The 108,872-nt window shown below is 45.7% G+C and overlaps 1 protein-coding gene and 1 long non-coding RNA gene across 3 annotated transcripts; both read right to left on the bottom strand.

The window, feature by feature from the left end:
- Positions 1-10,653: 10,653 nt before the first annotated feature.
- On the bottom strand, positions 10,654-12,676 carry LOC147996606 (uncharacterized). The gene is made up of 2 exons (XR_015677119.1): positions 12,568-12,676; positions 10,654-10,777 (listed from the first exon to the last, which is right to left on the bottom strand). It is a non-coding gene; the product is annotated as an uncharacterized LOC147996606 (long non-coding RNA).
- A 25,750-nt stretch (positions 12,677-38,426) lies between these two features.
- Lpar3 (lysophosphatidic acid receptor 3) lies at positions 38,427-108,672 on the bottom strand (the record flags this gene model as incomplete). 2 transcript variants are annotated; one of them, NM_001439416.1, is given in 3 exon segments in its annotated part: positions 38,427-40,203; positions 84,307-85,063; positions 108,076-108,672. In NM_001439416.1, coding segments are annotated over 2 exon segments (1,065 nt in total). In that variant the 3' UTR covers positions 38,427-39,874.
- Between the last annotated feature and the right edge of the window lie 200 nt (positions 108,673-108,872).

The raw sequence follows: 108,872 nt of genomic DNA, 5'->3' as shown, positions 1-108,872 counted from the left end.
TGTGTGTGTGTGTGTGTGTGTGTGTGTTGTTTATGAGGATTTTCGTGGTTGCAAATGTGTGTTTGTGTGTGTGCTTGTGTGTTTGTGTATTTGTGTGTGCTTGTGTGTGTGTGCTTGTGTGTTTGTGTGTGCTTGTGTGTGTGCTTGTGTATTTGTGTGTGCTTGTGTGTGCTTGTGTTTGTGTGTGCCTATGTGTATGCGTGTGTGTGTTATTTATGAAGATTTGCATGTGTGGGCAAATGTGTTTATGTGTGTGTGCCTGTGTGTATGCTTGTGTATGTGTTTGTGTGTGTGTTATTTATGAAGATTTGCATGTGTGTTTGTGTTTGTGTAAGTGTGTTTATGAAGATTTGCGTGGGTGCAAATGTGTGTGGAAGAATCAACCTGTCCCTAGGTCTGGGGTTCAACAGGGGAAAGGGATCATGTGATCTAGGTAAGGACAGGGAGGTATGGTGTGCTGGCTGGGTTCTGTCAACTTGAAGCAGTTAGGATCATTTTTGAATTGGGAACCTCAACTGAGAAAACACCTTTATAAGACTGGCCTGGAGGCCAGCCTTTGGGACACGTTCTTGATTGACCTAGCCCACTGTGGGCAGTGCATCTCTAGAAAAGGGATCCAGGGTTCCATAAGAAAGTAGGCTGAACAAGAACAGCTGTGAGGAGTAAGCCGTTAGCAGTGTTCCTTCACAGCCTCTAGGTCAGCCTCCGCCTCCCTTTCTGCTCGGCCTTCCCTTCAGGATGGACTTAAGCTGCAAGCTGGAATGAATCCTTTACTCTCTAGGTTGATTTTGGTCACGGTGTTTATCACGGAAATAGAGAGTAGCCTGAAGCACATGGTTTAGCGTTTCTTCATTTATCCACTGAGCCCCTCTGGGGTACACCCACTCTTCAGTCACCTTCCAGTTGAAAGGTCCCTTTCATTTTTAACCCTACCAGCTTGCACCCATGAGCTGCAGAAGCCCAGTTTTCTCGATTTTGTTTCAGTTGGGCTCCCCATTAGATTCTGCAGGTTAATAGGCTGATCGCCTCACCCTCTCTCACACCAAGAAGCAGCCCTTACGTTACCACGATGTAAAAGGTCATCTGAGTCCTGACACATTAACTACATCTTCTCGTAGGAACAGTCTTGGTTCTTTATTTACCCTGGCATTTATTCTCTCTGATCCCTTTAAGGGGAGGCTGGTGTTTGGAGGAGAAGTGCCAAGTGCTTCACGGCATCTCCTTAAGATGGTTTGAAACCACAATACAGCTCCAAGCTACAAGAAGTGTGGACACCACCAAGGCCACACCAGCACTCAGTGTTGCCACACAGCTCAAAAGCAGCAGAAAAAGAAATCAAATCAGGGTAGATTCACTACTGTAAATTTCTCATTTGTCAAAAATATGAATTCCAAGTTGGCAGGAAAAAAAAGGCCGTTGAGCTAGACAAATATGATTTCTGTTTGACAGGATGGTGGGTAAAATAACTCACATCAAAAGCTAACTAACTTGGCATTCGGTAAATATTTTTGATAGATTCTGTTGGATGGACTACCGTTCAGATATTTCTTGGTCTGTAAGGCTTTTGGGTGGCTTTTCAAGTCCTTTTTGAAACATGATGGGGCATATGAAATTTAAAAAGACTATGTCTTAGTTACTTTTCTATTGCTTAACAGCATGGCAATACAGCTTATTAGAAGGAAGGGTTTACTTGGGCTTCCACTTCTAGATGGCAGGGTTGGAGCAGGAAGCTGAGAGCTAAGTCTTCAAACTGCAAGCAAGAAGCATAGAATGCGGGGTTGGGGATTTAGCTCAGTGGTAGAGCGCTTGCCAAGCAAGTGCAAGGCCCTGGGTTCGGTCCCCAGCTCCGGAAAAAAGAAAAAAAAAAAAAGGAGGAGAGAATGCAAACTCAAATTGGCCGAACCTTAAAGCTCTCAAAGTCCACACCTCGTGATATTCACTCTCCAGCAGGGCCATACCCTCTAAGTATCTCCTAACAGCACTGCAAACTGGGGTCCAAGTATTCAAACGCTGGGGACTGCCTGCTGCAACATCTTCAGTAGAACTCTTTCGCCATCTAGTGGCCAAATTAAAGCCCTTCTCCTTACCATAGCTCCTGCTTCCAGGTCCTTCCTTGATTGCCGCAAAGAGAACAAAGCCATTTTAGCTTTTCCTCCGCAAGAATGCGGCAAACTGCCAGGGCTGGGAGGACCACATGTTTAATTCATGTCCTTGGAAGCTCTGCTGGGTGAACAAATACAGCGTCGCTTCCTATGGCGGAGGCCTTGGTGCAGTGGGCATGTGGTTACAAAGTGGTTCCTGACGGTGAGAACGCCCAGCAAGGTGCCCTGATAAATGTAACCCCAAGGAGATGTGTTTGGGTTACTCCCTGTGAGCTAATCTGTTACACGCTGGTCTTTAATGCTTTCAGCTGCTCCCAGTTAATACTCATTAAGCATGCATGTAGTGCTTGCCCCTCTCCAGACATCTGAAGTAGAGAGGGGTGAGAGGGTCCCCTTGGGTCTCCTGCTGATCTGGAGCAATCTTTCAAACTACAGCGGTCCCTATAGGGTCGTTTCTCTGGCGGTCCCATCAGAGTAGAAACTATTCCTAGACTTCACCTGAACTTCAAATTTCACCCATCTGAGCGGGGGTGGGGGCTGGGGGTGGGGGGAATGAGGAACGGGCATTTATTTTACACCTCCCGGGTATTTGTTGAATGTTACCACAGCTCATCTCCTGAGTCTTTATGATGCAGATCTCGGTGAGTGACAGCTGTCCTCTTGGATGGAATGTTCCACACTCTCCACTACCGGCTACTCTATCCAGTAAGGTCCGTTCACACTGTCATCCAGATGTCCATTGTATAGGCAAGGAAAACAAGGATTAACACTCAGGGAGGTGACTCCCCAAGCATTCCAGTGGCAAGTGGTGGAGTTATAATAAAACAAAGATGGCGACCGTGGTCCTTGTCTAACCATCATCCACCGTTTGAGGGAGTCTGGGGATTTGCTTTTATAGTCTCGACGGGGTGACCATTTCTTCATTAATTTTGTTTTTTACCACAAACATTATTGAAAACCATTTATTGCTTGTGATTTAAATAGCAATGTGAGGTTTTCTTTTTCTTCCCTGCCGAGCCAGACAGTGTAGTCAGCAAGTGGAGGAAGCAGTGGGCAGGCACTCAGAAGGGCCAGACTCTGTTTAATATGACCTACACCAAGCTACAGAGCAGGGAAATCACAACGGTGCACACCCCATTCTTCTAGAGGGGACTCCTGCCCTCCGAGAAAGGGCAAGGGGAGAGACTTTCTCTTTTTAAACAAGACTTGTCTGACCTTTACCTGTGTGTACATGTGAATGTGTGCACGTGTGTTAAAGTGTCCCAGGGCACGGGATGGATCTCCTGCTGCTGGAGTTACAAGTGTTGTGTTTGTAAGTTGCCCAGGTGGTTACAGGGAACTGTACCCTGGCTCTCGGGAAGCACTGTGTATACTCTTAACTACCAGCCACCTTCTCAAGTCCTGATTTTGATTTGGGGTATGTTTCGGTGTCTCTTACCTTGAGTCTATCCAGATAAAATAATCAGGTGAGGATATTCTTGCTTAATAAGTAGGAGTCGTTAACAAGGTTACCAGATGAGCCTATTGCCTTATTGCTTTAATTAAAAATAATTATTCTTTGACATTTTCATACATGCACACCTACATACACATACATACACATGTATACATACACTCATACATATATACACACATACATACATGTATACAAACACATATACATACACATACATATATACACACATACAGACAGACACATATACATACACACATACATATACATACATACACATATACATACACTCATACGTATACACACATACATATACATACATGCACACATACATACATACATACATACATACATACATACTCACATACATAGAGACACACACATATATGTCACCTGCCCCCATTCTCCTTTATTCTCTCCTTCCCACTCCCTCTGGAACCCTTTCCCTAACATATCTCCTCCCTATTTTCACATCCTTAAAAAAATAGTCCATTGACATTAATCAGGTTGCTTGCCTGTACATGAGTGTGGGGCTATTTATCGGATTGTGGACAACTCATTAGTGACAATCCCTCTGAAGAAACACTTGTCCTACCTCCCGGGTATCCTGTAGCTGCCATTAGCTCCCAAGCTGAGGGTGGAGCCTCATAGCTTCTTCCCCTATGCATGCTGGGATTTGGGGTTCAGTCTTGGGCAGCAACCACAGCTTCTGTGAGCTCGTGTGTACAATGGCCATGCCATGTCCAGAATCGCACTTCTCCTCCCATCCCCAGCTCTCACATTCTTTCTGCCTCCCTCTTCAGCAATGTTTTCTGAGCCATGACAGGGTTTTAATGTAGAGGTCATATTTAGGGCCAAACCTCAACATTTAGTCTCAGCGTTAACTACTGTTTCCTGCAAAAGAAGCTTCTTTCTTTCTTTTCTCTACCAAGGTAGAGAGCAGCACTCCTGGGAAGCCGGCCTCAGATCCAACCAGAAAGAGGTTGATTATCCCCCTACCATTCATGCCCTCATTGCCCTGGGCACACTGGTGGGTTAGTGTTGTGGCATGCGAGGCCCTCGGCTGGATAAGACCATCCCTGGCTTTACTCCACTAGTCGCAAGCAAGACAACAACAAAACTCTGTTAGCTGGGAGGAAGCACCCAAGGAAGCTCCACCTCGATTTTTCCTGAGTCCTACAACCAAAGGTGTCATGTCTCCAGTACCGTGGTCTCACCATCTGGTTATGGTGGACAACCAGGAGCAATGGCCGCAGCCTGCATTATTCTGGGGCCTCTGGGGCCTCTCTGACAAACAATTCGTATGGCGGTGCCCTGTATAGCCTGGGTTTTCATTTCATGATCCATGGCTCCCGGGTAGCATGACTACCATGAAAAGTATCTCCACTCGAACTCCCCTTAAAAGTCTGGATTTTAAATCAGCTCGCATGGTGGTGGATTCTGTAAGGCCTTTCTTATATCCTCAGATTTGGGAAATTCACCCTCATCCCCTCCTCTCTCACCCCCACCGAATCCCTTTTAAATTCCTTCTGCCTTTAAATTCCTCCTCATTTTCACCTCACATGCATTTTACTATCCCCTTCCTCCTACCACTCTCTTCCCCTTCCGCCTCTCAGGGCCCCTTTTAGTTTCCTGGCCTCTAAAGACACCACAAATTAAACACACAAATCTACACATTTGAAGCTAAACATGCATTTGAAATAAAGACTTGTGTTGCTCGTCTTTCTGGGCCTGGGTTATTAATATATTTTTTAAAAGACAAGAGCCTTACTATGTAGCCAAGGTTGGCCACGAACTCAGAGCAATCCTCCTGCTTTAGCTTTCCAAGTACTGTTTGTTATTGTAGGCATGTGCTACCACATTTGGAAGATTTTTAAAATAAAAAAAGGCTTATTTTGTATTTGTGCATGTTTTGCCTGCCTGTATATATATCGCACGCACGTAGTGCCTGTCAGGCTAGAAGAAGGCATTTGATCTACTCTGAACTGGATTTACAGAGGGATGTGAGACGCCAGGTGGGTGCTAGGAATAAATTCTGGGTCCTTTGTAGAAACAGCAATGCTCTCTCTTAACCTCCTAACCTCCTAACCAGCTCTACCTGGCTGACTTTTAAAAAATCTGCCTATCTGTCTGTCTGTCCACATATGTATGTATGTATGTATGTATGTATGTATGTATGTATGTATGTATGTATGTATCTATCTATCTATCTATCTCTATCTATCTATCTATCTATCTATCTATCTATCTATCTATCTATGATCTACCTACCTACCTGTCTATCTAGTTTTTGAGGGACCTGACCTGATCTTGGTACTGAACCCTATTTCGTTCCCAGGGGATACATCGCTTTAGGGTAGTGTGGCGAATCCACTGCATCCTGCGTGCCTTCAAATCGCTGAGCATCCAGCATCAGGAGCTCCCATGTCGGTAAGGCTGAGTCCACGGTCTACAGGACAGCGACTGATTAGCCATGCTTTCCGTAGGCAGGGGTAGGGAAGCACACAGAGCAAGAGCCAGGCAGTTGTTAGCACTGCACAACGAGAAAAACAACAACAAACAACAACAACACAAACCACTGCTAACTGCGAAACCCCAGAGCTGCTTAAAATGGCAGCAGGTACCAGAATCCAGTCCTCCTCCCTACCCAACTCTACCAAGTGACCTTTATCCCGTGTGACCAGGTCAGTTGCTTAGAAGATGGTTTCTGAGAAAGATATGACCACAGCTGACCGGCGGAAGCGGGAAGGGAGGAGTGTGGGAGGTGGGAGGACCTCGGGGAGAGGAGCACAGAAGAACAAGGAGACCAGCCCTCCTGGCCCCACGGGGAGCTCATAAATGGACAGTGATGGCCCAAGCCCTCTGAAATGGCACGGGCACACGGGCAGAGAGCCTGGCTGTCAAACTCCTTACCCAGATGTTGTGAAGGAGCTGCACTCCCTGGCTGGTAGCAGCACCCAGCCCATTAGGCTTCCCTGACTGGACAGCGAGGGCCCTGCTGGCTTTCTCACAGGGCTCCCTGGAGCCTCTTCCCTAAGCAGATGCCTGGGTTTACACCTGGGTCCCACCAAATGTTCCCACAGAGGCTCCTTGTCTAAGGGAGGGACATCCACCCTTATCCATCAGAGATGCTGCACTGTGCACACGTGGACCTTTCTTATCTGTCAGCCTCCACACCATGGAGGATGCTGTCTGGCAGCCAGAGCCTGCATTCCCAATGCTCCTTTGATTTTTCAAGGGAAGAAAGTATAACCTTAAGTGAAAACAAATATTATGTATCTGTGTCTGCCATGGGATCTAAGTACAGGTCAGGGGACAGCCTACTGGGTTTGGTCACAGGGTCAAACTCAGAATGATAGACGTGCGTGGCCCTGAGCCATCTTGCCGATCTAAACCTCTTTAAAGCCCTAGTAGATGAGGGCGCAACTGCCGTGCTGTGAAGCAAGCTCCAAGCTCTATTACAGCGAAAGTTCGGGTCTGTCCACCAGATGTTTTTGGGTTCCGTCCCAGGCAGGGAGCTGGGCGGAGAGGGATGAGGAGTGACCGGTCCCATTCAGAGCAGCAAGAGAAAGCCTTTGTCTTCAGAGTTTGTTTTTCTGGAGCATTTCACCTTACAGACAGTCCCTCTCTACTGCAGAAGCTTCCTGCCCTTTGCATAATGAGTTCAATGCTAGGCTGGGCTATACCGTGAGAACCCCTCTCCCCACCCTTTGGAAACAACTAATCAATCAGATGTGATTTATCTCTCTGCCATCCCAGAACCTCGCCCACCAGTCTAAACACCCACCAGCTACCCATGTAAAACTCTCCCAAGTCGGCTGCCCAGCAGGTTAAAATGGAGACTGGCTATTCCCTCTCTCAGTGGATGACCTTTCAAATAACAACAGGTTCCTTTTAACACCTTATCTCTAGATCTAATTGGCTCACCACGTGATGGGCAGACAGATTGAGTTTTTTAGTATCCTGTCAGGACCCTGATTCTTTAAGTCATTCAACGATTGTGAAGAATTCAGATTATTTTGTTAGTGTAATTAATGGTACAAAGTAATGGGTTTTATTATGACATTCACATACACGCAAATGATGTGCTTTGATCATATTAGCTCCTCCATTATCTTCTTGTTGCCCCTTTCTGCTCCTCCCTAGATAGCAAGCAGTGGCTCTCAGTTTTATTTTTAAATATTAACTTTGTTACTATTGTAATGCATTTGTGTGTGTGTGTGTGTGTGTGTGTGTGTGTGTGTGTGTGTGTGAAGTGTGACGTGTCTGCCATACATCCATGTGTAGGACAGAGGACAGCTGTGTGGAGTGGGTTCTCTCCTTCCATCTATACATGGCTTCTGGAGACCTAATTCAGGTCATTAGGCTTGCATAGGATGGGCTCTTCTCCATCTCACCAGCTCTCCACACTGCTAGCACCCTTTTATTTTGTCATCTCCGCCACCTGTCCTCACCCTCCTCAACCTCCTCCTCACCCTCCTCCTCTTCACCCTCCTCCTCAACCTCCTCCTCCTCAACCTCCTCCTCCTCAACCTCCTCCTCAACCTCCTCCTCCTCAACCTCCTCCTCCTTAACCTCCTCCTCAACCTCCTTCTCAACCTCCTCCTCCTCAACCTCCTCCTCCTCAACCTCCTCCTCAACCTCCTCCTCACCCTCCTCCTCTTCACCCTCCTCCTCACCCTCCTCCTCCTTAACCTCCTCCTAGTCCTCTCATATATGTCAGCAAACACATAAAGCCTGTATTTAGGGGATTGGTTTATTTCACTTAACGCGACGATCTATCGGCATTCCTGAATACCGTATGATTTCTCAATCTCTTGTAGCTAAGTAAAACCCCATTGCTTAGCTCTGCCACACACTCGTAGCCCACCGATGGGCACTGTGAGCAATGCCTCTGTAATCATGAGCACAGAAGTGTCTTCACAGTAAACTTACTCTCCTGGAAATGGTGTGGTCGGATCATACAAACTATATTTTTAGTGTTTTGAGGCGCCTCCGTACTGCTCTTCCTAGAGGCTGCCCGAATTATGCTGTATTCTCCCCAGCAGTGGAGCCCTTTACCCCCATCCTTGCCAGTAACTTCTGTCTTTCTGTCTTCTGTGTTTCCATGCTGTGCCTGTGAGTCTGTCTGTGCACGTGCACATGTGCTTTCCTGATGCCATGCTGAGTTTCTCTACATTAAAACCATCTTTAGAACCATAGGGTTTTTCTGCATTTTTGACAAGGTATAAATACACCCCCTACTACCCTCAGACAATTATGTGAAAATCTATGTATGCATTGACCAGAGGTTCCCACAGGTTTTTAACAGATATACAAAAATTACAAATGGTACAGGCGGTGTGTCATTAGTAAATGCTGGGCTCTGTGTGACACAAGGTCATTTCCTTTGCAAGAGGAGGGTTGGTGCAGCAGTGGTATCGGGGCAATGGGAGTGCTGCCCAGTGTCCAGGGTGAAAGCTGACCTATGGAGGGCTAGCATACACTCTGATCTGGTGACCAGGCTTTAGTCCTCTTCCTGCTCTTTGCCTGCCCAATCCGGTAGGAATCAGCTTCTGCAGGCTCCCAGGAAGGGAGTAGGACAAGAGGTTACCAGTTCCTATTGTCAGTCCACGTGGGAGTTCTGTGTCCACGGCCCATAGCAGTCCAGAGAGAAGCCACTTCCTCCTAGGTAGAAACCGGTCCAGAAAACTCCAAGCACAAAGAGATAGATATCTGAGAAGCAGCCACATCGGTAGAAAAAGGTAATACAAGAAAGGAGAATAGTCTGTCCATCCCCAGGGACTTACTCGTCGTCTCGGAAACCCAGCGAGGGTTGTCTAGCATGGACATGACTTGTGACTTTTCGTGGAATGGCAGAGGAACATAACTGCACGGAGCACGTCTGCCCTCCCCTTGACACCAGCATGACAAGATCGCTTGCCCCAGTACCTGAGTTCAGCGTTACCATAGCTTTTAGTGACTGCACCCGCTCACAGGCCTCGCCCAGGTGAGTTACATTCACAGTTACCTAAGCTGTTATATATAATTATATCAACAAGAAATGAGGTCCAACTCATATACAAAGCTACAGCCAAGGACCAAAGGCAGCTTCTGCTGTATCATGAAGATCTCACTGTTCAACGCAGATATAGGGAAAATTCGTGAATTACTGCAATCTCTGGGTTCAGTGTTCAGGAAGCATGCTTTTTTGCTTGATATTCCTTGTTGTGTTTGATAATTTATTATTATTATTATTATTATTAATATCATTGCCATTATTATTATCACCTCTTATTGGATTCTCTGCAGCGTGTGGGCTTTGGGAAACCACACGTCTGCTTGCTATATCCTTTGCAAGTGCTGGGAATTTGCACGTCTTGCATCTAGGAGAAACTCCACAGCCTGTAAACCCAAGTGCACAGATAGCTGAAGTGCTCTATTGTGTGGCCCTGATTCAACAGCTGTCTGGATCTTGCTGGAGCAGGGTGAGCCTTATTTCTGAGATCAGAAAGGATGATCCAAAGGGTCACCCTATGCTCCACCTAGCAGAACCTAGGAGGCAGCTGCGGCTTCGATCAGAGTCAGACCAGATAGGCGAATAAAAATAGAAAGGGCAAAGAAACCACGCTGCTTTGATCAACTACATCGGTGATCTCTGAGGCTCAGGGTCCACATCTTAACCACGGCCACGGTCATGCCAACCTTTCTAGCAGTGATGGCAAACCCCTGAGAATCTGCCTCCTGCAAAGGACCTCCTTCAGTGCTGCCTCAAAGAGAAGAGGGAACACCACACAGCACGGCCAGCAGAGCGCTCGGTTCCTGTCTTGTTGGTGGGGAATGTCAGCAGACAGCAATGTGGCTGTGGTATTTATCCCCGTTCAAACAGTAGCTCTGTGTGTTGACTGTCTCAGCCAGCCCCAGGAGGGACATACAGGTCACTGAAGGATGTTCCTGCAGGCAGAACTTTCCCCCAAAGCATCTCCATCAAGATGAGGGGAACGCATCTAAAGACACCCTTTTGGAGCAGCCCCCTGTTCACAGCAGTGCTATCAACACAAGCCAAGACTCGGAAATCCTTAAGAACCCACGGGTGGATGAATTCACAGGACAAGCATGGCACAGGCAGATGTCTTTATTTGGACGTGAAATGCATCCCCGGGCTCCTGTGTTTGCATATTTCCTCCTCAGCAGGTGGTGCTGTCTGTCCGGGCATTGTGGGACCTTTGCAACTGTGGCCTGCCTGGAAGAAGGGGAAGTTCCTGAGGGTAGGCCTTGAAGTTGATTCCACTTACGGTTCTGGCCTCTGCTCTCTACACTTCTTGGCCCACCAGCATGGCAACCGAGTGTCCCGTATGCTCCCACCAACAAGGACAGAGGGACTTCAGATGCCGCGGCTTCCACACCATTGTGAGCCAAATGAACCCCTCCTCCTTGAAGATGCTCCTGTCTCAGGGAGGGGAAAACTAAGATGCATGGGGAAGGACACAGAGATAGATAGCTAGGTGACAGACGACAGACGGACAGATGTGATTGATAGACTCAGCACTACGGAAGGAGTCACCCATTTGGACGTTTGACACAGCACAGATGAACCTGTAATACTTTATGCTAAGTAGAGTAGAACAGACTAGAACAAAAAATGCTGCATAGCTTGTAGAATCTGTAAAAAAAAACTAATATATTAAAACAGAGAGCACAGTGGTGACGAGGATGAAGAACGGAGTTTGCTCAAGGGGGCAAACTTGCAATGAGGTCCAACGGATGATTCTAGAAAACTACAGTTGCTAATACTAATATTGAAAACTTGCTAACACAATAATTTCAGTTGTTAAATGTGTGTGTGTGTATGTGTGTGTAGACAATGGAAACGTAAGTGCTTAGTATATTAACTTGATTGCCTATTATAATAATTTTCTATGTATGAACAAAGCAGTCTATTCATACCTCAGTTATATATGATAAAAATCAAGTCAAAATAAAACAACCACATTTGGAATTTAGAAGACCCAATACATATGCATGTATATATACTTATGGGAGTCTATAGGTGTGACTGGTAGTTAGGGCATGGATTCAGAAATGATCCCTTTGTGTTCAGCCTGCCTCTGCCATGTTCCAGCTGTGCGGTCCTGAGTGAACTAATCAACACCTCTGACCGTTTAACCTACCCATCATGAAACTGGCCTAATAGGGTTATTGTGAGTACAAGTGAATAAACGAGTGTGTGTGTGCACGCCTGTGTATGCACACACACGCACATACACAGACACACCGGTGTGTGTGTGTCTCTATGGTTCCAACAATTCCTTATGTATTAAGCAGTATGTCAGAGTTGGCTCTTAGCATAAAGTAAGGTCAGTAAACGCTTATGCTTCGTGCGTATTAGTAAGAAGAAAAAGATAGAGACGCCTTAGAATCTTACCCCGAAACGTGAATAATTTAGAGTTAAAACAAATATTAAGGAAGGTGCAGTCACTTAATTATTCAGGGACGACTCTTCTCTAGGAAAAGCAATCCAAAACAGGCCCCAGAAAAACTGTCACCTTGGCTGAGGACATTCGGGGTGGCTCTTGGCTGGGTGAGGATCAAAGCGCAGCTCCAGGGCTCTAAGCTCACAGAGAACAGCAGGGGAGGCAAGGGCATGTTACATTGTCGTTAATTAATTTCTCAAGGGCTGCAGTAATCAGGGGCCTCATTAGTGTGCTTAAGCCTGCCTGTCATTTAGAGACTATGCTGTAAGTGTGTTCGCAGTGCACTTAGGGATCCGAAAACTCCTTCAGTGTTTAGTGGGGAGAGAGAACCCACAGCCTGTCTCTGAGGAAGAGGAAAAACCCACACGGCTCCTTTAATCACAACAAAGAGTGACTAATCCAGCCGCAGCACAGGCTCCCTGTGGCGTCTTAAAATATTATCATTTGAACCTGCTCGTTCTCTCCTCCTGTATAATATTTAAAGACGCCACACTTTATACATATTTATATGGCTCCCATCAGGGAGCCTAATTCTGAAGGGCAAATTGGAGGGGCTTACCCTGAGGCCCTAAGACATGCGCAGAAGACAGCAAGACGACCATTCCATCCTTTCTGGAGGCCCAGTACTGTGGCAGACTGCGAGCTGAGGGCTGGCTAGAGGCATCTGTAATCCTTCACCGCCAGCCTCGGGATTACATGTGTCGTCTTTCATTCTAGGGTTGACCTGGCTGAAATTTCAGGCTCTGAATTAGCTCCCTTTTCACTGTCATCAGCATGTTTCAGACTCTTAAGATGTTGCAAACGCCAGAGCCATGCGATAGCTACTAAGAAGAGCGGCATATAGACTAGAACCAGCGTAAGAGAGAGATGTATGTTGTGGGCGCCGAAGTTGAAGAGAGAGCACTAACTATCTTAACCCCCTGCTACTGAAGCCCCAGACACCAGATGTGGAACTTTCAGGATGGAGCTAGTCCTGCTAGGTTTTGGTCTTACTTTGGTCCAGTGTTTCCTCATGGTGTCCCCATTCTGTAATGGTAATGCAATTATGTGGCATTGTGTGTGGAAGAACGTTCTTCGGGTTTTATTGTTTTTTAAAGATTGCCTTGAGTCTCAGAGGAGACTTTGGGCTTTGGACTTTCCAATAGTTGTTAAGACAGAGAGAGACTAAGGGGACTTTCGCATTCTGCATCATCAAAAGGCCACGGTGGATTTGAATGAGGAATGGCCCCAGTAGGCTCATGTATTTGCATACTTGATCTTAGTTGACGGCTCTGTTTGTAGAGATTGTGGAACTTTGAGGGTTCCTCGCAGGAGGAAGTAGCTTTTGAGAGCTTGGAGCCTCACTCACTTCCAGTTGATCCTGCTTTCTGCAAGGGTTTGAGGAGGCGATCTCTGAGCTCCTTGTTCTGGTGGCCCGCCACTCCCACCCTGTCATTATGGACTCTCCATTCGGAACTGTACGCTAAAATAAACTCTTCCTTCGGTAATGGATGTGATGATACACACCTTCCAGCACTCTGCCGATGCAGGCAAGAGAATCAGAAGTTCAAGGTTATCCTCTACTACATAGCTAGCTTGAGGTCAGCCTAGATGGTCATGTAACCCGTGTCGGCCTACGAGATGCTAGTTGAGCACATCCTATGCACTAAGCCCTGGAGTGGTGGCTGAGGATGTGAAATGGGAAGAACACATCTTCATGTATCCTCGACTGTCAGTCCCATAGCAGCCAGGAGTCTGATAAATGGGAGCTCACAAGAAGGCTGACAAACCAGGCGAGGCTCCCTGGGATGGGGAATACAGAACATACACAGGTTCCTGGGCACTGACGGGGGGTGGGTAGGCATTCCAGATATGAGCACTTGTGGATGGGCTCTGAGGTGAGACAGTGCCTGGCACTGCCTCGAGGGCCCGTCCTGAGTTCGTAGGACTTGACCCAGGGAGCTTTTGAAGCAGAGTCTGGTCCTGGGAACCCTAGACTCGGAGACCATTTTCTCTGGAGCAGTATTCCAACAAGGATATCCCCTGCCACATTACGAAGCATTGTTTCGTCATTACTGAAATTTGATAATTTACTGTTTGACCTTGAGATATTTGGGCAAACATTTATACAGTGAAACTTATAGATTAGTTTCCAATCTGGGACTTGAACTTCTGAAGTTAACTGAAATGTTTTGTAGTTATGGAGTGCTCCACCAGCAAGGGTTTATTCCTACTTTCTGGCCACAACCCCTTATAATCAGCCGTCACAATCATGAGCAGACCCCAGGCACACGTGCCTTGCGTTGGTGGGATGATGCTCCTTACAGTACTGAGATCTGGATGAGGTTCCCAAATGTAGTAAGAAACGTGTTATGCCACGGGGAAAGTATTAACTCTGGGCCTGGGCAAAGCTGAGCCAAAGCTGATTGATATTAAAAAAGAGAGGTGTTTATGGCAAAACCTAATTTTAAGTCAGAGCTGTTCCTCACTCCTTAGAAGCTTTGTTACATTTTAGTGACTTTTCTGAGGACCAAATGAAATAATGAACGAGTGTTTGAAGATGTTCTGCCTGTAGCTGGTGTGTGTCACGTGTCACACTTGTCCCTGTCAATAGGGCGTTCTGCTGAGTTCACTCTTTATGCCCTTAGAGGTAAATAAAAAAACCGACCCACGAGTTTAGTGTTTTTGTTCCTTACTGTTGATTGTTTTGACTATGTTTAATGCCAGCATTGTTCCTTAATATATTATGTTTACGTCTTGGCCCCGTGTTACTTACTTACTTTTCGTGTTTGTGATGACAAACTATCAGACACACAGAATGTGAAGGAAGAAAGGTTTCTTTTGGCCGGGGAGTAAGGTGATTACTCAACCACATCAGGGATAACTTGGAGGCATGTGGTGGCTCTGTGGAGGCGTGAGGTGGCTCTGTGGAAACATGTGGTGGCTCTGTGGAGGCGTGAGGTGGCTCCGGGGCAGCAGGGACACCTACCTGAGACCACTCAGCTTCTCACAGGTCTGCAGAATAGGACACAAGAAGGAGTAAGCACTGGGCTGTAAATCTCAGAGTCGACCTGACCTAGAGATCCACTTCCTCCAGCTTGTCTCTACCTCCAGAATATTCCACAACCTTGCAGCCCTAACCGGGGACCTGGTGTTCAAACACATGGACCTGTTGGGGGCATTTTGTATCCAGATCATATCAGCACCTTAATGAAGTTATAAGGATGTGAATTTCTAGCAAGGTTTGTAAAGCACAGCATATTCCCCGCATGTAACCGAAATAACAAAGTATCTGGGCTGACTAAATGCTAGAGGGCTCTCTTTAAGGATGTTAATGTGCTGAACAGCACATGATACGTGATGGATGACTGACAGTCCTTTACCCTGCATCTCGAGTGGGTAAGGAGTCCTGGAGACAATGGAGGCCAGCATGCTACTTCATTATGTCAGCAAACCTGTGACCTTCACTGACCTCCAGGCTCAGGGCCTAGATGCAGGATCTGTTTGCTAGGTTATTTTGGTAGTAAAGTCGCAACGACTTTCTGAGGAGTCAGGAAAAGCATGAGAGAAGAGACCGTTCTTAGGTAGTAGCATCTCCAACGAGTTGGGGGCAGACGAGGTTAGCTCTAGGTTCCTTTTGAAATAATGAACCACTCCGTCTTGGGAGGAGAAACGAGCCAGCAACCCCAGGGTCCTTCCAGTGGGACAGACAGCTGCCGGCTAGACTGCCTGTTCTCAACAAGCAATTATGATGAATGTGCAAGTTAATTTGAGCAAGTCCAAGCCCTCTCACTGGACGAGCACATGTTTCTGCATGGAAAATAAAGTTGGTCCACCTCCAACAGCATTGTTTCATTCCAAAGAATAAGCTTTATTCCTCCCAAAACTTGGCGTTCTTTTGATTTTCTTGATAAAAGATGATGTAAACTGGCCAAAGCCTACTAATGGGAGTGAATCCAACTAGAACGAAAGTCATCTTGCTACTATTTTTTCTAAGCACGCCAGCAAGTCGGCCTTCTAGACAAGACAAAATTCGTCTCCCAGGTTAAAGCAATCTATTTCAATTACCCATCGTGTTAGACGTAGCAGGTGAGGACTAGCGACGCCAAGCCCAGTACGCTGGGTCACCACTTATGTTCCTCTTTCTTGTTCCAGCTACAGTAGTGAGAAACACAGTGAATTCAGCTCTGGGATGACAGGGGCTTTCTCTTACAAGTGGAGTGAGTCAAAATTCACCCTTCACTGCCCAGTGAAGAGGGGGCATAACTTGAAGACCACATGGATGAGAGCATTCCATCCACCCGTCACCCAATACTCCGCTGGTTATAAATTCCATCCACCCATCACCCAATACTCCGCTGGTTATAAAGAGATGCTGGGGAAAATGGAGAACTATGAGGTTGAGAGGTAGCGAAGGAAACAATCACCTATCAATACATGTGGCTCCGTGCTGTTATTCTAAAGATCTAGAGGACTTTCATTCAGTATCTTCTTTGCCCATCGTGTACGTGTGTGTGTGTGTGTGTGTGTGTGTGTGTGTGTGTGTGTGTGAAGGCTATGCAGATCCCTTCCTCTATCCCTGTTATTATTATTGTTATTGGTGGTGGTAGTAGTAGTAGTAGTAGTAGTAGTAGTAGTAGTTGTTGTTGTTGTGAATTATGTGTATGTATGTCTGTGTGTTGCTGTGTACACTTGCTGGAGCCCACCGAGTCCAGAAGAAGGTGTTGTATCCCCTGTGGCTGGACTTACAAGCAGTTATAAGGCACAGGACTAGGGGACTGGGAACTAGATCCTTCCCAAGAGCAGTGCCCACTTGTAACCACACAACTATGTTTTTAGCATCTCTCCATTTTATTACTTATTAATTTATTACTGGAACTGGAGCTTGGCATTTCTGAGGGACTGGCTGGCCAATAAGAGCCTGGAGTCTGCTTCTCCTCTCCCCTTCCTGTCCTCTGTGCTGGGGTTTCCAGTTACAGCAGGTGTGTGATGTCACATCTGTTAGCTCGCCCTTTTGATTCTATGCCTACATGTCTCCGGTATGGTGGAAAAGAGAAAGAGCAGTAAGGAGAGTAAAAGCCAGGCCCCCGTGTTCTGGAAAGACATCGATTAGACTGGCTAACGCGGCAGAAGAGACTGCAGGGGCCGAGAGTCTTCTACAGCTCGGTGCACCTGACGCGCCTCTGCTTTGATTAGCGTCTCTCTGTGTTATCTGAAAAGTCTATCACAAAAGCAGAACTCGGCAGTGCTTCAAGGAGCATTGATGAGTCTGTGATCAGAGTGTGTGATTTATCATCTTTCATAGTAATTGATAGATCAAATAGCCAAAAGGCCCCAGTGACGTTATAAAGACTTTGATAAATATGACTTAAGAGTCTGATATGAGACTCTTGTATGGATCACTGCACTTAACCATCAGAGAACATATGCTGTTTTCAAAATCGCACACCAAATTCACAAGTGCTCGTAGCAATTCCAGGCATAAAGCAAACCTCAAATTAAGTTTCACAGAATCAGTAGCGTAAGATCACAGAACAACTAAGTTAGAAACCAGTTGAAAACACAAATTAGGGGTTGGGGATTTAGCTCAGTGGTAGAGCACTTGCCTAGCAAGCGCAAGGCCCTGGATTCGGTCCCCAGCTCCGGAAAAAAAAGAAAAAAAAAAAAAGAAAACACAAATTAAGGTGTGGGGAGGTGGCTTAGTAGGTAAAATGCTTGCTGCTCGAATTCGAGGACCTAAATTCACACCCCTGGACCCCAGGATAAGCTGGATATGGTCACGTGACTGTGATCATAAGACACCTGCCTTGAGGTGGGAGGTGAAGGATCCCAGGAAGCTTGAACGTGAGCTTGCCTCACGTGTTATTAGTGACAATAAAAGACTCTGACTCCAACAGAATGGAAGGCCAGGATTGACACCAGAGACACACCTCCACATGTGTACTGCCATGAGCCTGTGCCCACACTCTCACACGTAAGCATACACACACATCATGCACACACAAAGATTACTCTATAGATGTATAACTAAACCCTCATATATTAAGAAAATTTAGAAACATCAACTTCCAAATGTGTAGAGATAGAAAGTGGCTCACTGTTGATGGGGGCTTGGAGGAAGAGCGTTTCTTTGAGCTGATGCACATGTACTAACTATATGTATATGTACGTATATGTGTATGTGATTGTGCATGTGTGTGTATGTGTATATATATATGATGTATATGAGTATGATGTATATGTATACAATGTATATGTATATGATATATGTATATGATATATGTGTATATGATGTATATGTATGATGTATATGTATATGATGTATATGTATACAATGTATATGTATATAATATATGTATATGATATATGTGTATATGATGTATATGTATAGATGTATATGTATATGACATATATGTATATGATATATGTGTATATGATGTATATGTATAGATGTATATGTATATGACATATATGTATATGATATATGTGTATATGATGTATATGTATAGATGTATATGTATATGATGTAAATGTATATGTATATGATATATGTATATGATGTATATGCTATATATGCATATGATATATGTATATGATAATATGTATACATGTATGTGTATATGCATATGATATATATGTATATGATGTATATGTATATGATATGTGTATATGATAATATGTATATGTGTATGATATACGTATATGATATATATGTATATGATGTATATGTATATGATATATGTATACTTGTGTATATGTGTATGCATATACATGTATAGATGGCTGCACATCACTAGGAAGGTGTGACACCACTGGACTATACACATTAATATGGTTTGACTTATATTGCACTTCTACTGAAGTCTCTGTGCTTCAGTCCTAATGTGTGGATGCCTGTGGAACTTACCTCAGACATGCTGTTCTGTTCTACGTTTACATACACATTTCCGTATTGTGTTTCATAAAGAAGTTTGTTTAAAAAAAGACAGATACGTTGGTACACACCCGTAATCCCAGCACTTAGGAGGGGAGAGCAGGAAGATCAGGAGTTCAAGACCAGTCTTGTCTACATGGCAAGTTCGAGGTTAACCTGAAAGCCTTGTTTCAAAACATCAAGAAAAGGAGAAAACAAAAGTTTAAAAAGACGGAACAGTGTGAAATCCCTTACACCAGTGAACATGTGACAGCACACTCACTAAGATGAACTGAAAATGTAACATAAAACCCAAAAGTCAGAAAACTGAGTAATAAACAATAAAAGGGATGAGATAAGCCCCGGACCAGAAGAGTGGTGTTTGTGTATTTCTCAGGACATAGCTCAGGTTAGAAGCAGTCTGACAAACAGGGAGGATTGTGGGTGGTGAACAAGGAAGCTATTTCAGAGCTGCAGCCTACTGTGCCTTTAGTCCTTCATGCACCGGATGAAAACAAAGGCAAGATTCTTGACTTGATCATATTTATAGTATTTTATGGTTATAGGGCAACCGACATACCTGTATTCACTTTTAGATGCAAACTCAGACTCAAGTGAGCAACTTGGAGGTCTGGTCTGATACAAAGCCAGGCTGTGAGTTGAAATAGTAAGTCTGGGCTCCACTGTCCCTTTCCTGCGGGGCCCTGGCAGGCTGCACGTGTGCTGACTCTGGGGAAAGGACTATCAGCCTTCCTTTTCCTCTCCCATCCTTTCTATTACCCCTCTCCTGTACTAGTCAGAGTTCAGCGGGAAACAGAAAACACTCCAGTTATCTCAGAAAGAATCGATTATAAAGAACTGTTAACTACATGTAAAACTCTGAGCTAATGTCAGTGATGACTGCAGGAAGCAGATACCACCCCAGGGCTAAGGACATGCAAGAAAAGAGGTTAGAATTCTTCATACCTGAAGTTTTCCTGCACATGTAACAGTCCATAAGTCACATGCACCCCAGGAGAGTAGGAGTGTAGCCTGACCCCAAATCAGAGACTTGAAACGTGTGTGTGTGTGTGTGTGTGTGTGTGTGTGTGTGTGTGTGTGTGTGTGTGTGAGAGAGAGAGAGAGAGAGAGAGAGAGAGAGAGAGAGAGAGAAAGAGAGAGAGAGAAAGAGAGAGAGAGAGAGAGAGAGAGAGGCGTTTTCTTGAAACTTGATTGCCTGGTTCTCTAACATGAACTTTGTAGATGACAACCGTCCTGGGCCCACCTACTTGAACTCTGACCCCTGGGAAGAGGGTGAGACTTGATTAGAGCTGGGACCTCTGCGATCAGAGGGAGAGCCCCAGGCGACCAGCACTCGGTTTCAGTTCCAGTAGTCTCTGGTGACAGAGGTGCTGAGAGAAGAAACTATAGTCACTATAGCAGGGACCACACTCCTTCCACAAAGTTGCCCGGTTGGGAAGACACAAGAGTGAGCAGATAGAAGCCCGCAGCTGCCAATGCTGGGGATCATGTTCTCCCTTCCCCTCCAGCATTCCCGTGTGCCTCTGGCAACCCAGCATGCAGCTCCCAACAGGCAACAGCTGGCAAAGGAGAACAGAGAATAAAAGGTGCACTGTTGCCGAAAGATGATCCCTAGACACCGGCACATTCCCCTTCCCCTCCTGCTGCCGTTTACTCAACTGGTGCAGGTATCAGAGTGGCTATCACCGGACCAGCCCAGGATTTGAAACCGATCCTTTCTCAGACCGCTTTCATCTAGACTTCGGAGAACCTGTTTTTCCTCCCCCAAAGGGCTGGATTCTTTTGATATGAATGAAGGACTGCGGTCTGGAAGTCGTCTGCCTTAGGGCTGAGCAAAGTCTCCAGCATCCCCTGAAATGAATGCTCTCCACTTCTTCCCCTGACCCCACTGTATTTGGATTAATCCGACGTGGCCAACCGATCGCTGGCTCTTTTGAGCACACCTGGCTCTGCATCAGCCAAGAAAACACATTTGGGAACTGACTCAAGCTTAGCAGCAGCCTTGGACATCACCAAACCTGCTAGACAGTTCTCTTGGCTTTTGTGCTTTAGATAGAACCAAATTCAATGTCCCAGGATGTGCCAAGCTGCAGAGGGCGACCACTAGGGGAAACCATAGAATTCCTTATCAGTTGGCTCAGCTCCTACAGGGAATGTTTCTTGAAGAAATTCTCCTTGAGAAGTCCCCACCGAACTGTCTCGAGCCATTTATGCGCTCGACGAAGTGACGGGGTGTTTCCATCAAGTAATAGATTTCTCCATCTTTTCTTTAAAAAAAGGCTAGCTTGGTCCAGCAGCTCACTTTGGGAAAGTCTACCATTTAAATTTTGGTGCTTTCCCGAAAAATCTATTTAACACAGTTTTTGCTCATTCTAATTTCTCTGTCTAACTTATCATAAAGTTAGTGTAACATTGATTCTAAAATCAAGTAAACAATGCAAAGCGGGAAAATTATAGTGCAGTCTCATTCATAAGCAGAGTTTAAAAAAAAAACAAACGAAAAAACAAAACTGAAGTGAATTTTGGTTGTCCACCAGAACTGGATGCTAAGATGTTGCCAGAGAAGTCACCACAGGCTTCGGTTGCAGGGTGCAGGGAAATCAGGCTTGAACTGGGCTAGAAGCTTCCCCCTGGTTGGTTAGTTTTCATTGTGTTAGAAAGTCCTCCACAGGCTGTTGGGGGAGAACAAATAATTAACGTTGAATCTGTCCACCTTTATCCATGCTCCCAGTCTCTTTTCCACAGCCATGGAAGAGAGAGTGTCTCCCAGCAAAATTGATAAATAACTATCATCATGTACACACACTCCAGAAAGGACATGCTTCCACACGGTTATATATAAAATCGTTACAGATCTGTTTGTCTGCATTCAAGGGAGGAAGTCCTAACCAGATGGCCCCCTGGGTAACAAGAGGAAATCTCTGGTCCAGATGCCAAACATAGGGAAATCAGTGAGACAAGTGAGAGTAAGACAGACCTAACATCCTAAGGAGCCTCGTGGGGAGCACTTCAGGTTCTGTGTTCTGTGGTTTTCTCTGTGGAGAGGGAATTTATTCATCAAATCGAACAAAAGTAGTAGGCACCCAGGTGCTCTCCTGCTGGCTGCATTCACCCACCCTCGCCCCCCACAGGTTGGGGAGGAAAGACAAGGAGGAAGGAAGCCAAGTTTGACAGACAGAGTGCCCATCTTTCTGTGCCAGTCCCGTCCTGCGGGACAGTCAATGAGGGTGCTGAGGGTACCTGGAAGGGAATGGGGGACAAGAGACGTGAAGAAGGGCACCAAGACAAGAGTCTGATCAAGGTGACAATTTTATTTTTTCCCAAGGCTGAATTTATACCATAACAGGGGTAACAGAGAGAGGGGGGACGTGGGAAACATTTACACAGGTCAAGGACACAGTACTCATGTGGTCAGCTGATATCAACGGGATGTTGGTTTCTCAGAAAGGTTACAGGTGATATCATTGGGCATCCTGACGTCAGATGTATTTCTCAGCAAGGTCCCAACTTTATCATATCATTATTCATCCTGACCACCAGATTTGTATTCGTCTCCTGCAGCTGGCTGGGGATGTTCCCGAACCCAGTCATACTTAACTCTAACTATACTATTAACTTCAATAATGGAGGGTTTTAAGGGCATCGCTCCCAGCACAGATCTTCGGCTTAGCCACTGAAGGCTTTCTCAGTCCATGTCTCCCACGTGGGAAAAGATGGTTTCCCTCAGGATTCAGGTATTCACCAGTGAAGTTCACAAGCTTTTGCATAGCACGGCTGGACCTCACACTCTCTACCCCGATTTGTATCTGCTGACCATCGCCCCTGGCCCTGATCCCACAGGGTGGAAGACAGAGAGCTTTGCTTTTACGCCGCTTCTATTCAAAGTATGCTGTTCCATAATCCTTAAATAGTCTTTGAGGGCCGTAAAAACTAGAGCTTGACATTGCTTCTTTTTAAAATAAATATTCAATTTAGTAATTAAGTTACAGCTTAAGAGACTTAACATTTTCCAGAGTTTTTATCATTTTTTTTCTTGTAAATTGTAAAGAGCCTGTGTGGTCGTTTGGATGAGACGTTTGTCCCATAAGCTCAGACGATTGTCTGACACTTGGCTGTTAGTTAGATGGTGGTGCTGTTTGGTCAGACTTAGGGAGTGTGGCCTTGTGAGGAAGTGTGTCACTGGGTCAGGCTTTGGAAACATACAGCCTCGACCTGCTTCTGGCTCACTTTGTGCTTCTGTTTGGAAATGCGAGCTCTCGGCTTCCTCCTCTTTCTGTCTTGCCTGCTCCCTGCTGCCCTGTTTCCCCGGCATACTGACTCTCATCTCTCTGCAACCTTAAACCCTATTAGCTCTTTCTCCTATAAATTACCATAGCGATAGCATTTTATTGCAGCAACAGAAAGGAAACAAATACATTCCTCATGTAGTTTTAAAACTATGCCAAGGGCTGTTGGGTAGCATGTCTTTCTTACCTGCTTTTATTCTGAGCTAGGATTACAGACACCTTTACGTATTTTAAGTTGCATTCATGAATCAATGTGTTTCCTTTCTAAAAATCACTTTATGTCTTTGATTAAACTAATATAACCTTCTTAATACAGCCTCTTGGAGTAGTCAAATCACAGAAGACCAATAAATCAAACTCAAAAATATGGCTAAGCTTACGTTTAAATGGATTTCATTAGCTGTAAATAAGCAGTAGAATTATCATTTATAAGTGTAGCCAACACGCAAGCTAGAACTTTAAATTCATTTCTCATGCTATTGGCTGAAATTATCTTAAATATTCCAGGCAGGCAAGATACCAAACACGGATCTCTTTACGCAAAGACCTAATATGTAACAGGCTGGGTTCCTTGTTGTGTTTGCAGATGGTGTACTCCTCATAAGCTGTGTGGGAGCATTTGATCCCAACTAGACTTGCTGTTTGGGGAGATTGCTCAACTTTTAGGAGGTAGAGCCCTACCAGAATTTGAAATCAAGGGCTCTTGAGAACCTGCCTCCTCTAGGTTTATGCGGAGGGGGGACCCATGTAGGATGCTAGCACCACCTTCTGCCTTAGCTTGTTACCACATCACTGTCATCTCTGTGCCATCACCATGCCACTTTCTCTCAGTGTGTTTTCTGTATCTCACAAGGTCATTTATCCCTGGATTTTTGAGGCTTATTTGGTGTCTTAGTCAGGGTTTCTGTTCCTGCACAAAACAAAACAATGCAAGTTGGGGAGGAAAAGGTTTATTCAGCTTACACTTCCCACATTGCTGTTCATCACCAGAGGAAGTCAGGACAGGAACTCACACAGGAGGAACTTGGAGGCAGGAGCTGATGCAGAGGCCATGGAAGGATGCTGCTTACTGGCTTGCTCCCCTGGCTTGTTTTCTTATAGAACCCAGGACTATCAGTCCAGGAATGATACCACCCATCATGAACTGGGCCCTCCCCCCTTGATCACTGAGAAAATGCCTTACAGCTGGATCTCATGGAGGCATTTCCTCAAGGGAGGCTCCTTTTTCTGTGATAACTCCAGCTTGTGTCAAGTTGACACACAAAACCAGCCAGTACATTTAGGTTTCCAGGATATTTTAAAATCAATAACATCATTGTAGCATAAAGACCTCCCAACCCTAAATATGGTAAGATCCAGTTTTCAGGGTCTTATCTTCTTGGGGGCCATCATTCAAAGCACCATATCTCCACAGAGAAGGTACCATTCCAGTGAGTCAAGGTAGAGCCCAGACCTGGTACGGGGACACTGACTGCTTTCCTGAGAGCTGCATTTGTGAGGCACACTTGGTTCTATTAGAAGCAGCATTGCAGCCTATGGGCCCTCCCCCCAGGTTCAAGTTCTGCTTTATAGAGAGATGGCATCATTAGATCGGGTCACCGGCATCTCCTCAGCTAGCCATTTTCAGGCTCAAAGCAGAAAGTGCTATGACTGGACCCTAAAGAGCTGCCCTGGGTGTAAGGAGGAAAGAAGGGTAGACGTAGGAGGCTAATCGGAGGGATTGTAGGAATCCAGGCAAAGTCTGAGAGAAGCTCAGAGCAGGAAGTAGCCTGGGATGTGATGAAAGTTGGTCAGGTGCTTTGTCTACAACAAAAATAGGTAAATTGATTTGTTGGTACTTCAGAGGTAAGGTGCGAGAAGAAGGAAAGTTAAGGCAGACACCACATCACAGTGTTTGACGTGAGTGTTGTAGAGGTTTGTGGGATCCCGCCTGAAGCAGGTGGGGGATAAGCAGGACAGGTTTGAGGGTGAGAGGGAATATTTTCTAGACATTAGACTGGAATTCCCTATAGGCTGAAGTTTCAGAAGGAAAGGATTTGGCTCTGTCTATGCAGTTAGAGTTTCCAACATGTAGAAGATGCTTGCAGTCATGTGACTGGTTGAGATGGCCACAAGAGTGTGAACAAGCAGAGCGGGGTGGGCTGGTGGAAAAACCAATGTCAAGGAGAGAGGAAAGCCAGTAGAGGAGATGTGGAAGAGACAGCCAAGAGAACACCGTGCCCTGGGAGCCCTGGGAGCCCTGGGAGCCCTGGGAGCCCTGGGAGCCCTGGGAGCCCTGGGAGCCCTGGGAGCCCTGGGAGCCAAGGAGCACCGGGGCTGTACCCAGCACTGTGGAAAGCCATTTTGAAGTGTCCGAGTACTTTTTAACAGCACTGGCAACAGCTGTCATTGTCCTGGCGGTCCAGCAATCCCTCTGTGGCTATTGCCTTTGCATGTTCTGCCCACACATTTATAGCAGTATCAGATAAATTTAATAAGCTAAAAAAAAACCCTGATAAATTAAAAAAGATCAAAAGGTATGCCTCAGGATAGTAATAATTTTTGAAGTATATTGTGGCTTATTTACATAATCTGCATATCACCACGTCATATGCAAATATGCTTGCAGCCATTGATTCTTAGCTACTTCAGTGACAGTAATGAATTTAATATCAGACCCTGCAGCCCATGCAAAGGTAATTCTCATGCATGCCACTTTTTCGATAGTCGTGAATAGGAAAAGAAAATTGCCCTGTGGTTTACACAGGATGGAGAAGAGGTATGCAGGGTCCCCGACTCCCGTGAATACCTACTGGTGCAGTGAGCGGCTCTTTCCTGAGTCTGAGCTTGGTCCTCTTTTCTTCAGTGACTTTTTGGGGACCAGCAAAGTGTCTGTCCTGAGGCAAACATTCTAGAAGTTTTGCCCAATGGATAACTGAGCAGTGAATGCTGCATCCGTGAGGGACTTCAGCTACTTACTCCGATAAAACCGCTCAGACACACACAGAATTACACTTAAACATCCTGCTTATACATCTAATTGGTTCTATACATTAAAAAGATTATTTTATTTTTATTTCTCTCTGTGTGTGTGTGTGTGTGTGTGTGTGTATGTGTGTGTGTGTGTGTGTTTGCACATATGTGTGGGTCCCCTCAGAGGACAGAAGAGGGATCCAAGTTTTCGGAGTTGGACTTGTAGGCAGTTTGAGGCACCCAATGTGGGTACTGGAAACTGATGTGGAACATATGCAAGGACTCAACCTCTGAGCCATATCTCCATTAAACTTTTTGACAATTTATTTATTTATATTTTATGTATATGGGTATTTTGCCTGCATGTGTATCTGTACACTATGTGTGTGCAGTGCCTGAGGAGACCAGAAAAGGGTGTTTGATCCCCTAAGACATGATTAACCACCATGTGGATGCTGGGAATTGAATCCTGGTCCTTAGGAAGAATAGTCAGTGCTCTTAACTGATGAGCCATCTCTCTGAGCCCTCTAGGTTCATATTTTTAAATAAAATCACCTGTACTCTTTTTGTGTATCATGGAAAGTCAAAACTGGATAATTTTCACCAACAAGATGTTTTTCACTTTCTTTAGACCACAAATCGGGGGAAAACTCATGGTATTGGTACAGAGACAGACAGGTTGACCATTGGAATAGAGTTGTAGACCCAGAAATAAGTCCTACACACATATGGACACTTGATCTTCAATAACAAAGCCAAAAAACATACAATGGAGAAAAGAAAGCATCTTCAATAAATGGTGCTGGTCTAACTGGCAGCCTGTATGTAGAAAAATGAAAATAGATCCATATTTATCACCTTGCACAAAGCTAAAGTTCAAGTGAATTAAGGACCTCAACATAAAACCAGATGCACTGGATCGAATAGAAGAGAATGTGGGAAGAGCCTCGAATGCATTGGCTTGGGGCTAGGGAGCCTTTACTAAACAGAACTCCAGTGGCTCAGGCTCTAAGATCAAGAATTGATAAATGGGGGGCTGGGGATTTAGCTCAGTGGTAGAGCGCTTACCTAGGAAGCGCAAGGCCCTGGGTTCGGTCCCCAGCTCCGAAAAAAAGAACCAAAAAAAAAAAAAAAAGAATTGATAAATGGGACCTCACAAAACAGAAAAGCTTCTATAAGGCAAAGCACATAGCCAATAGGACAAATTGGCAATCTACAAATTGGGAAAAAAAAACTTCACTAACCTCACATCCGATAGAGGGTTAATATCCAAGATATATAAAGAACCCAAGAAACTAACCTCAAAAAACCAAACAGCCCACTCAAAAAAGGGGGTATAGAACTAAAAAAGAGAATTCACAAAAGAGGAATGGCCAAGAAGCATTTAAAGAAATGTTAAAAGTCCTTAGTCATCAGATAAATGCAAATCAAAATGACCCTGAGATTCCACCTTCCACCAATCAGAATGATTAAGATTAAAAAACTCAGGTGACAGCAGATGCTGGCGAGGATGTGGAGAAAGAGGAACACTCCTCCATTGTTGGTGGGATTGCAAACTGGTACAACCACTCTGGAAATCAGTCTGGAGGTTCCTCAAAAAATTGGAAATAAATCTACCTTAAGACTCAGCTGTGTGGCTCCTGGGTAGTACTCAAAAGATGCCCCACCTGCCACAAGGACACATGTTCCACCATGTTCATAGCAGCCTTATTTGTGATAGCCAGGAGCTGGAACCAACCCAGATGTCCCTCGACAGAAGAATGGATTCAGAAAATGTGGTTCATTTACACAGTGGAGTACCGCTCAGCTATTAATCATGTGTTTTGTGGGCAAATGGATGGAACTAGAAAATATCATCCTGAGTGTGGTAACTCAGACCCAAAAGAACATGCATGGTATGTACACACTAATAAGTGGATATTAGCCAAAAAAATACAGAATACACAGTGTACAATCTACAGAACTCAGGAAGGTTAACAAGCTGCAGGGTCCAAGTGCTTCAATCCCACTTGGGAGGAAGAGGCAAACAATTATGGTGGGGCAGGGACCTGGGTAGGAGAGGGGAGGAGTAGAGGTGGGGGAAATGGGGAACATGACCAGGTATGGGGGGACACAGGAGTGAAGCTCTAAGGGTTAGCAGAATGAATGGAAATATGCTACCTCCAGATGTGGTGGGTGGGGGGACCCTCTAGAATGCACCAGAGAGAGACTCTCAGGACTCTAAGGGAGGGACCTTAGATGAAATGCCCTACAGTGGGGAGAGGGAACTTGTAGTGCCCACCTCCAGTAGAAAGACAGGGCATCAAGGGAGGGATGGGGTTACCATCCCATAGTCAAAACCTCTGACCCAGAATTGTTCCTGTCTGAAAGAACTGCAGGGACAAAAATGGAGAAGAGACTGAGGGAAAGGAGGTCCAGTGACTGGCCAAAATTGGGATCCAGCTCAAGGGGAGGCTCCAAGGCCTGACACTATTGCTGGTGCTATGGTGTGCTTACAGACAGGAGCCTAGCCTGGCTGTCCCCCGAGAGGCCCAACAATAGCTGACTGAGATAGACACAGATACAACCAACCAATGGACTGAAGTGGGGGGGGGGGGCACTGTGGCTGAATTAGGGAAAGGCCGGAAGGAGCCAAGGAGGAGGGCGACCCCATAGGAAGACCAGTAGTCTCAACTAACCTGGACTCGTGAGCTCTCTCTGACACTGAGCCGCCAACCAGGCAGCATGCACAGTGGTCCAAGGCCCCCGACACACACAGCAGAGAACTGCCTGGTCTGGCCTCAGTGAGAGAAGATGTACCTAACTCTCAAGAGACTTGAGGCCCCAAGGAGTGGGGAGGCCTGGGGGGTAGGATGGAGTGGGTTGGGGGTGGGGGTGGGGACATCCTCTTGGGAACAAGGGGAGAGGAATGGGATGAGGAACTGTCGGAGGGCAGAACGGTAGTGGGTAACGACGAGACTGTGAAAAAAGATGAAGTTATTTAAGGAAAAAAGGAAGGAAGGGAGGGAGAGAGGGAGCGAGGGAGGGAGGGAGGAAGGGAGAAAAAAAGGAAGGAAGGGAGGGAGGGAGGGAGGAAGGAAGGAAGGAAGGAAGGATGGAAGGAAGGAAGGAAGGAAGGAAAAGTAGTTGAACATAGCCTCAGAGCAAGCAGTGTTCCTTTGTGGTTCCTGTTTCCAGTTCCTGGTCTTCTGGAATTCCTTCCCTGACTTTCTTCAGTAATGGACTGTAATTTGCAATATGAAATAAACCCCCAATTCCTCCCCCCTAAAAGCTTCACTTCTAGATTTTTCTCTCTCTGTTTCATCCTCGTGGTTCAAAGCGTGAGGTCTGCGCTTTCTGCCACCATGCCTCAGGCTTGCTGCGGCGCTTCCCTGACACACCGGACCTTTATCCCCTTGAACAATCGGCCCAAATAAACTCTTCCTTCTCCCAGTTGCCCTGGTCATGGTGCTCTATCACAGAGTCGGAGAGCAACTAATACAACAGGTCAAGGAGCCCCTGAGACATCACACGGATGTGTGTAAGACGCTGGCCCACTGGCCGAGAAAGAGGAAAACAGAGCGACTCGACTCTGCAGGCCAACCAAGAGGATCGCGCATGCGTGTTACCGCATCATCGGCATGCTCAGTGGGCTGACGTGGGCCCTTTTTTCTATGAGGAAGTGGGAAAAAGACTTACTTTGTCAGCCTGTTGCAGTTTTTCATATGACTCTCGGCCGTCTTTAGAAGTTTTTCTCCCCTATGCACTCAGACAGACAGCTGCAAAATTGATTGGCTTGAAAGCCAAATAATATGAAAGACGGCGGCCTACTGTATCATTTAATGCTAGCTATTCATTACGGGCAGTGCTGGGTTGGGATATCGATCCCGGGATTAAAGCTGTAGAAATATAGATCTGGAGATTCTGTGGACACACAAAGTTCTCCAGCCATAGTGACGGATGATAATGAGCATACGCTTAGAGGCCATCTTTTTCCTCTGTAGAGCCGAGCAGCCATTTTCCCAAAGTAATGAATTGTACAAACAATGAAGGGAACGTCCACTTAGCAGTTTTGCAATGCAGCTTCCTTGGGCGGAAGTACACCGTCAACTGCCGAGGGTCTGGATATTGAGAATGCCCGCGCTCTCCTGGTTTGTTTGCTGTTTGGATCCTTGTTAATTGTTTCATCTGCTTTAGCCCATGCAAGCTTTCTCCTTATCAATTCCTTGCACTCATTATCCTTTCCCTCTCTCCCTCTCTCCCTCTCTCCCTCTCTCCCTCTCTCCCTCTCTCCCTCTCTCCCTCTCTCCCTCTCTCCCTCTCTCCCTCTCTCCCTCTCTCCCTCTCTCCCTCTCTCCCTCTCTCCCTCTCTCCCTCTTCCCTCTCTCCCTCTCTCCCTCTCCCCCTCTCCCTCTCGCTCTCATTCTTGTTCACTCGCTCTTTTGCTCTCTTGCTCTCTTCCTATCATTCTTTTACCCTCCCCTCCCTTCCTTCCCTTCCTCCCTTCCTCCCTCCCCCCTCTGTGTGTGTGTGTCTGTCTGTCTGTCTGTGCCTGTGTGCCTTCATATAGACACATGTATGTATGTATGTATGTATGTATGTATGTATGTATGTATGTGAATGAAGATTAGAAGACAATTTTGAGTTGTCGTTCCAAATTTTGTATAAGAGAAGGGCTCTGGTTAGCCTGAAACTTTGCTAAGTAGTTTGGCTATGTGATCTATGCGCGTTTTGCCCATTTCTAATTTCCACCCCAGCCATTGTTTGGATCACTACCACTTTCCACCACGATGGGTTTATTACATGGCCTAAGGGGGTTGAGTTCCAGTCCTCATGCTTGCAAGGCAACACTTTACTGACTGAACCATTTCCCCATTTCCCTAGCACCTACCATATCTGCTATTGCTTCTGTGGTTTTATTCTTTCTCCATCTGAGAAGCCTTTTTCCATCTCCAGAATAAAACAAACAAACAAACAAACAAAAGCACACAGTTCAACTTGCACATCTCCCACAGAATCTTGAGCAAAACATTAGGATGACATGCTTCTGGGTCCAAATTCTGACTTAAGTGCCTCTCAAGCTGTTAGCCTCTCGCAGTATCTTTCTGAGTCTCGACGTATTCACACTAAAGGTTGCTATCTTTACCTTCAAGGCTTTTTTAAGACCGAGCATGTAGAACACTGTGTGCAATTCTCCATGCACAGTGGGCAATGACTAAGTATTAGCTCCCTGCCCCCACGTGGCTCCTGCACATGAGTTACAGTAGTCAAATTGATTACTGCACTTAGATATAGCCCAGTAAAACAATTCAACACTGTGTATGCCACAATGGCACTCTGGGATGGAGAGAATTTATTGTCTTCCTGTATGACCACACCCTAAATATCTACCTACAAGGTTCATAGTAGATCGGACTGGGGTCTCTACCTAGTCCTTTACCCCCATGTCTTTCTCTGTTTGCTTATGGATGCGATGGCATTCTCTGGAGCCTGTGCAATTTACCAGTGGCTACATCCCTAAAGAAAAATGACTTCCCCCTGCCAGTAGCCATCAACTACCAATAGCCCCTTAGCTTCTGGTGGGCATACGAGTCCAGTCTCCACCCACTCTTGAGGCTTTGACTGACCTAAGCTTGTCCTAGCCTTGTGCAGATAATTACAGCTGATGAGAGTTCTTGGGTGCAATGGCTATGCCATGGTCAGAAACAGCATTTCCAGCTCTCCTCCTCACATTCTGTCTCTTCTTTCCATGATATTCCTTGACCCTTATGGTGGTGGGAGATTGAAATAGGTGTTTCATTTATGGCTAAGTACTTAATAGTCACCAGCTATCTATATTTTTGACCAGTTGAGTCTTTGTATTAATCACTTATAACTGTGAAAATAAGCTTCTCTGACCAGGAAATGGCACTATTAAGACGTGTGGCCTTGTTGGAGTAGGTGTGTCACTGTGGGTGTGGGCTTAAGACCCTCACCCTAGCTGTCCGGAAGTCAGTCTTCTACTAGCAGACTTCGGATGAAAATGTGGAACTCTCAGCTCCTCCTGCACCATGCCTGTCTAGATGCTGCCATGCTCCCACCTTGAAGATAATGGATTGAAGCTGTGAACCTCTAAGCCAGCCCCAATTAAATGCTTTCCTTTATAAGACTTGCCTTGGTCAGTGTCTGTTCATAGTAGTAAAACTCTAACTAAGACAGTTATCCTTGTAACCTTCATGCCATTGTTCATTGTTGCCCCAGTAGGCACATCTTGCCTGGAAGGTCAACATTGTATTGTACAAGGTTGTCTACATTGTTGTCTTTTCTCATTTAGTGGCCTACATTGTATCTTCTGTCTCTGTGAGAGCCAGCCAGCAGGGACAAAGTTTGTGGCTGGTTCCAGATCGACTATTCTAAGTTCTACACCACATGTCTTTAACAATAGGGTCTCACTGTCTAGTTAGAACAGTCAAGAGCAACAGGACATCTGGTATTGTTCTGGGGGCTCTAAGGCCTCTGTGATCGATAATTCAATAGGTAGATACCCTATGTCTTCATAGAGATTTTTATTTAATAAGCATGTCTGCTAGGAGCACCACATGGGTTTACTTCCATTTGAACTCCTTCAAAAGTATCTTTAATTAGTACTGAGTTTCCATAAGGTTTTCTCCATACATGTTTGGTTTCAGCTAAGAGTTTGTCTGTCTTGCTTATTTTCTTGAGGCACTAACTCTTCACTTCTTTGATTGTGTGTGTGGTTGTCTGTTTCCATTTTCACTAGTTTGAACCCTGATGATTTCTTGTTTCTACTGACTTTGGGTTTCTTCTGGAGTTCTAGCTCTGTTGAGTCCTTCTTTCACACAGTCTACTCCCTTTCTTATTTTACTCTACTGGTTGTGTGTTTGAACGTGCCTTGAATCATGATTTTGACACCGGTGTCTGGAATTTAATCTAACTTACCTCATTTGGTGCCTTTACTGAAGGGAGGTCATTAAAGTTATGGAAGTTTATAATTAAGAAGTAAGAAGAGAAGGGAATAAAGAAGAAAGAAAGAGAAAAATAAGTGAATAGAAGAGGTGAACAGAGTTTGAGGTGTAACTGAAAGTGAAGCAACAGCATGTTTTATAGAAAATTGGGTGGAAAACATACACAATATTCCTAAAACTCAACTGAACAATACACAAACAAAAGCAAGACCATCCTGTGATGTATATGCAAGACAGGACTTAAATAACGGAAATAAGAACTTTAAAAATGTAGAGAGTAGATTTCTGCCTTAGCTGCTCTGAGGTTGAAGAGTGATGTTCTCAGATCTTTCAGGCTTTGGTCGGTTCCAAGTAGTGCCAGGGTGGGGTAAGTGGGAGATGTTGGTCTCTGCAGCCTCAGTGTTCCTAGGTTTCTGGTGTGTGGAGGAGGGGAGATTATATACCCTTTCAGGATGTTTCTCTCTGCACCTCATGCTCTGTGGCCTCACGTGGCTCTGTAGGTGGAATGGTGGTGAGAGGTAGGATCCACACTGGAGCTGGGTTTCCAGCAGAGCTCTGAGTTTGGGCTGCCGTGCCTCCTTCCCCATCAAGGTCTCCCCTGGATCAACAAGTTCATAGCAGGCATCGTCTCTTGAAGGACAGGAATGCACTGTGTTTTGTCTTTGCCGTTTTCAGAGTAACCGCTATAAGGCTTGGGCCATGATTTTTTTATCCTTTGTCTCGACCGACCCCTAACTCATCCAGACTTGGCATATTCTCTGCTAAGAGTCCAAAATACTCAATGACCCGTAATGACGGGAGGGAAAATGTGACCACATCTCTTCTTCACTTTGTCTCTCCATTCCATGAGCGCAAACCTCCCTCGCCTTACTATGAGTGGGATGTCCCCATGTGACCAGACCCTTTGTGAATCTTCCCATTCCTTATATCACTGTCATTGGTGTCCTGAGTTATCGGCCTTTCTTTCCAACATTGAATCCCTCGCTGACCTCACATGCCCTGCCAGCTGCTACTCTCTGTGGTCCCACTTGGAAAAAACAAAACAAAATGAGAATTGCCTCAAAAATAGCCTGTCCTGGCTGCTTCCAAACCTCTCCTCCCAGTTTCCTTTGAACCCATTTCAAGCTGGCTCTCATCCCCACCATGCCACTGAAACTCCTGTGTCAACGTCCTCATACCTTCTAAGGCCAAATTAACAGTGAAACCTCAAGCCTTGACTTGGAGTGTCAGACATAGTTGTTCGCTCCAAGGTCTCTGTGGATTTCTGGATCTTTTCCTTCACCGTGGACTCTGCCTTCTGTCTCCTTGGTTGACTTCTCATTTCTCTGTCTTCCAGACACAGAGAATCCCAAAGGGCCGATTTTCCAGCCTGTCATTATGGTCTGTATTCACTCACCAACCGAGTGAATTCTCAGCTCAGGGCTTCAGAGTTCCTCATGCACGAGTATCTCTGAGGCTGAAGTTGCCAATCTAGATTTGTTTACCTGGCTGTTTTGTGACTAATGTCACAACTAAAACTGAATTCTAATCACCCAACACGGGGTGCTTCTGGTGTCCTTTTCCTGCAAAAAGTAACTCTACTTTTATAGTAGCTCTGACCCAAGCCCTTAAAGTCATTAAGACAGAGTTCTTTGTACAATATTAGGTCTGTCGGAAAAGTCTATAATATACATGTTTTATATGTTAGATTATTCATGTCTGTAATTTTAAATTGCTAGGTAATATTCCATCAATAATGTAAGTAACTATGCACGCCCAGTGCCTTGTCCTCTTCTACATATTTTAGCTACCCTTCCTTTGAGCTCCGTCAAACCCTATGAGACATAATTATCATCCTTCTTTAAAGATGGATGCACGAAGGCACAGAGTAATTTGTCAACATTACCTGGCTAATACACGAAAGAGCCATGATCGAGGTCTGGACTGTGGTCCTTCACACTACACATTTGAATATTTACACAGCTTAGAAGTTCCAAGTTGTGATAAATCATGCCTCACTAAGCACCTTTGCATACAAAGCCCTTGCTCAGTTTGCAATGATTTCTTTAGCATTTAGTCTCAAAAGCTGGATTACTCTAGGAGATAAAGCCTTCTTCATTAGGATAACTTATTGTCATTAAACATTGGCTTTTTGGAATCTGATGTTATGCATAGTCATTAAGAAACCAACATTACTTTTTGTTAATAGAGAAGATCGCAGTGGGAACTTAAAAGTAAATTCCAATTTTAATTTAATCACAACTTATTTTGAACACTCAGTCATGTGATTTTCAGTTTCCTCGTGGGTGACATGGAGATAATCTCTGTGACGCTTTCCTCCCAGGTGCACTAACCACACCCTTCTTTCTGTCAAATGAAGAACCTTTAATTCCCTCAAAACAACAAACCCCACATCGATCATTGGGTCAAATACTGCTGTTTTCTCTAAAAGATTCCATCTGTTCTCTCTTTCACGATCACAGGGACCATAAGTCTTACTTTTAATGACTTGCGATGTCTGAATTTTATACCTACCTTTGCTATTCACTATTGTGGCAAGATCTTAGAGACACGAGGGATGGATGATATCAAGACATATTGTCCATGGTTGTACGCCAACCACAACCACAAAGAATGATGTCATTTGAATTTTGATGGGCATTGCATCAATTCTGTAGATTACCTCGGTGAAATAGTTGTGTTCATACATTAACTCTGCTGCTCCAGGATTATGGAAGGTCTTTTTGTTTAGTATCTTTCAAATATCTTACTATAACAAATTAATATTTTTATTATATACCTTGAATGGGATATTTTTCCTAGTTTCCGTCTGAGCAAGTTCATCATCAGTATATTTGAAAGATGCTTGGTTTGTATGCTGATTTTGTAACCTGAAAGGTTGCTAATCAGGTAGAGAGACCCTGCCTCAAACACAGGCTGGACAGCATCCAGAGGAGTGACACCTTGGCCATCACCATCTTAACATCTGGTCTTCCCCTACATGGATAAACACTCGCATACAGACAGTACACCCGAACATGTATGAACATGTATGAACACGTATGAACACAAACAAATGTGCACACACATTGGAAGTGGAAAAGCGACTTCGGGAAGCAGCAGATACTCTTTCCTGATGTACACAAAGATGCAGCACGGGATACAGGACCCAGCTCTCCCTCTTTGACTCAATATACCTTACTGTTTAATGTGCGAGCTTTAATCTCAACAACAGAGTACAGGCGCGTCTTATGCAAATTAGATTGAACCAATCTGAGATTACTGATACAGAAGAGTATTATGTGTTACTGCATAAAATTGCAACGTTCAAAAAGCAGCCATGAACTGCAAGATTCAAAACTAAACGGTTGGACTAGTGGGTGACCCTAACCCTAACCCTAACCCTAACCCTGCCACCCTGCCACCCTGCCACACGACTGCCACCCACAGTCACTGTGTTACATAGTATGATGGATCCCACACTTTTATTTATTTGCCGAAACCTCAGCACACAAGTCAATGCTGTATGTGTTACTGGCTGCACTCTAAACCCCATGCCAGATGTTACAGGCAATAAACCACCCGAGCCCCTAACAACTATGATCGATAATCTGTCATCTGATAATTCGAGAAAGAGTGCACTCTAAGATGCAGTGCAGAAAACAAATAAAATGTAGCAGCAGGAAAAAATTAAATCCACAGCAACAGCACACCTACAAATACCTAGATCTCTGTGGCAACTAAGATTAAAATTATGAGCAAATCGTGTGGTGTGTTTGGGAGAGCATCCATCACGCAACATGCACATCCTCTCCCTTTAAAAGTCCTCCTCTTCTAGCAATACCAACCCCAGCTTCTATGCCTCAAAGACAATATATAAAACTGGAAGGAGCTTTGGGGATTTCCAATTTAACACCATGTTTAGCGATGCACAAAGAGAATGAGATTCTATGGTAAGCTCCCCAGAAGTCAGATCTGCTGTGTGTGTTTTTAATTCTCTTCGGGACACAGTGTGATGCTTCATGTTGTGGGGTAACGTTGAGGCTATTTTTATTCCAGATTCTAATGAGTCTCGAGTTTGTCACTAAGTCACCTTCATGGGTGTCATCATGGAGCTTACCTCCATAACACTTGTTCCACAATGAGGAAAAGAGAACCACATAGTCTTATTCCCTTCACTGGAGTGATCAGGGGTCTAGCAAGCTAACAGGCATAAGACCTTGGCGAGGCTCATTGGTAAACAAAGCTCAGAGAATGCTGTGGCCTGCGTGGAGCGATGGATACAGGCGAACAGGATCACAGTTGTCACATATGCTGGGGGCCTGGTCCCAGGCCATCTTAAGCAACATAAGGTGGGCATGTGCTCAGAGAGTCAGGGAACCAGGGTATCAGAACTGACCCACTGACCTATTTTGACTCTTAGCATTTGCAAAAAGCATCAGCATAAGGCTTTCACAAGGAAGTTCACATAGCTGAAGGCATACAGAAATGCTGGAAGTTAGCTGGACTTGTACAAATGGAATCAGGGGTAGTTCTGTCATTGTATGCAGACTCGGGGCTTCTAAAGTCATGGACAGAACCCTCACCTACCACTCAGTTGCAACAAAAAAAATTTTTTTTACCAAGAAATTTCAAAAGCTTGTTTTCAATTTTTTTTTTCGTTTCCGAGATGGCAGTTTTGATACAGGGCTAATTTCTCTCAACAGCACAGATCGATCAGAACTACACGGGCAATGCTGCAGACTTAAAGAATGAGGTGTGTTTGCCCTGTGCTTAGACTCCGATGGGAACCCGATAAAGTCTGGGTGAGACTTCAGCAAGAGCAATGCAAGGAACGCAGGTAAGACTTGCAGATACAGGGTCTTACAACTTCCAGGGGAATGTTCTTCCTTTGCCTTTATTCCCCTCACACACTAAATGCTGGGTTTTCTGAGTGCTCTCTGTGAACTCTGTGACCCCTCCAATCATCATTTCCAAATATACATGAATTCCTTATTGCCGTTCAGCTCTCCAGATGTGCGTGAGCATAGAAACACCCTGTGTCTCCACATTTTGGATCCCCTCCAGACACCATTCTGAACATGACACTCGGATGCAGGACACTAAAAATGGTTCTCGCCTCAAAATAAAACCTTTAAAGATCCCTTAGTGGCTATTCAGGGACTGGAATTCAATTTCCACTCTCCACCCTTTAGCCAGCTGTAGATTCGGAATGCTCACATAAAACACCGAGGCTGTGCACTTCACGGCAAATTTGATTTTTCTTCTACAATAGAATTGCGAATCACAGTTACCACAAGCTGCACTTTTGCTTAGATAATATACAAAGCAATAATGGACCTCATTAAAGGATAACAGATCCTTTAAAACTTTTATTTTATAGGTAGCTTTCACATAAGCTTTGGGCACACCTACCTACCACATCAAGCATGTAAAATCTAAGACTTCAAATCATAAGGCTCTATATTTTAGGCCATCATATCTCAAAGCACAACTTCTTAAAATCTTTTATTACAAGTAGTTTGTGCACATAAATGTTACATCACAACAGCAGAGAGAGAGAGAGAGAGAGAGAGAGAGAGAGAGAGAACATGTAAACGTTTGCAAACTACATAAATACCATAGTACCTGCCTTGAAGTTATTCTTTAAGTCAGAATAGTCTCTAAATGTCTCACATAGAAAACACTGGTCAGTAGCCTATGTGTATGAAACACTATTTTTGTTTTTAACTGATCTGCCTTTCATAGGTCTTTGAAGGAGAAAAAAAAATGCAAGATCAAAAATTCAGTCCACAAGTAAGATAGAGTATGCTGGCAGCTTTGGTTAAAATACTAGATGTGCAGTTTCTTTGCACATGGAATCCAGCAAACCCATCAGTGGTATCCAGACCACCAAGACGGAGGATCTAGGATCTAATCATGCTCGTATTTGACGCTATTTGGAAGAGGTTCAGCCTGCTGGTCAATATCATCACTTACTCTGCTGTACAGTTGCCCCTTTAGAAGTGAATAGTGTTTTCTCTTCTTGTTTAGAACACAAAGACAATCTCTAAAGCCACTAGCCTGGACTGAAAACTCTAGGAGGCAGTGGTCTAAACTCGCCATCACGGATGGGCTTCGTTAAATGAAGTTGAATTGTATAAGTAGAGGTGGATGTACACCCGTGTGTGTAGCATGTACACCCACGTGTACAAAGGACAAAAAGCTCTTTCCACTCCAGAAGAGCTTCTACACCTCCACCCTTGCAGTGTTCTCTTTCCTCAGAAAGTCACGTGGTTATACACCAAGTTTACCCCTCTATACAGTTTGTTCCCAGATTTCTGCAATACATCTAGTTCTGGATCATGGCTCCTCTGGGGAAATCCAAGTCCACTGCTAAAATATTTTCTGAACATTTTAAACCCACGCGGAAACAACTAGAGTCTAGCAGCTACACATGGAGGCTCAGGTACCATTATTTACTACTTCTTTTGACCTAGGACCTTCAACACCATCTTTGAAAACACACAGACCATGGCGGCAAGATGGTGGCAGAGCCCAGCATGCTTTGCGCGAGAGCTGGAGGATGTTCGGAGCGGTTCGCAGACGACGAGCAGGAGCCCACTGTTCATCTCTCCCTTTTCTGTGCACTCTTACTAAATGCAGTATCTTATCTTCCTTGACAATGAAAACTTACAAGGCCCAGCAGTGATTCATGGAGCCCTCAAACAACCCTGTCCATGTGCTTTGTGAGACAGGCAAGGACTCTTAAGGGCTCTTTCCCCAGGGGGAGAGGGCGGAGGCGTCCCTGGCTTAGGAGCTGCTTTTATTGCACACCTGGCCCTGGCTGATGCTGTCCTCCAGGTACTGGCTGCCCGTGTCGCTCCTGCTGTGGATGGTAGAGGGGATGCGGGAGGGGTGCCTCTCGGCGTTGCTGTCGTGCGGGGCACAGCAGATCATCTTCCGCATGGTGTTGTACATGTCCTCGTCCTTGTACGAGTAGATGATGGGGTTCATGACGGAGTTGAGCAGCGCCAGCAGCAGGAACCAGCGCTTCACGTGCTGCACATTACACTGCTTGCAGTTCAGGCCGTCCAGCAGCAGCACCACGAGACCCGGGGTCCAGCACACCACGAAGGCTCCTGCAGGAAGAGAGGAAGGAGTAAGCGCTGCTCAGACCTCCGCATGCTGACTGGGCTGAAAGGCTTCGTTCTTTTGTGTTTTGTCACCTGCCATGGGGAACTTACATCCTTCAGTAGAGGGTCAGAGGTGAGTGGGTGGGACACCTTGGTGTTCTATCTCGATAGCCATCTGATACCCCAGGCCTCATTATGGATAAAAGCTAACCTTTATAAAGTAATTATAGGCCGCTCTACATGCGTGAGCCCCAGCAGTGAACCACATTAGAAGGCTGCTACACTTACTCACATTTGACAGAGAGGAAACTGCAGCTCCATTCCTAGCATCTGTGTGCAGGGCTCCAGAACTCTTAATCTGACCCATGCTGCTGTCCCCGGCTTCAGACTTTCTAAACACTCCCTTGAAAATTCTAGCAATGACTAATGCACCCAGCACACAACTCCCCCAAGTCACACCACCACCACCAAATGACGCTGTACAATGGCCATTGTCAGGGGCAGGCAGCCATGGCCCCTTACAGCATTATCTTTAGACTTGGATTAAGTCAAAAGTTCTATCCATCACAGACGCACACTGTTCTCTGTGACATGTTCACAGGCTGTTTACTTAATCGCTTGCTGAGATCTCCCATGGTTTTGTAAGGAGCCATTCTCTCTCCTGGTGTGATAGACAGAAAGAAATGTGCCTCATGGAGCGTGGTGAAACGTGAACACCATCCACGAGGAGCTGGATCACACTGACCTGCCCTGTCAGCCCAGTGGTGTTACAGCAGGTTCAGTGTGGTGCTGCTTAGCTAACACTGCCTTGGGCAACCTTTGACATGCTCAGTACGAGCCAGACCTGGTGGGAGAGCTGCTTTTCTTGTTTACCTCAAAGGATCACTCTGTGTGATTGGCAGCAGAGAAGATTGGGACTTTGCCCACGATGAACAGGTTTTGGGAGACACCTACTCCTCAGTGGATGCTCTTCCTCCACAGGTGGTATTCTTCACCGTGATGGGACCCATCTCCTTAGGACGATATGGTTCTTTCTCAGTGGCCTTATGATGCCACTACTTACAAGTCAAGAAACTGTCACCTCAAGCTTACGATGTGCGTGGGGCTGGGCCAGACAGTGTCAGGGAGCCACCAGCTAACATGGAGCACAGAATGCCCCAAGTCTATGAAACCGCATCAACAGTTGGTTACTCTGTTGGTTAGAACTAGCTCTGGGCAGTTTTCTACTTGATGTCCACATAAACGTGGTTCTATGTGAGGGCTGGAGATGAGAACCTGTCTGAAATACTGCGTTTGGGCTTCCGAGCTGAGGCTTGGCTTGGACCAAAGTTAGACGTGTAAGAGTAGAGGTTAGCTTTCTAATTTATAATTATACATCACCAAAGCCTGCTGTTTTCTCCATTACTCCTGTTTGCTTGTTTGTTTTTCTTGTCTGACTAGCATGTGGGTAAAGAACTGGATATGAACTTCAGTGAGATAGGCACTTAATGAACAGCTCCTGGGGATCCAAGCCACAGGGTAGGGAAAGGGCTTCCCTCCTCCACCCATGAAGGGCTTCATGGCACATCTGGATTTTTACACAGTGGCACACATCCTTTGGCAGATGTGCAATAAGTTATTTAGCTTGGACCATATTTTGTTAAGAGGGTAAAAGAGGATGGGATGACTCAGTTTATTACACAGACCAATTTATTTAATTGTATTTAATTTTATATACTACATATGGGTATATTGGTAGTGGAGTATCAGATCCATATCTTTAAAAAGATTTATTTTTAATGTTTTTAATAAAGTGTGTCTGTCTGGGTATGTTTGTACAGGAATTCGGGTGCCAGTGAAGGTGTCCAGAGACATCAGACCTGGAGCTGGACTCACAGGTGGTTGTGAGCTAGCTGTGGTCAGTGCTGGGACCTGAAATCAGGACCTCTGCAAGAGCAGCTCGCCCTCTTAACCACTGAGCTATCTCTTCACACCCCAAGGCATATTTCTTACTGCTGGGCTTGGTGAAGTCTTTGAAAAGCACGAGTTTGAACCTCTCTGAGGCTCTATCCAGCTCCAGTGGTCTGTATTTTCCACAACAAATTTTATTTTTCTTGCTGTTTCTGAAAGAGGGTGGCAGTGTTGTCAAGACACAAGAGCTAAAGAAGCCAGACATCAAGAGTTGATGCTGCCAACACTGATGAGAAGAGTCTCTTCTGTATGAGATTGCCTAATTGCAAAAAAAAAATCCACAAACAAAAAATTAAAACAAAACAAAAAACTCCAGTGGGAATGTTCCAGTGTCCTCGGAAGAAAGCAAAAGGAATGGGGAGAAAGGAAAATAATGGAAGAGAAAAAAACAAAAAACAGGCATCTGATTTAGACTTTGTTAACCACACCGTAACATTTAATAAACGTGGAGCTTCCAAGCCAACAAGAGGGGGTGATGGAGCTGAGGGGAAGAGGAAAAACCTCACTAAGAAAGAAGGAAGTTTTCAGATAGGGTCGGTGAGTGTGAGTGTATGTGTCAGTGAGTGTGTGTCTGTGTGAGTGTGTATGGGTGTGTGTGAGTGTGCATGTAAGTGTTTCCATGTGTGCTAGTCCGTGTGAATCGGGGAGTGTGTGTCTGTGTGAATGCGTGAGTCTGTGTGAGTGTGTGTTGCTTGTGTATGTACGAGTGTGTGTGAGTGATGTTAGTGTCTGTTTATCTGTGTGTGTGTATGAGTGCGTGCGTGTATTTAAATTTTGAAAGCTCTATTCCACACTCAGCACATTGGTTTGTATTAGTCAATCAGGTGACATAAACACTACAAATAAGCCTTTAATTTGGTGCCTCATTTGTCATAACATGCTAATTCACACACACGCACGCGCGTGCGCGCACACACACACACTTCATTGTCTCTTTTTTCAAATAGCTTATTCGATAATAACATGACACTTTTTATTGAACCCCAATTATATGTCGGTACTGTTTTATTAATTTTTTATGAATTAACCACTTAATTTTTCAGTGTATTTCTCCAAAATAGGCACTAACACAATTTTCATTTTATCCCTGAGGCCTGCTGCCAGGTGACCTGCTGAAAGGCACCATCTAACTGGTAACTGGCCAGGCCAGGATTTCAAACCAGGGAGCCTTGCGCCTGTCCCCCGTGCTAGGCTGGCCATCTGGCAATGGGTCAGAATGTGTTTTCCTGAAAAAGGAAGGAAAAGAAGAGCTCCTGGATTCTGAGGTTCCATTACATCACATCTGACTGTGTAGCAGCCTCCAAGTCAGTTCCTGGTGTGCATGAGGGAGATTTTCTGGTAGGAAAGGGAGAGAGAATAGAAGGTGAAGGTAGACCAGATGGACCAAGAGAAGAAGTGAAGCTAGTCAGAGGGTAAAGGAGAAATAATCGTGCTGATCTCTCCTGTTTATATTATTTTCAGTAAATAATGAAAGACAAGTCTCCTCTGAGAGAACAACTTAAGCTTGGCAGTGGGTGGGGGTGGGGGAGGCTGATTACCTATAGAATAGGTGTTTCATGCTGAGGCCTACATCCTACACACTAACTGGGATAACATAAGGCTCTTGTATCCTGAAGGCCAGGTTCTTGTCCAAGTGCTCCACACAGAGCAGGTACTGCTGTGTGTGATCTAACAGTTAATTTCCTAGAAGCTCTTACCATGTGTCAGCCAAAAGGTATGATGCTAATCTCTCAAAATATTTTAAATGGCATGTCAGGAATAGTTTGGGCCCTGGGAATCTGTAATAGCAGCAAATTCTTAAAGAATGTGGAAAAAGTGGATGTGTATGGGCAACTGTATTAATCCTTAAAACCGGGAGGAAAGGGGCTGAGATGTGTCTGGTAGAGTTGCTTACCTAGCACATGCATGCAATATTAAAGGAATGCGCTCTCTCTCTCTTTCTCTCTCTTTCTCTCTCTCTCTCTCTCTCTCTCTCTCTCTGTGTGTGTGTGTGTGTGTGTGTGTGTGTGTGTGTGTGTGTGTGTGTGTGTGTTTTGTTTCTTGTCTCAATGCACAGACAATTACTGCTAGGAACTACCAGGGTTCAAGAAGCCATGATGTGATCAAGTTTTCACCTAACAATAGAATCAACAGTAACCAATAGGCGTCAGTCCACTGGTGCCTATCTGGAAACAAGTGCAAGAAATTAGGAATGCTTGTCTTGGGGAAGGTTAGGAGAAGACATGACAGGTTAACTGTCTTCTAAAACTTGCATGTTGATCACACAAGGAGATAAGCATAGACTTCTCCTGGGGTGTTCCAGAAGGTCACATGGAGCAGAAGGAGGTGGACAAAGAAGTAAGATTTGGATGTAAAGGCTTCAAGTAAATGGAGGGATTTAAGAGAAGCCTGCTATGTGTAGGTCGAGTCTCGCTGGGCCACATATGTCCTTTGTCTATAGCATTCTAGGATGTGTACAGGGGAATTCTAATGTTAAAAATAAAGATATGCTAAATTTCTTCTGAACTTTTTCCATTTAGGAAATTGCCAAATTCTATGTGAACTTTTAGATTCAACTCATTATAAAATTCAGACAAATTTGACTTGTTTTCAGGACATATGCAGTTCCTCACCTAAAACCTGATCAAGGCAAATTCTGTAAACTGTTGGTTTTGCACATTAGCTAGCCATCCGAATTACCAGGGAACTTGAGTGCATGTGCACATTTATGCGTGTGTGTGAAGGTGCACATGTGTGTGAGTGTACATTCACATGTGTGCACTTATAGACAAACTTGGATGCCATGTTGTCCGCCTTAGTTTTTTATATATATATATATATATATATATATATATATATATATATATATATATAATCTCTCATGAGCTTGACACTTATCAAATGGGTTAGTCCTGCTGGCCAGCAAGTGCCGGAGATGTGCCCTGTAATCTACTCCCCACTGAGATAATGTTCATGTAACACTCTCTACCTACCACTACATTCAGGTTCTGATGTAACCCATTACATGGGTTCTGATGATCAAACTCAGGTTTTTATGCTTTACGTAGCAAATATGTTACCCACTGAACAATTACTCCCCTGCCCAATAAGAGAAAAAATTTAATAATCTACCTTCTGGCCAGTAGATTAATAGACCTAGTATCAGCAACTCTGGAAGTGTTTAGAACTCATAGATTCCCTTGGGGGAGCATAAGGTACAGCCCATTTTGTAGAGTATCTCTAAACCGACACAAGATGATTTAAACAATCTGACCCAGACGATAAAAATCAGACACCATATTTAAAAGGGAAAAGAGGAAGAATCCTTCAAAATGAGAAAGACATTTCTCTAGAGATCAAATTCCATAGCACAAATTTGGAGGAAAAAAAACGGCTCATGTTCACATGTATAAATCAGTGTGCAAATCCTAGCCCCAAACGAGTCTACAGGCAAGACACATACGGGTCCTCCTCTGGGCGCCATCAACTCTTTGTTTGCTTTGCCAGAAGCTCCTTCCAAACCCCCTGATCTGAGGTCTAGCTTTCCTTCCAAGCTTAGCTCCCACCCATCACCCACGGTGGTCAGTCCTTCCTTTCAGTTCCTTGAGTCCCTTCTACTGCAGCACCCGCATGCCTCTGGGTACACTGCCTGCTTCAGTCCATTTTATCACTGCCCCCAGAGCGCTTGGCCAGGAGGAGTGCTTAGAGCTTCAGATGTTTCCCATTTAAAGCATGACCAGGCAAGATCCCTATTTTCGTCTCCTAGGTGATGAACTTTGACCTTTAGAGTACTTGAGCTTGAGCCCTGGGTGGAAGGTGCTGTTTCCCTGCAAAGGCTCTTAGCATTGCACATTATTTAAAGAAACTTTTTAATGCACAGCCCTTATCTCCAGACCTTTTGTAAGTCCCCTAAGCAAGTAAGCTTCACCTTAGGCATCTCTGTAGTCCTTAGCGTGAAGCTCTGCATCCAGCAGGAAAGGAGATGAGTCAGATGAGGCTACAAAGAGTCACACACGCAGCCAGGCACTATGCTAGCAAGCTGCCATCACCTGCCACTGCTGACAGTGTTCCAGTCTGCCTCTCAGGACTTGGTAGGAACAGAAACCAGGCCCCATGACTCCAGCAGCTCTCGGAGAAGAACTCAGAGGAAGAAACATTCTGTCAAGCTGGGTACTGAAGGCCAAGAATGACTGTGCAGAAGGATCAGAAAGGGCTCAAGGCACCTTGGGGAATCCCGAACACCTCGGGATGGTTTTAAACCAGGCAAGCCAGTGAGGAAGTCAGAGGGAGCCTGAGAACTGAAATCTAGACAAGCTCCGGTATAGTTCCACAGTCTTAGGAATGTGGGTTACGTGGCTCGGACTCTAGGTGCCTTCTTCAACAACTTCACCCAGAGAAATGAGCTGGAATGCCCTGGGACATCCATTCTAGATGACAGATTAACTTCTCTTCCAAGCATCTGAAATGGTGTGAGTTTTATGCCCCTCTTGAGAGGTTTAAGAAAACATCTTTTTTGTATGGTTCATAAAGGAACCAATAAGGAAGACTAGGTCAAAGGTTTCTCAGTCTCTGTAGCAGCTCAATGGGTCGTGAAATCAATTTAGTAGTTCACAGGAAGCACTGACGAGAGAAACGAACTAAGGAGAAGCATCAGCATGTATAAAGTGCAGTGAAAGTGTATTTGTTTCATAGAACATGCTTCCGTCACACACACAGTGTGTGTACTGGGATTTGGAGCTATGGCATTTCTGATTGCAGATCCCAATTTAAAACTAAACTCGAAAATCTACTTCTATGTGTTACTTCTACATGTTAGTCGTTTTTGAATCACCTTTTTAAAAGTGAAGAATACCTTTCCCAAAGGAACTTTCCCATCAGGATTTTTAGTCAGGTTTTTTTTGTTTTGTTTTGTTTTGTTTTGTTTTTACTAAAGAGACCATGAGTGAGGGAGTGTTGGTTAAGCTTCACACAGAAAATCTCTCATCTTTATCCCATGGGCCTCTCATCCCCATCACATACTGTTCCAGTTTGAATCTGTTCCCCTATCCCCAACCCTGGGTGTCGGGCTTTTGAACACTTGTTCCCCCAATGGGGGGCGCTGTTTTGACAGGCTGTGGAACCTTTGGAAGGCGAGGGCTCATTGGACAGATTAGGAGATAGATGCTTGGAGGTATAACACTGTCTCCTTTATATCCCACCCCCATTTCTTATCCGCCCCACCTTCTCACCAACACGGACTAAGTAACATCTAATCCACTACCTTCCTTACTGTGACGGGCTAGAATCCTCTCTGAAGCCTCCTTATGTTGCTTCTGTCTGGTAGCTGGTTATAGTGACGAGAAACCCCAACTCACCTTACACCCATTTCCGTCCTTGGCGTGCCCACTGACCACACTCTGGAAACTACTGCTACACAAGGAAGCTTTTTGATGCTATTGCCTCTTGTAAGTCTTACATCCCATAGCCAAGCTTTATCCACTTTCTCAGACAGACAGACAGACAGCGGTTAGAATGTAACTCTGCCCCCAGCTGCATCATGGTTGCCTCAGCAGGGGAGCCCGCTTACCGTGTTAGCTGCTACCAAACGAAAAGGAGATGTGAAGTAGGTATCTCCCAGATTAACCAGTTCCCCCGGGAGTGCTTTAGCGTGATAAGCCATGAGAACCCCCAGGCTGGCCCAGGCATCTGAAGACTGGCAGAAGTCCAGAGGGAAAACTGGCCAGGATCTGAAAAGGCTTAGATGGATGACAGGAGATGTGTCTGAGGGCGAGAGGGAGAGACAGAACTTGAAGACATGTTGCTTTCTTGGATCTAGGCAGTGAGGGTACGGTAAGAATCAAGAAGACCCGGGAAGCATGCATCTGGGATTGCCAACCGGAAGATACTGAGGAGGGCTCTGCCTGGGGGCGGTGGGGAGAGAAAACGGTTCTTCCGTTATAGGCACTTAGAGCGTATGTAGCTTTTTTCCATGTAGAGAGCAACTGGAAACAAGGTTGCGACTCTGAGAGCAATGTATACAAATGTTGACTTGGGAGCCATCAGCTGTAGGTTACAACTGAAGCCATACGCTGTTCTGTCAAATAAATATCTACTAAGTAAGTGCCTATCACAGCAGACACCAGAAGTGACTGCCCTAATGATGACAACATTTGAATGAGAAGCTTAATTTCCTTCATTGCCAAGTGACCAGTCAGTTGTACTAATCACACACAGTTATTTCTTAATGGCATTTAATGCTCCTTTGGTACCTGTTGTAGAGACTGATAGTCTACTTAGACCATAGATGAACTGTCTTCTCATAATCAAATAAACTAGTTTGAGTGCCATACTTAAAAGCCAAAAACGATGAGCTATCAAAGTTAGTTTTTAATCACACGCTAGAATATTCACGCCAAGCACTGAGATGAGAACTTGAGGACTTCAATTTAAAGTTATCGAAAGCATCCAATTAAAGACATCACATAAACATTAGAGGTCACATCAAGGGACACCATTGCTCCAGGCAGGCAAATTGCCCCCAGGCATGTATTTAAGATGGTTTAGCATTCCTGGGGGAGGGGGGGTGACTGTCACACTGGCTTCAATTGTCAACTTGGCAGGATCACTAAGTAGTCTAGGAAGAGGGAACCTTCTGAACTGCCAGATCAGAAAGGCCTTTGGCTGTGTCTGGGAGGCATTTTCAAAACTGCCAGTTGATGTAGAAGGGCCCAGACCACTGTGGGCAGTGCCATCGTGGGCCAGGGGTCCTAGGTGGGATAAGAAGAAAGCTGGGCAAGCTACGGAGGGCAAGGCAGCCATTAGTGTCCCCAGTCTCCACTTCAGTTTCTGCTCCAGGTTCCTGCCTTATGTCCCTCGACGGTGGGCTGCAGCATACAGGACAGAATAAATCAGTCCTCTCCGGAGCTGTGCCTGCTCATGGGGTTCATCCCAACAGACAAGCAATCTGGAACGGTTTGTGCTCATAATTAGTCTCCAGTTGCACAAAGCATGATACCCAGGACTCATATGCTTCTATTCCCGCCTCTTAGATGTGTATCCGGATTTTCATCTGTTTAAAAATTTACATGTGCAATTAAAAGGAAAACCCCAAAACTTGGACAGGAGAGTAGCTCACAAAACACTCATCCTGACAAAAACAGGCCACGCAGACCAGTCTCACTCTGGCCCACAGACGACTAATTTCATCAAACGGGAGGACGTATTTTAAATCTGTTCACTCTGTCATTCTTTGTTTTTAGCCCAGGCAAAAAAAGCCACAGAGTGAAAAGCAATACCAACTTAGGAAGCCACAGGGCCGTCTGAGTCACTAAAATAGAAAATTACAGCCCCACATAAAAATCAGGTGGTGACCCGCACCCTGGCAAAGCAGCCTTTATATTTACAAAATGAAATCAAAGCGAAGCAAAAATGCAAAGTAAATAGGTGTCTTGGGGTGAAGCTTCGGAATGTCTGTGTCATACGTTAACAGAATATTTAGGGGAGAGTGTTTGTACGATATTGATGAATTTGCTCCATGATTTCTAAAGGATGCTTCCGGAAGTCTTTGTATTAGAATTCAAATTCATTTACTCACAGCATTTTAGAAGTCGGATAACTGAGGGAAAAAAGACTGCCCCGTGTCTGAAGATGTACAGATGTGGATAGATGAAGGGTGGTATGCACGCTTTGGTAAATCTGAATGGCTTCAAACAGATGCTGAGTGGGGAAACTGCCCACAGAGACTCGTCTGACACTGGTGTTTTCACCATCCAGATTCCAGATTCTAACAAATGGTTTTAAGACACTTGTTTTAAATTTGTGGCCAGCTTCAGAAAGTTGGAGCCCTTCGTGCCAAACACTTATAAAACACAGCCTGAAGCAGAGGCTGGGCAGCTGGGGCCACAGCCGGCGCCTAATTCTAGTCTTTAACTTGGGGCAAGAGCTGGAAATCATAAACTTTGTTATCGAACACCGTCTCTACGTCTAGATTCCACTTTAAACAGTTTGTGTGTGGACCCCCAAAACCTCAGAATCTCAGTTCTCTCAAGGGCCTCCCACCGTCTGAGGAAGGTCATCTGGGAGTCTGTAGAGTGGGGGATGTTTGGCACAATATAAACACTGACAGACACTGATTCGCTAACCCAAGAATTTACAAAGGACTTCCCACAGAAGTCCCTCTTTTGGAACAAGAAGCCACCTTTGGCCCCCTTACCCAGAATGTTACCTTTTCAACTGTGGGCATGAAATAGTTTATGACACTGACTGCCCTTAGAACACAACGGCGTCCTGGGGGAGGCATAAAAGGGATATCATTGATGGGTTCTCATTTTCAAGTAACATGGGAAGTTGGCCCAGGTAGGTACCACTGAGAGCTCGGAGGAACAAAACAGGAAGAAGTTGGCCCTGGGGGAGGGAGGAAAACCACACTTCCTTACAGCGACTAGAAATTGGGGAACTAAGCACTGTACCACAGAGGTTCCAGTCACTTCTGCCTCACAGCACTGCCACCTTGGCAAGTCACCCATGATGCTACTTGTCTCGGAGCCCAGATATGTGTTGTGCTTCTAACAGTCTCTAACAATCGAATACGATTTCTCCTTGAGAGAAGCACCCTTACCATACTCATCCTAGAGGGAAAGAAGGCATGAAATCCGGCAGGCTCTTGAAATCCTGTCCATGACCAAGGGCAACCCAGCTCACTTTCCACAGCCTATAGGATATAGGATATAGGCTATAGGATATAGGCTATAGAATGAGCAGATGATAAGGCACCACGGGAGCTTGGTGAGAATTTAGTATGATCATCTATGGAGAGTGCCCGACACAGAAAGCACTTTCAAACCGTTGGTTCTGACTGCCCAGAAAAGGCTGGTCCCTTCTCCTGCTGTACTTCCTGGACGATTTATAAGCAGACCTGGTAGTGTGCTTCAGCTTCAACAGTGCGTTCACATGGGCACACACGTGTACACATGCCTTATTTTCAACCACTTTCTGCGGCTACAGCAGAATGCCACATGGTGGGTAGATCACAAGCAAGAGGTTTATTTAGTGTGTGCGCTGAGAGAACTAAGTGCAGGGCCTGCATTCGGTGATCGCTTCACACTTCGTCATAACATGGCAGAGGAGCGAGAGAGTGTAACCTTGTCACGGATCTACTGTCAACACAATTAACCCATTCCTGGGATCATGACATTCATTTTCCGCTCATGGCCCAGTCACCTCTTCAATGGCCGACCTCGGAACGCTGCTAGCATGGTGACTGGGTTTCAACATAACCTTTTAGAGGAGACGATTAAACTGTTAATGAGGATGCACATTCAAGTGTACAACTCCTCACACTTGGCCCCGCTCTTGCTCATACAGGGAACCCTACTGGTTTGAAAGCAAGAACGTGGAGAAGAGATCCCTTTGGTATCTTACTCAGCATGGGAAACCCAGTGCTTGCCTTAGGGCCTCCCATCCAAATAGATGGTGCAAAAAGACTTGTCATTTTAAAGTAAATAAATCCCAGATCTTGAAGGGAGCCCAGATCCTGTCTTCTACGGTCTTTAATTGATGACTCTAGCTCTCTGTTCTGAATCTCTTCATCTGTACATTGCTGGTATTGGACAAAAGGTTCCTCCTGGCTCTTGAATAACTGTGAGTTTTACCTTCTGTCTCCTTCAGCCATGTTCTAATTGATCAAGGGAAAGATAAAAATGGCTATTCTTCATAGCTTCAAATGAAAGAAGTTTTGGGTATAGTTTGAGATGATTATCACATAAATCCAGTCAAAACTGGCACATTGACGGGCATCAGAATGCTACCAGATGTTTATTCAATATTCACTTAACTGATACTGGATACTGGTTAAGTTCTGAACGCTGCACTAACTGTTGGATGACCAGGACAAGGAAGCGGCAGAATATACAGGTAGCACAGAAGATTGCCCTCGGCATGCACAAGGGTGTTGTCTCAGTGAGCTTTCTGTTGCCACGACAAAGCACCATGAGCAAAAGCAGCACGGGGGGGGAAGGGTCTATTTCATTTTACAGGGTGTAGTCCCTCTTGAAGGGACGTCAGGGTAGGGACTCAAGGAGGAACCCCGGAGACAGGAACTGAAGCCGAGACCATGGAAGAACACTGGTTACTGGCTTGCCCTTCATGGCGTTTTCTGAAATAATACAGCACACACCTTGAAGGAGTAGCCTTGCATAATCTATGCCCATATGATACGTGTATACAGGGCTTCATGCGTGTACTTAGCATGTGTGCATCACACTGCCGAAGGAAATGTCACTCACAGGAATCTGTTATTAGTGGTGACCTCTGGAGCTATCTGATAGGAGGACATTGCTCTAGTAGGTCACAGTGCTCCTCCAGAGCTTAATGAACACTGTGATATATATATATATATATGTATATATATATGTATATGTATATGTGATATGTATATATATGTATATATGTATATATATGTATATATATATATTGCATAGCTTAGTACTTTCCAATGGCTATAGATAAGTTAATAGGTGTGACCTCACAATTGCCCTCCTGATGAGCATCTGCAAACTCATTTTACCAAGCTAAGATTTGCCATTTCCAATAAGATGTTTTTTTTAAGGAATTTCACCTAGAAAATTAGTTACTCTTGAGGCCAGAATCATTCTGTGAGCATTCTAAATTTCTCAGATTCTTTTTTTTTTTTTCCTGCTTGAGGTTTTTGCTGGATAATTTTTAAGTACTCTTTTTTTTTCCTTTTGGTTTAAAAAAAACTCTTGGAAATCAACCAACTTTATATAATCCAGCTAACAAGTTCCCCAACCCAAATCAATGGTTAGAAATAGGTCATTGTCAGAGGTTGGATTTGGACTGAATATGATCAAACTGTATTGCATGGGTGTGTGAAACTATCAAAGGATAGGTCAGTAATATTCTAAAAACTAAGACTAAATTAAAAAATGTATCACATCAGCAGAGGTTGACTGAATAAATTATGATTTATCCAAACAGTGACATAAGCCGTCAAGGAGAATATTAGTATGGATATGACATACGCCCATAATTTATTGCTTAAATAAAAATAAACCATAAAACATTATGCATGGTCTGAACATATCATGCTTAAATGAATTGATTAATTCATTAAATGAGCAGATTCATCAGTTATACACTCATGATTATGTATCTGTGCACCTAGAAATGCTCTCAAAGCAGACATGTAAAACTCTTAGCAGACGGATATAATCTCTAGTCGGCAGGCACGACCCAAACAGCCTTTATTTCTTCCCTATATATTTTTCATTGGTGTGTTTTTGCCACAAGCACATCTTTGTTTTACGTCATATTCCTTCAGTAAAACTATTAATGTTTAAATTCTGGGGGTAAGTACATCGTCATACATTGGATTTCTACTGTAACAAACGAAGTCAGATGATCCCACAGACTGAGATGCCAGAAGGTCACAGCTGCCTCTCCGTTGTGTCTGTGGTTAATTCACTAAATGGGAAAATTCAAAGCAAGGATGTGAGTCGCCGAGCGGTAAAATCATGCTGCAGGACCAGTACAGATAAATTACACAAAGCACAGTGTCTGCCATTAGAAGGCTCGTTCTCATTTCTTTGTATTTGTTGTAATGTAAGTCATGGGGTTAAACACAGGATGTACCTAGTGCTGAGCGGTTAAACACAGGATATACCTAGTGCTGGGCAGTCATTGTGGCACAAATTTATAATCCTCACTAGTTAGGAGGCTGAGGCAGGAGGATCACAAATTTAAAGCCAGCTTGGGCAACTTGCCAAACAGACCTTGTTCTAAAATACAAAATAAACAAACAAAAGTAAAAGGATGTCTGGGACTGTAGCTCAGAGGGGGATACATGGGACTGTAGCTCAGAGGGAGATGTTCAGTCTCTACCCCTGCAAAGAAAACATAAACGATAGAAGACAAAGTGACCTGGACATCGTCTTGAGCCCAAAGGTCCCAAATGATCACTGATCCTCTGCCCCCAGAGCACAGCGATGACGGCTCCCATCTGAACACAGGGGCACCTGGGAGGTGGAAGTGCCAATGGATTGGGTAGTAGGTGTGAGAGGTATGGTGGATCTTTTCAGTTACCTAGGCCCATCCTACAAGAAGACTTCTAAGTAGAAGCATTCCCACACGTCCTCATACCCGGATCCTACTGACTACAAGTCTGTCTTTCCTGTCTACTGCAGTACGACAGTAGGCATCCCCTACCTGGCCGTGTGGGTGCTACCTCTTCTCAAAGGGACAGGAGGCCATCAGCTCTGCTGCGATTCCAGCGAGAAATACCCGGCGTGTGGTCATGTATTTGACTGTTTGATTCCCAGGCAGTGGTGTTTGGGAGATTAAGGAACTTAAAGGACATGGAGCTTCATTGAAGGAACCATGTCATTGAGATGGGCTTTGAGCACTTAGGGCCTGACTCAACTTCCCTTTTGTTCTTTTCTACATGTGGTTGAAGATTTGATCTCTCGTCTCTCTGTACTCTGTCTTTTCCCCCATCACAATGGGTTCTCCCATGAAATTATAAGCCCAAATAAACTCTTTCTCCATCACCGTCTTTGGCCATGGCGTTTTAATACAGTCTCAGAAGTAAATAATGCAAGCCACACGCTCCCAGTGGTTCTTACATCTTTAAAAGCATTGTTGTCCTCCCATTCACTGTGCGACCTGAGGTACTGGAGGGCTGGAAGCAACTACATTTGCTAGGAACCGCAACTAAATTGTCAAACTAAGCCAATGGAGCGCTGAAGGATAGACCTTAGGGAAGCATTTTCTCTTTGCAGACCATTTTCCACCACAGCCACAGCCACTGATTGTTAAGGACACTAAGGAAAAACAAGTCATTGCTTTACCCTCAGGGTATTGAATTAGGGCCAATATACCATTAAAGACTCATGGAAGATGGAAAAAATAACTCATCATTATTACTACTTAAAACCAAAACCAAACCAAACCAAACCAAACCAAACCAGATCCCCCTCCTTCCAGCTCAGCTCTAGAGTTTGATCTGAGATCTAGACACTGGTGCTAAGATATAGGAAAAATGTAGTCACCCTCTTTATCCCAAGCCACTTGGTGAAAGTAGACCAGGTAGGCACTGGGCACACAAACAGAAACACGAGAGTGTCTGTTAAATCACCATCTTCCCCAATAACTCACATTGCTGTCTTTGTGTTTTAATGTTTTCTGTTGCTAAGAGTCCAAATGACGAATGTCTATAGTTTTTACTTGGCAAGGGCAACATTCAAAGGCCATTCAACTTCTATTGAATACCTTCTCCTTGTTTCTGAGCATATCTGACTTTCCCCGAGCCAATTAGAATTAGTATTTACCCGAATTCGCTCCAAGGAACTGTAATGTGACACCATCTTTGCCTTCTAAAGACTTTGAGTTCAAATTTACTTGGTAACGGACAAAACAATGCAAGCGAGAGCTCACTGTTCCACCCCAGGAACATGGCGGTGATAACCGGTTAGTCTTGTAACTGATAGCGCACCCCACCAGAGGCAGAGCATAGGCTTGATGTCCTAAACTCTGTTCCTCCCCTCCCTGCTGGTTCTACTGCCCTGCCTGGCCCTTTCTTCTTATGCACACATATTTATTAATTTCTATTCATTTTCCATTAGGAATACTGCTTATATCCTATTTGGGATAGCAATGTTGTCTAACTAGATAACTTGCAAATTTAAACATAGTCACTTGGGCTGGAGGTCGAGCTCACATTGGTAGAGTCTCATGTTCCTCAGCCCTAGTCCTTCTCAATCCCATTATGCAGATTCAATCCTTGGGATAACACGGCTGTCTGAAGACTCTGGAGTTATCTTATAAATAAGACTCCTATCAAACTCTTACAAGGAGCCAACATTAGCATTAATTGCTCAGGATTCAGGAAGAAAGACACAGCTCCTCTTTCTTTCTACAGAAAGCAGTGTCCACCCTGGTCAGTCCCTTCAATGTTATTCTGACTGGATGCCTCCTGTTGCTCTCTGCCATGATTTTGCCTGTGGGTTGGTCGATTGGCTGATTAATAGTCATTGCCCAATTTGGAAAGTAAAAATGAAAGTGGGATTTTGCCTCTTTAATTCACCTGTCTCAAATATGCAAGGTTTTAAATGATGCCTAAGGAACTCTACCTGAAGTTGTCACCGATGCATATATGCCTGCACTCGTGCACACACACACACACACACACACACGCACACACACACACACACACACACACACTCATGAGAGAGAAAGAACGGAGAAGTGGGAGAGGGAGAGAGATTACTTAGAGAATAAGCAGGCCAAAGGGAAGAAAGACATTGATTGAACTTTGATCCCGTTCCTCCTTCCCACTCTTCCCCTTGCACTGTTACTGGGTCCCTCCTTTGGGGGTGGTGGTGTTGGTTTGCTTAGTTTTGGTTTTTGAGACAGAGTCTCACTCTGTTGCCAACACTGGCCTGAAATTCACAGTGAGCTTCGACCTTAGCCTCTCAATACCAGCATCATAGCTGTGAGTCACCCACTTCCGGCTCCCCTCCACGTCCTTTAAAGCTTCATTCATTCCTTTGTCACCATAGCTTTTGCCATTCAGTCCTGGGTTGTGTTGAACGGTCCCCATTCCATACCATTCTACATATAAAGCCAAACAGCAGCAGGTCATCCCCACTGTGCCTGGCTGGACTGAGCGCACACAAGGGGAGAGGCTTGCCTCGGTCACGCAGATTCCCCACTTGGCATGGAGTTCCCGTGGAGACGCTGTTTCCAATGAAAATTGGGTTGGGCTTGGTTTCTCTTCCTCTGTTCTGGAAAGTGCAGCACAAGCTTCCCTGTGAGGAGTGCTGCAGCCACTGGAATATTCTAGTTCCTATAGCCAGCCACAGACAAGCCTCTTCCCAACCTCAGAACAGACAGCAAGCAGTGCACCTCTTTTCTCTTCCCCCAAAAGGACCAACCGGAGCTCTGAATCCCTACAGTAAACACTGAGAATGTAAACAGTGCCTGGCCTCCTCTGATTTCTCTCTACCTGGGAGTAATCATCATAAGGTAACAATGGACACCAGTCAGATGAATGGGATGGGCAAACAGAACAGGAATTCAGAGTAGAAATGTCAGGTGGAAAATGAGGGAGAGATAATACTCAAGAGGCTTGTGAGCAGAGCACAAAGATTGGAATTACTGGAAAGGAGGAATATTCGGAATTTGTCCCTGTGCTGGGTGGCTGAACTTACACCATATAAACACACCAAGCTCCTTCAAAATCAGGACCATGAATGCTAGGTGCCATACTAATGACAAACTGGGATAGGGCCCACAGCAAAGGGACCACAGGCTGTCATGGCTGCAATTTCAGGAACCCGAGACACCAGGATTCTGCCTCTCATTTTAAAAGGTTGCCATGATCTGAAACACAAGAACCAAAGGCTCTTACTATAGCCCTCGCTTGCCCACATTCAGACAATCTAGCACACTGGTTTTTATTGTTGTTGTTTGTTTTTGAAGAGGTCTTGTTTTATTGCCTAGGCTGGCTTTGAACTCCTGGCCTCTGGCCTTACTGTTCATGTTTTAGCCTCTGGAGCAGGAACAGGGACTGTACTGCACTACATTCCGCTGTGAATAAAGAAAACGTTTAAACTGTGTTACACCATAATTAGAGAATCCTCCATTTAAACGTTAATTTCACTAGCAAGTGAATTACTAGTGTTTGATCACTATAATAAGATTAGTAAGATAAGATATATAAACAACTATAAAAAAACTGTAACCTGTTAATGAAGAGAACCTTCGGAATCACCTAAGTAGAGATGCGGACCCAGGTCATCCCAAGCGGAAAGGAGGTTTATCGAATGAACGATCACTGGGCCGTTGAGGTGGTTCAGAAGGTAAAGGTGTTTGTAGCCAGGGCCAACAACCTCAGCTTGATCCCAGGGACCCACGTGACGAAAGAAGAGAAGTGACTCTCAAAGGCTGACCTCTGATCGACACACAGGGAGCCATGCCAAGAGCTCCTCCCCAATAAAAATAAATAAATGTAATAAAGATTGCCCACCTTAGTCCAAAATACAGATAGGTCATGCACACACCCTGTCTTGATAAAGGGAGTCTGGGATAGTATTTCACTTAACTGGGAGTGAGGGCATCTTGATTGCCCCCTTTTCTTGCTCTGTGGGTGTCCTTTCCTCCAGGGAAACAGCATACATTTTCCTCCTTAAACAAGCTCTTTGATCTCTTGAAACACCTGTGTTTGCTATATGCACAGTGACTAATTTACTGTTTTTGCTGATATAGACATTTTGCTAGTTGGGTAAACTCCAGTCAGACTCTCAAGCCTTATTTCTTATCTGCATAACAGCAGATGATGTGACCCTGGGAGAGGACAGAGAGAAAGAGCTCTTCCCTTTGGCACACGCATGGCTTTGAGTCAGCGCCTTCTGGATGGCAATGATGGATGCTTCTGGTTCTCTACTGTGGTGTGGTAGGCTGATACTCGGAGTGGTTGACAGAGGGACACGCTAGCATCACACACTGACAGCTGCGCCTCCACAGACAGAATGCCGGGTTCAAATCCCAGCCCCACCACCTCCCTGTGCCAACCATGTTTAATCTGTTAACCAGCCTGGACACCAGCCACCTAACCTGTTACATGGGACCAATATGGACGCCTACCTACTTCAGTGGTTGTAGGACTTCTTACGTGAAGTCAAACTTGTTATACAGGCTACTGCTTGGCTTTAAGGTTGTCGAGAATGAAACCTGGATCTGGGAAAGGCTGGAGAAATTCTGAGAAACCAAAGTTATCACACTTACAGGAAGTAACTGCTGAGAAATCCCGGTAGTGGGGTAGTATGTTTCTGTGCATGTGTATATGTGTGCATACACGTGTGTGCATATATGTGTATTCATGTCAGTGAGTGTGTATGTGTGTTTGTATGTATGTGCGTGTGTGTGTGTGCATGTGTGATTATGTGTACATGTATATTCATGTGTATATGTGTATCAGTGTGCATATGTTTATATGTGTGTCAGTGTGTGTATATGTGTGTGTTTGTATGCCTGTGCATGTGTATCGGTGTGTGTGTGCATGTGTGTGCAAGTGTGTGAATGCAGATGAATTTGGAGGTTCCTGTCAGAGGACAGCCTCAGGCATTAGTCTTCATTGCCCATTTTGCTTGAGACAGGGTCTCGTTTGCAATTTTCGCCCCATATCATATGCAGCCTGTGAGTATCTGGGAGCTTCTCCTGCTCTTTTCTTGCGCCTCCCATACAAGCACCGCACCTAACATACAACTGTAGCACATGTCTGCTTCTGCGAGACTCTGGGAATTCAAACTCAGGTCCTCACAGCTGTGAGGAAGATACATTTATCCACATAGCCATCTCCCCAGCCTGAAGGGTAGTGACTTCTTCAAAACAAGCTTGCTCCCTTAAAGCTAGGTAAATAGAACAAAGTCAAAAAAGAAAGTTTTGCCAAAAACCTATCCAGTCCGAGCCTTTTGTATTAACTCCAAAATGCTGCAGGCATCTGGGTTTGCTGTTATTTTGTTTTTCCTTTTCATGTCTATTTTCTCAGTTAGACCAGGCACATAGCAAGAACAGAGACCGTAAGGAGCAAACTTACTTTTAGATTCCCAGTTGTTTTGGTTTTGTTTGTTTGTTTGTTTGTTTGGGTTTTTTTGTTTTGTTTTGTTTTGTTTTTGCTTTTTTTTTCCACACAGTATAATTACAAAGTGGGCACTGGATCAATATTTATTCATGAGTCAACGATCAAGTGACTGAATAAATAAATAGTCTTATTGATACTTGTAGACACTTGCCCAAAGTGTAAGACGACCTTTGAATACTAAGAGAATGGCAGTTTTCAACGGAGGAAGAGAAGAGCCAGGCAGGAGCCACTGACAGCAGAGAGGGTAGATAAGCAAAGCCGTTCTTCCTACTGATGACCTGCGGACCGACAGACGGACTGAAGGACTGACCGACTGGGAGCCTCGGTCTTCCTTTCCTGAACAGCAGTCACGTTCTGAATCAGCGTGTTTACTCAGCGGCTCTAATTACCCTGGCCAGAACAAAGGTATTTCGTGAGCCTTTTGCAAGGCTGTTTTGCTTTTGGCAGATGATGTACACTTAGGCAATTAAAGCGCTTAATGTTACACCTCTGTCTCAGATGAGATGGAGTCCTTGGCTCCTCTGAGGAAGAGCGCTGTGCCCTGACTGGTAAAGAGACCGCATGCGTGGAGGTCAACTGAGCCTGCGCAGATTGGTAGCTGCCTTTACTTCCTTCTGTGTCACGTGTTATCTGGACCAATGTGAAAACCAAATGAGAAATGGTTCCTACCTTTGTGTAGAAGCGCATGCTCTTGTTTGAGAAAACGGGAGGCGAGAATGGCATGTGGAGCGGGAATTACAATGATAGGATAGAGATGGCTCAGAGGTTAAGCGCACTGGCTGCTCTTCCAGAAGACCCAGGGTTGGTTTTTAACATTGACAAGACAGCTTCCTACTCTCTGCAACTCCGGTTCCAGGGGATCAACACCCTCTTCTGCCCTCCCTGGTCACCAGGCATGCAAGTGGTGCACAGACATATATGCACGCAAAACACCCATACACATAAAAACTTTTAAATTATTTGACTGGGGAATGTTTAGAACATACATACATAATTCAATCCTATGACGTCTACTTGTAAAACATCCTCCTTGATGTGATCAAGGCACATTATATGAGCATATGAAAATATCGTAATGACACTTGTTATTATGTATAATTAATCTGTGCTAATAAAAACATTTAAAACTGCAAGCACGCATATGCAAATGAATAGCTTCCTCAGATGAGAGGATGGTACCGGCTTATATAATCAGATTATGATCTGAAAGCTACCTGAGAAATTAAAATTTTGGAAAATAAGGTATGGGGCAGGAAGAACATTGGACCAACAGCCTGGGAGCAAACCAGGCTCTGGGGACTAGAGAAGCAGAGAAGACTAGGGAACAGCCCAGTGACAACAGTCTTGACATCAACATCTCAATCAACATGGACCCTAAGGAGGCTGTCCTGACCCAGGCTGACATCCACGGTGTACGCTGCTATCATTACTCTCTTGCCCTGACCCTCTGCCACGTATCTTCCCTTGGCCTTAGAAACAGTGTCTACAACCTGTACTCACACAGGGTCAAGTGTCCCAGGCTACAATGACTAGAACTCCTGTCTGCCCAGTTGCCCAAATCTCTATCAGGTGTCCCACTGCACCTTGTATGAGGAAAATTACCAAGTACCGAGGATCCCGCATCTTTTGTCACTCCTTGATCTACCTGTCTCTCTGAGGGTGGTTACAGCCCTCAGATCCCTATCAACTCTAGTATATTAACTTAATTGTCTCACAGATGGCCTCCTGCCTCCGGTCTTACCCACTTCAATTCATTCCCCTATGTGGCCAGCCATTTTTATATAACACAAGTCTGACCAAACTACCCTGTAGCCTAAAAGTCCTCAGGACAAAATCCAAAGGCCTCAGCCAGAAGGGCAGGCAGGTCCTATGAGCTCACCCGGGGACTTAGCCAGCTTTTCCACTGTCTGACTAAGCCCTCCGCAGGTGACCTTCTCCTGTCTTCTGTTCCCTGCAAGGCTGATCCTTCCAGCCTCAGCAGTTGGTACAGACTCACAGCCCTGTGCCGATCACAACCACAGAGCTCACAGCACCATGTTTAATAAAAAACACTTCACACCTACTGTGCCGGGCTCCATTCAGAACCCTCTTAACATACCAGCACTTAGTGCTTATACGTATCCTTTCAGATAGGCGTGGTTATGCTTCCACTTTAGAGAATAAGGAAGCTGAGGCCGCTGAGGAAGCCCCGTCTGCTCAGGGAAGCTTGTGTGATTCTTAAAGCAGGGAACCCCTTCCAACTGCTCCCAAAGTGCCAAGCTGATGGTAAAATTCAGTGCTCTGCCTTCTCCGTTTTCTGTACTATAGACTGGAAAGACCTGCCTGGTTTGTCGTACTCTCATATAGGATGCTTAATAAATATTTGTGGGGTTAATAAATATTGACAGCCCCCTGCCTCACGGAGTGCTTGCATTCAAGTCTCAGCTCTTCCAACGACTGACCATGTGACCTGGATGTGACTTCAGCAGGTCGGTTGTATTCTCTGCCTAGAGTGTGGATGACAGTAACCCACACTTCAGGGGAGATACACGCTAAGCCAGTAAACATCTGTAGAGTGCTTCAAGCCTCCCCGGCCCTGGTGAGGACTGTCTGAGTGCTTGCTTTGTTGTTGGAAGTGTCTAACAGTGAGGAGGTATCTAGAGGCACTCATGGAATGGAATGCGTGTCATCCGCAGGGTTCTATAGGAAAGAGATAATGTGACAGTCCTTAGATACACGCTGGGCCTAGAGCCAACAGCATCATCCAAAGGCTTGGTGCAGGGCATTATGCACAGCCACTGAGGATTCTTACCTCACTGAGCTCCACTAGGGAATGACCTGGAGTGTCCTTCTGAGCAAGGACACCATAACTCACAGGAAGGAGGCGTTCCTATACTGAAGGATCCACTCCCAAGATAGTCAAGGGGAAAGCTGGGTGGTGGTGGCACAGGTCTGTAATCCCCAAACTCCAGGGGCACAGGGCGATCTCTGTGAGTTTGAAGCCAGTCTGGTCTACAAAGCAAGTTCCAGGACAGACAGGGCTACGCAGAGAAACTGTCTCAACAAACAAAAACAGGAGGCGGGGGGAAGATTCTCGGGATGAAAGAAGTTTCATTTTAAAAGAACTTTTTCTGAACAGTTTACTAATGACAGGGGAGTTGCATCCTCACACAGATTGGGGGGGTCAGTTCTGTGTACTCTTCAAAGCAAAACAGGTGTTTCATTGAAACAATAATGTGGTTGAAGAAAAACTATAACCAAAGGAGTTGACAGTATGCCAAGGGTTTGTACAGTAATTAAACACTGAACTTCTTGTTGGGGGACACCATATCTTCTGCAAAGATATTGAAATGGAGACCCTGTTTCCAGAAAACACTGGCGTGTTTTCACTTAGAATTCTAGTCAGAGGTGATTCTCTGCTCTGCCATCCCAAACCTCCATCCCCACATCTGTGACATATGTAAGGAAGGCAGCACTGGCGATCTTACCCGAACCGTGCCCAGGTCCTCAGTTCTGAGCAGCCTTGGGCAAATGGTATATTCATTGGGACCACGTTCTTCTTGTCTAGAGCATAGACCATAACCTAAGTCCTGAAGCCTCCTTCCCCAATTTTTGTGAACTATATTTTAAACGCCACTTAAAAATATAAGCATAATCATGAAAATATTTACCTAAGAGATCTGCAAAGATAACCAGTCATTTCTTATGACACACAGTGTTTGGTTTGCTCATTAACTTAATCAAAACATTTCAAAGCCACAATAGCCCATTAAGCAAAAGTTATCGGCTACGATGTCAACAATGGAGAGATAGAAGCAAGAAGACAGTGGGGTGAGTCTGGCTGCCTGGGTAGAAGGAACCCTTTCTCAAAAAGAAACTTTCTTTTGAGAACACTTTTGAGAAAAAAAAGAAAGAAAGGAAAGACGGAAGGAAGGAAAGAAAGAAAGGAAGGGAGGAAGGAAGGAAGGGAGGAAGGAAGGAAGGTTGGTTAACAAAACCTCCATCTGGAGTGTTTTTATATTTTACTAAAGGGATTTTTTTTCCTTTAAAGGAGACAAAAATAAATGAGGCCCCATATGGGGATCTAGACAATTCTACCTGCTCCTCTGCCAGCCTAGAACCTACCTGCTTTAGTTTGAAGTTAGTTAATGTATTCAGTTTATGTTCTGAGACCAAAAAGAGCATAAAAATTAAAGATCTTCAGTTATAGTGGAGTTATAACAATATGACAACCATTATATACATTCCTGTTAGCCCCCCTTCTCTCTCTCTCTCTCTCTCTCTCTCTCTCTCTCTCTCTCTCACACACACACACACACACACACACACACACACACACACACACACACCCCTCTGTCCAAGCATGACTGCATGGATGAGGATCATGGCAAACCTCATTCCCCTGCTGATCAAAATTGTTTTCTTTGAAGTACCTGGCCCTGACTAGGCTGGATCATCTAGAATCCCTTTCTGAGATCCCAGCTTCTGGACCGACAGAATAGTCTAAATTATTAAAGGATGGGGGTCAGAACTCTAACCGTGGCAGAGTGGATAAACTGAGTTAGTTAAAAGGAAGATGTACGTAGAAGAAAGAGGGGCATTCTGATATAGGTTTGCAGTAGCCGTGGGCCTCCATGCTTTACACAACATAAACAGAAGCAGGAAGAATCAAATAAGCATCAGGAGAGATGCTCAGATGAGGAGCAGACAAGGACTTCCCAGCATGGGGGCGGGGGGCGAGGGGCATTCCAGTCGTACCCCAGGCCGCCCCTAGCACATCATCTCCACGCCCGGGCATTGTGTGGGACTGCCCCTTTCTTTTTGACTTAAGTGAACGTGAGTCCATTCCTGTTTCTCCAATCAGAAGGATAGTTAATGTGTAAATGGAACGCTACATTTAAAGAGAGATACCAAAGTTGAAATAGCGTTCCTTCAAGATCACCGGGCGCTGTAATTGCAGGGCCTCAAGCAGAAGAGCTTCCTTCATGAACCAAAGCCCAAACGTTCCCAGAAAGTGAGAAACCCTCACCCACTCACACACACAGTAGAGTTATGCAAGTGGCTTTAATGATTCAAATGAACTTGCAGATGACATGTTTCTGACAATTCTTTTCCCTTCTGAAGAGATGCTTTAAGAGAAACACTTAACAGATGGCCTTTCATTCAGATAAAGTAAGTGGTACAGGAGCCCATGGTAGACCTCCTTGGCTTGCCTTCACATAACGCTCTAAAACTGTCCTCTCTCAAAACCACCATCTGTTGAAGTGCCTCGGAACGAGCAAACATTTTCTATGTGTCCTACTTCTCCGTGCAGGTAGATGAGGGTAGAATTGGGGATGTTTTTATGGAGAGAAGATAATAGTAATTAGCCCTGTGTTTAAATCCCAGGCTCACATGTGGCGTTCACAAGGAGGTTTTTCTTGTCTGCATCTTCTTGTATCAGGTTCTTGGAGGACAGCAATGAAAGGTAAAGTTTCCTTACACAGCACAGTCGGTCCAGGGAGCAAAGTCCACCCAATAAGCAGCACTACAGTTTTCTAGAGCTTCCTCCCAGGCAACAGCATCCTTTCCTAAGACAAGGCGCTTACATGATGGGGCCCAGACGCTGCAGAGAAACAACCTTTGACGACTTGGTCTTCATAGGTGAACATCAGCCCTGTCTGGGTGGGCCTCGGAGTTGAGCCCTGAGTCTGGAGCTGTAGAAGTTCTAGTTCATGGTGAATCCTCCATCCTTGTGTTGAAGCTGCCCTTGTTCCTTTGCAACCCCCTCCCCCCCCCCAACAGACACTCGTGCTGATTTCAGCCTGCACCAGAATCTCCGGGTAGGGGCAGGACTGCCCTTAGACACAGGGCTAGCAAGTTGAAGGTTTTCTCTAGGACCTCCTTCCAAAAGAGTTAAATTTCAAGCATGATGTCCAATCTTCAGTGATGCCCAAACACAGCAATGAGCTGTGAAGAAGGAACCTGCTGCCAGAGCGTTTTCTAGGGTGGGGGCGCAATGAGCTGTTTATAGAGCGTTTTCTAGGGTGGGGGCGCAATGAGCTGTTTATCCTTATTTAAACTTCACAGTCCCTAGTCTTTTGCTGGGGACAGCAGTTATACAAAGTGAGGGATTCTCTGGTGGGTGTCAACGGTGGTGACAATCCCGCTCTTCCAGCAGTATCTTCTAAAGAGACATGAACAGTTCACAAGGTCACTCCAAACAAAAGAAGAGGTTGCCCAATGTTCCATTTCTGGCAAAGCAAGTCGGTGCAGCTTTGGGGATGTTTCTGGAACTTTCCCAACTGGCTTCTCTCTCAAGGTTTTGCTCTGGCTAATGTCAGTTCTGCCTAGACACATTGCTTCTCAGGTAACCAGCAAGCTCAGCCTCTGGGAGACTGGGCTTCTATTCAAGTAGAAGAGAACCTTCCAGGACCCCGTCCTCGCCAGCACTGCCGCCCATCTATCTGTCTCTCTGCTTTCTTTTTGTTCATATAGCTTGTTCTAGAGTGTGTGTTTGTGGCTCACCCATGCGGCTATCCAAGCTCATGAAAGCAGGGACTGGTCCTTGTTCCCAGGAGGCCAAGGAGAGCGATTCTCAGCAAATATCATTTGAATGAGTACAAGGGAGTGGACATTGGCTCTCAGTTCCTTGGGCAGTGCGTGCTCCTTCAAACACCTTGTGCCGAAGCAGAAGTGTGGTTTCATTTAGAGGTCTATGAAGTAGACCTGGTGTTGATGGAGAGAGGGCTACGGAATGGTTTGTGGAAGTGCATTCTGACTCAACCTGCTGGAAGGCAACTGAGAAGCACCTAACGAGATTCTAGAACAAGTACTTTCTTAATCTGCAAAATTTCAAATTATATGGCCTGTCAAAACTAGCTTGAAGTGTGATGTGAGCATTGTTTTCACGGTGAATGATATTAGAAAAAGCTCATGAAATATCAATGATTCGGTATAGAATAAAAAGTAACATTAGAGTCATTGAGGAGAATATGCACACACACATACACACACACACACGGAGAGAGAGAGAGAGAGAGAGAGAGAGAGAGAGATAGAGAGACAGAGAGACAGAGAGACAGAGAGACAGAGACAGAGACAGAGACAGAGACAGAGAAATGTGTGCCACATGATTCTTCTATGTGTGATATCACATGCACACAGACACAAGATAACTGTCCTGTGTTCAGGGAGAGAGGTCATAAGATGCGATGTCAAGCTTCTGTCACAGCTTCTGAGGTCAGAGAGATGGAGGAGGGACTTCTACTTTCCAAACCATAGACTTTGTAATACATACATACATTCCAGCAACAAGCAAATCGATTTAAAAAAAAACTTATAAAGATGTTAGAGTTAGAGTTTGTTTAAATCCCAGAACCAATGCAATTTACTAGTCACGAAACTTAAATTCTGAGCACTCATATACATTAACTTACATTAACTAAACTTTAGCTCATTTACGTTAACTGACCCTGTCACTTCTATAGGCTTTATTTAGAAACTTGTCCCATCCATGGCTCGGGTTACTGAGTGGCTAAACCAAATTGATAGGAAACATTTTGAGGTCACTAAAGGGCAAATGGCCATTGTGTGTGCTGTTTAAACTTCTTGTTGTCCTTGTCTTTCATTTAGTCCCAAGAACACATTCTCTGTTTTATGACTTTATGAGGGAAATGTTGTGAAAAGCTAAATTCCTTCTTGGGAAGAACAGGCTTTCTACCCTCATCCACCTCCCACACTCCTTACATCTGAAGGCGATTTCCCAGAGGGACGAGGTCAAGTGAGAGCAGACCCTGAGGTTTCACAGCTTGGCCCTATTTGCCATTCTGTCCTCTGCTATCCAAATTCGGAAACATTGTAGCCAGTTGCCCCAAGCCCCTGCTACTGTATACCCCGTGTGTGGGCCATGATGACCTGTGTCCTTTCTAACTATAAAGCAAAATACATCCTTCCTCCATGGTGATGCTTCTTCTCAGGTCTGTGGTCACAGCAACATACATGTTAACAACTACATACACTATTGACAACACCCTGAAGTCCAAATCAGTCAAAGACACGAGGCATGGAACTACCAGCTGGTAGGGCATGAGGTGACAGGCTGGTGGGGCATGAGGTGACAGGTCAGGGGGGTAACAGTCTTTGAACTACAAATATCATACAACAACAGTGAAAATGTATGTTTCTTATATTTCAAAAGGTGTTCGTCCATTAGTGCTAAGAACAACCAATCATTTAAATCAAATGCTGATAATATGCTGGTAGGCACCCAAAATGAGAAACCAGTTTACAAAAACCTCTCCACAATCCTGAAGACTACAAAAAAAAGAACAAGAACATAGGCAGATACAACACACTTTATTAGAGGAAAACGCAGGGGCATTGAATTCACCAACCCTCGAAAGGACAACTGGAACCACCAGGAATGCCTGAAATTGTGCTTGTTACCGAGGCGCCACTGTTGTGCATATGGAATGTATATAAACACGGGCACAGATGTATATAAACACAGGCACAGGAGAACGCACTCGGCCAGTCTCACACACCACATCCCAAGGAGTTACTCCCACTAAGGCTTCACACGAGGGAGCTCAAGCTAAATGGTGTCTGCGCAAGCTTCAGCTTGGTAAAGGCAGAGCATTTCACTCTGGTATTAACAGTTCAACAAAATTCCAAAGAAAGGCACATCCGGGGGACACACACAGTGAGGCTCATGGGGGAGGGTGAGCGTCATGGAAATACATTGTTAAGTACGAAAATGTCAGGACAGAACCTCATTATGTTATGTGCCACTAAAAATGCTAATAAAAGAGAAAGTCAAGATAGGTTTATAACATTGCCAAGAAGACTCCCCGAAGTGTCCTTAGAATTAGCAGAGGTGTCTTAAAGATGTCCCTGCCACCAGGGTCACACTCCCTCAGTAAAGGTCACAAATGCTCAGCCTCATCTGCAATTTCTCCATCACTCCAGTCCCCACCGAGGGCCACCGCAGCACACAGAACTGCAGAACCTGACTTTTTATTATTATTATTATTTTTTTAATGCTGCAGTGGTGGCTCCCTTTCCCAATTCAGACATCCTGGTGTAGTGACATGCCCTTTAAAGCTAGTAAATTCTGCCACTGGGTTAATTTTAGAAGGCCTTTCTTGCCTCTCCTTTACAATGTACCTCTGCTCTTCTTTATGGCTTCCACATTCTCTCAAATGTTTTCAGGGTTTCTCCTCACACATCCTCCCCAGGGCAGCAATGCAGGATGGATGGTTTGCAGGTCACTGGACGAGGTCGCCGAGGAGTCCCCCGATACTAGCAGCATGAGTGAAAGTGCTTCCTCCTCCAAACCACGCCACCAAATTGCACTCAACACCCACAAAGGGGCTGTTTGTGTTGGTGTAGATGAGATTGGGTACAAATCCACACTGGCTAATTTCAGCCTAACAAAACCGTTTATTCCTAGTAACTAAAAGAATAAGACAAGGACAAAATATTATAACATGTTTTTAATGATAAGCAGGCAAAAGAAATGTATTTTAAAGTGGAAGCCACTAGATCAGAATGGTATCACTTCAACCAGCTATTTGGAAAATTATGTGTGGGTGCCTTATAGTTTGCTCTCCTCGACATCAGGGCTGAAGGGTAACCCCTGGGGGTCTGCAAGAATGGATCTCTAGGGACGTAGGGGATTTCACTTCAGGACCCTATTCTATTATTGAACTTCCTCTGTTTCTAAACCACTATTTTGTTGGTTTGTTTTTCCACTAGCCAAACTGAATTATTCTGCCTCTTTCAAACCTATTTTTTCTTTTTCCCTGCTTGTCACCATCACAGTACCTCTTGCCTGTGAAGTCATTCTCCTTGGGATAAGAGTAGTCAGTGACACACTCAAACTAATAGAAGAAAAACTAGGGAAGCATCTGGAACACATGGGCACTGGAAAAAATTTCCTGAACAAAACACCAATGGCTTATGCTCTAAGATCAAGAATCGACAAATGGGATCTCATAAAACTGCAAAGCTTCTGTAAGGCAAAGGACACTGTGGTTAGGACAAAACGGCAACCAACAGATTGGGAAAAGATCTTTACCAATCCTATAACAGATAGAGGCCTTATATCCAAAATATACAAAGAACTCAAGAAGTTAGACCGCAGGGAAACAAATAACCCTATTAAAAATGGGGTTCAGAGCTAAACAAAGAATTCACAGCTGAGGAATGCCGAATGGCTGAGAAACACCTAAAGAAATGTTCAACATCTTTAGTCATAAGGGAAATGCAAATCAAAACAACCCTGAGATTTCACCTCACACCAGTGAGAATGGCTAAGATCAAAAACTCAGGTGACAGCAGATGCTGGCGAGGATGTGGAGAAAGAGGAACACTCCTCCATTGTTGGTGGGATTGCAGACTGGTAAAACCATTCTGGAAATCAGTCTGGAGGTTCCTCAGAAAATTGGACATTGAACTGCCTGAGGATCCAGCCATACCTCTCTTGGGCATATACCCAAAAGATGCCTCAACATATAAAAGAGACACATGCTCCACTATGTTCATCGCAGCCTTATTTATAATAGCCAGAAACTGGAAAGAACCCAGATGCCCTTCAACAGAGGAATGGATACAGAAAATGTGGTACATCTACACAATGGAATATTACTCAGCTATCAAAAACAACGAGTTTATGAAATTCGTAGGCAAATGGTTGGAACTGGAAAATATCATCCTGAGTGAGCTAACCCAATCACAGAAAGACATACATGGTATGCACTCATTGATAAGTGGCTATTAGCCCAAATGCTTGAATTACCCTAGATCCCTAGAACAAAGGAAACTCAAGACGGATGATCAAAATGTGAATGCTTCACTCCTTCTTTAAATGAGGAAAAAGAATACCCTTGGCAGGGAAGGGAGAGGCAAAGATTAAAACAGAGACTGAAGGAACACCCATTCAGAGCCTGCCCCACAGGTGGCCCATACATATACAGCCACCCAATTAGACAAGATGGATGAAGCAAAGAAGTGCAGACCGACAGGAGCCGGATGTAGATCGCTCCTGAGAGACACAGCCAGAATACAGCAAATACAGAGGCGAATGCCAGCAGCAAACCACTGAACTGAGAATAGGTCCCCCGTTGAAGGAATCAGAGAAAGAACTGGAAGAGCTTGAAGGTGCTCGAGACCCCAAAAGTACAACAATGTCAAGCAACCAGAGCTTCCAGGGACTAAGCCACTACCTAAAGACTATACATGGACTGACCCTGGACTCTGTCCCCATAGGTAGCAATGAATATCCTAGTAAGAGCACCAGTGGAAGGGGAAGCCCTGGGTCCTGCTAAGACTGAACCCCCAGTGAACTAGACTATGCGGGGAGGGTGGCAATGGGGGGAGGTTTGGGAGGGGAACACCCACAAGGAAGGGGAGGGGGGAGGGTGATGTTTGTCCGGAAACCGGGAAAGGGAATAACACTTGAAATGTATATAAGAAATACTCAAGTTAATAAAAAAAAAAAAAAAAAAAAAAAAGAGTAGTCAGTGAGCCTCAGTTATTCCTCCTAAGTCTATGTGAGGGCTTAGTCAGGGGACCATGGAATTAGCAACTTGTGTGTGTGTGTGTGTGTGTGTGTGTGTGTGTGTGTGTGTGTGTACATGGAGTTATTTGTATGCCTCTGTGTATATGTCTGTGTATACATTTGTGTGTGTGTGCGCGCTCGAGCACAGGAGGAAACACAGAACTCGTGTGCGAGCTAAAAATTGCCTCCTGACACAAACGCCACACTACCTCCTAAAGTCACATTTCTATAGTGAATTGTCCAGTTTGAATAGCCCTCCAAACCCAAGCCCATCAGTGCCCACCAGCACGCATAGGAAGTAAGTCATCTATTGACCAGGAGAGACCTGATGACCCACAGGTCTCAGCAGGGTATCTGCCTAATCCAGTGTCACTATTACTCCAGCTCCTCTGGGCTGGGGCTATCCTGATCCCTGTCAGTCTTTCTGGGACTCACTGGCTCTCCAAAAGAAGTATCCACTCTTTCTGACCCTGGCTGTTGACCCCTGAGTTCACCTAAGCTAGTGGCTGTTAGGAAGGAGCACTGCTGTCCCCCACTCTCCTAAGCACATTGGAGGGCCCACACTCTGGTGCTGTACCATCTTCAGGCTGCAGTCTCATGCTGTGCTTCCTGCAGGCTTCCCTGCATTGCTCTGAATTGCAGCCTAAGCCTTGAGATGTCTGTCCAGCCAACCAGCCCCTCCCAAAGCCTAGCCTTTCCAGAGCTCACACAGCCACATCGGAGGGAGCAAGCAGCGTCCACTTGCAGCTCTTTATGCTGTACTTCCTCCTCCACCCCACCCCGCCCCCGCCCCAAGTGAGCACAGGCCTTGCTATCACCTCCTGGCCTTTCCTGGTCTTTCACGTCAGATGCCCTAGCTGCCAAGTCACCAGTTCCACCCAGCCCCCCCCCCCATGTCTATGACCCCACCCTGAGAAAATGGCAGGGAACTCCCCAGGAAACTCAATCAAACCCAGAGAGGCTGGTGGACATTATCGACTATGAGAAGTAAATATGTGTTATGATGTTAGCATCGAACTTCATGAAAGGGGGTCACAGTCCATTGTCCCCCAATATCTAGAATATTCAATATGTCCTCAGAGGACCACACAAGAACGAGGTCTTGCTTACACAGTACCCAAGCTGTAGCCTGCTCCCCTGTCACTACAGCTTTCTCTTAGACCCTGGGCTCTTACGTTTCTAATCTTATTTCAATCCAACTGTATAACAAATACTGATTAGATTCTCTTTCAGATCATCTACCTTTTTTGAGATGATAAGATGATCACAGTTCCTCCCTTTCCTCCTTCCAAACCGTCTTTGTTCCCCTTCAGATTTGTGGCTTCTTTTTGCAGTCATTGTTACATAGTATCAGAAGACATCTTTGCTCAAGTACCCTGCTTTGTTCTCCCAAGCTCTAGACCTTGTTAGGTCTGTCTCTGAGTCATCTAATACAGCGGTTTGTCCTAAAGCTCCCAGCTTCTTGAGGCTGGTGCCCCATGTCCCCAGAGTCCATCCATAGGACTTTGTAGGATCCACAGAGCCACATCTTAGTAAAGCTCTCAGTTTAGCACCCCTTCCTCCTCTGTCCGTGCCTCAGTTCTCACTCGAGGCAAGCCAAGGTGGCTCTCTCAGCCAGCACCCAACCCTCCTTCGTCTCCTGTGATTGAATCTGTAGTAATCCCATAAAACTTCAATTTAAGGACTTCAGGCTATCCTGTTGGCCCCCCAAGGCTGGCTGCTTTCACGACAGAAGTTTAGATGCCTATGGTTGGTTTCTGGCACTGTCCTGGGGACACACTGAGAGAGAGACTGCCTGGCCTAGCAGTGAGATCCTGTGAGTGGCCTTAAAGCAGAGATATTTCTTTCCCTTTCAAGTCAGCGCATACGGGCAAAGGCCCGGGCATCGCTCCATTAGTCATATTAGAACTTCTAGGTCCTCTGACAGTACCTCAGCCCGTCCTACCAAAATAAAATATTGCTGGCCTCTGAGCAGCATACAGACCCAATGAGCTACAGCTCAAAACTGGCGTCACCTTAAAGTTCCAGTATTCGGCCCAGTCTCAGCAGAAAACACTGTTTGGGGACTGGGAAGATGACTCAGTCAGAAAAGTGCTTTTCGTGTAAGGAGGAGGACCTGAGTTCAATTCCCAGAACTCACATAAAAAGCCAGCTGCTCTGGCATGCTAGTCTTGGGTCGGCAGAGGCAGCCGGGTCCCTGGGGCTTGCTGGCCAGCCAGACTGCCCGATCAGTGAGTTCCCGGTAAAAGTTAAACACTCTATCTCAAAGCACTAACAAGATCCCCACCAAGATGCTTCTGAGAAATGACCTTTGACCTCCATGTAGATGTATACAAGTGTACACGCAAAACCCCACAAACATGAATACATACACATATGCACCAAGGAAGAAAAGAAGGAAGGGAAGGCGGGAGGAAGGGAAGGAGGGAGGGAGGGAGGGAGGGAAGGAGGGAGGGAGACAGATCTAAGCAGTCCCACAATCCCAGGAGAACAGCCTGTTTACCCTCACAAACAAACCCAGCACTCTGAAGCTCAGTTCTGCAGGGACACCAGGCTAAACTGTAGGAAGCCCTAGGAACAAGGCATCTCCTGGGGAGGAAGACACTGAGCCTCCAAGGGAGGGACTGCTCTGGCTGTACACAGAGTTCTGAACTTTGGTCCAAGGTTCATGTGTGGGGCTCTTAAAGGTGAACTCAGTCATGAGGGAGCTGTTCCATTAGCCTTTCCTTGGTCCAAGTAGGCAAGCTGAGAACAGAACCGGAAGGATCTGCCCCTGATTCTTGGTGAGCCCAGCTTGGAAATGCCAGGAATGTGGAAATGCTTAGGGATCCAGGGAACTCCTCATGACAGGATAACATGGGGGAGTCCCCAGCCACACCACACCACTGTCCTGTTGTCACTGTCCCTGCTTGACGACAAGAAAGAAGGTACCAGACTGAGTGAAGAAAAGACAGTAAAGTCAAGGAGATAAACACTAACCAACACACACAGCACGTCCTGATTCTGCTGGACATTGAATGAGCTCTAAGTTTCCTGGCTCCTGCTAGGGTCAGCCCTGTTTATCTAAGGCTCAGAGGTCAGTCTTGTGGCCTCATGGGCTGGTCACAAGGGCCAGCGCCTTACAGGGCTTACATTTGCTTTAAAGCACGATAGTGGTTTCCTTAATATCTTCAGTTTTTTATCTTGGATTGTCCTTCCTAAGGGGGCAACGTGGTATGAGAGTGAACTACAGAAGCAGGGAGAGAAAAGAAATGGCCCCGTGCTCTTTAGAACATTCACTGTGCTTCCCCTGCTGCCCTGACGTAACCCCAGTCCACACAACAAGCTGTCTTGAGGAGGAGACAGCATGAACCAGGATGAAGAGGCCTGGAGATCCTTCAACCACCAGGCCCATCTCTAAGAAAAGAATTTCCTTTCATGCCTTGTGGTCAGTGAGGAAGGTCAGATCCTGTCCTAGGAGTAGATCCTTCCACAGAGACAAAGATGAATGTGGACTGAGAAGCAAGAGTTTCCCACAGGAGGCTCAGTATTACTGGTGGGAACCAAAAAGGAAGCCCTAGTATGACAGGCCTCTGGTGACACAAACCAGACCCCGTAGCACTGGGACTAAGGCTGAGGAAGCTGCTTGTGCAGAAGAACCTAAAGGGAGCGACCATTGGCTAGTCAGGCACAGTTAGGTCGAGAGGGCAAACTCTGGGCTTGCGCACTCTGAGGGGGCACAGATCTGAGACAGAGGGGGTGAACTTCAAATGGATGCTTCTTTGTCATTTTGGCTAGTGACCCTGGACAGGTTTCCACCTCTTTCAGACTCTGTCTTCACACTCAAATTGGAGGCGGTGACGCTTTCCCTCCAGGGATGTAGAAGGTCTATACAGGGTGGGACTCACGTAAATAAAATTCTGTTTTGTTTGTTTGTTGTTTGTTCTGCACAGAAGGGATATAGTCGGGGCTGAAAGAGGCTGGGTGGGTAAAGTGTTCCCTTCATTTAGCGTGAGGACCTGAGTTCAAATTCCCAGAAATGATGTAAGGCCACACACAGTAGCACACATCTAGTACTCCAGAGTTCCTACGGTGAGATGGGAGGCAGAGACGGGGACTTGCATGTCACTGCATAGCAAGTGATCTGCCAGGACAGCCGCAGGAGATGCCCTCTGTACACAGCCACACCCAACTCCAGGCCCAGCTCTCACTTGCATAACTTCCTGGTGTCTGCTGCACATAGGGAGGTAATACATCATCTGAGAATGCAAGACCTTCTGCGCTCTGGCTGCAGGATGCCTTACAAACAGAACACCACTACTGTTTAGAACGTTATTCCATAAACAGTCTGCCCGGCTCCCTCCCACCCACGGCCCTGGCGTGGCTTTCTGGTCAAGTGCATATGCCTGTCTTCTCAAACTGGGATCCGGCTTAAATCCCACCTCCAAGGGAAGCCTTCAGGGACCATCCGTGTCCACAGTATTCTGCTTTGAGCCCCCTGCTTGGTCTTTTGGTTATTCTCTCCTAGTTAGGCTTTCTGGGTAGGCATCATTCCTCAGAAAAACCCATCAGTCAGGTTCCTGTGAGTCATGCCTGGGGCAGCCACGCAGAACAGCTCTGACTTATGTGACCTCTCAGATGACACACTGTTGAGTCATAAGCCTTGGTCCTCCCCTGACAACCATCAAACATTAGAGCAAGGCACGTGCAGAGTGTCCTTGGGGGAGGGGCCAGGTCTTCGGAGGTAGCCAATAAATGTTTAGAGTAAGAAGATGCTAAAAGCTCAACTCTCTCCTTTTTGAGAAAGCTTCCAAAGGGAAGAAGAAGGCCCACAGTTATAGGGTAAGCCCCGTAATTAGACTCCTGTGCACCACTGTTACTTGGCATCTGAGACGGTAACTTGCTTCAAGGTATGAGGTTGGGACCTGCTGCAGTAGCAAGAAGGAACCAGGAAGCCCTGAGCTCTGACCACAGTACTTATTGAGAATGATGCACAAGGTGAATTTAGCTGGCACGTTTCAAAGTTAGTGATTCTTTAAGGCCACGAGATTTTTTTCTGACACACTATAGAGCTCACAGAAACGGTATGGTAGTCAGGAAAACACAGGTGGGAGCGGGAAGGGGCTTCACGTGGGGTGTCTCCAGTTATTACATCTTGGTCTCTCAGTCTGTGATGGGCTGAACACAGCAGTGCCCCGTTGAAATCCCCAAAAGTTACATTGCTAAAGTGGATTGGTAACATTCTACCACAGGCCAGCGTGTGTTTGTTATAATGCTCTAGCTGTTAAATTAGCCTGGGGAGGTCGGGGCTCTTGAGTGGTGGGCAGTGACCAGATTGGCAGAAATCAAGCCCCCAGAGAGGGGACTGCAGGGTTCTGCAACTCTGGGCCTTCGGTAGGCTTGGTGCAGGCCCTTTTCCCAGAACCCTGGCCTCAGAAGGTCTGATGTAAAATACTCTTCTAACCTTTGTGCACAGAAAATACCCAATGGTTACCCAGAGCTGAAGCCTCCTTGGGTTTCTAAGACAAGATAAGTCAGAGGCAAATCCAAAGAAGGGGGCACAAAGGGGGATTTACAATACTGGCTGCATTTAATACAGCAGTGCTCACGGGGTGCTGTGGGGAGAAACAGGGGATGGCTGTGATGGGCCTGGAGGGGAAGTCCTGCTTTAAACAAATGAGTGTCGAGCTGACACAAGGAGAGGCATCCAAAACACTGAGATGCCAACAGAAGGAAGGAACTGTGGAGGAGAAGGTACCAAAGAGAGTGGACACAGAGATACAAGACAGACATGGTGGCCTTCTCCATGCCTAGTGCTCCCTGAGAAGGGGGTGTGGAGAATTAATCTGAATTGCTGTCTTGATTATATTAAGACACACTATGGCACCAACAAGGTTCACCCGTGGGTGTATATGGCATTTCCAGGGAGGACCAACAGCCGGGTAAGAATCTCCTGAGAGGGAAGATCTCTCCTAAATACCATCCCATGAACTGAATCAAAAGAGGAAAGGCCAAAGTCAGCTGAGTGCTAGTCTCCTGTCCCCCCTCCTGGTCCTCTGAGAAGTGGTGTGCACCCCTGCATCCATGCCACTGCGGGGCAAAATAAATCCTTCCTTCCCTAGTTACCTTTTAGAGGTCTGATTCCACTAAGAAGGAAACGACCAAATACAGGAGGAGACAAGTCCAGCAACATCGCTGGGGCAGCTGCTAAGGGGTCTCTGCACTCATTCATCCCCAGCCTGCCTGAGAAGAAACGTCTCCAACCCCCAGAGTCCCGTTGCACCAGGAAACATGCGATCGACAGTTACTCAGTGACCTCCTAAGAACAAGTACAAATACCCTAAACTCTGTGCCACGCTGGTGCCCTGAGGGCTCCACCCTGAAGAGATTTCGTCATGTGCCATCTGATAAGACTCCCTGCACTCTGATACGGGAGGAAAGGTCATGAACCGTGGCAAGCTCGTCATTCCACAGGACAATGCAGTGACTTGCCCTTCCTCCTCCTCTTCTTCCTCCTCCTCCTCTTCTTCCTCTTCCTCTTCCTCTCTTCCTCCTCCTCCTCCTTCCCTTCCTCCTCCTCCCCCAAGTATTTGATTACTGAGGCACATGGTTAGCAAACACTGCAAGCAAGTACCTGAGCTGCAGAAGGTCAGCCCTGTGCAAGGCCACAAAGGATGGAAACAAAACACAAAAATTCCCAGAAACTTTGGTTAGCCTTGGCCTTTTTTGTTTTTAAGTATGTGCATGTATGTGTGTGTGTGCATACATATGTGTATGTATACATGCATTATATACATGCGTGAACACACATGTGCATGTGTGTATGTATGTACATGTGTTAATGTGTATGTATGTACATGTGTTAATGTGTATGTTTACACGTGTGTGTACATGTGTGAAGGTGTATGTGCACACATGTATGTGTATGTATGTTCGTGTGTAAATGTGTTTGTGTACATGTATGTGCATGTGAATACATGTGTGAATATATGTGCATGCATGTGTGTATGTGTGTTATGTTTGACTGTGTATGCGCATATGTGTGTGCATGTGAGAATGTGTGTTCATGAACATCACTACACTCACATGCTTGCCTGCCTGCCCCCATCCTTCTTCCCTCCCTCTTTCCGTTATGTTTTCCTTCCACCTGCCTTCCTTCTCTTCTTTATATCTAGTGGGGCGAAGGCGTTTCACAGATTAAGCACATGCACAATGTTAAAGGCTTGGGGTCTGGTCCCGGTTCCTTTCAGAGCCAGCAAATCTCCCAATTCTGCTAGAGGTGGAAGGAGCCCTTGAAAGCAAGGAACCCTGGAAGAGTGTGTCTGTAGGATGGGAACACTGTCATGAGGGACATTTCGTACACAGGACAGATGCTGGCTCTGGGTTGTAGGACTCTTATGGAGTTGACTATTGTTCATTGTGGCACGATACACCAGGTTTTGGTCATACATGTTACAAAAATGAACTATGAATGCAAATGTCATCTGTCAGAGATAGGAGTCATTGACAGAATTTGGTCTGCGGGAAGAAGGTCATTCACAGAAATCAACAAGATGAGTGTAGAGATTTTGTGCTGACCACAGCCGACAATCCAGACCTCCAGTGACAGAGACATTTACCAGCTCTCGGGCGCCTTCTGCAAAGGAGACCCTACCAGCCCCCTCATCACTGCCTGTCAGTATTCCAGAATCTCCCATCACCGTGGCACCAACAGCAAGGCTCTGGGCTCTGTCCCTAGGGTACTTGGTGGCATGTCTGTGGATGAGAGGACAAACTGCTTCAATACAGCATGAGCCCTCCAGAGTTACACTAAGTTTTAAGATGGAGTGCTAACGTTTTCTTAGTGCTGACTAGGGTCAAAGGCTAACTGAGTTGTTTCATAAGCATCATGTCTTTGCACCTTCGAACCCTCACCATAACAAAGGTACTGTCTCCTCGGGCAGATGGGAACTCCCAAGTTACAGAGCAGTTAGCTAAACTGCCCAGGGTCACACAGCCTGAAAGTCACAAAGTCGGGATGAAGTCTGATTCCCTCCCACGCTCCAAGTTCTTTCTCTTACTGCCTGCTTTGACGAGCATGTGGTTTGAGAGCTATGGATCTTCCAGAGGGGCTCAAAGCCATTACGGCCTCGCTTCCAGTTTGTCTGTTGGTGCATCTACATTGAGTTATGAAGAGTGGGTGAAACAACAGCGGAAGGGCTCGCCACACACCGACCTCATGGTGAGAAGTACTGAAGCGCTCGCTGCTTCTCTCTCTCCTTCCCAAGGCGAAACTCTCCCTGACTTCAGCTCCTTCCTCATGTTGGAAAATGGGGTACCCATTTGTTGTAGACTATGACATGGTCCCCATAGGCTCATATGTTTAAACATTTGGGCTTCATCGGGTGGCACTAATTCAGGAGGTTTGGAGCCCTTGGGAAGTGGAGACTTGCTAAAGGAAATCGCTGTCTCGGGGGTACATCTTAAGGCTTATAGCCTGGTCCTGCCTCCCGTCTTCTGTCTGGGTCCTTGCTCCTCAGGGCAAGCAGCCCGACACTTGTGCTGCCACAGCCTCTCTGCCACTACGTCGTCCTCAGCACAGCAGACTGCACCCCCAAAGTCATGAATCAGAACAGTCTCTTCCTTCCCCAAGCAACTCCTTCTCAAGTATTTGGTCACACCAAGAACACCACTAGTACACTCCTCCTAGCCACTGCCCACTTTGTAGGCCTTGGCCACAGCTGCTAGAGGCTAGCATGTTGGGAGCAAGCCCAGATTCTTCTTTGAGGTCCAGGTTTTCAAAAGCCACTGGACTTCTCTAAACATCAACTTCCTCATCTATTAACCCTGTCAGAGTAACATGTCCAGGAGAACAAAGAAGGGTCTAGCACCAGCCCATGTGAGATGAGAGGAAGAAAGAGGAAAATACCTTACTTCTTATAATTATCATAGGCTGTTGCAACAGCCCTTAGCAATTATATATGTGTGTATATATGTATATGTGTATATGTACGTGTATATATATATATGTGTGGGTATGTATATGTGTGTGTTTGTATACACATATATGTACATATACACACATACATGTTTGTATACATACACATACATTTGTACACACACAAACGTGTGTGCTTTTTGGCAGAAACACAAGAGAAGAGGCAAAGAGAGAAAAGCAATCTCTTTGACCTTAAGACTTGACTTTTCAAATATTCCTGCTCATAAACCAAGAAGTTGATATGTTGTTGATCAGACTCCAGCACATACAAACACAAAAATAAAGATTAGCACATGATGTTCAAACCTATCAAGTACAGTGCATACTGGCGTTTCTTTTTATTAGATAGTGGGTTTTTTTAATGTGCTGATTACAGCCTTGCCACACCACCTCCCCTTTGTCCAGCTTTAATGGCTGATAACTAGTTGTGGTCTGGAAATGTGAAATAGAAAATTCCAGAAGTAAAGCATTCATAACTTTATATTTACCCTGTTCTTCTTAGTGTGACACTTCACCTCCATCTCACCCGGGACAGTTACCCAGCGCATCCTCACTGAATACAAAGCTCTTCCTTTAGTGACCATGACTCTTGAAGGTCAAACTCATGGCCAGGCTGTCACCGCGGATCCAGTTGAGGAATCCTTACATCACTTGGTACTGACTCCAAAGTGTAAGGGTACTTAGGCTGGCAACCGGATATGACAAAGAGAAACCATAAAGCACTACTTTAAATAAGAGACAGACACACAGACAGGGAGACAGAGACAGAGAGATATCCGTACACTGAAATTGATGAACTCCAAGCAGTTGCTGTTGTTAATCCAATTTATACATTAAGCTTTATCACAGCATGTATAGGGTTTGGTATATGCTATGCATCGTGGAGTACGTTAACGGATCACAGCCCACACACTGAATCACCCTATGGTACAGGAAGTCTCCCGGAAGACTTTAAAAGCATAGGTTCACAAAGCCCTTCGCCTTTTGTTTTATTTTGTAAGACATTGCAACACAGAAGAAATTCCAGCGGGTTTCTGATCCCTGTGTCCACAGGTCACGTGGTACGCTGTTTGACAATAAACACTGTTCAGCGTGTGTGTTGGTCACTGCAGCTGGTGAGGTTGTAGACAAGTAGGGTTTAAAAACCACACCTTAAGCAGGGGCTCCGTGCTCTTTGGAAGGAGGGATCATACATTGTCTCTTACTGGGTACCAGTAAGCAAGTTCCTCCAGGGCAGGGATGCACAGACATCACTGCATCAGGGTTGCTGAACTATAGCAGGATGCTGACCTGACTTTCCAATCACGATGATTCAATATTCACAGCACCACCATCACCACCCTCAAGAAGCAGTCTACTCCTTGTCCTGCCCTGTAAACTTTCTTGTCCAAGACCTGCCCTGTATACTTTCCTGTCCAACTTCCCTGGCTTCCCTTCCCTTTCACTGTTGGACCCTTTCTCCAGTGGTAGAGCAAGCATCTGCAGTCCCAGGCCCTTCCTGCTGTGCTGCTTTGGGAATTTCTACCATCACCTTGTTACAAATTACCTTTTAGATTTATTCATTTAATTATATGTGCAGTGAGTGTTGGCCTGCATGCATTCATGTGCACTATGTTTGTGTCTGGTGAGTGTAGCGCTCAGAAGAAGGTATCTGGTCCCCTGGAACTGGAGTCAAGGATGGTCCTGAGACACCACGTGGGTAGCAGGAATCAAACCTTGGTCCTCTGCAAGAACAAGTGCTCTTAACAGCTGAGCGTCTGTCCAGCCCTCTAATGTCGCCTTTAATCCTGCTGTTTCTCATACTTATGACCTCTTCTCACACACATAATTCTTCCTTTCCTTTTCCAGATACACTGCAGACTTTCTAAGTTGTTCCTCCTCCTTACTTTCCTCTCTGGGAGTGATACAAAACTCATAAATTCATGCAATCTCTTACCTCCTAGAACTGTTTATGGATATTTATGGACTGACTTTCTAATACGTCAAAAACATTTCTAAGAAACTTTGGGACTTAATCCTCAGTGAGTACCCCTTGCTTAAGAAGGTTTATCATTTTTTTATTTAAGTACCTAAGTCACAGAACCAGTTTTAAACAGCCCATTTCTACATTCTGAGAAGCAGTGACTATGAATGTAGACCACAGAACTGATGGTTTTCCTAATATCCATTATTTGGGAGACATTTGTGCTAGTCAACGGAATTCCTACAAGAGCTGAGCATGTGGGAGCTTTCTCTCTGGGAAGCCGTGAGATGCTCTCATGGAGAAGGCTCTACATTTAGGCACAGTTAATCCATGACTCTGTGTTGGCTACTGCCCTCTAGGAGTCTCATTCATTCAGCCTTTCATTGTTTCTACATTTCTCTCTGAAATACACACACACACACACACACAAACCCACACACACTCATACACATATACACCACATACCACACCACACACCACACACACACAAACACACACACACTCATACACATATACACCACATACCACACCACACACACACACACACTCATACACATATACACCACACCACACACCACACACACACAAACACACACACACACACACTCATACACATATACACCACATACCATACCACACACACACAGTCATACACATATACACCACAAACCACACCACACACACATACACTCATACACATATACACCACAAACCACACCACACACACATACACTCATACACATATACACCACATACTACACACACCACACACACATATACAAATACACACAACACACATCACACACACACACCCCCACACAAACACACCTCTTCCTTTCCCTTTTCTTTGGCTACTTACATCTTGGAAAGAACTTAGAGAGACCATCCATTCAACATCAGATGAGGACAGTTACCACCCTCAAAAGATGAAGCAGTGTACCTCAGACCACTCTATAGAAAACTTTCAAAAGATCTGGAGTCAAACCCCAAATCTGCCATTAAAGAAATTAGAAGCTAGAAATCTTAAAACATGACCACCTACCTCTTCAGTTTCGTTTCCCTTTCCCTAACTTCCTGTCTTCCACCAAATCCCTCTGACTCACCACCAGGGAAACTTCCCCACTCAGCATTCAACTGTCCTCTTGTCACTAACCAATGCCCCAGCCCCTTACACTGGAATCCCAATGACTTCTTCTATTCTTCTTGGCATTGCCATGGTTTATTCTAGTTTTTTTCCTCACCCACCACCACACCTGTTGAAACCACATGAGTCCTTTATTTTAAACTCTTCCATAACATGGGACAGGGAGAGTGAGGTGCTCAAAGGAGAGGGCTGGTCAGGAAAGATACCAGCAAACAAGCAAACAGAGTAGGGCTTGGGAGTTTGTTTTGTTGGCAAAGCTTGTCTTGCAAGCCTGTGGACCTGAGTCTGGCCCAAAGAGTATATATTTAAAAGCAGGGCGTGGTGGTATTCGCTTGTAATCCTAGTCCTCACGAGACAGAAGGAGGTGGATTCCTAAGGCTTCTTAGTCAGAAGCTTAGCCTCTTTAGTGAGTACCAGGACACTGAGAGACTGTCACACAAAACAAAACAGTGTTTGAGGAATAATACCTGAAGTTAACCTCTGATAAACAGACACACACACAGACACACACACACACACACACACACACACACACACACACACACACACACAGTCCAAACAAATCAAAACTGCTTATTATAGTCAGTGACATCAAATATGTAACATTCTTGAGGCCTTGGCAAACCACCAACAGGGAAATGACTTATGGCATATCACTTAAACCCTCCGTCTGGTTTCTTTATCTGGCTGGGGCAAGATAATTAAAACACCAGTCTCCCAGAGCTGCCATGAGAACTAAATACATTAATACTCATAAAAATGACTCAGAGAAATGCTGGGCACCTAGTGGGCACTACGTAAATACTTATTAAACAGGCCCTTGTTTTGAACAGTCTTCCTGGGTTCCTGCTAACCTCCAAGTTTGACGGCACAGTGAGTGGCTGGCACACAGTGGGCATGGGTTGTCTGCCACGTGATCTGCTGCATGCATGGGAATACCGGCCGGCTTGGCTCTGCTTACCTAAGACAGTCATCACCGTCTTCATTAGCTTCATGGGGGCCCTCCGGCGGCTGATGGAGCCACTCGTGTGCGGAGAGAGGACGTTGGTTTTCCTCTTGACATACATGTAGATGCGCACGTACACCACCACCATGATGAAGAAGGCCAGGAGGTTTGACACCGTCCAGAAGATGAGGTAACTCCTGCTGTAAATCGGGGCCAGAGAGGAGCAGGCTGAGATGTTGCAGAGGCAATTCCAGCCCAGCGTGGGGACCGCCCCCATGAAAATGGCTATGGCCCACACCAGCAGGATGAGCAGCGTCACCCGTTTTTTGGTCAAGTTGCTGTGGATTCTCATCCTCATGATTGACATGTGTCTTTCCACAGCAATTACCAGCAGATTGGCCAGGGAGGCCGTCAGGCTTGTGTCTAGGAGCCCCTGGCGGAGAAGCCAGCGGTTGACAGTCAAGGTTTTCGACACCGGGCCGGTGTTAAACATCAGGAACACATAAGCGATTCCGGCAAAGAAATCCGCAGCCGCCAAGTTAGCCAGCAGGTAGTAGAAGGGAAAGTGGAACTTCCTATTCGTGATCACTGCTGCGATGACCAGGGAGTTAGAAAAAAATATAAAGAGGCAGAAGAATGTCCCAACGCACAGGACGATCACGAGCTTCGTCCCCGTCCACTCGTCCGCCGTGTCTGTGTTGCTCCTGTTGTAGAAAAAGTCCATCCGCTTGTCATAGTGACACTCATTCATGGTGGACAAGAGCCGCGTGTCCTAGGACAGAACAGAGGAAGACCGACGTCACTCTAGGTGAACTCACTTGCTAAGCCACTGCCTGCTGCCATGTGACGCCCCTCCCCCACGTGACCCCTTTCAGTCTCCCGGGGTCTCATTGCCGATGCCCTTTGCTCAGTGCTTGGCTGGAAGTTTCAGGAGGGAGCCCGTGTGTCTCTTTTACCCACACCAGGATCTAGAGGCTCTGCCCAGCCTCGTGACAGGTAATTGAATAGCTGGCCAGTGAATGAATGGACGGACGATCCAGGAGGCACCAGTGTGTCAAGTGTGCTGTCCTCCGATTCCCCCTCTGCCCGAGTGACAATAACAGGGTAGCAGGAATCATTAATGAACGTTTCCTGCTGGTAGCGTCCAGGCCAAATTTCTTATTTATGAGCTCTGTTCTGTAATTAAGAGCAGCCTGGTATGCCAGGCATATCCTTGCCAAGAGAATGGTGTTGAATTTCTCTTCCGTGGCCAAATGCTTTCTCCAAGAATTGATTTCCACCCCTCCGCTTCCAATCTTGATCACTCTCCACCAGCATTCAGTGCCAGGCTACAGCTGCAGTCACTTACTAAGCATATAATATGGTGTAGGAAGGGAGACTCTGGTCTCAGTTCCCCCTCCCTCCCCTTACCTTCTCCTTCACTTCTCCCCCATGGCCTCCTCTTCTAAATGGCACCAATATGAATTTTTATGCTGGATTTTTCCGGTCTAATCCCTTCAGCCTTGTTCCTTTGCCAAGACACTCTCTAACCCACAGGTGGAAGGGGATGGGACCTTTACAGACGCTGCTGACATTTAAGGTCTGTGCACAGAGACAACCCAGTGCGCTTGCTAGGCGAAGGCAAGTCCTTGAGACTTGTGTGAAGGGGGTCCCCACACTGTGATGTCAGCCTTGCAGGTACCAGGCCTGCTAAGCCTAAGATTTCTTGGACCCCAAAGATGGGAGATCCTAGACAAGGCAGGGTTCTGAGGACGTCAGTTTTTCTGTGCTTTCAGAGCAGAGCTGGGCTATGTGTGGTCAAGACCACGAAGGGTCCTGTCAAAAACCATTGGAGTTGAAGGCCCAAGAGTCTAGCCTCTGACTGGAAGGGATCCCTCATAAAAACAAAGCAAAATAAAAACGAAAGAAACAAAGCAAAATAAAAACGAAAAAACGAACAAAAACCATTCAAGGTTGGAATGTATCCACTGAAGAACCTTAGGCTCGGCAGACCTGAGTGCTAAGCTGTCTACCTTTGGGAATGAAGTGTGTGTAACCGGGAAATTGGAGGAGGAACTCCAAGTTCTGAAACTTCCTGTCGATTCAGAAATCTGATACCACACCGGAGTACAAATTGCCACCCTAGACAACAATTTTAAGTACTAAAGCTGCTGTTCTTGAATAGTCTGCTTCCCAATTTATGCTTTAATTGTATAGTGATAGCTTACTCTGAATTAAATGTCATTTGTGAGATAAAAAACCCACTTGATATAATTGAACAAACTTTATACTTTTCACAGCTTTTTAACCTCATGCTATATGTTCTACTTAACCAATCCCTAGATTTGGACACGAGGCTATTTTCCAGTGTTAGACCTTTATAAGCAATTAATCTTTATATAGATATGACCGACTCTAGGGATAATTCATGGTTTTCAGAATGAGATAGAGGAGACCAATGCATCTTAAGGGTTCTGATGGATCTTGTCAACTGCCTGGACGTGACTGGATTCCTAGGTTTACCAGCACCACAGGAGGGTTTAATAGAAAATATCAATTAGAAATTCAACTGAATACCTAAGGAGAAAATTCAGCTTTCAGCAGTGCTAAAATTATACAGCGATTCAGGACCACCGAGGGAGCCATGCTGTGAGTGGTCTGCTTGTATCACTCCAAATCTGGAACCCCACTGTGGAGGGTCCATCTCTCTGTCCTCAGCACTGAGCCTACACCACCATAAAAGACCGCCTTGGATTCTCACTCATCATTCTACCATGTGAGGGCTCGACAGCCAGGCTCCAGTCTTAGAGCAGAGACCTGGCCCTTCCAAGACAGGAAATCTGATCTTGGACGTCCCGACTCCAAAACTGTGAGAAATGAACTCTTGTTCTACATACCTAGTCCAAGTTACTTGAGTTATAGTCACAGGAACTGACCAAAATGCTGCGTGAGGAGTCTTAATGACACAATGATACTCTTTCCTTTCATAATTAAAAATGATTTACATATTGTGTTTTGCTATGTGCTCTAGGCAGCTAAGGAAAGCAATTTTTTAACTTAAGTGTGATGTCACTCTTGAGTGATTTGTTAGGGATATTATATAGAATGTAAGAGTTCAGATCTTATAAAAATCTATTTTTTTCTCCTTTCTTCAAACAGATGTCAGATTTTTAGTTTCAGTTGTTACATTTGGTCAAATCTATTGTGGGACTCCTCGAGGAATGGTACTTCAAAAATCTTAAGATTCGACTTTTCTTCCTTAAACAGTAAGCTGTAGATTCCAAAAATTGTTATGAGAATAAAAAGATCCTTTTGTCTTGAAAAAAATTGAGCTATCGCAGGAAAACTATGATTTATAGTACTCATACCAAGTAGTTCCCTTCCCCCTCCACAATCTCTAGCTGAGAGAGACGGAATGAGGGGTCAAAGTTCACACTGGGAATAGTTTAAAGCAGAAACAAAACAGACAAACAAAACAAAAACAAACAACGACAACAACAAAAACAGCATGAACTATCAAGCAGTAAGTGCAGGCCCTGCCACAAAGTTGTGTTAGGACAAGAAAAAAAGCTCTTGGTTATTTTAATTATCAACAATAACATGCGTACAAACAGAAACACATAACTCTAAAATTTAAACAGCTAATTTAAAAGGCAGAAATACGGGTCAGCTTTTAAAACTTCATTTTTAATTTCATCTATCTATCTATCTATCTATCTATCTATCTATCTATCTATCTATCTACCTACCCATCTACCTATCTGTCATCTATCTCCTTCCATCCATCCATCCATCCACCCATCTATCCATCCATCCGTTTATGATACCGGATTTCTTTGTGTAGTTCTGGCTGTCGTGGAACTCATTGTGTAGACCAGGCTGACCTCTAACTCAGAGACCCCGCCTGCCTTTCCCTCCTGGGTGCTGGGATTAAAGCGTGCACCACCACTACTCAGCGGTGTTTAATGACTTTTAAACAGGAGTTCACAAATTTTGTGTTCATTCTTCTTTCAGTTGTACATCAGTTGCTCTGAAAATAAGCTTAGTGTTCAAAGGGAAAGTCTGAGAGACCTGTGTCTCAGCCAACACTCGCCAACCCTGCTCGGTTGGGCTTTTCACTGAGAACAGGGTTTTGTCTAAAAACTTCAAGTCACCGTAAGACTTTCTGTGCAGACAACTGACTGCATCTGGACACAACCTTCATCGTGAAGGCTTCCTGTCACCATCACCCCATCTCCTGCACTGGCTTCCAAGGCTCCTGGTGGTTCCCGGTGCCGATTAACCACACATTATCACACTTCCTAAGATGAAAATCACCAAAACTCCTCGTCAGTTTGTAAGTAATGGCCAACTTAGCATTTCTTGACCTCTCTCAGACCTTACAACACGATTCTGTGACATCAAACAAGTGAAAAAGTCATTTCGCTCAAGCCTAAAGTGCTCTCTGCAAGATACCTCTTAATAACTCAGCTTGCCGTCACTTGGGAATGTGAAGGCCATGATTCATCTGCACAGACAGCCTGTAGCCCATTCAATGCCCAGGACTTTCTTCCATAATGGGATCGTTGGTGTCCAACTCCCACCCCGGCCCACTCTGCTCTGACTGATTAGGGATCTGTCTATTATGCTCAGCCTGATAGAGGTGGATTGGACCACTGAGTGGGTGATCTGCTGTGTCCCCTCCCCTAAATTGAAAAGTCTGAGGTAGGTGTCTTTCCTACCTTACACAGCAGCCACTGAGCCCAACCAGGGGGCTCCGTCACTTATTAACTGCATGTTCTCAGTGAGTTAATACCTGCACTCTGGTTCAATCTAATTACTAATATTAAGTGTGCACCCTGGGCCGAGTGCTAGACTAAGCAGTTTACACGGATCGCTACACTCTTCTTCCCAACATGATGTGCAGCCATTTTTCGGAAGAGGAAACACAAGCACCTGCTGGAGGTCACACGGCTGGAAAGCAGATGTCGCTACTTTGGCAGCTCTCCCAGGAGCCCCCACTACACCGTGTTTCCTCTTCCCAGCCAAAAGCAACACCAGGCAGCACCTCGGATCCCACTTAAGCTGTACAGTGCAGACACATTGCTGAAAAAGAGATGAGTGATGAAGTCACATTCAAAGACCGCCCGACAAAATATCATCCTGAGTGAGGTAACCCAATCACAGAAAAACACACATGGTATGCACTCATTGATAAGTGGTTATTAGCCCAAATGCTTGAATTACCCTAGATGCACAGAACATATGAAACTCAAGACGGATGATCAAAATGTGAATGCTTCACTCCTTCTTTAAAAGGGGAACAAGAATACCCTTGGCAGGGAATAGAGGGGCAAAGATTAAAACAGAGACAGAAGGAACACCCATTCAGAGCCTGCCCCACATGTGACCCATACATATATAGCCACCCAATTAGACAAGATGGATGAAGCAAAGAAGTGCAGGCCGACAGGAGCCAGATGTAGATGTATCCTGAGAGACACAGCCAGAATACAGCAAATACAGAGGCGAATGCCAGCAGCAAACCACTGAACTGAGAACAGGACCCCCTGTTGAAGGAGTCAGAGAAAGGACTGGAAGAGCTTGAAGGGGCTCGAGACCCCATACGAACAACAATGCCAAGCAACCAGAGCTTCCAGGGACTAAGCCACTACCTAAAGACTATACATGGACTGACCCTGGACTCTGACCCCATAGGTAGCAATGAATATCCTAGTAAGAGCACCAGTGGAAGGGGAAGCCCTTGGTCCTGCCAAGACTGAACCCCCAGTGAACGTGATTGTTGGGGGGAGGGCGGTAATGGGGGGAGGATGGGGAGGGGAACAGCCATAAAGTAGGGGAGGGGGAGGGGGATGTTTGCCCGGAAACCGGGAAAGGGAATAACATTCGAAATGTAAATAAGAAATACTCAAGTTAATTAAAAAACAAAAAAACAAAAAACAAAGACCGCCCCACAGTGTAAAACACAGACGGACATTCCAAACAGCCTCTGGTCCCCTCCTCTTTTGAAATAGCCTTGACACAGAGAGAAAAAGACATCTTTAGAACTATGTGTTCGATTTTCACAGCACGTGGGACGCAATATGGTCACATCCACGACGCTAAGTCTTATTTCTGCGACATCTCAGCCGCTGTTCGTTTTTATCCCAAAGGGCCAGAGGATTTAGAAGTTCTGACCCAGAGCCACAGGGGACACTGAACTTTGGAACAATGATCACAACTTCAAACTCCGGTAATGTAAGACTTCACAAGACGGTGGTTTGGAAAGTCTATGTGTGGAATCCAAATGAAGACTTTCTAGCAAAGCTCTCATTTAGATTCTCCCCAACTTGCTTCTCTGAAGAGGAAGAAGAAAGGAAAAAAAAAAAAAGATAACCAGGCATCTTAGAATGTGGAAACAATTATGGAAATGAAGCCGTCAGAAAACCACCACTCGAGTCGCTTTTATTTCTAGCTACATCTTAAGAGACAAGCTGTTGCTTGGCTTTCCGGGAACACGCCCCTCTTCCAGAAGGAAGGTGGGGTGAGTTGATGCTGTCTGTGTCTTCTCTCCATGGCCCACAAACATAGAACCCCTCTCCTCCTCAGAAACTTCGTCTAGGTGGGAGTTGAACTTCACCTTAGCTGCTACCTTAGGAATGCCTGCACAGGTTATCATGCTCGTTCAGTGAATTCAATAATTCATGGTAATGGCAAAGTGGGACAGCGAGAATGACTTAAATGCGCCTGTAATCCCCGGGGTTCACGTTAGCCATTAACTTCTCGGCCTCTGCACTTGCTGCTCCATCTCGGCAGCCATCTCTTTCCCACACGCCCACAGGGTTCATTTTGATACCTCATTCCTGTGCAATCATCACTTCATCAGACACCCTTCCCTCGTAGCTCTCTGAGTGGAAGCAGCCGGATGTGGCACGCGGACCATTTGCCCTGCCCTCCGAGCTGCACCATTTCTCACCATCTGACAACCTAGCTGGGGACCCCGGTTGCTCTCTCCAGAGGGAAGGTACATTTAGGAAGGCAAGCATTCCATGTTATCTTGACACACCCCTGGACCCTGGAAGACTGCCCAACACATGCACGGTCTCCGTAAATGTTTGTTAAACACAGACTAAAGTGAAGAGACCCCTCAGACGCCCACGCCTTGTGGCTCTGACCTTCTAACCAAGCCGGTCCTTTCTCCTCTCCTCCCCCACATGTGTGACCTCTAATTTGAGTCTCACAAGTCTTTCATTTCCCTGGCTTGACTGGGCACCAAACCCAGCCAGCATCGAGGTGTGAGGATGGTGTCTGCTGCCCTTGAAAGTGGCCTCACACGAGCAGACCAGTCTGGGTGGGCTGAAGAGGAACCCCGCCACAGAGGATCTTGACTGCAGGCCTCAGAAATGAGGGTTCCTCTTTGAACATAACTTCAAAAGAGAAAGAGAGCCAATCGTCCAAGCTGGGCCCATCCAAGTCACAACACAAAGGTGGAGCTACGACCAGAAGTAAACCATCCATACCCAGGGCTGGGGTCTGGATAAGTAGTTGGGGTGAGGAGAAAGATGTCTCCAGGGGACAAATCCCTAATAAATCACAAGTACACCATTAAGAAGGGAAGCTTAGCATCCAGTCCTTAAAAACGCTACCTAATGACTCCCTTTAAAAGACACCCTGTCCAACTAGGGACACAGAGAAGGCAGTGACCCTTCGGTTGAGAAATGGGGCAAACATTTCATTCAGGTGACCAAATTCAATGTCAGCAGTCAGAAGCTCTGTTGATTGTCAAACTCTTGAAACCTCGTGTGAGAAATAACCATTTACTTCGTGACCTTCTTGTCACTCCAATAATCACGTAAAAAAGAAAAAGAAGAAAGGAAAGAAGGCAGAAAAAAAATCTCAAGCGAAGAAATACCCTTCAGAACCATAAAAGCCTTCAAAAGGAGATACTCCGCACCACTGTCACAGCTCAGAGGTTTAACAACTGAACTGAACGCATATCCCAAAGGCTAAGGAGACCTGAATGAAATAAACACTTTAATAGCAATAATGGATCCATGTCAGTTCAATAACAGTGGCAAATATGCCTCATGATTCTAGGATTTAACAATGGCAGCTATTGCGTGCCCTGTACGGGAATATGAGTTAGGAAGCCTACTGTGTGCTCAATATGTCTGCAAATCCAAAATGCATTATTCCTGAATTTTTTTTTTAAAAAAATGAGAAACAAGGAAGAGGTTATCCAATTTACTTACGTAACTTCCTAATAAACTGAACGCACCTGTTTTACCCCGGCCACGGTAAAACAAACAAGGAAACAGTGATTTGTTAGCGCTTACAAGTAAACCTATCGTGGCGGTGATAGAATAGGAGATACCCTGATAATCTTCCATAAGGCCGGTGTGTTTACTGTAGGGGAGCTTGCTAAACGGGGGGGCTGCCACAGATCTATGTTCCCATTTCCTTATAGACACCCCATCATTTCTCTCCAGTCACCTGAGCCCTCATCTCTGTTAAAAGACTGAATCTTCAACTGGGACACCTGAAGTTATTCTGCTGCAGACCGTGTCCCTTACCAGCAGTGGTCCCTTACCACTCTGTTTTCTGCACAGTCCTTTGGGTCTTAGGGGAGTGGCCAGACAGAGGACCAGCAAATGCCCACCTGGCGTGACTGGGAAAATCCCTACTAAAATGAGAAACTGGAGCTAAGGGGAATGACTCAGTCAAGTGCTTGGAAACGTAGGATTTGATTCACAGAACTCACGTATTTAATAAAACTCACATGTCGCCCAGTGTGGTGGTATATGCTTGCAGTCCCAGAGCTGGGGAGGAGGAGACAGGAAATCCCTGTGAGTCACTGGCCAGTCCTGGACTGATTGGTTATCTCCAGGTTAGTGAGAGGCTCTGTCCTCCCGAAGATGTAGAGAACATGCTAAGGATGCCACTGGAGGTCGTCCTCTGACTTCAGTGTGTGTGTGTGTGTGTGTGTGTGTGTGTGTGTGTGTGTGTGTGTGTTCTCCCTCCCTCCCTTTCTGTCTTTCTCTGTCTGTCTCTCTGTCTGTCTGTCTCTCTCTCTCTCTCTCTCTCTCTCTCTCTCTCTCTCTCTCTCTCTCTCTCTGTCTCTCTGCCTCTCCCCACCCCCTCTCAGAACTTGACATTCCCAAGTCATCATTAACTGAAAGACGGTAGCATTCAGGGCAAACTGCAGGCCAGGCTCAGCAGAATGAACAGGTTACGATGTCAGCACAGCCTGCAGACTCCTCTAGGCGGGGAGGGTAGCGTGAGATGTGTCAGGGAGTTTACCTGCCACCGTCTCTCCCTAGGGAGTGGGTGGTAGACTTACAGCATTTGGTAGACACCACAGCTTCTGCCCTTGGACTTGTTTAATAAACAGCTGTAATCAAAGGCATTGTTCTCCAGATGTTCCCGATGGCCGAGGGCTGTCCCAAGCCCCTGGGTTAAACAGGAAGCAGCAGAAACACAGTAAAGAGAGAAAAACACATGGATTTTATACGATCAACAAATTCCCTGACATTGTTTATCTAAATGTAATGTAAATCTTTAGCCGTGTTTACTTTGTTATAAAATCGTAAGCTGGATCTAACTCATGAAGCCCGTAGAGATAGGTTTTGACCTTTGACCCTCATGTTACGCTAGTCGAATGTTTCAAATTAGTATTACTTATACGTAACTCCTATGCTAATCTTTAGATCACTATATAATCACATTCTGGTGGCTTCACTATTCAATGGAGTTGAGAATGTGAAAGTTTAAAGTGTAGACAGTCATACAGAAGGAAATACATTTCTTAACCAAAATTTTTTTTGCCTGTAGAAGATATTTTAAAAACTTTCACGTAGCAGCCTTAACGCCAATGAGAGGGAAATTATATTTCCTCAATGACTTCCCGTGAGAGGGAAATTATATTTCCTCACAGTGAAAAATCTGCAACAGGCAAATTTGTGGTCCAAACCATTTTATTGTCATCTAGCTGTGTACCATACCCCTCGTGTGTCTCCAGTCCCCAGAGGACGTTCAGGAGTCCCTTGCTCTGCAGGGTTGTTCCACATGGCCCAGTGTCACATCACTGGTGGCATCCAGGTAAGTACGTGAGTGTAACCTCAGTCTCCGCATAGAGAGGAACATTTCAAGCCAACGCAGCTGCAGCAGGAGACAGCTCTGACTGAGGCTTCAGAGATCCCAGGGAGGACAGCTTTAATACCAAACAAGTCCTCCAGAGGGGCACGCAGATAGAAGGGCTGCCTGCACCAGGAAGGAGACTCCATCTCTGTCTGGGAAGCTTCTGCTCCACGTCCTGCTTGTCTCTTAGTCATAACTCATGCTTTCCTGTCAATAAGGTACCAGCTGCACAGTAAGAGAGAGGAGGGAAGGAGCCATGTTGACTTCCAGCCACCGTCTTCCAGGTTACTGCCAATGTGCTGGCTCACTTCCTACTGGGCAGCCCTCTCGTGGGATGGCCTTGCTGAATGCGAGCTCTTCCTTATTGGCTCAGAATGCCCTATCACTTCTTGTGAACTCCCCGTGAGTCAGTTCCCAGCCAGTTGCTAGTTTGTTAGGACCACGTTCCTGTGCGTACGTGCATGCAGGCGGAGGCTAACAGACAACCCTGGGTGTCATACTCGGACACAGCATCCACATTCTTTAAGGAAAGATCTCTGATTAACAATTAAGCTGGGGTGGTGGCCAGTGAGCCTCAAGTATCTGCCTCCCTGGTGCTGGGCCAGTGCTGTGATGACAAGGTCATGCCACTCTGCACAGTTTTTATGTGGAGTCTGGGGACAAAACTCGTGTCCCTAGGCTTGTGAGTCAGCTTTATCAATGGCACCACCTGTGCAGCCCCAAGTGAGGATTCTGTTTAGTTTCGAGACTCAGACTCTCTTACTGGGGGTGTCAAAAGCTCTTTAGAAACTCCGCCGTGTAAGCATGTCCTACCTATGTGTCTGTCTTCACCGTCCGATCAGGAGTGAACTGGGACACAGACACCATTTGTGCCACTAACGCTCAGCACAGTGTAGGTGGTGGACATGCAACAACTGTTTAGTTCCGTTGCGACTGTCCATGGGTTGGCTGGAAGGAGGCAAGATGGAGGCTCTGTGGTGGATAATGCCTGGGTACCACACACTTAGAGAAGACGGATGGGCTGAGAAACACACGGCCCCCTCCTAAGGCTGTCAACGTTCTCCACTAAACATTCATGTCTAACCCCACGGCTAAGGTTGTTGTAAGCAGAGCTGGTGTCCTTTTGTCTCCCACTTGGAAACACAAACACGGAGTCTCGTTGGGAGGTGGGAGCAGATTTTGTAATGCATTTGGTCTGAAGAATTCCCAAGTCCTGTTTCCAGCCTCCCTTTCATGGGCAGAAGCTGACAACGGATGGTGTATACTCGGCAGTCCCATGCTCACCCTGGACTGAACTCTCCTGTGTTCTCCACACTCCCCCCCCATATTCGGCCTTCTATTTTCCCAACAGCCTTGAACTCTAGATAGCCTTGGACTCGGTTTTCAGCCCTCTCTTCTTTTGCCTTTGAACTCCCAAGAGAAGACTATTGTACAGGCTGGAGAGATGGCTCTGCAGTCAAGAGCACTGGCTGCACTTTCAGAGGATCTGGATTTAGTTCTTAGCACCCACATGGTGGCTCATGGCCATCTCTAACTCCAGTTCCTGGAATCTGATGCCTGTTTCTGACATCTGTGGGTTTCACACGTGGTGTACAGAGACATACGGTACATGTGGTGCATAAGCATGCATAAGACACACTTCAGACATGTCTCAAGGGGCCCGACTACTACAGTATTCCATGAATCTGGACTTGTCCCTTGCCAAGGACTCTGGCGTAACCTCTTGGATCCTAACTTAGTTCCCCCTCTGGATTTTACTTTCTGGACTTCCTCTAGGAATGGATCTCAGCGTCTCATTTGAAATTCTCATTATTAACCTCACTACACAATGTGCCACCCGACACTTAGACTGCAGTAAAAGTCTAGCAGGACCCCATTCTCTGTTCCTAAGAAGCCTACTGTTCTGCACGACGTGACGCTAAGCTAATGGCCGTTTCTAACTTCTCTGCCCCTAACTATAGATTACTCTGAATTCTTGTCTCTTTGAATTATTGTTTAAATTTAGCCTCCACAGCAAAACTATCAGATTGTGCTTTATCTTTGGTGTGTGTGTGTGTGTGTGTGTGTGTGTGTGTGTGTGTTCGTGTTCCTCTGCATATGTGTGTGTTCGTGTTCATCTGCATATGTGTGTGTGTGTGTGTGTGTGTGTGTGTGTGTGTGTGTGTGTGTTCCTGTTCATCTGCATGTGCATGCAGACAATGTGGAATCGAGAATCAGGAATCTCTCCACATGTTGTTTCAAACAAGGGCTCTCATTAGCCCGGACCTTGACCAAGTAGGTGAGGCTGGTGAACCAGTGAGCTCCAGGGGCCCAACTGTCTCCGTCTCCCAACTCATCAGGTGCACAGCGATGCACAAGGTTCTGGGATCAAACTCAGGTCTTCAGGAATGCAAGGCAATCTCTTTACCAACACAGCCATCTCCCCAGCCCAAGGTATTTGTTTTGTTTTGTTTCTTGCAAAGTTGTAACCTTGTAGCCCGGACCCTACCTGCCTTGATCACCCAGCCTCCGTGTAGCTGAGTGACTACGTGGCTGAGTGACTACGTGACTATATAGGAAGTGTGATCCACACAATCAGCCCTGAAACACAAAGCTGTCATGTGCTCCTTTCTCTTCCTCCCCGCCTGGGCCCAGCACTGAACACAGAAGCAAGAACAAAGCCCCGAGGCACTGAAGATGAATACAACCATGGACCAGCGTCCATGAAGAGGAAACAAATACAGAAGCTGAGAAGAAATACTCAAAAATACGTATGGCAATGTGGCGCCACAAAATAATAGAGTCTCTGAAAGTACACTGAAATGCTTTCTTTTTCTTTTCTTTTCTCTTTTCATTTCTTTACTGGTGCTGTGGCCTAAACCCAGTGCCTTGCAAACGCTAGGTGAGCATGTTACCATTGAGCTCCTCCCCTTTTTAAGCAGATTCGATAAGCAATGTCCCAGTGCGTTCTGCTTAAGGAGGAAGAAAGGAGCCCCTAAGCTTGAACTCTCAACAGTGCTAAATAGCTCTGAACATTACCAGAAGATAACGTCGGTTTTGTCCAGGTCACCACACTTGAGACATCCGAGCTTGCGGCTCCAGATGATGGATTAGAAAGAACCAGAGCTTGAGGGAGCAGCTGCTCCTTGTGGCTTTTAGTAATGTACTGCCAGGGAGAGACAATCTCAGGTGTCTGTTTGTGAGCAAAAGTAGAAGGGAGCAGAACACATCTAGCAGCTGAGAGCCCCGGAGCTCTGGAAAACATGGCTGCTCCTCTAACCTCACAGTGGGAGTTTCCACGAAGCACTCACGGGCTTTCCAAGGCCTTTTAGATGCTCCAGTGGGACCAGGGGGAGAAAAGCTTGTGGTGGATGGGAGTCGGTACGTCCCCCCCTCCCAGGTCTGCATCTGAGAAAACCCCAAGGTAGATCCGGCGGGAGGATGGGAGGGACAGGGTAAGCAGAAGCATCCAAACCAGAAAGTAGGGACGCTTGGGAACTCAGCACAGAGTGGAACTCACGTGTGGCAGCTATAATGTAGAATTCACTAGAAGCACAACAAACAACGACCTCAAAGCGTGAGGAACCGTAATGGCAAGGAAGCCCACAGCTTGACCTGGAAGGGCTCATGCCTGTCCTCTGTCGTGGGACACGTGGTTTTTAAACACTCACATTAGATATGGCCAGAGAGCATCAAGGTCAGACTCTGGACTCTGGAAGGCCACCTTCACAGTTCACTCCTCGGCCGGGAGAACTCAGCATTTGCAGGTCCCTGTCGATGCTACTTGCCCCGGAGAGTTCTGAGTGTGAGCTGTAATTGTGGGTTTTGTCACTTCTTCCCCACAGTTCGGCAGGTTCACCATTCAATACACGAAACGGAAGCACTGGTATTTGAAATAGGTGAGAGAAGGGACGGCCAGGACTGCGTAGCCCTCACAACGCAATGGGGGCAGGATAGTGAAGAGACATCTCCTGAACCTGCCTCAGAGGCAGGCTCCTCCTTCTGGAAATGGTGCTCTCTCTCTCTCTCTCTCTCTCTCTCTCTCTCTCTCTGGCATTCCCCAATCTGTCCATTGTTCCTTCCTTCTTCTCAAAAACACTGGCATACTTTTTTAAAAGCACACGCGGTTTCCAAAAGGACCAATTCAAAGCCACGCTTCCAGAATGCCGCACAAAAGCACACCCCCAACAAGACTGGCGGAGAAAGCCAGGAGGCATAAGAGGTCGCAAAGGAGGAGGTGAAACTGCCTTTGTTCACAGGGGGTATGATCTTTTGTGTAAAGAACTCTACAGATTCAATGAGTCTCAGAATGAATAAACGAAGACATTTGTCAGAGGGTGCAAAGCAGAAGTCAGGCACACAAAGCACATTCATTTCCATACACTCACAGTGAACAATCACAGCAAAGATTAGGAAAGCAATTACACTCATAGCATCATCATAACAGAGCAAAGAACCAAGAAATAAACTCGGCCAAGGACTCGGAAGCTCGTGCACAGAAGACAATAGGACGTTGTTGAGAGGAATTAAAGAAGACACAGATAAGAAATGAAGAAAAGAAAATCTCGTATTCATGGGTCAGAGTGTTAGAATGTTCCAGACCACTCAAAGTGATCAACAGATTCAATTCAGAAAAACACAACACAATACAACAAAACAAAACAAACAAACAAACAAAAAAAAACCTTTGAAACTCATATGAAATTGCTAAATGTTCAAATGATCTTAGGAAAGATCGAAGTTAGAGAAGTCACACTTTCTTATTTCAAACTATATTACAAAGCTACAGTAACTAAAATGGTATAGTACTGACGAAAGACAGATGTACAAACCAATGGAAGAGAAAAGGGAGTCCAGAAATAAGTGTCTGCATAAACGGTCAACTGGCCCTTGATGAATGTAAGAAGAATATAAGGTAGGGAAAAGTTGGTTCTTTGACAAAAGCACCATTCACATTGCCAGTGAGCATGGCCTATGGAACCAGTCAGCCCCTTAGAAGCCTTGCTTAGCAACTAGAAAGCCACCGAGCTTCTTTGTGCCTTTATTTGCCCTTCTGCAAAATGGAGATGATAAGGGAGATTCAATGTGTTTAGAACATTCTCACACTCTGTTGACTTGATTGCTGCTATCGTCGTCAGTCAGGGCCTAAATACAGATATTCCCTCAGGAGGCTCAGTTTTTTGGTTAGTGAAGGGAGACAAAATGGAGCATAGGCTATTAGGATGAAGGGAACACCACAGTCCTGTTCCCTTCAAAGTCTAGAAAACTTGGAGTCAAGAGACCCCAAGGCTGGAGGTGGAGGTGAGGGGTGGGTCCAAAAGAGGGTGTCAGGGAGGAAAAACAAAGGGATCAATTTGCTCGGACCACATTGTGTGGGGTGTGGCCGTCAGAACAGCCACGCCTCCTCTCCTTCCTGCTTTGTTCAGAGCCCAGTTGATACTTGTTGATACTTTGTCACCACCTGGGAAAGATACAGCCCTGGGCGGCTGTGAGGGAAGGGACTTTCTAGCTGGCTGCCTGAATCCCTGATGTTTAGACCTCTAACTGCAGGCAGTTCCCGACTTACAGTGAGTGAATTTAGGATTTACTTTTACTTTATGATGATACAAAGTGATGCCCATTCCATAGCAAATGTGAATTTCAAATTGTGAATTTGGATGGTTTTTCTAGGCCCCTCCCACCGCCAGGCAGTTCTCATGGTTTCCAGCTATCTGAAATCTGTGCTGGACAGTGTACTGTTTCACTAAACGATGGCACTTGATGGGTGGGGTGTATCAGAGGCATTTCAGCCTGTGACACTCCCAGTTACTGCAGGGCTATCAGAACATAAAATTCAAGCTTTTGCTGACCTTTCTGTCACAGCACCGGAGTGCTACAAATGGGATGCTAATTCACCCTGACCGACTCTCCACTTTCCGGCCCTTTTCACTGTACCAACCGTCAAAGTCTCTTGTTTTAGCTAATTTTCTGCTCATATAAGAAAGAGAACACATAGAATTGTTCTCTATAATGATGTTAATGTCTTCTACAAGCTTTTTACTGATTCCAGAAGAAATATGATCTGGCTGTGATAAAAAAAAAGATATCAATTTTATAAGTGCATCTTTTCTTTAAAAATTTGTCAGAGGTTTCTCGGGGAAAAGCTCTTTTGACAAAATGGAAATGTCAGAATGATGTTAAATGCATTACAGAAAACAGCAGTAATTAGCCACTGTTCCTATTTCAGAGCAAGCTCGGAAGAAAGTTTACATCTGTCCAGTACAACAAGTAATTAACTTTTACAAGGCAAGAGACTCCAGTGATCTAACAAGGATAAATTAAATTAGAAATGAACCGGGAAACTGTGGGGGGTGGGGGGAGGGAGGACGACTACTCTCTGAGGAAATGTAACTTTCTGCCTTCTTTGGCTTTCCTCTGCTTGATCCTGTGAGCTTGTGGAGGGCTGCAGTGAACGATGGGCAGGTTCCAGGACTCCTAGAGATCACCCACTCGCTGATTCCTCTTCCGTGTCCATGCAAAGACATTTTATACGGCTATAAATTCCCTCAGAAAGCTCATAATAGAGAGCAGAATCTCCAGCTAAGGCTTATTTCGTCCTCCTCCCAGAGACATTTATCGACACCGGTGATGACTAAAGATGCAACCCACTCAGGGCAGCACAGAGGCGTGGGCTGTGGTTGAGAACCATGGACCCAGGAAAGGAGATCGGCACAGAGTAGTCATGGAGGGGTCCTTCACAGCAGGGAGACTGGTTGCTCTGGGCAAGCAAGAAGAAATATACATGATGGCAGGCATCTAGTCTCCAATTGCCAGAGAAGCTCTGCAGACATGCACAAAGGAAATAAAAAGATTCTTCTTGGATCTTACAACTGTCATTGTATAGCACACGACCAAATATTGAGAGGTGTGTTTGTTGCTTGTGTGTGTGTGTGTGTGTGTGTGTGTGTGTGTGTGTGTGTGTGTGTGTGTGTTTACTTCCCAGTTCTGTCTTTAGAGAGTTCACAAGCAAGGCAACAACAGGTACATAGGCTTTCCATGGGTCAATGTCCTCCCACCCTTCTCCCATTGCACCTTGTATCACTAGGCTCCTTCCCCTGACATCCAGCAACTTTGTTACCTCCCCATTCCGGTGGCCTCCCACCTGTGGGGCACAGCAGAGGGCTTCTCTCAGTAAGATAGAAGTAATCTGCCTAGAAGATTACTTAACCACAGAAATCTTTTTATGGTGTATATGTGTACTGAGCTAAGTATACCAAAGCAACACGTCAAAGCCTCAAATATGCAGAGTTTTAAAAGGAGAAAATAACATCTATTAAAAGAAAGGATGGATTAGTTTAGAGAAAGTACAAGAGGAACATATTGTGGCAAGAAAGGAAGGAAGAAAAGAAGGAAGGAAGGGAGGAAGGAAGGAAGGGAGGAAGGAAGGAAAGAAGGAAACAAGGATCAATAAATGACAAAATGCAAGACCAAGCGCCACAGAATTTCCAGTGAGTACAATATAAAGATCAAGATAAACAGAACTGTAAGATTTCAACATACTGAATACAAAAGGAGTCTCTTGAGTGTTTCCTACTGTAAGTGAGTGCAAGCATGAGAAGGCGAGTTCCTCCTCCAGGAGAATGCCAACTTACCCTGGGGAGGGCTGGGAAGGATGAATCACGCCTGGCAACCCTCACAGACATGACTGACTCTTGCTGAAGCCACTGATGCAAGCTGACTCTCAGTGTGGACGGTCGATGAGGAACAGCCCACTAACATAGTCTAGAATCCTTCCCAATAAACAATAATAAACTCAAAAATTAAACCAGGCAGGTTTAAGGTGGGGCAACCTGGCAGACACAAAATAAAATGGTGCCCGAAGTCACTGTCCCAGAGACGAGGCAGGATGGCTTTCTGCACCCTCTGTTGTAAGAGGCCGAGAATGGAGTTTTAATTCTGCAACCCTTTCACTAGCAGTCAGGACTTGAGTTGTGAAGTGAAGCCAAGAGATTGCCTAAAAGTTTCACTCATAAAACAAGTTCACTTCTTTTACTAAGGCTGCACTTTTGCTTGGAAGGCCTTTGGGCAACCCTACATGCTTATTCACGACTGCATGACATCCATGTTCCATTTCCCTGCCACTGGCCAAGCCATCCCTTTGTAACTGCACAAGTCAGCACATGGGTGAGTCTAAGCCAGGGCTAGAAGAAGCCAGTCTAGTGTGTCTCAGGAACAATAGAGACACAAGACTGTCAGAAGAGCAAATAGAGGGCCTGCCTCACAATCTTAGGAAAGAATACGGCTGGCTGTTCTGGTGGGGAGCATACGGCCTGTCAGGTCTGATGGGGAGATAAGACCTATGAAGAATTCGGGTAATATCAGGAGTCATGGGACAAAGCGTAGGCAAGCAGGACAAGTTAGGGGGCAGGAGCCAAACCAGAAGGGAGAATAAAGAAGAAGATGGAGGCCTGGAGGACCATGAGGAGGAGGTGGCTACAACCTAGGATGTAGGAACCTTTCCCTTAGGCAAAACTGTTCTCTGTGCTCCTGGTTATGTGAAGAGTAACATATGTCTTTCTGACTGAAAAACATAAATAGCCAAGGACCGGGCTCCAATCCTGCTATCACTTTGCAGAGTGAGCCTTAAAAACTCAAGGCATCACGAAGTCACGGGGCCTGGCTGAGAGGATGATGCAGGGAGCCCGGTGCCATCTCTACCCTGTCTAAACTTCTGTTCTCGTTCTCTTCCTGGCCTTAAAAGGGTAGCTAGCTCCTGGGGTTTATCCACCATGAACTGAGGTAAGAGATGGTCTTTCACTTTAAAGAGCCTTGGAACTTTGCTCTGTGCCTCCCCTTGCAAGCCGTTAGATAATCTCGGTTCAGCATTAACTGTCCTATTCAGGGCAGTCTCTTAAGCTCTGCTTACAATTCCCAACCTGAAATATAATGTGACCTCAAAGAACAGAAGAGAGGCCATAGGAGAGAGGGCAATGATGGCCACTTGGTCCCGAAGACACCGCAGGAATATCCTGACACTCAAGTAACCAGTAGTGTGGGAATCTGTCCAAGATGGTCCACATCTGGATGCCCTGCCTCTTTAATTCCTCAGTGTAAGGCCCCTCTTGGAGTACAGTGCTTGTATATACGACTTAACAGGACCTATTGCTAACCCATGTAGGTAAATGGACAAGGAATTATAATCCCCACCATATAAATTATCAAACCAACTAAAAATGGCGTCATATATTTAAAGTCGTAGGTCCCACAATGATGATGGGGCTGTCATAAGAAACTAGTCTCTGGGGTTGGGGACTTAGCTCAGTGGTAGAGCGCTTGCCTAGCAAGCGCAAGGCCTGGGTTCGGTCCCCAGCTCCGAAAAAAAGGAAAGAAAAAGAAAAAGAAAAAAAAAGAAACTAGACTCTAATATTCCAAACACCTCTAGCCCAGCCCATACAAAGCATATGCTCTAGACCAGTGGTTCTCAGCCTTCCTAGGGCTGCAACCCTTAAATAAAGCTCCTTGTGTCGTGGTGACCCCCAACCATTTAGCTGTTTTCATCACTATTCCATAACTGTTATAAATTGCAATGTAGATATAGGCTATGCAGATGGTCTTAGGTGACCCCTGTAAAAGGATCATCCAACCGTCCAACAGGGTCGTGAGCCACAGGTTGGGAACGGTGGCTTTAGGTGATTACAGAGATAACTCCCTGTCTTCCTTGCCTCCTCTCACCCAAGATAAGGAGGAGACATCATCAGGACCGAGAGGAGAAGGCTTAGTACTAGACAGACAGGGGCAGGCCTGTTGTAGGTTAGAAATGAAATAGTCCCACTGGGGCTGTGGGGGACAAGGCATAGCTCAAGGAAGTCATGTTTCTTGCACCTTCTCTGTGTCCCGATTCCCCAATGTGAGCAAGCAGATCCCTGTTCCTAATCCCTGGGCTATACCCTCAAGTCATAAAACAGCATAAACCTCCCTCTGTAACTTCCTGTCAAGTCTATGGTCACAGCAGTGAAAATAAGGGGAAATAATCCAGGGTCCTTGTCCAGGAAGGCGGGCAGCACACAAGAGAAATGTGTGCACCTAATCACCTGTGGATTGGAGTCTGCACACCTTGCTGGAACGATAGACAACCATGGCCGGGTTTACTTGAATGTCAGTTCTTCAATGTTTAGGAGGGGAAAGGGTAACCACCATTTCGGTACCTTTTGTCTGTGAGGTACCCCCTCCTGTCTTCAGTTTTACAGATGAGCAAACTAAGGCTGAGGGAGGGGAAACAATGCGCCTAAGATCACAAAGCCGGCCACGCTGGAAAGCCTTGTTCTTCCCCCGTCCCACATTAATAATGCCACAGGGCTGGCCTGCGCCTTCTACAAGCTTACAATCAGACTTAGCCACTCTGTTGGACATAATCACAAGCCAGAGAGCATTTGAACTAATGTACGTACCAAGCGGAGTGGCTAATGGGTCATCCGAGTTACATCAACTCACGCTCAGGTTATAAAGCTGTACCTCTTGCCCCCAGCCCAAAGGAGGAAGAGGCCGACTTAAGATGGATTGCTGGTCCTTAGGAGGACGATGCAGGGCTTAGGGAAGCAGCACCCCACGGTTAGGCCTGAGTGGTCGACTTTCAGAGGATTCATTTTATTTGCTACCTGGCTCTACTACAGTATGTGCAAACCTTCTGTGCCTTCGTGGTTTTGTAGAGAGAGACAGAGACAGACAGAGATAGAGAGGCAGAAATTAACATTGTAACATCTCAAGTTCAGAAGACCCTACCTGAAAAAACAATCTGACATTTAATGTTTTCACGTAAATCAGTTTTTGTTAAACATCCTATAAAACTGATCTGATATAAAGACTTGGGATTGCTTGATGCTTTCAGCAAGATATAAAAGAACGGTGTCTGTCACTAGATCAAAGCAAAGCCTCCAAGTTTTGAATACTTGAATTAAAAAAATTCATAGAAAAACTTTCCCTAAACAATCTTTCACTGGCTATAACGGTAGTGACAAGCTGCCAGGGTCACAGGGTCTCAAGGTATAGGGCCCACCTAACAGGTTAGACTGTTTTAGAATGGCTCAGTTTGCTTAGACAAACAGCGTTAACTGAGCCAAGGCTGTTCTGATTTAGTCCCTTCTGGTGGGCGCAGGGAAGGGAATTCTAGTCACTTATCCACTGGATTCAAACCACCATACAGATTTAAACCCGACCCCCACTGGTGACAAGATTAGTAACTATTGCTAGAGTAAACCTAAGAACTCTCTTTAGCAATGCATGCGCAGGGCATCAAGTGAAGGCTGGGCAAGCACTCAGTGTTCACACCCAAAAAGGAGTCTGTCTAGGTCTAACATTCACTCTGTCCTCAGACTTACAAACTACAAGAAGGAGCCCTGAAAAGCCGAGTCTTACTGCTCATGAGACGTTCCAAGACCAAGAGTTAGGCAGGAGAAAACTGTGGAATGGCAGGAGCAAATTACGAAGCATTTAGGGAAAATCATCCCATTAACAAATTAACCTCTAAGTGCTTTGGAGGGCCGTCTCCACGATCCCATTAATAAGACTAAATTGTTTCCAATATTCAGTCAGTCCTCAAATCACAAGCCTAAGCAGCTTCTGATAGCCGCAACTTACACAGCGAAGGCAACGAAGAAACTGCTACAAAACAAAGCACTGTTGTAGTCTGAGGTGTGGGAGATCTGGGGACCTTCGGCTCATCCCGCACAACTTTGATAGCTTTCGGAGCTGGTCCTAGTAACTGTTTTCCAAATCCTGAGACGCTCGCACTCGGCTTTAGGTTTTACCAAAAGGCAGACCACCACACCACAAACTGCAAGGTGGAAAATGTCACCTCCCAGGACTCCCGGGGTGAACCCGTTTCCCACCATCAGACAACTTTCTAGGGTTTGGAAAGTTGAGCCCCTGCAAAGCGCGGCGCTGGACGTCCCTGCTCCTGGGCCCATCTGCCCACAGCCGGGCTTTGCATCTGCATTGATTTTTGCTCTAGGGAAACACGAAGTGGGAAAGGACAGGGTACGCCACACACCGCGGGGAAAGTTCTGCCCCAGGAGTTTGGAGAAATGGATTGGAGACCAGAGAAACCCAAAAAAGCCCCGGCCGGCGGCGACTCTGGGAACCCCCATCCTGCTCTGGGTACGACACTCACCGCTGTTGCTCGCCCGCGCCTCCGAGCCCGGGAGCCGAGCGTCCCGCCGCTGTCGCATGCCCTCGGGGAGCGCGACGGGGCGAGCGGGCTCTGGCCAGCCAGCAGCGGAGGACGCGGAGCAGGCGGAGCTGAGCTCCTGCTCTCCAGCGTCGGCGGCGACGCTCCCGGAGTCCCGGGCAACTTTGCTAGGGCGAGGGGGTGGAGGTGGAGGGCGGCTTGGTCCCGCCCGCCAAGCCGGCCAGTGAGGCTGCAAGTTCCCACGGGAGCGCGCCCCCAGCCGGCCAGGCTCGGATCGGCGCCGCAGAGGGCCGGCAGTCCAGGGAGGCACTCTGCAGAAGCTTGGCTGGGGACCTGGTGCCCAGGGGGTGGACAGCTCTGAGAGGCTGTCTAAGCTTTCCTAAGGGGCGGGTAAAACATCTAGGGATCCTACACAGAGAGCCATACTGACTGAATGATACCCAGACTGACACGTTGCGCTGACCCTCTCTCTAGAATGGAAAATACTTGTTTGAGGTGGCTGCTGGGACTCATATCCCTGCCCCACACTACTTGTGGGAGGCAGGCTCTCTGCCAGGACCGAACCTGATACCTTAAAGCCTGAACCCCAAAGCTGCCCTAGAGTTCAGACAATCCCAGAGGCCAAGAATAGTCACCTTTGTGTTACAAGAGGAAATAAAGCCTGTTTAAGCTTCTGGTGGAGTCGTTTTGGCCTCACGCAGTGAACAGTTCTGGATATACTGTTTCAAAACTGACCCACCTTTGGTAAAGGGCATGGAAAAGAAAGCAAGTCTAAGGCTTCTTTGCCCTAAAAACCAATTCCCGAACCCAGCATGCTAGAAGGTGGGCCTTCCTGGTAACCTTAGAAGCTACTGTGAGGTGAGACGTCATCCCCAGGCAGCCTCGTGGTACACTTGGGAAATGTCTGGAGTGTGGATTTGGGCGTATTTCACCATCCATCCAATCACGTGCATTCAATGGGACTCTTCTCTGTGCCATTGATGGCCCAGTTGGGAAAGTGCACAAGCTCAGATTGAGTTTGATCCTCGACCACCACATAAAGAGCCTTCTGGGCTACACCCGCCCACAAGCCCCATGCAGGAAAGGTGGAAAGGGGGCCCTATCTGGGGTTTCCTGGCTAGCTAATGTATAGCCCACAGACGAGCTATACCTCAGAAGAATACCCGGACTGAAATGCATTGCTCTGTTAGAAAGCTTCTGAAAACATCAGGTGAAGAGAAATTGAGGAAGATACTGGAGCTTAACCTCTGACTTCCACATCCACGTACACACACACACACACACACACACACACACACACACACGCATGTACTCACCTACACACACACACACACACAGAGACTCTTAAGATGAAACTTAAGGATTATCTTTTTTCAATCCTTGTTGAGTCAGGGATGTGTCATTTCTTTAGCAAATCTTTTTATAAGTAAAACCAAATCAAAATTAGTACCACTTAGTAAAACACAAATGAAAACTAGTACCACAAAAGCAAGATCCATGATGACTACTGGCCGGAGAGCCATCCAAAACCTCTTAAACAAACTCACCGAACAGCCTCCTTGTGTTCTTATATTCCTGGGAAAGCAAGGAGTTGAGCATTGCTTCACGGAGGAAAAGGGGGTTCAGACTCCAGCCTCGGAGCTGCTGAGACCCCCTGCACCCCACGTGTCTTCGTGTTGTAATGTGAGTGCTACAAGATAAGTTAATAAGTAAATAAACGAACAAACAAACAAGGATAACGGCAAATCGCCCTAGGGGAGAGGCAACACAGGATCCAGGGTCGAGTTTCCTGCCTGGTTTCTGGAAGGAGGCCTGTGCTCCTCCATCCACTCTTGGACCTGTAGCTGTACAGGCAAGAATTCACATGCCCTTCACTTTGGGAACAATCTGAACTGAGGCTATGTTGAAATTTGCTGCCCTGAACTAATTAGCAAAGAGGCTGCCTCTGGCAGCTTGCAGATGTGTGAAAAAAAATGGGATGGCACCAAGGGAGAGATGGAAGTGGTACCCTCCACATAGGGGGAAAGGAGGCATGAAGCCCCGCCCCCGGAAGAGGAGGCAGTCACCAAGAGAGAGATGGAAGTGGTACCCTCCTCATTGGGGGAGAGGGAGGCATGAAGCCCCGCCCCCGGAAGAGGAGACAGATCTTGGCATGGATAGCTGATGGGTTTTCTTTAAGAGTGTAGCCCACCCCAAGAACATGTGAGGAGCACGAATTGGACTTGGATGATGTAAAAAGAATAAAAACAAGGACACAAAGTTGGATGGGTAGGGAAAGGAGCGTGGACCTGGGAGGGGTTGGGGAGAGGAGTGAATATGAACATAATAGATCGTACGAAATCTC

Source organism: Rattus norvegicus, chromosome 2 (assembly GCF_021556685.1).
Source record: "Rattus norvegicus strain SHRSP/BbbUtx chromosome 2, alternate assembly SHRSP_T2T, whole genome shotgun sequence".
In the NCBI taxonomy this organism is placed as follows: Eukaryota; Metazoa; Chordata; class Mammalia; order Rodentia; family Muridae; genus Rattus; species Rattus norvegicus.
This window is presented reverse-complemented; position numbering and strand designations above follow the sequence as displayed.